The sequence below is a fragment of the Euleptes europaea genome, chromosome 2 (assembly GCF_029931775.1).
Source record: "Euleptes europaea isolate rEulEur1 chromosome 2, rEulEur1.hap1, whole genome shotgun sequence".
Classification (NCBI taxonomy): domain Eukaryota; kingdom Metazoa; phylum Chordata; class Lepidosauria; order Squamata; family Sphaerodactylidae; genus Euleptes; species Euleptes europaea.
Window position 1 is genome coordinate 2,679,480 of NC_079313.1, and position 117,130 is coordinate 2,796,609.

The window sequence follows — 117,130 nt, forward strand, 5'->3', positions numbered from 1 at the left end:
CGGCTGACCAACCCAAAGCGCAGCCCGTGCAAAGATGGGGAATGATTACTCACTCTGACTTTCTAGAGGCTGACCGGAAAAGGAAAGGCTGAAACCGCAACCCGTTAAAGAGATGCGGCAGGTAGCCTCTCCTGACCATGGGTGGGCCTTTCCAATCAACAAGAGCCCTTATCCAAGTATTTTGTGCCATGGGTGATTGGCGATGACTGATGGAAGAGATTCAAGAGGCTGATGAGGCACGGTAGACATTTCAAAACTCCCCCCCTTTTAATATTTTACAGTAATTTATAACCGCTATGTCAAAACAGCAATGGGCAGCAAAAGATCTCCCCACAGGGGAAGCTGAAGGACTGATCCACACTTACTGTTAAAAGAGGGAGACGCTTCTTCCCTGTGCACTCCTTCTGATATGGTGGCAGCGGTGGGATGAGGCAGGCAGGGCCCACCCAAGCATCTGAAGCCAGGGGTGTAATAACGACCTCGCTCTGCCCGCCAGAGTTGCACAGAACGAGGTGCAGGGAAGAAACCCCCTTTTCCTAACATGTAAGCAAGAATCCTTAAGACTCCTGGCCAACCATTCTTTTTTTTTTTTCTTTCTGGTGGGCCTGCGAGAAACGGCAAGGGGCCAGCGGCTCACCTGGGCCTGTCCCCGGCAGGCAAGTTTGATTTCCTAAGATGCTTTGCGGCCTTTCGTTCGTGGGAGGCAGATCAGATCTCTCTGTGGGGCTAGATCTGTCTTAGGCTCGCCAAGTTGAGACATTCCTAAGGTGATGTCCTAAACAGATATCCCTCCCCCAGTATACTGTCTTGGCAGGAGGACAGACTATTTCTGAAGGCAAGAGCTGAAATGCAACCAAGCGGTCCTGTTTTCGCCTGCCCTCCCTCCCCGCACGGAGAATTTGAGGCGGAGGCAGGCGGGAGCTGGTGGCATCCAGAGGTTTGCAGCGCCTGCACCAAGGCCAAAACAGAGGAAAGGGAGGCATCCCTTAAGGCAGACTGCCCCCGCCACAGCCGCAACTCTCTCTCAAGGCGTCAGGAGAGGCGGTGCAATAATGCAGCATTGCAGAAGGACAGCAGAAGACAGACTCAGCTGCAGATTGGAGGCGTAGAGGGGCAACGGCCAGCGCAAAACACACCCCTTTCTTTTACCCGTGTGCGCACAGGTGCACATGTGTTTGTAGGCGCCTACACGCTCACTGGCCCAACCTGAGATGCCCCCCATGCACCGTAACCCCCCATGGCTGCACCCACCCCCAAGGAAGCAGTGGTGTCCTCAACAGATGCAGCTAGAATCAGTTGCTTCTGGGAGCAGGGAGCAGAGTGGCTCCAGTTCTCGGGGGAGGCCAGGTCCGCGTTGCAGGAACTGCCAAGGCCGGCCCCTTAGTTTGGACCCCCATGGGACTGCAGAGCCGGTTCTAGACCCAGGCCAGGCCACACACAGAACTTTGGGAATGGCAGAAGAGGTCAACTGAAGAAGTAGGTGGATTCCTTCACCTTCTGCAGGTCGAAGTCACCTGGGAGAGGAAAAGCAAGATCAGCAGGAGACAAAACACCTGGTGGGGGCAAGAACCCCTGGGTCTCTGTTCACACAAGACAGCTTCTCTGTGGCCGAGAGCCTGCTACCTTTGGCTCGCCCTGACCTGTTGTCTTTCCACAGGCCGGGTTCAAACTAGTGATCACTCAGAACAGGAATTCCAAAACTGCGGACCAGAAAAGTTTGTTAACTGGCTAACAGGAGGCTCCTGGGAGCTTGGAAGTATCCACCCAGACAGGAGATTACCTGCCATGTCTCTGCAAGATAGGATCATAGAGTTGGAAGGGGCCATACAGTCCATCTAGTCCAACCCCCTGCTCAATGCAGGATCAGCCTAGAGCATCCCTGACAAGTGCTTGTCCAGCCTCTGCTTAAGGACTGCCAGTGAGGGGGAACTCAACACCTCCCTAGGGTGTTCACTGTTCAACACTGTTGAACAACTCGTACTGTAAAAATTTTCCCCCTAATATCCAGCTGGTACCTTTCTGCCCACAATTTAAACCCAATATTGCGAGTCCTATCTTCTGCTGCCAACAGGAACAGTTCCCCGCCCTCCTCTAAGTGAAAGCCCTTCAAATACTTCAAGAGAGCAACCATGTCCCCCCTCAGCCTCCTCTTCTCCAGACTAAACATTCCCACCTCCCTCAGCCATTCCTTATAGGGCTTGGTCTCCTGGCCCCTGATCATCCTCGTCTCTCCTCTGCACCCGCTCGATTCTGTCCACATCCCTTTTGAAGTGAGGCCTCCAGAACTGCACACAATACTCCAGATGCAGCCGGACCAATGCTGTGTACAGTGGGACTATGACATCTTGCTATTTGGATGCTATGCCTCCACTGATGCACCCCAAGATCACATTAACTTAGATCAGCCAGCCAAACTCTGGCCTCCAGCTCCTTCCCACTGGCCTCTAGCGGAAAAAGATTAATCTGCTGCCTTTCGGTGCTACGCACCATCCAGCAATCTGTTCACACAGTGGCCAACCAGGTGCCTCTAGGAAGCCCACAAACAAGACGACTGCTGCAGCATTCTCCTGCCTGCTTTCTACAGCACCCAATATAATAGACATGCTCCTCTGATCCTGGAGAGAATAGGTAAGCATTGTGACTAGTATCCATTTTGACTAGTAGCCATATATCCTATCCTCCATGAATATGTCCACTCCCCTCTTCAAGCCCTCCAAGTTGGCAGCCATCACCACATCCTGGGGCAGGGAGTTCCACAAGTTAACTATGTGTTGTGAAATTATTTCTTTTGTCTATTTTGAATCTCTTACCCTCCAGCTTCAGCAGATGACCCCGAGTTCCAGTATTATGAGGGAGAAAAGCTTCTCCCTGTCCACTCTCTCTATACCATGCCTAATTTTATAGACCTCTATCACATCTCCCCTTAATCGTCTTCTTTCCAGACTAAACAGCCCTAAGCGCTTTAACCGCTCCTCATAGGGCAGTTGCTGTAGTCCCTGGATCATTTTGGTTGCTACTCCATGCCAAGAAGAACCCTATGATCATGAACCCTACTCCATGCGAAGAAGATATATATATATGGAGTAGGGTTCATGATCATAGGGTTCTTCTTGGCATGGAGTAGCAACCTATATATATATATATATATATCCTCCAGGATCCCTGGCCAATCCCATGTTTGTTTTTGGAATTCAGAATGAAAGAGGTGGAATAACCCAAGTTTATTTTCAAGCGGTCTATTTTATACCAATAGGGTTAATAAAGAATGCTTAGGATCAAAGACTTGCCCCCCCCCCCACTTCTTGAAGAATAAATTACTGATCTTTAGGTTCTCTCCAGTCCTCCGGAGTGAAGGGATGTTGGGCAACCGGCCAAGGATGCATCTCAGGGGGGTTGTGTTTGATGGCAGGAAGGCTTTGAAGAATGGGGAGAGGAACACGGAAGAGGTGGGCAGGGAGGCGGCACAACAGTCGTGAGGCTGGTGGGCCCCCCGACCAGGCCCTGCGTGCGAGGGAAAGCCCTCCACTTCGGGGCAAAACAGGCCAGGAAACGCAGCAGGCTTTTGGCCCAAAAGAGTTCACAAAGAAACGAAGCCGAACTAACGAACGCTGCAATCGGCATCCCAAATATAAAGCGAGGAGGGGGAAAAACCTCGCATCAATTAACAACTGCAAAATGAGCAACTCATTTTGTGGGACCGTTCTCCCATGCTCTTTCTCTCTCTTTTCGCTTTCCCGCATGAAATAACCACACGAATGTTACTCAAGGGTATGACGTTCCTAATCTCTGATTAATGGAGATCAGTAAAAAAATAATCTCAGGGGGCTTATTTCCTAGAAAGAAAGCACTGAACTGGTTAACCGGTTGGGATTTTGTCTTGGCTGGGGGTGGGGGGAAGGGGAGAAGAAGGAGGAGGAGTTGATTTTATATGCCGACTTTCTCTACCACTTAAGGAAGAATCAAACTGGCTTACAATCCCCTTCCCTTCCCCTCCCCACAACAGACACCCCGTGAGGTAGGTGGGGCTGAGAGAGATCTAAGAGAGCTGGTTATATGCCAATAAAGATGCTGCTGTTGTTGAGAAGAGACCTGGGATCAGGAAAGACCATGAAAAAGAAGAGTTGGTTTTTATACCCCACTTTTCTCTACCTTTAAGGAGTCTCAAAGCAGCTTACAATTGCCTTCCCTTCCTCTCCCCACAAAAGACAGCTTATGAGGTAAGTGGGGCTGAGAGAGTTCGGAGAGAACTGTGACTAGCCCAAGGTCGCCCAGCAGGTTTCATGTGTAGGAGTGGAGAAACCAACCCAGTTCACCAGATTAGAGTCCGCCGCTCATGTGGGAGGAGCGGGGAATCGAACCCGGTTCTCCAGATTAGTGTCCGCCGCTCATGTGAAGGAGAGCAGGGTAGAAAGCCGGGGAGAGCAGTGTAGAAAGCGGAAATAAATAAATGGCCAAGCGATTAATTTTTTGATAAATGGAAAGGATATTACTTACACTACTCTTGAAAAGAGGTATTGGGGGGAGGGAAGAGTGTGAACAGTGAGAAATCTAATGCCCTGACATGAAAGTCATGAATTATTAATAATACTTATTGTGTTTACTGTTCGGTAATCTCAAATAAGATGGGTTTAACTCAACTTGAATTACTGTAAAGTTATAATAGAATTCTGAACTTGATTCACAGCAGAGGTATAACTATTTACTCAAACTATCTGAGAAACCATCCATGCACAGGGACGAATATATATAGTGCGGCAATTTGTATAGTTGAATTACTTATTTTACCATACATTGAATACTCTTGTACCTACTATCGATTCTTTTAATCTTTCTCAAAGTAATGATATGTTTCTTGTTATATGTTTACTATGTTATCCCTAAAGGAGACTTTGGCATGAGTCCTTCTATATCATCTGAAGTAACCTCAGTTCTTTTTGGAATCTGTCCCATGTTTTGTTTTTATTAATATTATATAATAATTTTTTTAAAAAGAAAAGCCCGTGTCTCCATAATTTGAAACTCACCTCAGCCATGAACTTACCAGGTGAGACCTGTTTTCTCAGCCCAGGTAACACTGACTTACTTCACTAGGGTGATATGAGGCTGACACAATTTATGGGAAACCCTCTGAACAATCAAAAATGCTACGCGCTAGGTTTTATCAGCACGAATCCTCAGAGTTTACAGAAATGTATGGGAAGCAGATGGTGTATTGGGGGGGAGGCCTAGGTTTACAAATAAGTTAAGCTAATGAGGTATCCCACGGATCCAGACAATTACCAAGACTGCCGACGTCTCTTGTTACCAATGAACAGACAGCCCCCCACCAAAAGGCAGTCAGAAGATAAAAGCCAACTCTTCTTCTTCATCATCTACTGTCACGGAGCTCTCCGTGGTCCTGCAAATCCTCTGAATGCATTGGGTGCAATTAACAAATCTTTACCAATCAAGCTCCCCATAAACTATTTGGTATTGTGGCACTTATGCTCTTTTTAGGACTGGACACTTAGCTTAGAAAGAAGGTGGTTAAGGGGAGATATGACAGAGGTCTATAAAATTATGCATGGCATGGAGAGAGTGGACAGGGAGAAGCTTTTCTCCCTTTCTCATAACACCAGAATGCGGGGTAGGGTTATCTGCTGAAGCTGGAAGGTGAGAGATTCCAAACAGACAAAAGGAAGTATTTCTTCACACAATGTATAGTTCAGCTGTGGAACTCCCTGCCCTACGATGTGGTGATGGCTGCCAACTTGGAAGGCTTGAAGAGGGGAGTGGTCATGTTTCATGGAGGAGAGGGCAATCTGTGGCTACTAGTCAAAATGGATACTATTCATGATGCATCCCCATTCTCCAGAGGAGCATGTCTATTATTTTAGGTGCTGTGGAACACAGGCAGGGCAATGCTGCTGCAGTCGTCTTGTTTGGGGGCTTCCTAGAGGCACCTGGTTGGCCACTGTGTGAACAGATTGCTGGACTTGATGGGCCTGGGTCTGTTCCAACAGGGCTTTCCTGATGTTTCTGATGTTTTCTGATGATTAATATAACTCAGCTATGATAACCATCTCAGACTAGATTGGTAAAGGAGCTGCCATTCAAGCACATCTTTGTAGCCATATGGACCAGAAACCTGCTTCATCTTTGACACAAAGGATCTCAGAAAACAGACTGGCAAAACATGTCAAGTACGCCTGCAGGGGCTCGGAAACAGCCACTCCCTTTCAAAAGGGGCCTCCATTCAATCAAGCGGAGAATCTTTACAAATGTCGGTCCTCTGCAGCCTGGCACCTTTCTGAAAACTCATCTGTAAGGCACACCTAACCTGATGGCCTTTAAAAATGTCAAGGTACCCAATTACTTTGACATTTAAAGGCCATGCCAAGGTACCCAATTACTAAGGAGCCCCGTGGCGCAGAGTGGTAAGCTGCAGTCCAAGCTCTGCTCACGACCTGAGTTCGATCCCGACGTAAGTCGGTTTCAGGCAGCCGGGTCAAGGTCGACTCAGCCTTCCATCCTTCCAAGGTCGGTCAAATGAGTACCCAGCTTGCTTGGGGGTCAAGGGAAGACTGGGGAAGGCACTGGCAAACCGCCCCGTAAACAAGAGTCTGCCTAGTAAACGTCAGGATGTGACATCACCCATTGGGTCAGGAATGACCCAGTGCTTGCACAGGGGTACCTTGTACAGGGGTACCTTGTACCTTTTTAACCAATTACTGGAGCATTGATTTTTAATGACATCACCCATTGGGTCAGGAATGACCCAGTGCTTGCACAGGGGTACCTTGCACAGGGGTACCTTGTACCTTTTTAACCAATTACTGGAGCATTGATTTTTAATGGTCTGGCTTTCCCTAAATTTAAGCGGGCATCAGCGAGGCTCACTGCAGTGCACGTTCCCACAAAATTTGTTCTGACAACTGCACAAGTAAGAAAACCAGGGAAGGACTTTGGGGCAGGCACACAGCCTGTCTTTCATTCCTGCAAATGTCCGGTCTCCGGGACCAGCAACAACGTTCTCCATGTTTCATACCTCTCTTGGGAACTTTGGACAGCAACTGCACCAGCCTCTGGTACTCAAGGGCCTTCTTGTTCTTCCACTCAGGCCTAGGGAGGGGAAAAAAAGAGACTTTATGAACACATGAAGCTGCCTTATACTGAATCAGACCCTTGGTCCATCAAAGTCAGTATTGTCTACTCAGACCTGCAGTGGCTCTCCAGGGTCTCAGGCAGAAATTTTCCACATCACCTACTCGCCTAGTCCCTTTAACTGGAGATGCCGGGGATTGAACCTGGGACCTTCTGCATGCCAAGCAGATGCTCTACCACTGAGCCACAGCCCCTCTCCATGTCTCCCCAGGGTCTCAGGCAGAGGTCTTTCACATCACCTACTTGCCTGTTCCCTTTAACTGGATATGCCGGGGATTGAACCAGGGACCTTCTGCATGCCAAGCAGATGTTCTACCATTGAGCCACGGCCCCTCCCCAATTTTTGTTAAGTGAAAAATTGAATTGTCTGTGCAAACAAAACAAAACCCCTTTTCCTCCAACCCTTGAGCTCAATGCAAGCAAAGGAACATGACAAAAAAAAAAATTCTGAAGTTTGCACCGAGGGTCTCTAAGCTAAGAAACCGCACCTCTTTCTCTGGAGACTCTATAGCAGAAATCTTCCCCTTAACCTAAATGGAGGTTTTTCTCTTCCCAGGGTCAAAAGAGATTTCATCCAGGAAGTCTCCCTTTACATAAAGCAGACTTTTCCCCATATCAAAATCAACCCACAATGCTGTTGGTCAGCTGACGAGTCACATGATGTGATTGACTACCCGCTTACAGCCCGGGTGCCATTTTACATTGCTATGGCAACTCACTGTGCTCTCTGGATTCTAGGTTTTTAGGGGGGCCATGTTTGCATATGCACAGACGTTGCAGGGTTTTTTTGGGGGGGGCAGGGGTTGTCCCCAATTTTTAAAACTAAAGGAAAGAAGGCCACACCAAACCACATGGAGACGGAAAAAAACAGCAATTGGTGCAAGGGAAAAATTGTTTAATAGTTAAATTGCTCCAGCATGTTTCACATACGCTTCTTCAGGGGGATCTTTCTTTACTCAAATATCCCGAGCAAGCAATGAAAACAATCTTGCTTGGGATGTTTGAATAAAGAAAGATCCCCCTGAAGAAGCGTATGTGAAACGCGAAGGGGCAATTTAACCATTAAACATTTTTTCCCAGGCACCAATTGCTGGTTTTTGTCCCAATTTTTTAAAAAATAAAGTTGGTTCTTCTGCAAACCCGGGTGATTCCCCTGGGGTCTGCAGAACCCTACAGTGAGGCGGTAGCTGGTCCCCGCTGTGAATATTTCATTTTGTCCACACGGGATTCAGCCCTTGGCTGTGAGGGAGAATAATAATAATATTCATCTCAGGGATGGGTTGACTTCAGGCTCACAACTCTCTACATTTTTCCTCCCCAGAGCCCCATGGAGGTTCATTTAAGGTGCAAAAAACATCGTAGACAAGTGATCTGGCGGGGAAGAGAAAAGCAGCCAGCTACTCACGGAAAACTGGCGCAGTATTTCTGCAGCATGAACTTGGACAGGTCCTGCAGGATGGGCTGGCTGTGAAGCTCCACAAACTGCTCTCGGCACACCTGGGAAACAGAACAAGGGGGGTGAAGGGCAGAACCCCAAAGCCCCCAAAACCAGCTCTGCGAACAGGCACTGAGGGAGGAATAGCCCCACCTCAGCTGGGTCTCCCCCCCACCCTGGCAGCATTGGCATTCAGCCCTTTTCCAGCGTGGAGAACCAGCATAGTGTAGTGGTTAAGAGCAGCAGTTTGGAACAGTGGAGTCTGATCTGGAGAACCGGGTTCCAATCCCCACTCCTCCACATGAGCGGCGGAGGCTAATCAGGTGAACTGGATTTGTTTCCACGCTCCTACACCTGAAGCCAGCTGGGTGACCTTGGGCTAGTCACAGCTCTCTCTGAACTCTCTCAGCCCCAACTCCCTCACAGGGTGTCTGTTGTGGGGAGGGGAAGGGAAGATGATTGTAAGCCTGTCTGAGTCTCCCTTAAGTGGCAAAGAAAGTCAGTATATAAAAAACAACTCTTCTTCTTCCTTTCCCACATGAAGCTGCATTATACTGAATCAGACTCTCGATCCATCAAAGTCAGTATTGTCTACTCAGACCGGCAGCGGCTCTCCAGGGTCTCAGGCAGAGGTCTTTCACATCACCTACTTGCCTGGTCCCTTTAACTGGAGATGCCGGGGATTGAACCTGGGACCTTCTGCATGCCAAGCAGATGCTCTACTACTGAGCCACAGCCCCTCAGAGCTCCCCTCACCTAGAGGGTGTGCCAAACACTCAGCCTGGGTGCCAGGGGAGATCTTTCACCCAGCCCTTTGCTAGGCTGCATCAAACCCCCTTGATGTGCACAGGCTTCGTTCAAGCAATCGATGTCTGCAGACGCAGAAGCCAGAAAGTGTCTGACTGGTCAATAGCAAGACTAGACTTGTTATGTCTGCAAGAATTCAGGCACGTCGTGCCCAGCACTCAAAAGATCCTGCTTGCAGGCAATCCAAAGGTTGTGCCAAGAAATGCTGCAGGATTAGAGCGGACCACCCCTTCCCTCGCCACTGCATCTAATCCCAGTTGGGAGCTGCCCACCCCTCCCAGCCTCCAACCAGGGGGCAATCACATGTCCCCTAATGTTTCCCAGCTCCCCACTTCCCAGCAAGATGGCAAGAGGAGTCGAGGGGCCCAGAGACCAGGACCCTTCCCCACTTGGGGTGTCCCAAGGGAAGAAGAAGAAGAGTTGGTTTCTATATGCCGACTTTCTCGTCCACTTAAGGAAGAATCAAACCGGCTTACAATCCCCTTCCCTCCCCCTCCCCACAACAGACACCCTGTGAGGTAGGTGGGGCTGGCTTCGTGTGTAGGAGCAGGGAAACCAACCCAGTTCACCAGATTAGAGTCCACTGCTCTTAACCAAAACTCTTAACCACTACACCCGGCCCAGGGCTCACTTGGCAGGACGAAGACCTCAAGTTCTGGTAGCCCTGCTCATGAGAAAGGGTGCCAGATTCCAGCAAGGATCAGCCGAGAAAGCGCAGGAACTGGCACGGAATTTTAATGCCCTTTGTCGTGGTTGCTACGAGCAACTTGGGAAGCCGATTTGGGCTGAAAATGCAACTTAAAAAAAAAACCGCGACCCACATCACACATGCAAATCAAGCAAATTAATTCTATTCTGCCTGCTTCGTTTTAAGCTCACTACCCGTGGAGAGCCCCCTTGTGGGGCACAGAACCCCTGTCCCCCTTTGGCAGCCCACGGAGGCTCCTGAGATCCTGCCTAGTGCGGCTCACCCCCTCCCCGGGCATCACTGAGCAGCCAAGAAGGGCTTGAGACATGCTCTTTGTGTTGAAAGTGATTTCTTCACCCCCGTGAGATGAATTCTGGAGCCAACAAATAGCACAATGTGTTTCTAGATTACAGGATGGTGCCAAGTTGTTTTCTGTTGCCCCAGAAGGTCGGACCAGAACTAATGGGTTGAAATTAAATCCAAAGAGTTTCCGTTTAAACACTAGGAAGAACTTTCTAACAGTTAGAGCAGTTCCTCAGTGGAACTGGCTTCCTCGGGAGGTGGTGAGTTCTCCTTCCCTGGAGGTTTTTAAGCAGGCTAGATGGCCATCTGTCAGCAATGCTGATTATGTGACCTTAGGCAGACCATGAGAGGGAGGGCATCTTGGCCATCTTCTGGGCATGGAGTTGGGGTCACTGGGGGTGTGGTGGTGGGGAGGTAGTTGTGAATTTCCTGCATTGTGCAGGGGGTTGGACTAGATGACCCTGGTGGTCCCTTCCAACTCTATGATTCTATGATTCTACAGGGGGTGCATGCCCCCCGACTCAGGGAAAAGGGTGGGGTGGGCACCCACCGAAGCCATCTTTCGGCAGGTTCCATCTTGGGTTTGCAAATGCATCTGGCGGAGAGGAACCTTACCTGATTCATGACGTCAACAGTGAGGGCGTGAGTCCAGTAGCAATCGTGGACCGAGACGAAGGTCAGCCCCCGCCTAGGAGACACAAAGGTAGCTGCATAAGGACATAAGAAAGGCCCTGCCGGATCAGACCCAGGCCCATCAAGTCCAGCAGTCTGTTCACACAGTGGCCAACCAGGGGCCTCCAGGAAGCCCACAAGCAAGACGACTGCTGCAGCATTGTCCGCCTGGGTTCCACAGCACCTCATACAATAGGCCTGCTCCTCTGATCCTGGAGAGAATAGGTATGCATCATGACTAGTATCCATTTTTACTAGAAGCCATGGATAAAGAACATAAGAAAGGCCCTGCTGGATCAGACCGAGGCCCACCAAGTCCAGCAGTCTGTTCAGACAGTGACCAACCAGGTGCCTCCAGGAAGCCCACAAACAAGACGACTGCAGCAGCATTCTCCTGCCTGTGTTTCAACGCAACTAATATTTTCGGCATGCTCCTCTGGTTCTGGAGAGAATAGGGATGCATCATGACTGGCATCCATTCCCCCCCCCCTTCAAAGATGCAGGAAGAACAGTGGGAAGACAAGGGGGGGGGAGAATATCCAGGGCAGCTGAGAGTCGGCTGGAGAGGGGGGAGTGAGGGAAGAGAGAGGAGGAAGCCCAAGGCGCCCTCCCCCCACAAGTGCTTCTAGACTCCTGAGGGGGGGAGGTTTTAAGAGGCTGAGAAAAATCCGTACCTGTGGCAGTGCAAAGCTGTCAGCATCATGTGCGTGGAGTCCAAGGAATGGATGAAGTTGGGCGGGAAGGCGTTTTTCTGCTTCACCGTGTCGGGCTTCCTGAGGGCACACACAACGGGGAGAGACTCCGTTGAGATGGAGCGTGAACCAACAGACGTCAGACTTTGGCTTGGAGGTCCTGGGTTCAAAAACCCACAGCCAGCGTGGTGTAGTCCAAAGCTTCTTAAACTGTGGGTCGTGACCCCATATGGGGTCATGTAACCGAATGTGGGGGTCGCAAAAAATTTGGCAACAGTAAATGGTAAAATTATATGTATACCAAAGAATTGTTCCCTGAGCCCTCTCTGGCCCTTGCCATTCTGTGACAGCAGAGGAGTTAAGCCAATGACGATCACAGGCAGGACTCACATTCCACAGGCTGCAAAAAATACGCTACCGGCCTCTTCATAGAACCACACCAAAATATAGCCTCTTATAAAGATACGGATAGATGTTATTGCCGCAATCCCCAAAACTCTCTGCAGCCAGGAATGAATTCAGTGATTTGCATCTCCTAAGAGGACAAACTACACAGCTCCAGGGGCCTTCCCTGCCTCTCTCCGCCTGCCACTTGGTCATGTCTTATCTTCCGTCAGACTCTGCTGGCGTGGGCACATCCAATTCTGTTGTTCCACTGTATTATAATGGGGCGGCAGGACTATCCACTTTCAGGTTGCCTGTTGCAGCTCTGCGTGAGTCACTGTTCTGGCACGGCCTCCTCCCAATGACCAGCTATTCACAGATTGGTATATGTGCAGAGACACGTGCCGGGCTCCCCCAGGGGCTGGTAACCATTGCTCAGCTTGAAAGTCAACACGTGAACACATGAAGCTGCCTTATTCTGAATCAGACCCTCGGTCCATCAAAGTCCGCACTGTCTACTCAGACCGGCAGTGGCTCTCCAGGGTCTCAGATGGAGGTCTTTCACATCACCTACTTGCCTAGTCCCTTTAAATGAAGATGCCGGGAATTGAACCTGGGACCTTCTGTATGCCAGGTAGATGCTCTACCACTGAGCCACAGCCCCTCCCGTGAACACATGAAGCTGCCTTCTACTGAATCAGACCCCCCTTGGTCCATCGAAGTCAGTCTTGTCTACTCAGACCGGCAGCGGCTCTCCAGGTCTCAGGCAGAGGTCTTTCACATCACCAACTTGCCCAGTCCCTTTAACTGGAGATGCCGGGGATTGAACCTGGGACCTTCTGCGTGCCAAGCAGTTGCTCTACCACTGAGCCACAGCCCCTCCCATGAACACATGAATCAGACCCTTAGTACATACTGAATCAGACCCTTAGTCCATCAGTCAGTCTTGTCTACTTAGACTGGCAGCGGCTCTCCAGGGTCACAGGCAGAAAAGGGTCTTTCACATCACCTACTTGCCTAGTCCCTTTAACTGGAAATGCCAGGGATTGAAGCTGGGACCTTCTGCGTGCCAAGTAGATGATCTACCACTGAGCCACAGCCCCTCCCGTGAACACATGAAGCTGCCTTGTACTGAATCAGACCCTCGGTCCATCGAAGTCAGTATTGTCTACTCAGACTGGCAGCGGCTCTCCAGGGTCTCAGGCAGAGGTCTTTCACATCACCTGCTTGCCTAGTCCCTTCAACTGGAGATGCTAGGGATTGAACCTGGGACCTTCTGCATGCCAAGCAGATGCTCTACCACTGAGCCACAGCCCCTCCTTAAACCTTTCTGACTGTAACAGCAAAGGCTACCTCTAACCTCAATTCAGGGGGAAAATATTTCTGCTACATTTCTCAGAAGTCTGGGGAAACACCCAAAGACGGATTCTAGCTGTAGCGGAGAGGACTTGACAGGAATGTAAATTTATCCTGCACATTATGCACACCCCCTCTGCTAAGGAATTCAGATATCCGTTTTAGCCTCATAACAGCTTTGTGGGAGGGATCCGGCTGGGTGTACATGACTGGGCCAAGATGAAAACCAGCGAGCATTTCGGAAAAATTCCCAAGGAGAACAATTAAAGCGATCAAGCCAGCACCAAAATAACGCTGTTCAAAATGAGCTTCTCCCAAAGAAAGCTTGTTCGCTACCTGCCTTGAAATTGCAGCTTAAATTGGTAATTTTCCCTAAGGGAATGAATTTTAGTGGGGCCGCCACATAAAAGGCCCCGTTTCGGGCGGCTGGGCAAGAAACCTCGGATGGCAGCAGAACCCAAAGTAACGCCCCCCTGGGAAAGGTCCTAAGTATCAGAAAGAAGGAAGAACGGGTCCCCCAGGCCGCCCCCACCCGAGACCGATACTCACTGGCTGGAATCGTAGCGCGACTTCAGGTTGACAGTCTGCATGCTGCTATTCACCTGTTTGTGAGGAAGAAGAGAGAGAAACGGATGGTCAGCCAGGCAGGAGGGCAGGCCAAATTAACAGGGCAAGGATTGAAGGAGAAGAGCTGGTTTTTATACCCTGATTTCCCCTATCTTTTAAAGGAGACTCAAGCTGGCTTACAATCGCCTTCCCTTCCTCTCCCCACAACAGACACCCTGTGAGGTAGGTGGGGCTGAGAGAGCTCTAAGAGAGCTGTGACTAGCCCAAGGTCACCCAGCTGGCTTCACGTGTAGGAGTGGGGAAACCAACCTGGTTCTCCAGATTAAAGTCCGCCACCTATGTGGAGGAGTGGGGAATCGGGCCCAGCTCTCCAGATCAGAGGCCACAGCTCCAAACCTTAACCACTACACCAGTGGTGGCGAACCTATGGCACGCGTGCCAGAGGGGGCACTCAGAGCCCTCTCTGTGAGCATGACCGCCGTCGCCCCAGCACAGAAAAGCAGCCCCAACAGCAGGAGAGGTGGCGGGAGGGATCCCCCGAGCCGCCTCATGGTGGCAACCCCTGCCCGAAGCCCTGGCTCTTGCACCGGGCAGCCTCTCTCCTCTCCTTCTTTTTGAAGCCACAAGGGGAGGGGTGAGGGGGAGAAAGTTGAGCTCCCCGGGTCCTCTTGCCATTGCCGGGGCGCCTGCGAGCTTCCCTCTCTCTCCCCCTCGGCGGTGCAGGGCGACCTTGCTGCGGCCGCCCCCCAGGCGCCAGGACAGGCCCGGATGGCTGGCGGTGTGTCCGGGCTCTCCTCGAGCGGGAGCCGTTGCGCCGCTCCTGCTTTGTGCCGCCAGCGTCTGTCCCACTCGGCGCAAGTGGCGGCAAGACTGGAGCTGGCTCCGGTTGCCTGCACCGCCCCCGGCCCTGCCCTCGGAGGAGGAGTCCCACCAGGGCAACCTCCGCCCTTGCTTCTCACCCAGAACTGCTGCTGCTTGCGCGGCCTGGCCAACTTCCCCGAGGCTGCCGTAAGTGGGCGATCCTGAGGTAACACGGCGACGTCGCCTTGCTTTCCTCCGCTGGTACGATTGCCAAAGACAGGACTTTTTGGAGGACTTTGATTCATATGCACTGCCTGAATCAGGAATCAGACCCCCTTGGTCCATCGAAGTCAGTACTGTCTACTCAGACCGGCAGCGGCTCTCCAGGGTCTCAGGCGGAGGTCTTTCACATCACCTACTTGCCTGGTCCCTTTAACTGGAGATGCCGGGGATTGAACCTGGGACCTTCTGCACGCCAAGCAGATACTCTGCCTCTGAGCCACGGCCCCTCCCCACAGTTATAAAATTTCCTTCCCCCCATTTTAAATTTGTACTTGCCAGCAACCCTTTGGTCTTCCCACCGGCCTCGCCAAGGGCACAGGCAAAGTCCTGCCCTCCTGCGGCAAAACCACAGCTTCGCTAATTAATTTTTAAAAAGGATACCCTGTTGTTGTTTTTTAAAAAACCCGACAAACATGATAATATTTGCTCCCAGGGAACGAAACAAAAGCTTCCCCCGGGGGGGCACTGTGGTTCACTGCGCCTCCTCTCCCCGGGGGGCCTCTCTGGCCTTGGCAATCGCGTTCTTGTTCGGCAGCGAGTCACCTTGACTTCCCCTCCGCTGACTCACTCCTTCCACCTGCTGACTCACGCCTTTGCCACTGCAAAACGCTGACTCACAGCCAGCCGTCTTCAATCTCCTTCTGCGTGCCATGGACGGAGGTGCGCTCACAGGCATGCTCTTCCCGCTGCCCACCCCCCCCCACACACACACAAACCCCACACACGGATCTGCCATCCCTCTCCCCCGGCCGCACCGCAGCCCGGAGCAGGGCAATTACAGATGCTGAAATGCGCTTTTTCTGTCTGGCTGGAAGACGGCAGAAGATGCAAGCCAGCAGGCCGATTAAAGACCCCTGGCCACAGAGAGAGAGAAAGAAGAGAAGAAGAGTTGGTTTTTAGATGCCGACTTTCTCTACCACTTAAGGGAGACTCAAACCGGCTTACAATCACCTTCCGTTCCCCTCCCTACAACAGACACCCTGGGAGGTAGGTAGGGCAGAGAGAGATCTTAATAGAACTGTGACTAGCCCGAGGTCACCCAGCTGGCTTCGTGTGTAAGAGCAGGGAAACCAACCCAGTTCACCAGATTAGCCTCCGCCGCTGATGTGGAGGAGTGGGGGAATCAAACCCCGGTTCGCCAGATCAGAGTCCACCGCTCCAAACCACCACTCCAAACCACCGCTCTTAACCACTACACCACACCGGTATGAATCACAGCTGTCTCTCTAAGGGAAGCTGCAGCCACGATCAGACCTTCCCACGCCTGGCTCCCGAAAGCAGGGGGGAAATAATTAACCCCACGAAGCGAGAGGGAAGAGAAAAAGCTAATGGCCTGCCCAGAAAAGTCTTTGGCAAAGAGCCCGGGGGGGCGGGGGGGGGAGAGAGAAAATTTGTGGCTAAGAGCTACAAATTGGCCAATAATGAATTTAAAGGCTGGAAATCCGAACCATTTTTTTCCTCCAAAGGAGTGGAGGTGTAAAGATCTGTCCCCTGAGCACAGCTGTGGGTGAAAGGAATCTCCGCGGGGTCACAAGACAAAGTGGATAAATTCATAATAAGCGGCTCAGGATCTTCCTACTCCGGCGTTGTGATTATAGCCCAGTGGAGGCTTATAAAATTCTGAACTGTGGAGAAATCCAGTTCCAATTCCAGTGCAAAATAAGCGCCTGTACGCACATGAGCATTTAGGCATAACTTGCCAGCGTAGTGTAGTGAATAAGAGCAGCGGTTTGGAGCGGTGGAGTCTGATCTGGAGAACCGGGTTCGATTCCCCCACTCCTCCACATGAGCGGCGGAGACTAATCTGGTGAACTGGGTTGGTTTCCCCACTCCTACACACGAAGCCAGCTGGGTGACCTTGGGCTAGTCATTCTCTCTCAGACCCACCTACCTCACAGGGTGTCTGTTGTGGGGAAGGGAAGGTGATTGTCAGCTGGTTTGATTTTCCCTTAAGTAGCAGAGAAAGTCGGCATATAAAAAACCAACTCTTCTTCTTCTTCTTCTTCTTCTTCTTCTATAACTTTCAGCGTATGTTCAAAGCAGCCGTTAAATAATAAACTACGGATAGAGTAACAGCCTTATCCTTACCGGACAGCAGATAGATTAAATGATAAGTCGTGAGAACATACAGGAAAGTGTGAAATCAATGGAGTAATAGAGAAAAGATCTTACAGAAGAGTAGGAATCACAACTGAATAAAAACCAGGTGTTTCTGTCTTTATTTTATTGCATTTTTACCCCGCCCTCCCCAACCTGAAGGTCGGGCTCAGAGCAGCTCTTTGCGTTTCCACACAGGCAGACTCTCCGTTCGATGGGGCTGCCTAGGAATCTGCCAAATACTTCGTTGTGGGGTAAGGTGTTGTGTCTGGCCAAGAAGAAAAGTTTTCAAAAGGCTAGAACAGTTAAGACCAGGAGGGACCTCGAATCTGCAACCGTGTGCGGCAAAGGCAGGAAAAAGCCTGGCTTCGGGGCAGATGTAGGAGGCGCTTCCTAGCCCCACCCGTCAATTCTTCCTTCTATAAAAATCCTGCCTCCTAGCAGAGGGACAGAACAGCACCCCACTTTCTGGACCGGGGGAAGATCAGCAAGTGGGGACAACAGGCCAATTCGAGAATGCACAGATCTACTGCCGGCCAAAGCGATTTGACTTGGAGACCAAGTCCAATGAGGAAAGGTTGAAGGAGCTGGGTATGTTTAGCCTGGAGAGGAGAAGACTGAGAGGGGATATGATAACCATCTTCCAGTACTTGAAGGGCTGTCATGTAGAGGAGGGTGCCAAGTTGTTTGCTGTTGCCCCAGAAGGTTGGACCAGAACCAACAGGTTGAAATTAAATCCAAAGAGTTTCCGTCTAGACATTAGGAAGAATTTTCTAACAGTTAGAGCAGTTCCTCAGTGGAACAGGCTTCCTCGGAAAGTGGTGAGCTCTCCTTCCCTGGAGGTTTTTAAGCAGAGGCTAGAAGGCTATCTGTCATCTTGGCCATCTCTGGGCATGGAGTAAGGGTCACTGGGGTGTGTGGGGGAGAGGTAGTTGTGAATTTCCTGCGTTGTGCAGGGGGTTGGACTAAACGACCCTGGTGGTCCCTTCCAACTCTAAGATTCTGTGATTCTATAATAATAACTCCAGGAATCAGCCACGACAGCTGATACACAGATTCGAAGAACCAGCAACAAAAACGAAAGCAGCATCATCTTTTTAGGCATGTGTGCAATTAATACAGGGGCTAAAAAAACAAGGAGAACCAAAGCTGGGAACAGAAAGAATCAGAATTTAGATTCTCGAAGCCTCACAACTAGTTGTAGAAATTTTGCTACCCTACCCATTACATCGGGGTTTCGTCCAGAGAAAAAAACCTGAACTTTACAATTGTCCGAAATGCCATTCCGTTCATCTATGAGGGACTTAAGAAATTTAGCTCGGGTATCAACATAGAACAGACAATCCAAAAAAACATGTTGTCATGATTCCACCCTGCTCAAACTGCACGGACAGTCTTTCAGAATACGGGGTTTTCCTCAAACCTCCCAAAAAGTACAGCTGAGGGTAAAATGTTAAACCTCATAAGCATAAAAGCTATAAAATCCTATGTCTAGGATTCAACATTTTATGATTTTAAATGCAGACGCTTCAGAGGCCAGTGCTAGCTAATCTAAATGGATTCCTAATGAAAAGATTTTTTTTTTTGCTCAATGTAACAACCATTTAGAGGAAGAACCATTTTGACTAGTAGCCATGAATACCCCTCTCCTCCATGAACATGTCCACTCCCCTCTTAAAGCCTTTCAAGTTGGCAGCCATCACCACATCCTGAGGCAGGGAGTTCCACAATTCAACTATGCATTGTGGGAAGAAATACTTCCTTTTATCTACTTTGAATCTCTCACCCTCCAGCTTCAGCAGATGACCCCGCCTTCTGGTATTATGAGAGAGGGAGAAAAGCTTCTTCCTGTCCACTCTCTCCATACCTTGCGTAATTTTATAGACCTCTATCATGTCTCCCCTTAGCCGCCTTCTTTCCAAGCTAAACAACCCTAAGCGTTTTGACTACTCCTCTAGCCCCTTGATCATTTTGGCATTCAAAGCGGCGCTCTGCCCCCAAGCCACACGTAACGCCAAACCCCCCAAGTGCGTCAGCATCCCTTGACAGAAGAAGCCGCCTCGTACCAAGTCAGATCCCACTGAGGCCCTTCACGCCTCTGCAACTCAACCAAGAGGACCAAGGATTCCTTTGCAGTTGCGGGTTCTTAAAAACCTGCAGGCTGTGGCGGTTTTCACGGACCCTCCCGCACAACCGAGCTCTCATGCACACGCACGCCCACCCCGCCGCCGCAGGGCTCACCAGCATGGTCTTGGAGCGATGGTAGGGCTGGATGACGGGCAGCCCGAGGGGCGTCACCCACTCCACGGTCCGCCCGGACTTGGCGATGAGGCGGGCGCTCTCCGTCAGCCAGTTCTGTGGGGAGGAAGAGGGCGGTGAGCACAGCTGGGGGAATGGGGGCCGCAGGACCATTTTGGGGGCCAAACACCAACATCTGCCCCCCAGGAGCTCTGCAAGCCAGAGCAGCACACGGGCCGGCATAAAACGCCCAAACGTCGCAAGTGGCCTAAACAGCATCGTTTCTTTGGGCTTCGCACAGACCTTGCAAATTTTACTCTGCATCTGCTAGACACATGGGAGCTCATGTGGATAATATTCAACAAATTCAGGTTGTAAGCTCCACAGGTAATGTCCGACCTTAAATAGGCACATTCCTGTTGTCAGTTAAATGGATAATATTCAACAAATTCAGGTTGTAAACTCCACAGGAAATGTTCAATCTTAAAGACAAGTACCCAGGTATATATTTGTTTTGTGAAATGCTTTCCTCAGTTACGGCATTTCACAAAACAAGTATATGCCCGGGAACTTGTCTTTAAGACTGAACATTACCTGTGGAGTTTACAACCTGAATTTGTTGAATATTATCCATATAACGGACAACTGGAATGTGCCTATTTAAAATCGAACATTACCTGTGGAGCTTACAACCTGAATTTGTTTTGAATATTTATTAGTGGAACTGACAATCTGGACGTGTTTATATAATACTGAACACTACCTGAGGAATTTACAACCTGAATTTGCTGGATAATTATATTTTGAATATCAATTTGTAATTGAATGTGTTTGACTTATCCATAATTTGAAATCTTTGGATTTTCTCTAAGCATATGTTTATGTTGGAACTTTACCAGGTGAACCGGCATCTTGTGTTTTGTTTGTGTAATTTAAAGAGAGAGAGTTTAGAAATCCACAATTGTATTCAATGTTATTTTTTTTATTTTTATTTTTTATTTTTTTATAAATATTTTTATTAGTTTTAACTTATAAAAAAGAGTACAGAAGGGAAAAGGGGGTAGGGCAGAATAAAAGTAAGTGGGTACACATAATGTTGTATAGTTTTAGTATAATTAATGTTACCACCTTGTGGGGCGGAGAGAAGAGTAACAAATAACAAATAAAGCTATATTTATATCATTCTGCTGATGTTATTTTTTTTAAATAAAAGGTACTACTGTATGCTTTTGCATTTGATATTTCTAGTACTTTTATTCCCCTTTGGGTGTATTGTTTAGACACAAAGGGTAATAAAGAGAACAGATTTGCCTAACCCTGTAACCACTGGAAGTCCTGGCAACCTTTCCAACGGAGAGCCTGCGTGAGCAGTGGTTAGAACAGCGGTGTCAAACATAAGGCCCAGAGGCTGGATCCAGCCCCCTGACAGCTTTCATCTGGCCGGCGAGGCAGCCGAGGCAGCCCCCCTGCTCCCGAGTTGTCAATTATCAAAGACAGTTAAATAAAAGAAAATACTGTAAGAGCATTATTGTTGTAAGCATGTTTGTATTTTAAGTAAAAAATAATATCATTAACTGGCTTTGCCTGGGTCTTCTATAAAGTCTGTATCTCCAGAACCTGGCATTAAATTTTATGGTACACACGGCCCGGCCTGACCAAGTGACATTTATGTCATATCCGGCCCTCGTAAGAAATGAGTTTGACACCCCTGGGTTAGAGTGCCAGACGGGAACGGAGGCCGTCTGGGTTCAAATCCCGGCTCATTCATGGAAGTTGGCCAGGTGACTTTGGATAAGCAACAGGTTTTTTTCTCTCTCAGCTTAACTTACTTCACAGGGTGGTTGTGAGGATAAAATAGAGGCAGGGAGAACCATGAATGGTGCCCTGAACTCCTCAGAGGAAGGGCGGGATAAGGACGTAATAGATTTTCACGTGTCTCTTAAGACCAGAAAAAAACTGGGTTCTTAGGATGCAGCACATGCTACTCGGGTGAGGAGCTAGAAGAAGAAGAAGAGTTGGTTTTTATATGTCAACTTTCTCTACCATTTAAGGAAAAATCAAACCGGCTCACAAGCCCCTTCCCTTCCCCTTCCCTCAACAGACACCTTGAGAGGTAGGTTTGAGAATTCAGAGAGAACTGTGATTGGCCCAAAGTCACCCAGCTAGCTTCATGTGGAGGAGTGGGGAACTGAATCCGGTTCACCAGATTAGCGTCCAATGCTCATGTGCAGCAGTGGGGGAATCGAACCCGGTTCTCCAGATTAGTGTCTGCCGCTCCAAACTACCGCTCTTAACCACTACACCACGCTGGCTCTCACATTAAAGCCTATTAATGATATTTTTTTTTTTACTTTATTTTTTACTTAAAATACAAACATGGCACCACGCTAGATAGGAACAGAAACCGGACTGGCAGCATCTGCGTGAGGCCCGGCTCGGAGGGAAGGGCCCGATCCGAGAGAGGCGAGCTTACCTGAATTTCCCGAGTGCCCGAGAACATCTCCTTGAGGCTGCTGAAGACAAGCTGGACCAAGTAGTGAGATGCTTCCCACATGTACTCCTGCAGGGAGGGAGGGCAGGACAGGCACAATCAGGGGCGCGAAGAGTAGGGTTTCCAGCTCTGGGAAATACCTGGAGATTTTTGGGGCAGAGCCTGAGGAGGGCGGGATTTAGAGAGGGGTGGGACTTCAATGCCATAGGATCCAATTGCCAAAGTGGCCATTTTCTCCAGGGGAACGGAAACACAGCCTTGGGAAGGCCCTGGCCTCCGTGTCCTGTTTGGCCTCAGCACGAGACAGGAAGCTAGACCAGACGGACCCCTGGTCTGATCAAGCAGCGTTCTTCTTATGCCCTTAGGCAGGGAGATTTGTTGAAGGGGGGTTCGTATGAAACTGGCTACCCTGCCCCCATCCCCCAATCAGAGCCTGATTTCAGGAAGAAAATGTCTTTGACAATAGTGTAACCTAGCTGTCAGCCTCCCCAAAGCTGTCTGACGGTCAAATCCACAACCCCCCTCTCCATCGCTCTTTCTGCTAACCCCCACCCACACACAACATTCAAATGAAGCTGCCTCATACTGAATCAGACCCTTGGTCCATCAAAGTCAGTATTGTCTACTCTGACTGGCAGCAGCTCTCCAGGGTCTCAGGCAGGGGTCTTTCACACCACCTACTTGCCTAGTCCCTTTAACGGAAAATGCCACCGGTGATTGAAACTGGGACCTTCTGCATGCCAAGCAGAGGCTCTACCACTGAGCCACAGTGGCTTATCGTGTTTTTTTGTTCCAGGTATAGAACTGACGGATCCTGCCAGAAAAGAAAGGGGGAGGGGAGAGATGCCAACCTGGGGGAAGCCCTCGATCTCCTTGAGGCGCTTCTCGATCTGCAGGCGGCCCCCGTACCGAGTGACCCCGTAGACCACCGTCATCACCGTCTGCTTCACCACTTTGCGCCCGATGAAGCCGTCCAAGACCTGAGCGATCTTCGTGCCCTCCTCCGCATCTCTTTTCCGAAACACCTCCACCTGCGCCCGGAAAAAACACCAACAAGAGCAGTCAGGAACGTGCCGTGGTCTCCCCCTTCCAGGGGTGGAGGGGAGCAGCCAAGCCAGGCTGAGAGGACCCTGTGAGGTACACTTAGGATTAAACATCAATTTGCCTGATGAACACATCCCAGAAATACCATTTGGGGCTGGAGCTCAGTGGCAGAGAATCTGCTTTCCCAGGCTTTAAGGTCCCTGGGCCCACTCTCCAGCATTTCCAATTTTATTTATTTATTTATTTTTAAGTTTTAAAAATATTGCAGATAGGAAAGAGAAAGGGGGAGGGGAAAATCTGAGAAATAATACACAATACATTCTTTTCTTTTTCTTCCATGGCACCCAAAATATATTACAGCAGACTCACTAATACAATAAAAACTACCTATTACAAATAGTATCAGATATTTTCAATGTTTCTTCTCCAATCTTTTCTTCTCTTCACGTCTTCTCTTCTTAATACACAAACTCGACTACTGTCCAAATTAGATTGTACTGAACATAACAACACAATGCGACCTACCGAAGCAAGTGAGTATTTACAATACAATTTGGAATATGACTTATTGTGTATATTACTACATATTTCTATAAGCTCTAATGTCTAACATCTTTTTAAGATATAGTAAAACCAATAATAATGGTAAAACAGCTTCCATCTCTCTTGGAATAAATGAAAAGGTTTCATATTTACTTGATTGGTGTGGCATTTCCAATTTAGAAGGATCAGGTCGCAGGTGATAGAAGAGATCTCCACCTGAGACCCTGGAGAGCCACTGCCAGTAAGAGCAGACAAACCGCCCTGGATACGCCAAAGATCTGACTCAGCAGGCAGAAGCTTTGTGTATTCGTGTGACTCGAATGTCCCCGACTTCTACAGACTTAAAAAAACGCTGCGTGAACGCAGGGCTGGTGGTCTCTTAATACCTGAATTTATTTCTCAAGTGCCTTTTATCCCACACCCCCTACACCAAGGAGCTTGGGATTGTATCCATTCTGCCTTCACAACAACCCTGCAAGGTAGGCTGGGCCTCAGAGGACACAAGCGGGCCAAAGGCACCTGGGAAGTTCCGTGGTGAGTTGTTGTGCAAGTGTTGTAATGTGGGGATAAAACAGAAGAGAATGCAGTAAGCCGCTCTGGGTCATAGAATCATAGAGTTGGAAGGGATCGCCAGGGTCATCTAGTCCAACCCCCTGCACAATGCAGGAAATTCACAACGACCTCCCCACCCCCACACCCCCAGTGACCCCTGCTCCATGCCCAGAAAATGGCCAAGATGCCCTCCCTCTCATGAACTGCCTAAGGTAATAGAATCAGCGTTGCTAACAGATGGCCATCTAGCCTCTGCTTCAAAACCTCCAGGGAAGGAGAGCTCACCACCTCCCAAGGAAGCCTGTCCTACTGAGGAACCGCTCTAACTGTCAGAAAGATCTTTCTAATGTCTAGATGGAAACTCTTTGGATTTAATTTCAACCCGTCGGTTCTGCTCCGACCTTCTGGAGCAACAGAAAACAACTCGGCACCCTCCTCTACATGACAGCCCTTCAAGTACTTGAAGATAGTCCCCGTTGTGGAGAAAGACAGGCTAGAAAGGAAATACGTAAACAGATTCCCCACTCGTCCACATGAAACCAGCTGGGTGACCTCGGGTGAAGGAGCACAAAGACCCTCCACGCTTCATTTGTGGGTGACCCCTCCGTGCCGCTTTTGTGAGTGGAAAAGGAGGCCAGCCGCTTGACCATTTCCGAAACTCCAAGAGACAGTGTGGTGTAGCGGTCAGCGTGTCGGACTAGGATCGGGGAGACCCAGATTCGAATCACCCCTCTGCCATGGCAGCTCGCCGGGCAACCCTGGGCCGGTAGCATGCTCTCAGCCTAACCCACCTCACAGGGTTGTTGCGTGAGGATAAAATAGAAGAAAGTGAAGTAACCTGCTTTGGGTTCTCATTGGGGAGAAAGGCAGGCTAGAAAGGAAGAATGTAAAATAAATAAATAGATCTCCCCGGCGGGAGACCCCCGGCCCCCTCCCCTTCCTCACCTGCTGAGCCACCCCGCTGTAAACATCCTGGGGCACGTCACACGGCACGAGGTTCACTGAGGCGGCCCCGATGACGTCCCGCCCGAGGGCCGCGTAGTGCTGGAGCCCATTGCAAGAGCCGTCCTGAGGAGAAGAAAGACCACACGGGTGGCTGGTTGGCACCAGAAAGAGGGGAGAAGCGGCAGGACTCCCAGCTCCTGGGAGGGACATTTTCTGCTACCCCTGCCCCTGCCCCACAGAGGACCTCAGAGGCCCCCTTCTCGGTCCCGCCCCCTGCTGCCCACAGCTTGGGGGAGCGGGGGTGCTTGGCATGCAGAAGGTCCCAGGTTCAATCCCCCACATCTCCAGTTAAAAGGACCAAGCAAGTAGGTGATGTGAAAGACCTCTGCCTGAGACCCTGGAGAGCCATGAAGAGGGGCCGTGGCTCAGTGGTAGAGCATCTGCTTGGCATGCAGAAGGTCCCAGGTTCAGTCCCCAGCATCTCCAGTTAAAGGGACCAGGCAAGTAGGGGATGTGAAAGACCCCTGCCTGAGACCCTGGAGAGCCGCTGCTGGTCTGAGCAGACAATACTGACCTTGATGGACCAAAAGTCTGATTCAGTATCAGAGAGCTTCATGTGTTAATGTGTTCATGCTTTATAGGGGTGGGGGAATGGCTCAGTGGTCGAGCATCTGCTTGGCATGCAGAAGGTCCCAGGTTCAATCCCCGGCATCTCCAGTTAAAAGAGACTGGGCAGGTAGGTGATGTGAAAGACCCCTGCCTGAGACCCTGGAGAGCCACTGCCGGTCTGAGAAGGCAATACTGACTTTGATGGACCAAGGGTCTGATTCCGTATAAGGCAGCTTCACGTGTTCATGCGAGTGCAGTTGCCTACGCACCTGATGGACGGGGAAGTTGGAGACATAAGCCGCGGGGTCCGGGGCTCTCATGGCCATGGCGATCTCCATGCAACACGCCAAGGCCTGCCACGGCTCATCGGCGGCCATCCACCATTTCTTGCCCTGGGGAGGGACAGATATAGGTTTGGGTGGTTTTAAGGAGTGGGGGGGAAACCCGTTCAAATTTAGAGCAGGAAAAACACCAACAAGAAGTGCCATGGGGAATGTACCCCTTTGGTCGGGCAGCCCCACCAACTCAGTTCCCGGCAGTCCTGTGATTATCTGGTTCAGTGGTCCCCAACGCGGCACCCATGGGCAACAAGGCTTCTGATTGCCCATTGGAGATTTGATTGGCTGTGCAGATTTTTTAAAATTGCAGCGTTTGGCTCCAATAGCAGCTCTTCAACATTTCAGACAGATGCTCTGTCTAACAAGATGCCTTTGAATCCGCACAGCCAATCAGTAGCCCTGCTGGGCAAAAGCACCACCTAGCCCTGCCCACTTTCTAAATGCACTTGGTGGGCGCCAGTCAAGGCGGCGGTGGGCACCACAGGGCCAATGGCCCCATGATGGGGACCCCTACGCTCAAATATTAAGAACTGCCCATAGTAGGCAAGAGGGACAACTTACAGACAAGGGGAGGGGATGTGGCTCAGTGGTAGAGCATCTGCTTGGCATACAGAAGGTCCCAGGTTCAATCCCCGGCATCTCCAGTTAAAAAGGACCAGGCAGAGGGTGATGTGAAAAGACCTCCGCCTGAGACCCTAGGACTGCTGCAGGTCTGAGTAGACAAAGACTGACTTTGATGGACCAAGGGGGTCTGATTCAGTATAAAGCAGCTTCATGCATTCATGCTTTATAGGGGAGGGGCCGTGGCTCAGTGACAGAGCATCTGCTTGGCATGCAGAAGGTCCCAGGTTCGATCCCCGGCATCTCCAGTTAAAGGGTCTAGGCAAGTAGGTGATGTGAAAGACCCCTGCCTGAGACCCTGGAGAGCCGCTGCCGGCCTGAATAGGCAATGCTGACTTAGATGGACCGAGGGTCTGATTCAGTATAAGGCAGCTTCATGTGTTCTTGTGTGACCACAGTTCAACAACAGCACTCTCCTCAAAGGCTGACCCAATAAGACCACTGCAAGTAAAACTCGCCCCACCCCACGTGCATAATTTGTCCTCACCGTCAGCGGGTAATCTGCCGAATCCAAGATGTCCCCCATGATCTCGTCTGCGTAGGCCCGCCTGTCCCGCAGGGAGTTCTTCTTCTTCAGCCCGGTGAGGTTGACCAGATGGATCTTCAGCCAGTCGAGGCCCCGCGGGCCAAGGGGCTTCCCCTCAGCGAAGAGGAGGATGGCCCGTGTGAGGTCGCTGCCAAGGTGGTTGAAGTGAGGCGGGCAGGGGTACGTCCTCCCGCGGAAGTCCATGTTGTGGGGGAACCAGAAGGCCCTCTCCCCCATGTGTTGGGCGATGGACAGCTTGTACAGGGTGTCCATGCGCAGACTGAACATCTCCATGGCCTTCTTGCGGCACTGCGCCACCTCCCGCTTCCACGCCAACTTGCTCAGGGCCCCCCCGCCGAGGGCCAGCTTGGCGGGTTGGGGGGCTTCAGACGGCGGGGGCGGGACATCCAGCTTCTCGTCGCCCTTGTCGTTGAACACAGAGACCACCACGTCCAGCACGGCCCGGTTGACCTTCCAGGGGCAATTGCCCAGCTGGTTGAGCGCATCCATGACCGCGAAGAGGTCGCCGCGGGGGCACCGCTCCAGAAGCAGCTGGTGCTGCACGGCCCCATCCACACAGCGCATGAGCTTGGTGGGGCTGAGGAGGTAGGCGCCGAAGGAAGGGGAGACCCACGGCACCGGTGGGCACAGCATGGGGACGACAAAGGAGTCGAAGGTGAGGGTGGTTTCAGCGGCCTCCGAGAAGAGCCGGGTCAGGAGGGGGTGGGGCCGGATGAAGCCGATCTGAAGGAAGAGGAAAGGAAGGCTGAAGGAGCTGGTTACGTTTAGCCTGAAGAGGAGAAGACTGAGACAGGATATGAGAACCATCTTCAAGTACTTGAAGGGCTGTCATAGAGAGGAGGGTGCTGAGTTGTTTTCTGTTGCCCCAGAAGGTCGGACCAGAAGCAACGGGTTGAAATTAGATCAAAAGAGTTTCTGTCTAGACATTGGGAATAACTTTCTAACACCTAGAGCGGTTCCTCAGTGGAACAGGCTTCCTCGGGAGGTGGTGAGCTCTCCTTCCCCGGAGGTTTTTAAGCAGAGGCTAGATGGCCATCTGTCAGCAACGTTGATTCTATGACCTTAGGCAGATCATGAGAGGGAGGGCACCTTGGCCATCTTTTGGGCATGGAGTAGGGGTCACTGGGGGGTGGGGGAGAGGTAGTTGTGAATTTCCTGCATTCCTAGATGACCCTGGTGGTCCCTTCCAACTCTATGATTCTATTCTATGAAGCGCTAGGGTTTCAGAGCCCCCCGCCCGAAAAAAGACCCTTTTTGTGTTGACAAACAAGCTTTTATCACCTTGCAATGCTTAATCCTGGCCTATTTTCCTCACCTCTTCTTTTTTCCTGCCGTCAAGTCACAGCCGACTTACGGTGACTCCGCAGGGTTTCAAGGCAAGAGACGTTCACAGGTGGTTGGCCGTTGCCTGCCTCTGCATAGTGACCCTGGACTTCCTTGGGGGTTTCCCATTCAAGTACTAACCAGGGCTGACCCTGCTTAGCTTCCAAGATCAGACGAGATCAGGCATTCATAAAGTCTGGAGCAGAATACCTTTTGACTATGAGATATTGATATTTGTATTTATGGCTGCAATAACACATCCCCTAATTTAAGGGGGATACATACATACACAAGGATTAGTTTTCCTTGTGAATGGAAGCCTAAAACGGAGGAAGACATGTTGCGGTTTTATATTTTAAATGTTATTTTGCAATAACAACGCATGCATATGCATAGTCATATATATATACACATACATATATATTTACGTATATCTTTGAGTCTGGAATGTTGATTGCTTAGACCACTGAAGAAGGCTGTATGGCCGAAACGCGTATGGTCAGAGTATAATTGGGTTATTTTATGTCTTACAGTGTTATACGAGTATGTCAATTTGGTAGGCTATTGCAATGCCCCATATGCGTTATATGTCGTATTAGATTTTATCCTGAAATAAATGTATGCATATTTTGTACTTACATAATTTTTAGAGTGTATAACCTTGATTGAGCCTTTTACTTTTATTTATATTTTCTTGACCTTTGGAGTACTTTTTTTTTTTTTTTGTTATAAACAGTTAATCTTACAATAAAAGAAAAAGGGGAAAAACATAGTTATAAAATTTCTAACAAAAATCAAATACTAATGATGCAAATTATTTAGAAAACAAAACAGTGCTACTAATATAACTACTAATAGCACTTAATCAAGCAATATACCTATTTATCTAAAATCCGCATGATTATTATACCACTACCTCTCTGCAACTTATGCATTGGATTGCTTTTTCCATCCTTGGAATTGTAGAATTCCAGTGAGCATCCAGTTCTTCCGTATTTTTATCGTTATTATAGTACATCAATTTAATTAAAGCATAGGTTTCTTTAACCTTGTCGAGCCAATTATTTAAGTCAGGGAATTTATTGCTTTTCCAATATTAATTCTTTTTTAAAAAAAAATTCTCCAGCACCTCTGCATGCATCAGATGACTGTGCAGAATTTCTCTGGCCTTCCTCACCTGGCGGCCGCTGCGGAAGGAATAGACGTGGTACAGGACGGGGATGAGTTTCTGCTCCAAGCCTGAGTTGAGAAGGTTGCTCTCCATCTTGAGGACCTGGACCAGGAGCTCGACCAGGTGGAGGCCCAGCTGCACCAGGAGGGATTGGGGCCAGACGCACTCCTGGCTGACCAGGGAAGGGCCGTAGCTGGCTTCCGCCTCCAGCTCCTCCCAGTATTCCCGGGGCAGGTAATTATCCGGCTGCAGAGAGGAGGAGGAGAAGGTGAAGGAGGAGGAGAAGGAGAAGAAGAAGAGTTGGTTTTTATACCCCTATTTCCTCTACCTTTAAGGAGTCTCAAACCCGCTCATGCCTCCACTGGCTAGACTACCGCCCTTCCAGCCCCACACAGGCTGGCCATTACACACCGGCGTGTCCTTCGCCAGCAGCTGGACGTAGCTGTCGTAGAGCCTTTGGATCTTCTCCACCACGCGGCTCCAGGATTTCTTCTGGATGACATACTTGTTGTAGACTTTGGTGCCCAGTTCCCTTGCCAAGATCAGGAGGGATTCCCCTTGCGGGGGGAGGTTGGAGAGTCTCTGAAAAGGGGAAGCAAGCAGGGAATGATCAGCAGAGGCTTTAGTAATTTTTTCCCCCTTTACAAAGGCAGCATCCTACCGAAGAGAGTACAAAACAGAGAAAAGATAAGGTAACGCATCAGGGTTTTTTCTCTGATGCAAGCCCCAGAATGACCTGCTCGGCAGCCCATGCGGGTAGCAGTATTTTGAAACAACAACAAAAGGGGACGACGACATTAAACTCAACCAAAATGTTCATTCACAGTCAATAAACACATGAAACTCACACACAGTTGATGTGAAGTCAAACAATGACCAAAGCAGGACCAGAAGTAGGACCAAATAAGGACCAAACATGTTTCAGCCTCAAAAAGGCCTTCCTTAATTTGCAAGATCTGAACAAGGCTGTCAAAGATAGGACATTTTGGAGGGCTTTCATTCATAGGGTTGCCATGAGTCGGAAGCGACTTGACGGCACTTCACACACACACACAGTGGTCAGACATTTTGACCTAACACACTGTTTGATGTATACACATCCTTAGAAGCCCTGGCATGAAATATGAGGTGGAGCACGTGAGCCATATTCTAGTGTGCATGGAATAAATAATTTCACAAGAAGCTTCATAATACTAAAAAGTAAAGGTCCCCTGTGCAAGCACCGGGTCATTCCTGACCCATGGGGTGACGTCACATCCCGAGGTTTCCTAGGCAGACTTTGTTTATGGGGTGGTTTGCCAGTACCTTCCCCAGTCATCTTCCCTTTACCCCCAGCAAGCTGGGAACTCATTTTCCGACCCCATAAGGATGGAAGGCTGAGTCGACCTTGAGCCGGCTGCCTGAAACCAACTCCAGTCGGGATCAAACTCAGGTTGTGAGCAGAGCTTTTGACTGCAGTACTGCAGCTTACTCCTCTGTGCCACAGGGCTCTTCATAATACTAGAAGGGCATTTATGTGTTTTCTACCGTGCATTATGATATCATACTGTCAAGATGTGTACTAGACTACAATTCTACGTCTGACCACTGAGGAAGGCCTTTTTGAGGCCGAAACGTGTTTGGTCCTTATCTGGTGCTACTTCTGGTCCTTATTTGGCCCTACTTTGACCATTGTACAACTTCACATGTACTGTCTGGGAGTTTCATGTATTTATTGATTGTGAATGACTTGCCTATAATATAGGCCTAATGTTTTTAACTTTACTGTGCATCATATTCAAAATTATATATTTGTAATTTTAGTGTTTTTAGCTCAACCTTTTCAGTCTGGACAGCAGTATTTTGATACATCAACCACAAACCCTAAACACCAAAATTAAGTACCCAAAAGATCAAGAAAAGTCCTTATTTACAGATTACTGCTCCAGACTTTATTAATACTTCTTGACTATGAGATATTGATCATTTATGGCTGCGATATTACACCCCCTCATTTAAGAGGGATACATATACAAGGATTAGCTTTCCTTGTGGAAGAAGTCTAAAACAGAGGAAGAAGCGTTGCAGTTTTATATTTTAAACGTTATTATGTAATACCAACGCACACATACTCATAAAGATTTTCTACATATTTATGTATGTCTTTGAGTCTGGAATGTTGATCGCTTAAGACCACTGAAAAAGGCCGTATGGCCAAAACGTGTTATGGTCAGAGCATAATTGGGTTATTTTATGTCTTACTGTGTTATATGAGTACGTCAATTTGGTAGGCTATTGCAATGCCCTATATATGTTACATGTGGTATTAGGTTTTATCTTGAAATAAATGTATACATATTCTGGGCTTACATAATTTTTAGAGTTATAACCTTGGGCCTTGGATTTTTACTCTTATTTATATTTTCTTGACCTTTCAGCAGTATTTTGATTACATCATCACTCGTCCTGCGGACCATGCATGCTTTCATGGAGCTGTGAGCTCATACTCGGTTCAATTACCAGGGAACTCTGGTTGCATTCGGTTTTTCTTTGAGCTTTGACAGCTAACTGAACCCATATAGCAATATTAGATTTATTGCCCTTTGACAGAGATTAGCGGTGCAATCCTCAAGGGGGGGGACCCCGAATCGGTTTAGGAGCTGGCGTGACCCCTTGCAGAATGAAAATGGGCACTAACGCCGGCACAGGGAGACTTACACTGGTGTAGGGGAGCTGCGAGGCAGGGGCACTGGCGGAGCCTCACCGGCAGCATTTCTACAGCGCAGGGGCTCGCAACAGCGGCAAAGGGAGCGTTCCTGGGGTCAGGGCTGACAGTAGACAGCTCCCTGAGCCCTTTCACCCTGGGAACACCCCCTTTGGCTGGCGCAAACAAAAAGGATTGCGTAGCCCTGTGAAAACTCTATGGAGCAGTTTCACAGGGCTTGGTGGAAACCTAATTTTTTAATGCAGCCGCGCCTCTGCAAGGCACTCAGGAGGCGGCGTGGCGGTGCTGTGCCCGGGGCACCCCGCAACTATTCTCCCCCTTGCAGGATTGCTCTGCCTGAGAATGGCCTTCTTACCATGCTATAGCAAAGGTAATGAGGACATATCCGATGTGTTCTTAGAAACACCTGTTAGATATCTCATCTACAGTTAAGAGCCAATCATTTATCTAGATTATAATCCTGTGATTTAAAATATAAGAGATTTCAAGGGAGATAAGACTGCTATTTTTCTGTGTAAACGCACTGATGCGATAAGCAAATCCGATTTCTCAGGATGGAACTCTCAGAAGAGATTAGATAAGTTTTTTTCTGCGTGTGTATGACTTGTATTTATAGAAAATCCCTATAAGCCGTTTTAATACAATGACCTAAAAGATGATTTGCATTAAATTTTTACTTGCTACAACATGGTTAGAGCCCCGTGGGGCAGAGCGGTAAGCTGCAGTCCTGCAGTCAAAAGCTCTGCTCACGACCTGAGTTCAATCCAGACGGAAGTTGGTTTCAGGTAGCCGGCTCGAGGTTGACTCAGCCTTCCATCCTTCCGAGGTCGGTAAAACAAGCACCCAGCTTGCTGGGAGTAAAGTGTATGGAGGAGGGTGCCGAGTTGTTTTCTGTTGCCCCAGAAAGTTGGACCAGAACCAACGGATTGAAATTAAATCAAAAGAGTTTCCATCTTGAAATTAGGAAGAATTTTCTAACAGTTACAGCGGTTCCTCAGTGGAACAGACTTCCTCGAAAGGTGGTAAGTGCTTCCTCCCTGGAGGTTTTTAAGCAGAGGCTAGATGGCCATCTGTCAGCAATGTTGATTCTATGACCTTGGGCAGTTCATGGGAGGGAGGGCATCTTGGCCATCTTCTGGGCATGGAGTAGGGGTCACTGGGGGTGTGGAGGAGGAGGTAGTTGTGAATTTCCTGCATTGTGCAGGGGGTTGGACTAGATGACCCTGGTGGTCCCTTCCAACTCTATGATTCTATGACTGGGGAAGGCACTGGCAAACCACCCCCTAAACAGAGTCTGCCTAGTAAACTTCATGATGTGATGTCACCTCTTGGGTCATTAATGATCTGGTGCTCGCACAGGGGACTACGGTATAACAGAGTAATTCCTTCAGATACCCGATTCTTGGATATACTCGATGCTAAACGGTATAACAGAATAATTCCTTTAGACCTGTTTTGTCCAGATTCTCTAACTGGACACAGGAGTAAAACATCTGGTTACCGCGCTGATGGACCAAAGGCTCAGTTTTTCAGTGCTCTGCCCCCCAGAGTAACCCCCCCCCCAGTCTTACCTGCATCAAGATGTCCACATACTCCTCATCCTTCAACACGCTCAGGAACGGATACAAATTCAGCTGCCCTGACATTTTCTGGCCCAGATGGAGCCTGGATTCCCGAAAGCTGTGAAGGAGGGATGCCCGCCACCGGGCACGGAGCTTGGCCAGCAGCTCCCGCTGCACAAGAGGCAAAGACAAAAGAGGAAATCATTGCCAGGCCCCTAAGCAGCAACCGTTTCTCATGGGAGCAGAGAACAAGGAAGCAAGCAGCTCCTACTGGCAGCAGAAGGTTGAGCCGAAAGCAGGTGGGGCTTCGGGTCCCTAGGAATGTTGCAGCCGCAGGGCTCCGAGAGTAACAGAGAGTATCTAATGGCTTTCCCACAAAGGGTCACAGTAATCGTTGCGAAAGCATGCCTAATATCTGAAATGCTCTACAGCAGGGATCCCCAATGCGGTGCCAATGGGTGCCACGGTGCCCGCCAACAGTTTCCCTGGCACCCACCAAGTATTTTTCGAAATTGGGTGGGGCCAGGTGGGGCTCTTGCCCAGCAAGGCTTCTGATTGGCTGTGCAGATTAAAATAATGCTGTTCCAGCTGCAGCTGCCACCAGAATCTTTGTTTTATTCTCTCTCACCCCTCTTTCACCAGCGTGGTGCAGTGGTCAAGAGCGGTGGACTCTGATCTGGAGAGCCAGGTTCAATTCCCCACTCCTCCACATGAGCGGCGGAGGCTAATCTGGTGAACTGGATTGGTTTCCCCACTCCTCCACATGAAGCCAGCTAGGTGACCTTGGGCTAGTCACACTCTCTCAGCCCCACCTACCTCACAGGGTGTCTGTTGTGGGGAGGGGAAGGGAAGGTGATTGTAAGCTGGTTTGATTCTTAAGTGGGAGAGAAAGTCAGTGTATAAAAACCAACTCTTCTTCTTTCCCAGTGTACTTCTTAATCACCCCACTTCTCCCCTACACTTCGACTTCCCGTGTGCGTCTGACTCCACCTCCTGCAATAGCCATTTTGTGGCTAACTCCGCCTCCTGCGGCTGTTATTTTGGGGCTGCGCCCACTGCCCTGTGTCCGAATTTCAAAGGTGCCTGCAGGCTTGGGGAACCCAGCTGTACATCAGTGCTAAATATTATTATTGCGATGAGACTTTGACACGGCGCGGGCCTTTTCACAGTATGAGGTACCAGCCGGGACAGGACCGCCCCTCCCCGCGCTCCAAACCCCCTCCCAAAAAACAGCCCCATTTACCGCCTTGACGGCCTGCTCTGTCAGGGGCTTCTCTGCCTCCACCGAGTCGATGGTGATGGTGTTGGACGCCTCCATCTGCAGCTGCTGCCGAAAGCGCGCCCGCAGCTCTTCCGCCGTGAAATCCAGCTTGGGGTAAGAGACGGGCTTCGCCTGTGACAAGACCAAAAGGGGCAATCATAAAACTGGAAAGGAAAATGCTTAGTTATAATGCTACTATGAAGAAGTATATAGTAGAATCTGGGAGTGTGTGTCAAGTGCCATCATGTCGCTTCCGACTCTTTGGAGGACGTTGATTCATAGGGTCCTGTTTTTGACAGTCTTGCTCAGATCTTGCAAACTGAGGGCCGTGGCTTCCTTTACAGAGTCCATCCATCTCTTGTTGGGTCTTCCTCTTTTCCTGCTGCCCTCAACTTTTCCTAGCATGATGGTCTTTTCCAGCAACTCTTGTCTTCTCATAATGTGACCAAAGTACAACAGCCTCAGTTTAGTCATTTTAGCTTCTAGGGTCAGTTAAGGCTTGATTTCATCTATAACCCACTGATTTGTTTTTTTGTCAGTCCAGGGTCTTCGTAACCCTCTCCTCCAACACCACATTTCAAAGGAGTCTACTTTCTTCCTATCAGCTTTCTTCATTGTCCAGCTTTCACATCCATACATAGGCACAGGGAATACGATGGCATGAATTAACTTAATCTTGATGGCCAGTGGCACATCCTTACACTTCAGAATCTTTTCTAGAATCTAGAGAATATATATAAGTTTGTCTTAGCAGTTAGAATAATTTAATAATGATTAGTGTTCCCATGCAAGTATAAAGTATCTATATTTTGAAAGGGAAATATTGACTAAAAAGGAGCTAAAATCTATTTTAGTGTATTTTAGATCTTGTATCTGTATTGTGCTGCTTGTGATGTTTGTAAGAGCAGGAGTGCAGCAGAACCTTAAAGACTAACAAAATTTCTGGCAGGGTGTGAGCCTTTGTGAGTCACAGCTCACTTCTACAGATACCACGATGCTTGTGTTTGTGATGCACGGCATATGTACTGTTTGTGTATATCTAGTTATACCTGTTTGTATGTTTATGCTTAAATGAAAGAAAAATATTTTTAGAAGAAGATGATGATGAAGAAGAGTTGGTTTTTATTGGCTGACTTTCTCTACCACTTAAGGGAGAATCAAACCGGGTTATAATCACCTTACCTTCCCCTCCCCACCACAGACACCCTGTGAGGGAGGTGGGGCTGAGAGAGCTCTAAGAGAGCTGTGACTAGCCCAAATTCACCCAGCTGGCTTTGTGTGTAGGAGCGGGGGAACAAATCCAGTTCACCAGATTAGCCTCCGCTGCTCATGTGGAGGAGAGGGGAATCAAACCCGGTTCTCCAGATCAGAGTCCACCGCTCCAAACCACCGCTCTTAACCACTGGCTCTTCATGTAGCTTCATGTGTTCATGTGAAAAGCTGCCTGACATCCACTGGACTACCATGCTCAATCCCTCCAGGTCACAGGACTTCCAGAGCAGAGCAATCAGCAAGGAATGGACTCCCAGGAGGGTAGAAAACTTCGAAGGCCTTGAAGGGAAACAAGGCTTTCTTGCTGCTCACGAAAGGGGAAAAATCAGAATGCCGTTTCTACAGCCGATATATTTAGACAGAGACACCCCTCCCCAAGAGCTTCGTTCTAGGAGCTGAAGGCAGAACCAAACCACCCTTAAATTGTGGGCACCCCAATTTAAGAAGGACGTAGACAAGCTGGAACGTGTCCAGAGGAGGGCAACAAAGATGGCGAGGGGTCTGGAGACACCTCCGGCCCTATGAGGAAAGGCTGAAGGAGCTGGGAATGATTCGCCTAAAGAGGAGAAGACTGAGAGGGGATATGAGAACCATCTTCAAGTACTTGAAGGGCTGTCATAGAGAGGAGGGTGCTGAGATGTTCTCTGTTGCCTCAGGTCGGACCAGAACCAACGGGCTGAAATTAAATCAAAAGAGTTTCCGTCTAGACATTAGGGAGAATTTTCTAACAGAGCGTTTTCTCAGCGGAACAGGCTTACTCAGGAGGTGGCGAGCTCTCCTTCTCTGGAGGTTTTTAAGAAGAGGTTAGATGGCCATCTGTCAGCAATGCTGATTCCATGGGAGGGAGGGCACCTTGGCCATCTCCTGGGCGTGGAGTAGGGGTCACTGGGTGTGTGTGTGTGAGGGAGGTAGTTGTGAATTTCCTGCATTGTGCAGGGGGGTGGACTAGATGACCCTGGAGGTCCCTTCCAACTCTATGATTCTATTCTACCTTTGTGTAGAAGTCCCGGAAAAGGGGAACCGTACAGATCTCGGCTTGGCGGTCAGGCGGCAGCGGCTGGAAGTCCGGCTTGACCTTCCGGATGGCCTTCAGCGCCATCTTTGCTTCGTCCTCCTCAAGCTGGGAGTCTCTCAGGAGGTCCTCCAGTTGGAGGCCGTCTTGCTCAAGCTGCTGAAGGCACCTGTAGGAGGAGGAGAAGCAAAGGATGTCACTCGCAGCCGACACTCCCAGCACACGGGCTCTCAAGAATGCTGGAAAGCAACATCACAGAAGCCAAACATGGTGTAGCGGTGGACTCTATTCTGGATAACCGGGTTCAATTCCCTGCTCCTCCACATGAGCAGCGAACTCTAAATGGATACGGGAGGGAATCTCTCATTGCAGTGGGGCTGCCATCAAAAAGGCCCTCACTTGGGTACCCATCCAATGAGCTTCTTTGATGGGGGGGACAGTCAGGAGGGCCTCTAATCTTAATTCCTGAGTAGGAACATACGGAAGAAGACGGTCCTTCAGATACCCTGGTCACAAGCCACATAGGGATGTAAAGGCCAAAACCAACACCTTTAATTGAGCTCGTAAACAGATCGGTAGCCAGCGTTGGGTGTGTGTTAAGTGCCGTCAAGTCGCTTCCGACTCATGGTGACCCTATGAATGAAAGTCGTCCAAAATGTCCTATCTTTGACAGCCAATGTTACGTGCGGTAAAATTGGGGTCATATGCTCCTGGCAGCTGGTCCCAGTGGAATCAACCCAGAAAATCTGTCAAGACTTTCAAGAGAGCCAGCATGGTGTAGTGGGTAAGAGCAGTGGTTTGGAGCAGTGGATTCTGATCTGGAGAACCGGGTTCGATTCCCCACTCCTCCACATGAGTGGCGGAGGCTAATCCGGTGAACTGGGCTGGTTTCCCCGTTCCTCCACAAGAAGCCAGCTGGGTGACCTTGGGCTAGTCATAGCTCTCTCAGCCCGACCTACCTCCCAGGGTGTCTGTTGTAGGGAGGGGAAGGGAAGGTGATTGTAAGCCGGTATGATTCTTTCTTAAGTGGTAGAGAAAGTCGGCACAGAAAAACAAACTCCTTCTTCTTCTTCTTGACCAACAAAGGGCAAGCGAGTACAGAGAGAAGCGCCTCACCTGGCAATGACTTGCGGGCGGACGTCAGATCGGCCCATGCACTCCAGCGCAGCGACGTAAGACTCCACACTGGGCTTCATCCCGGCCTCCTCCAGCTGGTGGAAGAGCTGGCCCAGCTGGTTCAGAGCACCCTAAGCAGAGGCAAGAAAAGCTTTGGTCTCCGACACCGGCCGCTCAGCGCTCCGCGCCGTGAGATACGCAGCCAGCCAAAGGAAGCCCAAACACACTGCGAACAGTTCTGCCACCGCAGCACTTAAAGGTGTCCACAAAACTTCCTCTCCCACTCAGCTTTCGACACCCACCCCCCGGCCTGTGAGATTGCCAGTTTTTAAATCGGCTCCTGCAGCTATCCTCTTAAATAAAACAGCTGGCCCGCCCTTCGTAATAACAGCACACTGCGACATCCCCCCAAAAGTCTCTCCCTTTCCAAATTGCAGAGCTTTTCAGTATTCTACACCTCAACCTTCTCGCGAACGTGATGTGGTGGTTAAGAGCGGTGGTTTGGAGCGGGGGACTCTGATCTGGAGAACCGGGTTTGATTCCCCCACTCCTCCACATGAGCGGCGGAGGCTAATCTGGCGAACCGAGTTGGTTTCCCCGCTCCTACACACGAAGCCAGCTGGGTGACTTTGGGCTAGTCACAGCTTTCTCAGCCCCACCTATCTCACAGGGTGTCTGTTGTGGGAGGGAAAGGGAAGCTGATTGTAAGCCGGTTTGAGTCTCCCTTAAGTGGTAGAGAAAGTCAGCATTTAAAACCCAGCTCTTCTTCTTCTTCCAACACTGCTCCAAGAGCAGCTGGAATGTGCGTGAGAGTTCCAAGGCATCGCAGCAGGAAGGCAGGGGCCTGAACAAGGCATTTTAATTGCAACAAGGAAGGACGAGACGGCATCTGCCGGGTTGGGGAATTCTGATCCCCATCACTGTTCAGTGTGTGTGTTGTGTGGCCCAGCCTCTGAAGCGATCTCCTATCGTTGGTGTCCTTGGCAGCGACTTTTACATAAAGGAATAATTCAACAGGCCTGCAAAGGCATCGGCACCTAATAAAGTTCATTTTGCTCACCAGGAAGAAGAGGAAGAGGAGGATGATGATGAAGAAGAGTTGTTTTATATGCTGACTTTCTGTACCACTTCCCTTCTTCTCCCCTGAACAGACAACTTGTGAGGTAGGTGGGGCTGAGAGAGCTCGGAGAGAGCTGTGACTGGCCCAAGGTAACCCAGCTGGCTTCATGTGGAGGAGAGGGGAAACCAAACCAGTTCTCCAGATTAGCGTCCGCCGCTCCTGTGGAGGAGTGGGGAATCAAACCCCCACTCCTCCACAGACTCTAACCTGGAGAGCTGGGTTCGATTCCCCGCCCCTCCACATGAGCAGAGGGCTCTAATCTGGAGAACTGGGTTTGATTCCCCACTGCTACACATGAGCGGTGGATTCTAATCTGGAGAGCTGGGTTCAATTCCCCACTCCTTCACATGAGCGGCAGACTCTAATCTGGAGAACCGGATTTGTTTCCCCACTGCACATGAACCCTGCTGGATGACCTTGGGCTAGTTCCCTCCGAACTCTCTCAGCCTCACCTACCTCAAAAAGTGTCTGTTGTGGGGAGAGGAAGGGCAGGTGACTGTAAGCTGGTTTGAGTCTCCTTAAAGGTAGAGAAAATCGGGGTATAAAAACTAATTCTACTTCTTGGGCATTCCTCTCTCTCTCAGCCTAGCTTTCCTGACAGCTAAAAAGCTACCTTAACAGGGGACACAAACAAGCAAGCAATACCTTCTTGGCGTATCCCTGCATGAGCCGATTGTACATATGCACGTCCAGCAGCTTCCTCCTGGCGTGGGACCGGTGGTAGAACGTCAGGCACTGCTGCGCCCTCTCCGTCTGGCCGAGAAAGAGGCAGCAGTCCAGGTAGGCCAAGATACTGAGCCGGACGTTCCCGTGCCGGCTTCCTTCTTCCTCTTCCAGGGGCAGCTTCTCCTTGGCACATTCCCAGTTCAGAACTGGCTTCTCCAGCCCTTCAGGGGCACCCCATCTGCCTTCCAAAGGATCCGCACCGAGTCCGCCCTGCGTGTCGTCCACCTTGGGGACATTACGGCAGCCTTTGGTTTCCTTGGGGGCTGGAAACTTGACCGGACTGCTGGGCTTTTTTTTAGCGCAAGATTTCGGGGGGCTCTCCTCCCCTGGGGCAACGTTGCCCCCTATGCTAGTAGGTTTCGTCCTGGGGCCAACGGACAACAGCTTGGCCTCGAGCCTCAAGAGCCGCTTGTGTGTGATGGACTTCTCTTTGTTCAGCTTCTCCATCCACCGGCTGGAGTGGGAAGCGCTCCTGTCCTCGTGCTTCGGAGCGGGCTCCTTCCGAGTTGGCGTGGCCGCTTTCCACGGCGCGGGTTGAGAAAAGCTGCTCTTCCTCAACGGGGCCCGCGGAGCCTTGGGGGCCACCACCTCAGAGACACTGTCGGCCTGCAGCTGTTTCACTCTGGCCTCCAGCACTGCAGAATTAAGAGAGAGGCCGTGAGAGGGTGGGGGACAGAATGACACTCCTGAGCGCTATAGCAGGGGCGTCAAACATACGGCCCCCTGACCGGATCCAGTCCCTTGAGAGCTCTTATCCAGCCCACAAACTAGCTGAGGCAGTCACCTCCCCCAGTCCTGATCTGGGCAGGGGAGACCACTGCAGGCTCACGAGCCAAAACAGCCACTACCCCCCCCCCAGTCCCAATCTGGGCTGGCAAACCCACTGCAGGCTTGCCAACTGAGGCAGCCCCCACCCCCACTCCTGAACTGGGCTAGCGAGGCATGGCTCAACCCGGGCTGACCACAACACATTGTTAAATTGTGGAACTCCCTGCCCCAGGATGTGGTGATGGCTGCCAACTTGGAATGATTGAAGAGGGGCGTGGGCATGTTCATGGAGGAGAGGGCTATCCATGGCTCCTAGTCAAAATGGATACTAGTCACGATGCATGCCTATTGTCTCCAGGATCAGAGGAGCATAACTACTATATTAGGTGCATTGGAACACAGGCAGAACAGTGCTGCTGCAATCGTCTTGTTTGTGGGCTTCCTAGAGGCATCTGGTTGGCCCCTGTGAGAACAGATTGCTGGACTTGATGGGCCTGATCCAGCAGGGCTTTCCTTATGTTCTTATGGAGGACAGGGCTATCCACGGCTACTAGTCAAAGTGGATACTAGTTTTATGCATACCTATTCTCTCCAGAATCAGAGAAGCAGGCCTATTATCTTAGGTGCCGTGGAACGCAGGCAGGATAAATGCTGCTGCAGTCATGTTGTTTGTGGGCTTCCTAGAGGCACCTGGTTGGCCACTGAACGGACTGCTGGACTTGGTCTGATTCAGCAGGGCTGTTCTTATGTTCATGCCATGGAAGTTTGCTGGGTGACCTTGGGCCAGTCACACATTCTAAGCCTAACCTACCTCACAGGATTGTTGTGATGATAAAATGGAGAAGAGGAGAAAGCTGTATTCCGCTTCGGGTCCCCATTGGGGAGAACAGTGGGGTACGAGTGAATTAAATAAATACATGTTAATTAATTGAGAAACCTCATAGGCAGGATATTGTCGAAGGCTTGCTATTCTTGAGCACATGACACCCGCAGCCCCCATTATTTTCATTAGTGTCAAGAACCCTTTCTTTCTGACTCACCTTCCAAAAGTTCAGCCTTCTCCCATGCCCATCGTTTCCTGGCTTCTTCCTTCGCCCTGGCCGAGGAATAACTCCGCACCACAACCCACAAGCTATCTGCAACACAACAGGAACCAAAAGCAGCAGGTGAGCAGAATCCAGAAAAGGGGCAAAGACCCCACCCACACAAATGACAGCCCAGGCGTTCCCTTAGGTGGAGGAGTGGGGAATAGAGCCCGGCTCTCCAGATTAGAGTCCGCCTCTCAGGTGGAGGAGTGGGGAATTGAGCCTGGTCACCCAGATTAGAGCCCGCCGCTCATGCGGAGGAGTGGGGAATCGAACCCGGCTCTCCAGATTAGAGTCCACCACTCTTAACCACTGCACCACGCTGGCATTATTATTTTAGGGCTGTGAAATGCAGCCCCCCTTCCCACTTTAAGAAGGAAAAGTTGGGGTTGCCAACTCCAGATGGGGAAATTCCTGGAGATTTGGGGGGGGGGTGGAGCCTGGAAAGGGAGGATATTAATGCCAGAGTCCCCCCCCCCTCCCCAAAGCAACCATTTTTTCCTCCAAGGTTGCTGATCCCTGGAGCCCCAGTTGCAATTGCAGATCTCCAGGCCCCACCTGGAGGTTGGGAACCCTAGGAAACCTGCAGCCCCCTCCCCCTTGGAGGCCCCCCCCAGCCTACCTGTCCCCCGCAGCAGCGCCCCCTGCAGCTTCAGCAGGGACATCCCCGGCCCCTCTAGGACCCCCTCACGCGCCCTCTCGCCTCCTCCGGCACCCACATTGCATGCCTCCTCCCCAGTGCGCGCGCGCGCCCCTCTCCGACCACGCCCCCTTTCTCCCAGGAGAGGCCCAGGGTGCACCGCGGGCCGCGCACGCGCACGGCCCCGGCCCCCCCCCGGGAGACGTCACGGGCCTGCCGCGGTCGGGCGCCCTCTGCTGGCCGGCGGTGAGAGTGCAGAGCGGTGTTGCGAGGAAGGCATTAAGGAACCCGGCGCGCGTGTAGCGGATTCCCACGTGCAGATGGAGGGAAGAGGGGAACGGGGCTGGGATAGCACTTTTTTTCGGGTGCACGTGCGGAGGCAAAAAAGCAAAACAAAAAAGGGGGTGCAGGTTAGGGGGAGGGACTATGGCGAGGATTGCCAGATCTTTTTTGTTTTAATTTTTTTTTATTTTCTTGATTTAAAATATCAACATATAAAACAATATCCAATGTTAAAGAGTAATAATAATACTAAAGAATCAAATAATAGTACTAAATTAACGACCAATTGACTTCCCCCTCTCCCTCTTCTAAATAAAAATAAATTGTATAAACTTTTGCTAACGGAACTAATCCCAATACTATTTTAATTAAAAAAGAGGATTGCCAGATCTGGGTTGGGAAATACCTGGAAATTTTGGGGGCTGAGCCTGAGGAGGGCGGGGCTTGGGGAGGGGAGGGACTTCAACGCCATAGAGTCCAATGGCCAAAGCTGCCATTTTCTGCAGGGGAACTGATCTCTATCGGCTGGAGATCACTTGTCATAGCGGGAGGTCTTCAGCCACCACCTGGGGGTTTGCAGCCCTAGCTATGGGTCAGTGGCAGAGCCTCTGCTTGGCATGCAGAAGGTCTCAGGTTCAATCCCCAGCATCTCCAGTTAAAGGGACCAGGCAAGGAGGTGATGGGAAAGCCTGAGGCCCTGGACAGCCGCTGCCAACCTCCAGGTACCAATTTAAACAAATAAAGGCATCACTATGCTTGTACCTAAGTAGGTTTGGAAATCAGCACAGTCAAGGTACAAAATTGCAAAATTATTATTAGTGATTAGGACAAATTACAACAAGTGCTATACAACAATTACTTATCCTACTACTATAATACATAAAAATCACTTAATGTCAACCATTCAGGCGTACCATTATTCTTTGTGTTATAGGTGCAAGTATGCATTTTTTCTTTATATTATGGTTGAAAAAGTCCAATTCAAGTAGGACATCCAATGATTGGTATAATCCAAAAAGAATGAGCTGGGGGACGGCCGTTTCAAGATGTTTTCTTCAGCCCCATGTTCAATCAAATCCAACTGTAAAATCCAAAACCTGGTAATTTGTCATTAATCCAGTACTCTTTCAAATCAGGTTCATCGTTCCTCAAGGGATACAATTCAGTGTGATCATCAGCTACATTCTAAACCTACGTTTATAATCATGGCCGCTTCAGCCATTGGACTCTATGGCATTGAAGTCCCAACCCTCCCCAAACTCCGCCCTCCTCAGACTCTGCCCCAAAATCCTCCCGCTGGTGGCGAAGAGGGACCTGGCAACCCTACACTGCTGGTCTGAGTAGACAATACTGACCTTGATGGACCAAGGGGGGGGTCTGGTTCAGTATAAGGCAACTTCATGTGTTCATGTGATAATCATGCAGGACAGATTAAAACACGTGTGCATTTGCCCAAGTGCAAGGAGTAGGGTTGCCAGCTCCGGGTTGGGAAATACCTGGAGATTTTGGGGGTGGAGCCTGAGGAAGGTGGGGTTTGGGGAGGGACCTCAGCAGGGTATAATGCCATAGACCCCATCCTCCAAAGCAGTAATTTTCTCCAGGGGAACAGATCTTGGTCATCTGGAGCTCAACTGCAATAGCATGAGATCTCCAGCGCCACCTGGAAGTTGGCAACCCCAGCAGGGAGCCAAACCTTCCCCCCACGGTAGCACAAGAGGAAAACCCGTCCGAGCGCCTTCAGGGACTGTTGGCCACAGGGGCACTGCGCTTCAAGAGCAGGAGGAAGGCTGGCACGGGCTCGCTGGCACATGCGAACGGGTGGCCGGGTCCCGCTTTCCCCCTCCCGGGTCAGCCTCACCCGGGTCTTCTCCTCCCCACCCCTGTCCCATCCCCTGACTTTTCCCTCTTCTCTAAATGCTTTCTCCAGCCACCCTTCCACGTTGCTCAGTTGTCAACAAGTGCAAAATACGCTCTTATAAATGGCACCGCTGAAGATGGGGAGGAGGTGTATTTTATTGTCGTATTTTCTCAGGAGGTAAGTGGTTGCGGTGTTGTTAGTCTGTGTTGCTGTTAGTCACACTAGAAGTTCCTGGGGGCGAGACTGGGATGCAGCGGTGAGCTCATGCATTGCAAATCCGTCTCTGAAGTCAGAGAGAGGCCTGAGGCTAGAAGTGGTTTCATTACAATATCAAAATACAATGCAACAAAAAAAAAATCTTCTGTGACATCCTAAGGTTTCCAGCTCTAGGTTGGGACATAGCTGAAGATTGGGGGTGGTGTTTGGGGGACCTCAGCAGGTAACAATGCCACACCCTCCATAGTAGCCATTAGTGGTTCCCAACCTTTTTTTGACCAGGGACCACTAGGACTTTTTTGTTCGGTGCAGGGACCCCAAGGTTCAAAATAAAAATTCCAGGAATTTGAAAATAAACTTTAATCATAACTGTTAGTTAAACATTAAACTTAGAATTATAGTTGAATATATCTATTTTATAATAGAGAACTTTTAATTGAAAATATTAATTTATTATGGGTTAACTTTGTTTCGTGGACCTTAATTTAGTTCTCGTGGTCCATGGACCCCTGGTTGGGAACCAGGTCCATGGGGTCCATGGACCCCTGGTTGGGAACCAGTGCTCTAGGGGAACTGATCTCTGTGGTCTGGAAATCGGCTGTAATTCCTGCTCTCCAGGCCCCACTAGGAGGTTGGCAACCCTACTAGCTTTGGCACATAGCCCCTTTAAAAAAAAAAAAAACATAAGAAAGGCCCTGCTGGATCCGACCGAGGCCCATCAAGTCCAGCAGTCTGTTCACACAGCGGCCAGCCAGGTGCCTCTAGGAAGCCCCCAAACAAGAGGACTGCAGCAGCACCGTCCTGCCTGTGTTCCACCGCACCCAAAATAATAGGCATGCTCCTCTGATCCTGGAGAGAATAGGTATGTATCATAAGAATATAAGGAAAGTCCTGCTGGATCAGACCAAGGTCCATCAAGTCCAGCAGTCTGTTCACACAGTGGCCAACCAGGTGCCTCTAGGAAGCCCACAAGCAAGACGACTGCAGCAGCATTGTCCTGCCTGTGCTCCAAAGCACCTCATATAACAGGCTGCTCCTCTGATCCTGGAGAGAGTAGTTATGCACCATGACTATTATCTGTACTAATAGCCATGAATAGCTATTATATTTTTATATTATATTTTTATATTATATTTTTAATGTGCACTCCTAAAGGAACATTTCTGCCCTTCCAGAATTCAAGTCTTCTGCATCAGTGCTATCAGATCCCCAGTTTGGAGTATTTTCTAACTTGATGTGACTCAAAGCAACCGAGCATGTGTGTGCTGTATTCGGTGCGCGTATCACAGTTGCCTACCGCTGTGCAGTTCCAATTTTTTCCCTTTTTTAAAATAAAACCGTGGTCAGAGAGAGGGAGAGAGAGAGAGAGAGATGCTTGTAACTCACAGGCACCGTCCCAGGTCTCTGCCCTTTCAACTCTGGCACAGAGGAGAGACGGCAGCAGCGGGCAATGCTTCCTGTTGACAAGCCGGGCTTTTGACGAGTCAGCTGTCAATGCGCCGGCACAATTTCGCAATTGCCTGTTTGCATCTAGGCTGGTTCCTCTCCCGCCCAGGAACGGTTAGGAACAATGAGGGCAGGGGACGATAAATAAAACGGCGAGGAATCCCAGGGAGCGCAATCCCTGCGGTGGAAACTGGGAGGCGCTTGGAGAAGCAGGAGGGTTCCCAAAAAATCAGCTGTAACCATGAAGGGAATGGAGCATCTTCCTGGCTAGGAAAAGCTGTCCTGTGCTTTAGGGCCCGTGGGTCACCTGGGAGCTTGCTGGCATTGCTTGCCAAAAAGTCAAATCAGTGGGTTCCCAATTATTTTCACTCTTCTGGAAAATAGAAACAGAAAGAAAGAAAGAAAGAAAGAAAGAAAGAAAGAAAGGAAGGAAGGAAGGAAGGAAGGAAGGAAGGAAGGAAGGAAGGAAGGAAGGAAGGAAGGCAGTGGTGAAACCCAAGGATAAGTTTGCAACACCGGTCGAGGGGTGGGGGGACCAGACGGGTTCAACGAGCCAGGGGTGGTGATGACACTAGATTCCAGGAAGGTGACTGGCAACGAGGAAGCCCAAAATAGACAATGAAATAACTATCTCGATTGTTGCCACATAGCTGATGCTTGTAAAGAAATGTATTTTTCCCCATCAGACGGCAGAGGCACTCCCAGCTGCCTGCTATGCAGTTCACTATGTTTGTTCCAAAAATTAGAGTTGCCACTAGAATAGGGTTGCCAAGCCCCTCCTGGCAGGTGATGGGGGGGGGTACAGTTGCCAGATCCAGGTTGGGAAACTCCTGGAGATTTGGGGATGGAGCCTGGGGAAGAAGACGAAGAGTTGGTTTTTATACCCTGATTTTCTCGGCCTTTGAGGAGTCTCAAACCGGCTTACGATCGCCTTCCCTTCCTCTCCCCACAACAGACACTATATGAGGTAGGTGGGGCTGGGAGAGTTCGGAGATAACTCTGACTAGCCCAAGGTCACCCAGCAGGCTAAATGTAAGAGTAGGGAACCTAACCCGGTTCTCCAGATTAGAGTCTGCCACTCGTGTGGAGGAGTGGGGAATCGAACCCGGCTCTCCAGATTCACCTGTGAAGCTGAACTCCCTTAACTCGGCACGAGAAGAGGGAGGTGTGCGGCGCATGCTCTGTGCTCTTGCCCGATAAGGCATGAAGCTCAGCCCAGGCTTTCCAGCACCACATCTGGCTGAGAGAGTCAGGGTTCAAGTCTCCAAACCACCATCACGAGGCGACCTCTGCCCAGGCTCTCTCCACCTAGCCTACCTCATAGGGTCGTTGTGAAAATATAATGAGGCAGGGAACACCACGCTGACCTGAGCTCACATGTGAACACACGAAGCTGCCTTCTACTGAATCAGACCCTTGGTCCATCCAAGTCAGTATTGCCAACTCAGACCGGCAGCAGCTCTCCAGGGTCTCAGGTAGAGGTCTTTCCCATCACCTACCTGCCTAGTCCCTTGAACTGGAGATGCTGGGGATTGAACCTGGGACCTTCTGCATGCCAAGCAGAGGCTCTGCCACTGAGCCAGGGCCCCTCCCCGAATTTGTTTCCACCCAGGATCGAACCGGGGACCTTTCATGTGTGAGGCGAATGTGATCGCTAAAGGGCTAGACAGAGCTGCTGAGCCCATGCTATAGACAGAGAGTGAAAAAACACAAGACCAAACTGAGATTAAAAAATTCACTAATTATCTAGAGAGCAAAACTCCTAAAGCCACAAAGAGTTGTTTTTCATCAAGCAATTTATAGGCGGTCATTAAAGGCCAAACTAGTGAGATCCGCTTGTAGTTCTAAAGAGAGCCGGGGGCTGGTTTTATAAAACAATTGGGGACCCACTCCCCACTTTAGACATGAACAAACAGGTCCACCCACCCCTTTTTCATGGATATATCTAGGTTGGCCTTGAGAGAATCAACAGTGGGGAGTCTGTAGGGTTGCCAGGCTCCAGGTGGGGCCTGGAGATCTCTTGTAATCTCAACTGATCTCCAGACTAAGATCAGTTCCCTTGGAGAAATGGCCACTTGGGCACTAGGGCATCCCATCCCGGCAAAGGTCCCTTCCCTCCCCAAACCCTCCCCAGGCTCCACCCCCAAATCTCCAGGAATTTCCCAATCTGGAGTTGGGGACCCTAAGAGTACAGCATTACTAAATATTACTGAAACTGCCCTATGAGGAGCATAGGGTAGAGAAAGTCGGCATATAAAAACCAACTCTTCTTCTTCTTCTTCTTCTTCCCACCAATTAATGGGGCATCAAGAAGAGCATCTGTTCAGAAGGGTGAGCTGAGGATACAACACTGAGGAAACCAACTCACACTGGATGAATGACATCATCCAAACTCCTGATTCACACACGGTGTGGAATATATCTCAGAGCTACAATCCAACAACTACTTCCTTGGAATAATCTCCGCTGAATCTGGGACTAACTTCCTGAATAAATATGCATCCAACGCGTCTGCACTCATTGGATATGTGTGTTTTTGGGGTGCTCCCGATATGTTTGTGTACAGAGGGGTCCTGTTGTACTAGGGATGCCAGCCTCCAGGTGGGACCTGGGGAGCCCCTGGAATCACACCTCATCTCCAGACTACCGAGATCAGTTCCCCTGGAGAAAATGGCTGCTTTGGAGGCATTTTACCCCACTGAGGTTCCTGACCTCCCCAGGGTCCCTCATAAGAACATAAGAGCATAAGAAAGGCCCTGCTGGATCAGACCAAGGTCCGTCAAGTCCAGCAGTCTGTTCTCACAGTGGTCAACCAGGTGCCTCTAGGAAGCCCACAAACAAGGCGACTGCAGCAGCACTTATCCTGCCTGTGCTCCAAAGCACCTAACATAATAGGCATGTTCCTCTGATCCTGGAGAGAATAGGTGTGCATCATGACTAGTATCCATTTTGACCAGTAGCCATGGATAGCCCTCTCCACCATGAACATGCCCACTCCCCTCTTCAAGCCTTCCAAGTTGGCAGCCATCACCACCTCCTAGGGCGGGGAGTTCCACAATTTAACTATGCTGAAATCTCCAGGAGCTGCCCGACCTGGAGATGGCAACCCTACCCCTCATCTAGGGTTGCCAGGTCCCTCTTTGCCACCGGCGGGACGTTTTTTGGGATGGAGCCTGAGGAGGGCGGGGTTTGGGGAGGGAAGGAACTTCAACACCATAGAGTCCAATGGGGCCATTTTCTCCAGGGGAACTGATCTCTATCGGCTGGAGATGAGTTGTGGCAGCAGGAGATCTCCAGCTAGTACCTGGAGGTTGGCAACCCTACCCCCACCCCTGCCAGGGAGGACCCGGCAACCCCATTTTAGGGCTGTTTCCTTGCTCCGAATTAACGCTTTTGGAAAACAGATCTCAAACTAAGCCGCAGCAAATCGCAAGGCTCTTCTTAAGTGTCTCAATCCGTTTTTAGCGCCAGACTCCGGCCATCCAGAGCGGGCAGGCTTCCCTCCGCTTTGACGTGTGCCAAAACAGCCCTGCCGCAGGGATGCTTCGGGAGCGTCTATAAAAAGAGCAGGACTGCAGCATTTTTTCAGAGTGTTTCTCCGCCCCATAAGCAGGGAGGAGGAATGTTTGCAAACACCGCAGGGGAGAGGCTCCCCCCCCCCACTGCCGTGGCACGCTGGCATCTTCCTGGGAGCAGCCAGGTTCAAAGTTGCCTAAAAATGGCCGAGCGGACCGGAAGGGCCACATTCCTGGCATCGGAGAGTGCCACGGCAGGAAGAATTTTGCACCGCTTCTCTCTTAGGAAAGTGGGCCCCAAACATGGTGCTGGGTGTTCAAAGGCTTCTGTGACCCCTCCTCCTCCTCCTCCTTCTTCAGAGGAGGGAGCCCATTGTGCTTCTGCATGATGCCCTGCCCACATCTCCCAATTCTCCTGAAGCCAGGTAATCGATCCCACTTCTCTCTGTCCCGTCTAGGGCTGCCAACCTCCAGGTACTCACTTATATTCACAGCCGCGTAAGACAACAAAACAAGCTGGTCAAGCTATGTAACAAGTGCTATATTCTTTGTGCAATGACAAAACATAAATAAACACTTATTAATATATACAGTTATATTCTCTAAACATATCACTGTATATATTAATAAGTGTTTATTTATGTTTTGTCATTGCACATAGAATTTTATGTTTTGTCATCGCACATAGAATATAGCACTTGTTACATAGCTTGACCAGCTTGTGTTGTTGTCTTACGCGGCTGTGAATATAAGAGTGTAACTAACATTACAGCAGCCTGACTATTTGTTTTCCTATAACCTCCAGGTCCTAGCTGGAGATCTCCCGCGATTACAACTGATCTCCAGTCGATTGAGATCCGCTCCCCTTGGGAAAATGGCCACTTTGGCCATTGGACTCTATGGCGTTGAAGACCCTCCCCAAACCCCACCCTCCTCAGGCTCTGCCCCAAAAAGCTCCCGCCGGTGGCGAAGAGGGACTTGGCAACCCTAGTCCCGTCTACACTGAGCAAGCCAATCACCTCGCAGTAACAAATCCGCACAATTACCCTCCCTCCAAGGAGGGTGCCTGTCGCATCTCTGCAGACTCCCGGTGCTCACAGCCGCACCTTATACAGTCTAAGCTTGTATTCGGATTTTGCATGCCTGGTGAATGGGCATGCCCAAATTCTCCCGCTTTCCTTCCTCTCCTGGTAAACGCTTCAGGACTTGGGAAGGAGTTTGCTCTGATGTTTGAAAACAAAGGTGTTTTTTCCCCCCTTTGGTCCTGATTTATAACCACAGTTTGTGCAGAATAATTCTCCGGCGAAAAGTATGTACCAAGGAGTCAATCCCAGTGCACGCAGCCAGGGTTCACATTGGAATAAACAAGCCCAGGATTAGGCAAAGCGTTGCCAAATCCTTCCCCACGCACACATTCATTCTTAAGAACTGAAACATCTGATTGCTCAAATAAACAGATTTATGAATAAGGGAGGAATGACCCTTTGGCCCCGCCTTTAGAAATGTGCACCTGGCCGGGAAGTCGGCTTAACCAATCCCTCTCCTTGTGGGCAGGAGGAGGGGAAAAAATTAGCTGTATATAGCCCCATCTCAATGGCACAGGTTCGCGGGAAGCTGGCGTGGCGCTCTCCAGCACAGCGAGTTAGACTGGCAGGATTCCTTTCGGCGCTGGTTCCTTCTCACCCGAAAAGGAGGTGCCAGGATTCAGGGCAGCCTTGCCGGCAGAGTGTCTGAGGCTGCCAATGGTCTTGCTTTTGCCGTGCCAGGCCGTGCCGCTTACCCACGACCGGAGACCCCTTCGTTGCCGCTGACGGGAAGGCTTCCCACCATGGGAGCATCGGCGGCACGTCCATCCCTTTCTGCGGGCAGCACGGCACCAGGGGACATAAGCTGCCGATTTTAGGAAGGGCACACAATTGCCGGGCGGCTCTTTGAAACACATGGTTGCCACCGACCGGCTAGAAGCTGGATGACGGGTTTGGCGTTGCGGCCTGGACTGCTATGGGTCGGCGAGAGCCGCTCTGGCGCTTGGGTGTTTGGCTCCCTTTCGTGCTCTTTCTACTGGGTGGGCCGGCTCAGGGGCACCGAGGCCCAGGCGTGCCAGCGGACGGCCACCGTTTGAGGGCGGTGGGGAACAGGCACGCCCGGAGCTACCACCACCTGGAGGGGGACATCCGCTGGAGGCGGCTCTATTCGTCCACCCATTTCTTCCTGCACATTGACAGCAACGGCAAAGTTGAGGGGACCCGTTGGAAGAAGTGTCCGTACAGTAAGTAGCACTGGGGTTTGACATTTTGCCCCAGAAATCGCAGCAGTTGCTCATGCGGAAATAAAGTTTCTGGGCTTCATTGTCACCAGGCTAAGGCTGAAAAGGTATCAAGGTAACAATAAGCGACTGAGAGCTTGGAGAGGGGCCCGTGGCTCATTAGTAGAGCCTCTGCTTGGCATGCAGAAGGTCCCAGGTTCAATCCTCGGCATCTCCAGTTAAAGGGACCAGGCAAGTAGGTGATGTGGAAGACCTCTGCCTGAGACCCTGGAGAGCCGCTGCCGGTCTGAGTAGACAATACTGACTGTGATGGACCAAGGGCCTGATTCAGTATAAGGCAGCTTCATGTGTTCATCTTGGGGAGGTGCCGTGGCTCAGTGGTGGGGCATCTGCTTGGCATTTAGAAGGTCCCAGGTTCAATCCCGGCATCTCCAGTTGAAGGGACCAGGCAGGTAGGTGATGTGAAAGACCTCTGCCTGAGACGCTGGAGAACCGCTGCCAGTCTGAGTAGACAATACTGACTTTGATGGACGGATTCAGTATAAGGCAGCTTCATGTGTTCAATGTTTTCACCAGGACTAACAGCATTAATCAATTAACGTGGTAGATTAATCAACAGCTCGTTGGTTGATTAATTTGCATAGGACCGCTTTTGACCAATGACGGGTCTGTTCAGAGTTATGGAAGCTAGTTGTGGCGGATTACCGAGAGTAAAGAAATGCATTTCTGCACATGCTCAGAGGCGCTCTTTTTCGAGGATGGCTTTTCGCGTTTCAGAGCTCAGCATCCATAACGGATTCTGAAGCTGAACCCTGTAATAACCCCGGTTTCTGTCGAGCAGAGCATCCGGGCTCCACAGCAACGCTCGCACTCCACTTTGACGGTCCGTTTTATGCCTTTAGACTCCTAGCTTCCTCTAAAATCATAGCCCTTATGGGTTCCAAAACTAAAGCTGAAAAAGGTATCTTTAAAATAAATAAAAAAAAGGAAAAGGAAATCCCAGGTAAAAAGAAATCTAAAGTTAGTTTCCCCCTTCATCTTTCTCAGGCACACTAAACTTTTCTAACCCAGATTTTATGCAGTGTTTTAATCACTTGTCCGTGCCAGCCCCCTGGCAGTACAGCCAGACAGGTTTTTGCTACTTCTGGGGCAGGGCAGGAGGCCAGCAGGTGATTTTGTCCCTGCTTATTCTAAACAAAGAGTTGGTAGGGTCAACGGTAGGGTTGCCAGCTCCGGGCTGGGAAATACCTGGAGATTTTGGGGGTGGAGCCTGAGGAGGGCGGGGTTTGGGGAGGGGAGGGACTTCAATTGGGTATAATGCCATAGCGCCCGCCTTCCAAAGTGGCCATTTTCTCCAGGTGAAGTGATCTGTGTCACCTGGAGATCAGTTGTAATAATGGGAGATCTCCAGCCACCACCTGGAGGTTGGAAACCCCAGCCAGCAAAAAGGGGGGAGGCTGGGGATGCCATCTCTGGGTTGTGAAATTCCTGGAGATTTAGAGGGTGGAACCTGGGGAAGGTGGGGTTTGGGGAAGCTCAATGGGGACGGGCTGCCCTTGAGTCCACCCTCTGAAGCCACCATTGTCTCCATTTCTGTAGTCTGGAGATCAACTGTAATTCCGGGAGATCTCCAGGCCCCACCTGGAGGTTGGCAACCCTAGGGGGACCAGGGGGACACGATTCTGAGGCCTGTCAAAAGTCAGGCTCTGAGAATGAGCTGGCAAGGACTGGGTTCCGCTTTCACCTCACTCACAACATGTTCTCTCTGACTCACTCCTCTTTGTAAAAGGGTTGATGAATAGGGTTGCCAACCTCCAGGTCCCAGCTGGAGATCTCCTGCTATAACAACTGATCTCCAGCTGATAGAGATCAGTTCCCTGGGAGAAAAGGACCGCTTTGGCCATTGGACTATGGCGTTGAAGTCCCTCCTCTCCCCAAACCCCGCTCTCCTCCGCCCCAAGAACCTCCCGCCGGTGGCAGAGAGGGACCTGGCAACCCTAGTGATGAACACTGGCCTACCTTACAGGGTTGTTCCTAATGCTTGCTCAGTGAGGCTTTAGATCTTAATGAGAGCGTGAGTCAGGGTAGATTCTGCAGAAGAGATGGTTCAAATCTCATCTGCGTCACCAGTTCTTAGAACTATAAAGGCTGGGGAGGGAAAAGACAGAGACAGCACCATAAAAGCTGCTATGAAATAGTAGCTCTCTTGCAATGAACGAAACACTTTTTACGACAGGATTAAGTCACTCAAAAAGTGCACTGTACAGTATTGTTGGTCCTTTGGGGAGTTTACGAGTAGGGTTGCCGACCTCCAGGTGGTAGCTGGAGATCTCCCGCTATTACAACTGGTCTCCAGGCGACAGAGATCGGTTCCCCTGGAGAAAACGACTGCTTTGGAAGGTGGACTGTGTATAGGGTTGCCAGGTCCCTCTTTGCCACCAGCGGGAGGTTTTTGGGATGGAGCCTGAGGAGGGTGGGGTTCGGGGAGGGGACGGACTTCAATGCCATAGAGTCCAATGGCCAAGGCGGCCATTTTCTCCAGGGGAACTGATCTCTATCGGCTGGAGATCAGTTGTAATAGGAGCTCTCCAGCTAGTACCGGGAGGTTGGCAACCATAACTGTATGGCTTATACCCCACTGCGGTCCTTCTCCTCAAACCCTGCCCTCCTCAGGCTCCACCCCCAAAATCTCCAGGTATTGCCCAACCTGGACCTGGCAACCCTATCTATGGAGACGGTTTCTGTCCAAATAATACACTTCCCTTTGGTTACTACAAAATTGACGTTCTCCATTTTCAACATATTTTCTGTTCCCTCTCAGATACCTAAAAGGCACATGTGCTAAGATAGTGGGTGGTGGTGGAGGAGCAATTTGCAATTCTCTTTCTTAAGTATTGAGTGTGTTTGCAAATTTGCTTGAAGAAGAGTAAGGCATTCTTACTGTTAAAGGTAAGGTAAAGGTCCCCTGTGCAAGCACCGGGTCATCCCTGACCCATGGGGTGACGTCACATCCCCGACGTTTCCTAGGCAGACTTTGTTTGCGGGGTGGTTTGCCAGTGCCTTCCCCAGTCGTCTTCCCTTTACCCCCAGCAAGCTGGGTACTCATTTGACCGACCTCGGAAGGATGGAAGGCTGAGTTGACCTTGTGCCCGCTACCTGAAACCGACTTCCGTTGGGATCGAACTCAGGTCGTGAGCGGAGCTTGGACTGCAGTATTGCAGCTGACCACTCTGCGCCACGGGGCTCCTAATTCTTACTGTTAGATCTCATTAAAATCCCTAATTGAACACAATGGGCAGCCGTGTTACTCTGTCTGTAGCGGCAGAAAAGAGCAAGAGTCCAGAAGCACCTTAAAGACGTTCCCAAATCTCTGGCAGGGTGTGAGCTTTTGTGAGCCACGGCTCACTTCTTCGGATACAGCTAGAATGTGAGTCCATCTATCCTTAAGTAGAGACGAGTGAATTAGACAACCATGGCAATGTAAATGTCAACAGCAAGTAAATGACATTAGCAGGTGTGATTGGATTAGGTGTGATACGCAGAGGGATAGTGGGCGTGGAGAAATAATGAGACAGGAATCCCAGCTCTCTATTCAATCCAGGAGAACGCATTGTCTTGCGTGTCTGCATTTGGTGAGAAAGATGATGTCTGTCTGTACCTGTGAAAGTTTCTTTACAAGGCTGATGGATTTCCATTCTGTACGGCTAAAAGCGGTGCCTTTCATGGAGACAGATCACGATAGGTCGCCGTGTTAGTCTGTCACTAGCAGTGGAAAAGAGCAAGAGTCCAGTAGCACCTGAAAGACTAACAAAATTTCTGGTAGGGTATGAGTTTTCATCACAGCTCACTTCTTCAGGTAAAGCTAGCTGTGTCTGAAGACGTGAGCTGTGGATCACAAAAGCTCACACCCTGCCAGAAATTTTGCTAGTCTTTCAGGTGCTACCGGACTCTTGCTCACAAAAGTTAGCTGTATCCGAAGAAGTGAGCTGTGGCTCACGAAAGCTCACACCCTGCCAGAAATTTTGTGAGTCTTTAAGGTGCTACTGGGACTCTCTTTTCTGTCCCTAATTGAAGTTATACATTTGATGTTATCTGAGCAGTACGATCAGCTCAGTTTGGTAAGTAGATATTATATTTAACTTTTCTCCCAAATTTCAACCCCCCCCCTCCCAGAAACCCAATAAAAATGGTTTGTTTTCCCAGGGCTTAATAATTTCTAGGTATTTGCATCTCTAGCTACTCTTGCTGACCTTCAAGGGTTGTTTTCTAAGATGACTATAGAAGAAACATGGTAAGATAAAATTATGCATGGCATACGGGAAGCAGATAGAGAAATATCTCTGTTATAACAACAGAATTCAGGGTCACCTCATTAAACTGATCAGCGACAAATTAAGAAGAAAGTTATTCCTTCACAGCTTACGCAAATGGATATGTGGAGCTTATAGCCACAAGATACAGGGTGGACACAGGTTTAGAGAGCTTTACGAGGAAATGAGACAGTTTGTAAGACAGAGGCTATTGGCTAAAAGGAACCTCCATGTTCAGAGGCAGTATACCTTTGAATATCAGTTGCTGGTGAGAGCCATCACTTCATGACCTCTTGTAAGTTCCCCAGAGCCTGGCCACCCTAGGAAACAGGAGGCTGGACTTGTGATCTGATCCTGAAAAGCTCTCGTGAGGTCCTTTGTGTATGATAGATCATATTTTTACTGTTGGATTTAGTAGCTCAGGTAGGGTTGCCAGCTCCGGGCTGGGAAATACCTGGATATTTTTTGGGGTGGAGCCTGAGGAGGGCGGGGTTTGGGGAGTGGAGGGACTTTAACGGGGTATAATGCAATAGAATCCACCTTCCAAAGTGGCCATTTTCTCCAGGTGAACTGATCTCTGTCGGCTGGAGATCAGTTGGAATCCCAGGAGATCTCCAGCCACCACCTGGAGGCTGACAACCCTAAACTCAGGTTACAAGAAGATGCCAATTAATTTAGCTATAAGCCAAGCAGGCCCACATTTCCATCAGGCAAGCAAGGGGCATTCAGCAGAATTTTAGTTTGCTTTTTTATTTAAAGAGTAAAAGTCCAAGACTGTGAAAACCTAATTTAATGTGTGCTTGGTTATGGCATTTCAGAAGCCTGAGGAGGGAAACAATAAGACTTCTGGGGAAACGTGCCTTCGTTGCCTCACCTCCTAGCTAGCAAAGGCAAAACACACATGCTTAATTTAAATAACTTATACATGAGTCAGAGTTTGCTTGTTTGAGAATAAATGGAGCCTCCATTCAAAGAGGCAGTATATCTGTCTGTACTGGATGCTTGGGATAACACACATGAACACATGAAACTGCCTTATACTGAATCAGACCCTTGTTCCACCAAAGTCAGTATTGTCTACTCAGACCGGCAGCAGCTCTCCAGGGTCTCAGGCAGGGGTCTTTTCCATCACCTACTTGCCTAGTCCCTTTAACTGGAGATGCCGGGGATTGAACCTGGGACCTTCTGCATGCCAAGCAGAGGCTCTACCACTGAGCCATGGCCCCTTCCCTTTCTGACATGATCATACACCTTTGCTGGGAAGAGGTGGGGTGGTGGTGGTGGAAGGTGGGGAGTTAGGGTTGCCAGGTCCCTCTTCGCCACGGGTGGGAGGTTTTTGGTGCAGAGCCTGGGGAGGGGAAGGACTTTAGCAGAGAGCCAGCATGGTGTAGTGGTTAAGAACGGTGGACTCTGGTCTGGAGAACCAGGTTCGATTCCCCCACTCCTCCACATGAGCGGCGGAGGCTAATCTGGTGAACAGGGTTGGATTCCCCACTCCTACATACGAAGACAGCTGGGTGGCCTTGGGCAAGTCACACACTCTCAGCCTCATCGACCTCACAGGTGTCTTTTGTGGGGAAGGGAAGGTGGTTGTAAGCCAGTTTGAATCTCCCTTAAGTGGTAGAGAAAGTTGGCTCTCCTCCTCCTCCTCCTCCTCCTCCTCCTCCATAGATTCCACCCTTGAAGCACCCATTTTCTCCAGGGAGAACATATCTCTACTGCCTGTAATATCTCACGACGGGTAACCATGCTGGCAGTAGAAAAGAGGAAGAGTCCTAGTAGCACCTTAAAGACGATCAAAATTTCTGGCAGGGTGTGAGTTTTCGTGAGCCACAGCTCACTTCTCCAGATACAGCTATCTGTGAGTCCGTCTATCCTTAAGTAGAAACAAGTGAATTAGACACACAACGGCAATGTAAATATAATTACAACTAATAATAAAGCTCAAGACAATGCATTCTCCTGGGCTTAATAGAGATCTGGGATTCCTGTCTCATTACCAACGCTGACTGAGCAAGAGAGTTTTGGCAACTAGGCAGCCAACAGTTCGTTGGCTGGGAAACTGTGCCAGATGTGTATGTGTGTGTACTATATGTGTATAGTTGGTGTGGGTTAAGAGAAGGAGGTGCTTTGCGGAGCACTTTGACACTGCGAATGAAAGAGCACTTATTTATGCGTGCTGCCTCTGCTGTTTTCACTTGCTGCTGGGGTGACCAACGATTCTCACAAACGCCATCATAATGGGGTGACGCAAGCGAGGTTAACCGATCCGGAGGGGTCCTCGCACAAAGCTTCCATCAAGGAGCAATGTGAATCTCTTTTAGCCTTCCATGTAGTTTCGAGTGGTCACCTACTTGCCTGGTCCCTTTAACTGGAGGGGCCACTGGGGCTTGAATTGGGTTGCCAACCTCCAGGTACTAGTAGATCCAACAAAAAGGCACCACTGTGCCTGTACCGTGTGGTACATATATACATGCTTTGTAGATATGTATATATTTAGTAGGATGGTACATTCAGCATATATTTGTTGTTATGCACAATTTTGTATTTGCAATTGTCTACTCTGTTATAGTCACCAATAAGATTTTTGCTATTTTGTACCCCTTTTTCCTGTGCTGATTTCCAAACCTCCAGGTACTGGCTGGAGATCTCCCGCTATTACAACTGATCTCCAGCTGATAGCGATCAGTTTCCCTGGAGAAAATGGCCGTTTTGGCAACTGGACTCTATGTCTGTTGCTGGGAGGGGAAGGGAAGGTGATTATAAACCAGTTTGAGACTCCCTTAAGTAGTAGAGAAAGTCGGCACAAAAAAAAAAACCACTCTCATTCATCTTTTTCTAGCCTGGGCAAGGGCTTGGCATATAAATCAGATCTGTGTGATTACATATTGTTCTGATTTATACCCTGCCTTTCCAATGTCAAAATTGGCTAAAGGCGTTTGGGAAGGATATTCCAGCGTGGGTATATTATTCAACGCCTCCCCTCCCTCCTCCAGGCATTGTGGAGATCCGCTCCGTGCACGTGGGGGTGGTCGCGATCCGAGCCGTTCACAGCGGCTTCTACTTGGCCATGAACAGAAAGGGGAAAATCTACGGAACGGTAACTTTATTCCTTTCATATGGGCTGGGGCGGGTAGAGTTGAGAGCCAGCATGGTGTAGTGGTTAGGAGCGGTGGTTTGGAGCAGTGGACGCTGATCTGGAGAACCAGGTTTGATTCCCCCACTCCTCCATGTGAGCGGTGGACGCTAATCTGGTGAACTGGATTTGTTTCCCCACTCCTACATATGAAGCCAACTGGGTGACCTTGGGCTAGTCACACTCAGCCCCACCTACCTCACAGGGTGTCTGTTGTGGGGAGGGGAAGGGAAGGTGATTGTAAGACGGTTTGATTCTTTCTTAAGTGGTAGAGAAAGTCGGCATATAAAAACGAACTCTTCTTCTTCCTCTAACTTTTCTTCTTATAACTCTTCTTGTTCTTTTTCCTTAGAAAGTGTACAGCCCCAACTGCAAATTCAAGGAGCGCATTGAAGAGAACGGCTTCAACACGTACGCCTCCCTGCGCTGGCAGCACGAAGGCCGGCAAATGTTCCTCTCGCTCAACGGCCAAGGCGTCCCCCGGCTGGGCACGAAAACCTACCGGCAGCACCTCTCCACGCACTTCCTGCCGATGCTGGTCACCTAATGCGACTTGCTTCCCCCACACTGGACTATTTTATTACATGCATATTTAATTTATTTCTATTTATTATTTTTGTAAAAAAAAAATGTATATATATATATATATATGAAGGACAAAAAGTGTGTTAAGAGGAAAAGGAATAAAGCCATTCCTAAAACAGTGTTGCCCTGCGTTGGCATACCTGCTTCCCTTCTCGGAGGTGGGTTGTGCCACCTTCATTTTCCCATCGCTGGGCTGAATCGCTGGGCTGAATCGGGATTGCCCGGTTATGTGATGGTGTCAGCAGCCAGTATTTTGACCGTGGAATTCCTTTTCCTTGGGGACAAGCCAAAGTCTTAGCCGGAGCATTTTCCAGGACCGGAGGAAGGAAATTCCGTCGGGTTTCGGTGGCTTGGGTTTATGGTGCAATGAAGGTTCGTTCTGAAAGGACTTGAACATTTCCAATGGTTACCTTGCTCAAAACAATATATAAAAACCCGACTCCCTGCCTCCTGTCATTCTGTGCGTCGCATGGAGAACTGGAATCCAAGTTCCCCTGGAGAAAATGGCTGCTTTGGCAATTGGACTCTATGACATTGAAGTCCCTCCCCTCCCCAAACCCCGCCCTCCTCAGGCTCCGCCCCAAAAACCTCCCGCCGGTGGCAAAGAGGGACCTGGCAACCCTAATCCAACAGCACAATGTCCAGGGATACGTGGATTCAGCTATAATGGGAAGAATTCTGCATGGTCAATAATACACAGCAGTCTCCAGTTGTAGTCAGGCCGGGCCCTCCATGTGGGGCAGTTTGGTTGGTGCCCCGCATAGCACAGAAGAGTCGTGGTCCCTATTCCTTGAGTTGGTGGTAGGGTTGCCAACCTCCAGGTGGTACTGGAAATCACAAGCACTTATGGCAAAAAAATTTACTGACAAAAATTATGCTGTTACAGAGATCTATTAAAGATACAAGGTGCACATACATTAGTCTTTTACTGTGTACAAAATACAATTGATGCAATAACATGCAATACATGTGTGAAGTCCGTATGGAGATGCATCATATCGTCCATAAGACTCTAGGTCTTTAAAGGTGCATAAGACTCTAGGTCCTTTAAGCTGCGTAGGTGAAAGCCAAAATAGGTCTCCGGTAAATGTCCCATTTCGCAAACCGCTTTTTCGTCATTGGCAGTCCCCAGAAGCTAGTCAATCAGAACATGTGTTCCAAATCACAGGCACATAGCCCTCCTGTAAACCTGGATGGCCAGGCTTCTGGGGACTGCCAATGACGAAAAAGTGGTTTTCAAAATAGGACATTTACCGGAGACCTATTTTGGCTTTCACCTACGCACCTTTAAGGACCTAGAGTCTTATGGACGATTTGATGCATCTCCATACGGACTTCACACATGTATTGCATGTTGTTGCATCAATTGTATTTTGCACACAGTAAAAGACTAATGTATGTGCACATTGTATCTTTAATAGATCTCTGTAACAGCATAATTTTTGTCTGTAAATTTTTTTGCCATAAGTACTTGTGATTTCCAGTAGCTTCTGCTTGGGGCGCTAGATCCAGCTTTGATTGCCAAAACCTCCAGGTGGTGGCTGGAGAGCTCCTGGGATGACAACTGACCTCCAGCCGATAGAGATCAACTCACCTGGAGAAAAGGGCCGCTTTGGAAGGTGGACTCTATGGCATTGTACCCCATGAAAGTCCCTCCCCTTCCCAAACCCCGCCCTCCTCAGGCTCCCCCCCCCCAAAATCTCCAGGTATTTCCCAACCTGGAGCTGGCAACCCTAGACAGGACCTTTCGAAGTGTAGGAAATGCTGGAACAGGGCCCAGTGCTTCAGCCAGCAGGACAGCAATCGCTGGCAAGTACGTCGATGGCCAGTCTCTGGACAAGGACCTCAGGCGGTAGCCTGAGCCAAAGCGAGAGTGGTCAGAGCGTTTGCCTAGGATCTGGGAGACCTGAGTTCGAATCCTCAGTCTTGGGCCAGTCAACTTCCCTCTCAGCCTAACCTACCTGGCAGGGTACATATGAACACATGAAGCTGCCTTCTACTGACTCAGACCCTTGGTCCATCCAAGTCAGTATTGTCTACTCAGACCAGCAGCGGCTCTCCAGGGTCTCAGGCAGAGAAATGTATTTCACATCACCCACTTGCCTCATCCCTTTAACTGGAGATACCAGGGATTGAACCTGGGACCTTCTGCATGCCAAGCAGATGCTCTAACCACTGAGCCACAGCCCCTTCCTATCTGCCTTATTCTGAACCAGACCCTTGATCCATCAAAGTCAGTATTGTCTACTCAGACCGGCAGCTGCTCTCCAGAGTCTCAGGCAGGGGTCTTTGACATCACCTACCTGCCTAGTCCCTTTAACTGGAGATGCCGGGGATTGAACCCGGGACCTTCTGCATGCCAAGCAGATGCTCTACCACTGAGCCACAACCCCGTGTGTGGATAAAATAGAGGAGATAATGTACGCTCTTTGGGACGCCACTGGGGAGAAAAAATGGAATATAAAGACATTCCTGCCTCTTTCCTCAGCAGCCTGCTTTCTCATTAACTCTCCGAGTCTTTCTGGTGCAGCAGCCGGACCCTTAGGAATGGAGGACAACCAAGAACCTCACGACAGCTGAAAGAAAAACCCAGTTGTGGCGACCTCTGCTTTGCCACAGTGAATTCCACCGTCTTTAACTAGGGCTGCCGACAAACAGCCTGGAGGAGAAATGCCCTGTCCCTTTAATGAGCGGCTTCGCGGGATGACGTTCACCAGGTGTGATTTGTTTACCTGCATGCCATGAAAACCTTCAGCGGCCCATTTCCACCCGGGAAGCTTCTCCGAAAGGGATGGGGCATTTCGCCCCCTCCGGGCCTGCTGGCAACCCTACCTGCCACGGGACTCTTTGTTGTTTGGGCCACGGGCGACTCCCGTGGCGCCCTCTCTGAGCACAGGGTTGCCAACCTCCAGGTGGTAGCTGGAGATCTCCTGCTATTACAACCGATCTCCGGCCGATAGAGATCAGTTCGCCTGGAGAAAATGGCCACTTGGGCAATTGGACTCCATGGCATTGAAGCCCCTCCCCAAACCCCGCCCTCCTCAGGCTCTGCCCCAAAAACCTCCCGCTGGTGGCGAAGAGGGACCTGGCAACCCTATTTGAACATAGTTCACATGGGCCCCTCTTTAGGGCACATGAGCATCACATTTATGGTTGCCAGCTCCGGGTTGGGAAATACCTGGAGATTTAGGGGATGGAACCTGAGGAGGGCAGGGTCTGGAGAGGGGAGCGACTTCAATGCCATAGAGTCCGATTACCAAAGCAGCTATTTTCTCCAGGTGAACTGATCTCTATCGGCTGGAGATCGGTTGTAATAGCAGGAGGTCTCCAGCTACCACCTGGAGGTTGGCAACCCTTTGCTCAGAGCGGGCGTCACGGGTGTCACCCGTAGCCGAAACAACAAAGGGTCCTGTGGCAGGTAGGGTTGTAATAGCAGGAAATCTCCAGCCACCACCTGGAGGCTGGCAACCCTAATCACAGCACGCACACCGGGGTTAAATCTCACCTTGGCCCTCAGCTGTGCCCTTCGGTAAGCTGCCACTCTCTTGGTCTCCGTCCTACATGTGCCCTGAATCATAGATACGTTACTGGCCCACCTTCCAGGGCCGTTGTAGGAGGCCTTAGGAACAACTGACAAGAGCTCTACAAATGGTATGATGATTGTGCTGGTCTTCTAAAGCAGGTCAGACTCATTACCCTGCTTATTATAGGTGTGAGACGGAGGCCACAAGGGGAAATGACTCACCCGGGGACCATTCAGGCCAGCCTTTAGCCAATCTCCAGTCCCTCTCTGGCTTACTGGTGCAAACTACTCCTAATGGGTACACCTGTGACCCACATAAAGGGCTTGTTCATTAAATCTGTGCATCTTAAATGCTCTTTGCAAGCTTCTTTCCTCCTCAATCAATTGCCCCCTCCAGGGCACATCCTGTTTGTTTACAGCCGGGACAACCAGGAAATGCCCGGATCCAGCCGCCTTTCCCAGGTAACTATGCACCCCTCCTACCAAAACCCAGTTTTCTTTCAAGCGACTCCTTCGGTGTCAACAGGTGGGCAGGAACAACAGGCAGGAAAGATATACAGCAGCCTTTAGAGTTACCACCTGGCTGGAATTTGACCATCTCTGCCAGTTTTTCTCATCAAGGGTCAACTGCTGGGAAAAGGATGGATCCTCAGGCTCCTTGGATCAGGGGTCAGGAGAAAGTTATACGTGGGTCTCGTCCTATGGTACAGAAGAAGTGTTGGTTTGTATACCCTGCTTTTCTCTACCTTTAAGGCAGTGGTTCCCAACCTTTTTTTTACCAGGGACCACTAGGACTTTTTTGTTCGGTGCAGGGACCCCAAGGTTCAAAATAAAAATTCCGACAATTTGAAAATAAACTTTAATCATAACTGTTAGTTAAACATTAAACTTAGAATAATATTTGAATATATATTTTTATAATAGAGAACTTTTAATTGAAAATATTCATTTATTATGGGTTTATAACTTTGTTTCGCGGACCTTAATTTAGTTCTCGCGGACCCCTGGGGGTCCACGGACCCCTGGTTGGGAACCAGTGCTTTAAGGAGTCTCAAAGTGACTTACAATCACCTTCCCTCCCTCACACAACAGGCACCTTGTGAGGTGGGGGGGCTGAGTCCTGAGAGAACTGTGACTAGCCCAAGGTCACCCAGCTGGCTTCATGTGAAGGAATGGGGAATCGAACCCGGTCCTCCAGATTAGCCTCCGCCGCTCATGTGGAGGAGTGGGGAATCGAACCCGGTTCTCCAGATTAGAGTCTGCTGCTCTTCATCATGACACCACGTTGGTTTAGAGCAGTGGTTCCCAACCTTTTTTTGACCAGGGACCACTAGGACTTTTTTGTTCGGTGCAGGGACCCCAAGGTTCAAAATAAAAATTCCGAGAATTTGAAAATAAACTTTAATCATAACTGTTAGTTAAACATTAAACTTAGAATAATATTTGAATATATATTTTATAATAGAGAACTTTTAATTGAAAATATTAATTTATTATGGGTTTATAATTTTTTTTCATGGACCTTAATTTAGTTCTCACGGACCCCCTGGGGGTCCACGGACCCCTGGTTGGGAACCAGTGGTTTAGAGGCACAGTTGTAAGCCTCCAGGAATCACCATCCCACCAAGGCTGTTGTATTTCTTGTGGAGGGCAGAAGGCCTCTGTGTGATCTAGAAAGCACGGGCCTCCGATGCATTCGACAAAACAAGAACTGGTCTACAGAAGGTTATGCTTATTAGTCTTTAAGGTGCTCTTAACCGGGCGTTTATTCTTGCTCCATGACAGTAATTGTCATCTAGCAATTAACGTAATGCTCCTTGGACTACATCCATAAATCATTTTTCCCCCCCTAAAAATTCAAACAGCTGAGAGGCATATTGTCTAAATTAGAATTACACGATATTAATGGCTGGAGGCCGAAGTCTGCACCTCTGTATGTTGCTTTCTTTAAAAAAACAACAACCCCTCTGTGCTCCTGTTCTGCTTTTCCAGTTTGAAGGGAGTTTTTAACCCAATCGAGAGGGGGAAGGGATCCACAAAACATGATCCTCCATGCGCAGGTCAAAATGGTGCGCTCTGTTCTGCCGCCTCATTTCCACGCATTTGTGATGCAAGCCGAAGAATTACCCACCTCCAGAAAAATGCTTTGAGAATTTCTGGTATGCCACCTAAATGGGACACAGTAGGCCGGTCCCTTCAAGCAATTCAGTTGAATTCAACGAGAAACCATTTTATAGAATTGCCCCTCTGGGAGAATGAAGGGAAACAAGCGAGACCAGAACAATGACTCATACAGAGACGCGGCAAGCCACCTCTTCTGCACATAAGTACTTGGTGGTGACAGGCCAGCCTGGAGTTGTCTTTCTCTTGCAATGTATTATCGGTTCTTCTGCAACAGGGGAGTGTGCCCCAGCCCACAGTTTGGGGGTTCATCCAACCCTCTAAATACTTGGTTAAATAGGACTTTGACCAGCCAAATGTCAACTCTAAGAGGGCATGCCATCGCAAATGGTAACGGGATGTGTGTGTGTTAAGTGCCGCCAAGTCGCTTCCGACTCATGGCGACCCTATGAATCGAAGTCCTCCCAAATGTCCTATCTTTGACAGCCTTGCTCAGGTCTTGCAAATTGAGGGCCGTGGCTTCCTTTACAGAGTCCATCCATCTCTTGTTGGGCCTTCTTTTCCTGCTGCCCTCAACTTTTCCTAGCACAATTGTCTTTGCCAGTGACTCTTGTCGTCTCATGACGTGACCAAAATACGATAGACTCAGTTTAGCAATTTTAGCTTCTAGGGTCAGTTCAGGCTTGATTTGATCTAGAACCCACTGATTTGGTTTTTTTGGCAGTCCACGGTATCTGTAACTCTCTCCTCCAACACAACATTTCAAAAGAATCTACTTTCTTCCCATCAGCTTTCTTCAGCTTTCACACCCATACATAGCGATAGGGGACACGATGGCATGAATTAACTTAATCTCGGTGGCCAGTGACACATCCTTACACTTCAGAATCATTTCGAGCTCCATTTCTAGCCAGTGTTGCCAAGAGGCATTAGAAATGGAAAGGGGCAGGTGCCCTCTACAAAGATCATCTATCTACCAACCAACTAGGGTTGTCAGGTCCCTCTTCGCCCCCGGCAGGAGGTTTTTGGGGCGGAGCCTGAGAAGGGCGGGGTTTGGGGAGGGGAGGGACTTCAATGCCATAGAGTCCAATGGCCAAAGCGGCCATTTTCTCCAGGGGAACTGATCTCTGTCGCCTGGAGATCAGTTGTAATAGCGGGAGATCTCCAGCTAGTACCTGGAGGCTGGCAACCCTACAACCAACCAAACCAACTCTTGCAGTGGGGACCAGCGGTCTGGTCCTCTGCCTCTCCCCAAACAACTTATAGAACACCCTTGTTGCTGCACTGTGGCTGTGCCCCCCTTCTCTGTGGCCATTTATGCATGGTAATTAGCAGCGCGTTCCCCACGTATTTTTTTTATTTCTTCACGCTGGACCGCATTCCAGACGTCACTGTGAAGCCGGCGCATACCTGCTTCGCATTTCTTCAGAGCCCCTTCAACGCAACCTTTTGTATTCGCTCTGCCCCCGCATCGAAGCATTCACTGAAGGAAGAGTGCAGAATCACAGCCACTGCTTAGCTTAGCTATGCAAACGACCATCACTCATGGCTATGCAAACGAAGGAACCGAGGAGCAGGCAAGTGGGGGTGGGGGGTGGAACTTGTTTGACTTTTTCCTCTTGCATCGGGACCTTGAATAGTCATTTTAAAGGTCAGATTTTAAAAAGGAGCTTTGAGCGAGCATCAAAATCGACCCTGCATAAATGGCCTTCTGTGTCCCCTTTCTCAGAGTTTAGCAATGGCTCAGTGTTACCCAGCCAGTCCTCGTGCCATGTTGTATCAGAGGCAGCCCACAACTGAACCATGGGGCCTAAAATATGCCACAGCCTTCCCTCACAAGGAAGATGCTCCAACCCAGCACGAGCCAGTGTGGTGTAGCAGTTAAAGCGTTGGAGTAGGGGCTGGGAAACTCAGGTTCGAATCTCGAGTCATGCCGTGGAAGCTTGCTTGGGCCAGTCACTGGCTGACCTTGAGCCAGTGTGGTGTAGTGGTTAAGAGTGGTGGTTAGGAGCAGTGGACTCTGATCTGGAGAACCGGGTTCGATTCCCCACTCCTCCACGTGAGCGGCGGACGCTAATCTGGTGAACCGGGTTGGTTTCCCCACTCCTCCGCATGAAGCCAGCTGAGTGACCTTGGGCAAGTCACAGCTCTCTCAGCCCCACCTACCTCACAGGGTGTCTGTTGTGGGGAGGGGGAGGGAAGGGGATTGTAAGCCGGTTTGATTCTGCCTTAAGTGGTAGAGAAAGTCGGCATATAAAAACCAACTCTTCTTCACACACCTTCTCAGACTAACCTACTTCACTGGGTTGTCACGAGGATAAAATGTAGAACCACGTAAGCTGCTTTGGGTCCCCATTAGGAGGAAAGGTAGGCTATAAATAATGTCAATAAATCAATATTTTAAAAACTTGTTTCAGCTGATCTTTTGGGAACCCTCCTGCCTCTCCAAGTGCCTCCCAGTTTCCACAGCAAGGATTTAGCTCCCTGGGATTCCTCCCTGGGATTCCTCCTGGGATTTTATTTATCGTCCCCTGCCCTCATTGTTCCTAACCGTTCCTGGACGGGAGAGGAACCAGCCTAGATGCAAACAGGCAATTGCGAAATTGTGCCAGCGCATTGACAGCTGACTCGTCAAAAGCCCGGCTTGTCAACAGGAAGCGTTGCCCGCTGCTGCCGTCTCTCCTCTGTGCCAGAGTTGAAAAGGCAGAGGCCGTGTTATTTTTCTTGCCGTAATACCTTCTCTGGTCAGGCCTCTCTCAAATCTGGGGAAACAGGATGCCTTTAGCAGTCTTGGATTTCTCTGGCGCATCCAAGCCGTCTCCACAAGAGAGCCCATCTGTGGGTCCATCAAAGTCAGTATTGGCCACTCAGATTGGCAGCGGCTCTCAGGCAGAGGTCTTCCACATCACCTACTTGCCTGGTCCTGAAGCTGGGACCTTCTGCATGCCAAGCAGATGCTCGACCACTGAGCCATTCCCCCACCCCTATAAAGCATGAACACATTAACACATGAAGCTCTCTGATACTGAATCAGACTTTTGGTCCATCAAAGTCAGTATTGTCCACTCAGACCGGCAGCGGCTCTCCAGGGTCTCAGGCAGAGGTCTTCCACATCACCTACTTGCCTGGTCCTGAAGCTGGGACCTTCTGCATGCCAAGCAGATGCTCGACCACTGAGCCATTCCCCCACCCCTAAAAAGCATGAACACATTAACACATGAAGCTCTCTGATACTGAATCAGACTTTTGGTCCATCAAAGTCAGTATTGTCCACTCAGACCGGCAGCGGCTCTCCAGGGTCTCAGGCAGAGGTCTTCCACATCACCTACTTGCCTGGTCCTGAAGCTGGGACCTTCTGCATGCCAAGCAGATGCTCGACCACTGAGCCATTCCCCCACCCCTAAAAAGCATGAACACATTAACACATGAAGCTCTCTGATACTGAATCAGACTTTTGGTCCATCAAAGTCAGTATTGTCCACTCAGACCGGCAGCGGCTCTCCAGGGTCTCAGGCAGAGGTCTTCCACATCACCTACTTGCCTGGTCCTGAAGCTGGGACCTTCTGCATGCCAAGCAGATGCTCGACCACTGAGCCATTCCCCCACCCCTATAAAGCATGAACACATTAACACATGAAGCTCTCTGATACTGAATCAGACTTTTGGTCCATCAAAGTCAGTATTGTCCACTCAGACCAGCAGCGGCTCTCCAGAGTCTCAGGCAGAGGTCTTCCACATCACCTACATGCCTGGTCCTGAAGCTGGGACCTTTTGCATGCCAAGCAGATGCTCTGCCACTGAGCCACGGCCCATGGAAATGTCTGCTGCTCATTCCTGCGTCCACCGCCCTTTGGTTTCCAAAGCAGAGTAGAAGCATTTTCTCACAGGAGACCTGTAGCCAAAGATGTGCCTGGGGGAACTGAAAACCCCCTCTGCCACTTATACAATCGGGTTGCCAGCTCTGGGTTGGGGAGGGCCTGAGGAGGGCAGGGCTTCAGTGAGATGTGATGCTATAGAGAGGGGTATAATGTCCGTCTAGACATTAGGAAGAATTTTCTAACAGAGCGGTTCCTCAGTGGAGCAGGCTCCCTCGGGAGGTGGTGAGCTCTCCTTCCCTGGAGGTTTTTAAGCAGAGGCTAGATGGCCATCTGTCAGCAATGCTGATTCTATGACCTTAGGCAGTTCATGAGAGGGAGGGCTTCTTGGCCATCTTCTGGGCATGGAGTAGGGGTCACTGGGTGTGTGTGTGTGGGGGAGGTAGTTTGGAATTTCCTGCATTGTGCAGGGGGTTGGACTAGATGACCCTGGCGGTCCCTTCCAACTCTAGGATTCTATGGTGGTGGTGGGGAAGGGGTTAAAGAAAGATCAGCTTAAAGCAAGATCTAATCCCAACAGTAATCAATTCACTTAAAGTGAGACATAACTGTTGTTGGTGAAGTGCCATGACTCGCAGCTGACTGCTGATTCTATGATGCCCAACAGCCATTTTCTCCAGGTGGACTTGGGATGCCAGGCCTTCCCGCTCCACCGGTAGGTAGTTTTTTTGGGGGGCGATTGGGCAGCCATGTGCAACATGCTTACCTCACTGCCGGGTTTACTTCCGGAAGCACCCGATCGCGATGTGAAGCTTGCGGGTTTGAGTGGTAAAGTGTCCCGTTGCCATGCGGTGCTTCCGGGAGTAAACCCAGCAGTGGCGTAAGCACACCGCATGCGGCAGCCACTCCGAGCAGCCGCTGGTTCCAGCAACTTGGCCACCCTAAGGTGAACTGATTTCTATCTCCTTTTGATCAGCTGTAATCCCAGGATATCTCCAGCTACTGCCTGGAGGTTGGCCACCCTAGTTATACAAGCATGTCCAAAGTGCCGGCTGATGGCTCTGTCCATCTCATTCCACACTGGTGACCCTGGTGGGCAGCCGGGTCTCCGGGGTGGCCTCTTCCCCAATCCTGTTCCTGGTAATCTGTTGAAGACCCTGGGGACAGAACTGAGGTCTTGATATCGACTCCTGAGTAACGTGATCTCCTGGCATTCGCCGCATCCTTCTGCCTCAGGCCGTACAGCAAGCTCCCAGAGAGGTGAATCTGAATTGCTCCCCATTAAATTTAGGGGGATGTTTACCAGCCCTCTCCATACTTATCTCTCCCGTGTGATCCATCTCAACATAGAGCTATCTCTCTGGCCAGATGTTTTGCCATCTGCGGTTCTCGAAGGCAGATTTTGGAAAATTCCTCCATCTGACAGGCTCTGCCCTTGTGACATTAATTGTATAGAAACAGTTGCTCAAGTTTTATTTTATTGCAGTTTCGACACAGAATCTCTAAATCCCGCTGTTGGTAAACAGACTGTCTCAGATCCTTTTAACTTTCTCTGTTTATTGAACAATCGTTCGCCCCAAATATTGGAGGCGGTGGCGCAGTTTTTAAAGTTTGTTTTAGAAGCCCGCCAAAGAGCTAATTAGATGGCAGTACCAACAAACGGTATTTCTCGATGTAACGGCCTTTTCACCATATTATAAAGGGCACCTTTTAACATTCCTTTTGTAACCTTTTGAATTGTGTTTGTATGCCAATAAAGGAATGATGATGATAGAGGGGCCTCGTGGATTCTGGCCCAGACTTTTTGAGCTCGAGAGCCAGCCCAACCCATAGCATTATTTTTATTTCGTTCAAATCATTTAAAATTTGTCATCAAGTACCTTTTTATCCCCGTGGCGCAGAGTGGTAAGCTGCAGTCCTGCAGTCCAAACTCTGCTCACGACCTGAGTTCGATCCCAACAGAAGTTGGTTTCAGGTAGCCGGCTCGAGGTTGACTCAGCCTTCCATCCTTCCGAGGTCGGTCAAATGAGTACCCAGCTTGCTGAGGGTAAAGGGAAGATGACTGGGGAAAGCACTGGCAAACCACCCAGTAAACAAAGTCTGCCTTGGAAACGTCGGGATGTGACGTCATCCCATGGGTCAGGAATGGCCCGGTGCTTGCACAGGGGACCTTTACCTTTTTATCCTACCTTTTCACTTGTGTTATCCCTACTACAAGGAGTTCGCGGGGACAACAAACGTTTCGTCTTTACAGCCAACTCTTCTCATAGATCAGCCGGCTTTGTAGCTGAGTGGAGATTCGAACCTGGACCACACGGGCTCTGGTTTGACCCCTGCACCATCCTGGCTCAGCAGTGTGGTCGTACGCTGCTAAAAAGCAGCATGCAAATAAACAGAACAAACTTTTGTATATTTTCGACAGAATAGCTGGAAACATGCCACGGCTGCCCCGAGCGGGTGCCGGAGGGATCGAACCTTTAGAGGATAACGGCTGGTGGTGTTCCTGGGCCAGAACACCAGAAGGTCGGTCTTCTGCCTGGTTCTAAATCTGCAGCGCTCTCTCACTCTGCTCACTGAGAGTCCACGAGGAAATCCCTCTCTGCCTCCCCACCCAAAACAATAAATTGACAGAATACGCGGGGATGGCGAAATTGACAAACTGTGCGAACAGAAGACCAAGCAAAGAATTTCACGGTAAACGGAAACTTTATTACGAATATTCATCTTAAGATAAATTAAGTGTAGATAATGTAAAAAAAAAAAGATATTAGAACTAAATTATGTGAATTAATTAGAAATATATTGGAAAGAACTTGCAAGATTCGTTAGAATGTTTTCGGAGGTGAAACAATAGATTATTTATATGTTTAGGTTATTATGTTTGGATAATACATTATAAATCAGTGTTATAGTAGCTAGGAATTATTAATATAGCAGAATTGTAAGAGTTAAATATAGAATGAGAGGGAAAATGGATTATATTTAATGTGCTGTCTTTTTAGAAAGATAAGGATGCAACATGGATTTTTAATGAAATTATAGTGTGGTTGCTATGCAGAGGAAGGCACTGGCAAACCACCAATGTTAGTCTCTTGCCATGAAAACCCCAAAAAGGGGTCGCCATAAGTCGGCTGCGACCTGACGGCACTTTACACACACACATGCAAGCATTTTAAGTAACTTAGTTTATTGAATGTTTAGAATATTTCTATCATGTTAGATTGGCTGAAATGTTTGCATGCACTGCAATAATGTTAGTTCGATACCAATTCGAAGTATCTGTGGTTTTCTTTACTTAATTTTTGGGGGCATTTTTCTGTATCCTTGTTATATTTTCTACTTTTTGGTATCATTTATACCTATTATATAATTTTAAAAATCATCATTTAATAGGCTGCCTTCCCACCGGTGAGTTGCCAGCCTGCGACTTCCAGGTTCTCCCCGGTCAGACCTAAAATTAGGCGGCATAGCTTCCTTTGGCTTGGTCTCGGGAGAAACCTGTTTCTTACCACAAAGCTGGATTTCACAGCACGGGAGCTGGATGAACAGTTTGCGAGCTACAGAACGGGCCTCCAACAGTCACACCAGATTTGTGTTCTTTTAAGTGAAAGGGGGGGGGGAGAAGGTGTTTGCACCCGTACTGGACCAAAATCCAAAAAACCAAACCAACAATCCACACAATACCTTTTATTAGGACCGACCAAAATGACATAAAACAACATGCAAGCTTTCGAGGGCTCCAAAAACCTTCATCGAGATGGATGTTACAAAATTGGGGGGCGGGGAAGAGGTGGGGTAAGAAAAAGTTGTTTCAGGCCATGATTTCAACAGCCTTTTCTCACAGGCGTCCCTGAGCTTCATGCCGCAGGCAAGCAGATAAGACATTGGTCCTACGGTTTCAGGCTGCCCTCCGGCTCCCCTGGGAACATTTGCTTACTATAAAGTAGTTCTATTGCTCTCAACCTACAAGGGATCTGCGAATCACACTTGGTGTCCTTCTATTGGTTGGGTTCTTGAACTGGGCATTGCTTCTCTTAGAAACATAAGAAAAGCCCTGCTGGATCAGAACCAAGGCCCATCAAGTCCAGCAGTCTGTTCACACAGTGGCCAACCAGGTGCCTCTAGGAAGGGCACAAGCAAGACAACTGCAGCAGCATTGTCCTGCCTGTGCTCCACAGCACCTAATATATTAGGCATGCTCCTCTGATCCTGGAGAGAATAAGTATGCATCGTGACTAGTAGCCACGAATACCCCTCTCCTCCATGAACATGTCCATTCCCCTTTTAAAGCCCTCCAAGTTGGCAACCATCATCACATCCTGGGGCAGGGAGTTCCACAATTTAACGATACTTGGTGTGAAGAAATACTTTTTAATCAGTTTTGAATCTCTCACCCTCCAGCTTCAGCAGATGACCCCACGTTCTAGTACTGAGAGGGAGAAAAGCTTCTCCCTGCCCACTCTCTCCAAACCATGCATAATTTTATAGATCTCTTATCATGTCTCCCCTTCACCGCCTTATTTCCAAGCTAAACAGCCCTAAGCGCTTTAACCGCTCCCCATAGGGCAGCTGCCCTAGTCATCTTATCATTTTGGTTGTTTTTCCCCAAAACTTCTTTCCTCCCCTTGGTGTATCAATTCCCTTTAAAAGTCTTGGCCACGTCGGACCACTGATCTAAGACCAAAATGTGTTCACATGGAAGCTCTGGAGGCTGGGGGTTGCACTATTACCTACAACCTGCAAAGACTAATGGCCCTATTCATAGGTGCCGTTCCGTCAATCACATGTCCGGCAAGGGCAGCTTTGACTCTCGAAAGCTCATACCCTGAAATCCTTGTTGGTCTCTTAAGGTGTCACTGGACTCGAATCTAAACGTAATAAGACAGTATCCTTTCATATGATTCCTTGGACAGAGTATATCGAGAGCGATGTCTCTGCCATGGCTTAAACCTCCAGAACGTTCCCTGATACCATAAGAACATAGGAAAAGCCCTGCTGGATCAGACTGAGGCCCATCAAATCCAGCAGTCTGTTCACACAGTGGTCCAACCAGGTGCCTCTGGGAAGCCCACAAACAAGATGACTGCAGCAGCATTAGCCTGCCTGCGTTCCTCGGCACCCAATACAATAGGCCTGCTCCTCTGATCCCGGAGAGAACATGGATGCATCAACATGGCTAGCATCGATTTGGACTAGTAGCCATGGATAGCCCTCTCCTCCATGAACATGTCCACTCCCCTCTTAAAGCCTTCCCAGTTGGCAGCCGTCACCACATCCTGGGGCAGGGAGTTCCACACTTTAACTATCCCATTAGATGCAAAGTTAGCCAATACTACTAAGGCGCTCACAACGTTAACACTGGACTTTTTACACTCTGTTGTCATCTACTTGGTAGATCCTTTGTTTCCTGAAGTATCTGATGTACTTTTCTCCCCCATCATAGCACAACAGCAAGACTCAGTTTTTCGGTAGTTGTTTACTATGCAAATATTGAGGTCAGCCAATGGAGGAATTAATCCAGAAGCCGCCCTGCATTTTTCCCAGGATCTGTATGGTGGGATACCAAACTTTATTGGGGTACATGGAACAGTTACTGTACCATTAGGCACATTTCCTATTCTGTCCTAGGAGCACTAGTTTTGGTGGCTATAATTGCCAGTGAGAGCTACCTCTGGTTGCTGGTCACCCTGCAAGCGTCTGTGGCAGAGCAGGGATTCCAACCTGGCTCTCCCGGACCCCGACCACTGCTCTACGCCAGCCCTCACTCCGTTATCCACGACCCCTTTGCACGACTAAGAACACTAGCACCAACTGGTCACATGTAACATCTCCAAGCTGAATTACAGCTGTCAACAGATAAATTTTATCTCAAGTTGTTCAAAAGGCTTACAGGGAAAGCATGTGAATTATGAGAAGGATCCTTAACAGGGGTTCTGTTAGAAGGGCAAGGAGATGCCGAAAATGTGGTCTAAAGGATGGTTTTCCCCCCCCCCCTTGTCAAATCCACTGTCCAGACATTATATCACATTTCTGGCCTAAAAAAAAAATAATAAAAATAAAAATCAAAGGTCACTTTCACTTGTGGTTGCCAACCTCCAGATGGTGGCTGGAGATCTCCTGCTATTACAACCAATCTCCAGGCGACAGAGATCGGTTCCCCTGGAGAAAATGGCCACACCGGAAGGGGGACTCTATGGCATTCTACCCCGCTGAAGTCCTTCCCCTCCCCAAACCTGACACCTCAGGCTCCCCCCCAAAAAAAATCTCCAGGTATTTCCCATCCCAGAGCTGGCAACCCTACCTCTACTCAAAGGTATTATAGCACCATAATGAAGACAGTGAACTTATTTCAAAATAAAATAAACCAAATGGGCCTGTCTTTCTTCTTCCTCAAAACAGTGAACATAACACATCTCAAAAAAGGTAAAGCAGCCCCCTATAAAGAAAACCAGGAGCCCCGTGGCGCAGAGTGGTAAGCTGCAGTACTGCATTCAAAAGCTCTGCTCACGACCTGAGTTCGATCCCGACGGAAGTCGGTTCCAGGTAGCCGGCTCCAGGTTGACTCAGCCTTCCATCCTTCCGAGGTCAGTAAAATGAGTACCCAGCTTGCTGGGGGTAAAGGGAAGATGCCTGGGGAAGGCACTGGCAAACCACCCCGTAAACAAAGTCTGCCTAGTAAACGTCAGGATATGATGTCACCCCATGGGTCAGGAATGACCCGGTGCTTGCACAGGGGACCTTTACCTTTATAAAGAAAACCAACCGGCTACAAATGTTCTTTACAGCAGAGGTTAAAAACAGGAACATGTAAAAAAAATATATCTGTGATTCAGATATTTAACTTGCAAGAAGTTAAAATTAGTTCTAGGAAGAGTTTAGTCACCCCTTAAGGTGGCAATGATTCCTTCAGCAGCTATTTCGAGGTTATTTTCCAAGAGACAAACAGGAATCGATTCATCCCCAGAGTTAATTTAAACAAAATCAAATACCGGGGGGGGGGGGTTTACTGTTGCTTTTGACAGATCTTCACTCCTCTAAGAGCCAAATGGCTCAAATCAACCCGGGGACAGGGATCGCCCGCAGGCGCATTCCGTAGAATTCTGCGCCTACTGATTGCGCTAGAAATCATGTAACACATCAGCTTGGTTTTCTGCAGATGAGTCATTTGCTTCTCCAACATATTCATGCTTGGGAAGCCGTTGGATGGGGTGGGGATGCGGCACGCGGCCACAAGACTGCTGGATCAGGCGGAAAGGTTCCAGCGTTGCTCCCCCAAAGGGGTCGGCCAGCTCCCTCTCTCGATTTAATCCCCTCTTGAAAACAAAAGAAAAGCCCTACTGGATCAGATCCAGGCCCATCAAGTCCAGCCGTCTGTTCACACAGTGGCCAACCAGGTGCCTCTAGGAAGCCCACAAACAAGACGACTGCAGCAGCACCATCCTGCCTGTTCCACAGCACCTAATGTAACAGGCATGCTCCTCTGGTCCTGGAGAGAATAGGTCTGCATCATGACTAGTATCCATTTTTACTAGTAGCCATGGATAGCCCTCTCCTCCATGAACATGTCCACTCCCCTCTTCAAGCCTTCCAAGTTGGCAGCCATCACCACATCCTGGGGCAGGGGAGTTCCACAATTTGACTATGTACTGTGTGAAGAAATACTCTTTTTCTGTTTTGAATCTCTCACCCTCCAGCTTCAGCGGATGACCTCGTGTTCTGGTATTACGAGAGAGGGAGAAAAGCTTCTCCCTGTCAGCTCTCTCCAAAGCATGCATAATTTTATAGACCTTCGAGGAGTTCGAGGGGGTTACACCTCCTCCATTATAGCTCACTCAAAGAGGAGGCTACAAGAGAATGACCGGTCCTAGGTCACCCTTGGAGGGGGGGTGGGGTTGTTGACCCCCTCTCACTCTTCCCCACACTAGCCCTCCATCCTAACCACACTGGGTACTCTGATGCCACCCCCTACTCCTCAGTTTTCTGGAGGCAGGCTGCCTCTCAACACAAAAGTGTCATTAAACAACCCTGACTCCTTTTTTCCAAATCTGCCCATCAGTTCTTCAGCCACCTAAATCCTCGGTGGCACCCTCCCCCACCCCACCTCAGCCACAGAGACTCTGCTTTTCGGCTCCTTCTGCTGGAATATATTTAAACAAGTATTAATGAGGAACCTGTAGCACCCTGTACCCTTTTCTTCAACTCGCATTCCTTTCGACTGCAAGCCAGAAAGCGGGTGCCTCAAGCGTATTTTGCTGACTAGCACAGCACCTAAATTCCCATACATTTTCGGGAAATAATCCCCACCGGTGATGAACAACAATAAGGAAAAAGCTCTCAAATGTAGCATTGTGTGGCGGCGGCCCACTCCTTTCTCTCCCCCCTCAGTCCTATTTGCATATTTGACCATTCCAAGCTAGGCTACGGCTCCAAACATTGTGAATGACTGGGGGGCATCGCCTGAACAAACGGATATTATAAAACAAACCTTTGTTTTCGTCATTGCGTGCTGCTGTAAGTTCCCCAGAAACAGACCTGGAAGAGACTTGGATTTTATCAACGGGATGCCACATGAGGAAGCCAGGCCATCCCAAATGGCGCAACTTTGGTTTAGATGAAAGAAAGGTGGGTGTGAATCCACCTGCCGAGGGGGCTTCCACCCCCTTCCACCCAAGGACCTCGCTTTAGTTTTGCCAGCATAAACCCAATCCGTAACATCCACTGAGCTGAAATGTCCATTTATTTAACAGCAGTAATAATTTAAAATTATAAAAAACCCTTTTCTCTGTATCGAATTGCCAAGAGGTGATGTTAAACGAAAGGGGGGACGGGGAGAGAGAAGAGAGGACAACGCTCAACAGGGCCAGGAGGTGTGTGTGTGTGGGGGGTCAGATTTCTTCAAGCCCACGTCTCTTTCTGGTGGTGACCGGCTAAAAAGCTTCAACGGCCCCACCCAGTGGGGAAAACTGGCAAGGGGAGGGAAGGCAGTGGGTGGGTGACCCGGCCGTTTTCGAGGCTTAGAAACACCGAAGCATAAAAAACTGAGGTGGAACAGAGGGAAGAAAAGACAACCCCACACCCATACGAACCACCTTCCATTTGGGGCTGCGGCCTACCTCTTGGTGCTTCTCATCGGGCCAATCGCGGTGGCTTTTGAGCGGAGCAGTTGGGCCGGTTTTGGGAGCCCATTCGGGGACACGCCAGCCCCCCGCCCCACTCCTGAGACTGTGACCTCGCCGAACATCCCGGGGGGGCGAGGGGGCCTCGGCGTCGTGGTGGAAAAATAGGGGGCCTCCCATTCTCCCCTCCCCCGCTGCTCCCTCCTGGGGGGGAGACCTCCCCCCGTGGCCCCAGGTGGAAGTGGGGAAGGGCGGCGACATTAGAGAAGGGAATGCGGATGGCAACTTATTTTCGTTTCCTTAAAAAGATTCACGAGTTGTTTGCAGAATTTTCATTGCTCGGCGAACTGGAGGAGGAGGACGACGAGGAGGAGGATGAAGAAGCAAAATTCATTGCTGAGAGTCCCGGGGGGTTTGTGGCCGTATTCTGTCCACTCAAGCTTTTCCGGCACACCGGGCAGGTGTCGTGCTTTGGGGAGAAAACAAGCAAACGAAGAGCGAAAACAAAGAGGGGGAGTCAGGAGGGAAGAAATCCGAAACGAAGAAGAGGTTTTTATATGCTGACTTTCTCTACCACTTAAGGGAGAATCAAACCAGCTTACAATCCCCTTCCCCTCCCCACAACAGACACCCTGTGAGGGATGTGGGGCTGAGAGAACTGTGACTAGCCCAAGGTCACCCTGCTGGTTTTATGTGGAGGAGAGGGGAATCAAACCTGGTTCTCCAGATTAGAGTCCACCACTCCAAACCACCACCCTTAACCATGATACCACGCTGGCTCTTTTGAACTGGGGCTTTTCTTAACACCTCCCTACCCCGGTGCCCCCAATGCAGTTGGAATCCCCTAAAAAAACCAGGAAGTCCAACAGAGTGGCCTTTGACAATGCCTTTCTGTGTCCTGACTCAAAGCAATCCGGTTGAACGCACAGAGACACATCCATCGGGGAGGCGGGGGTACACTGTGTTGTGTTCTCAGGGGCAATATCTCCAGGACGTGAAAAGCTACTCTGCATGCGCTTCCGCTGGAATACAGTGTCCCGTTTTTGGCACCAACACTTGACAGAGGCCAGATTCACAATTTGTTGAATTCATTTACCCCCTGCCTTTCTCCCTGTCGGGGTCAAAGCGGCTTCCATCATTCTCCTTGAGACCCAGTGTGGTGTAGTGGTTAAGAGCGGTGGTTTGGAGCGCTAGACTCCGATCTGGAGAACCAGGTTCGATTCCCCCACTCCTCCACATGAGTGGTGGAGGCTAATCTGGTGAACCGGGTTGGTTTCCCCACTCCTCCACATGAAGCCAGCTGGGTGACCTTGGGCTAGTCACAGTTCTCTTAGAGCTCTCTCAGCCCCACCTACCTCACAGGGTGTCTGTTGTGGGGGGGGAAGGGAAGGTGATTGTAAGCCTGTTTGATTCTTCCTTAAGTGGTAGAGTCGGCTTATAAAAACCGACTCTTCTTCTTCCCTCCATTAAATCCTCACAATCACCTTGTGAGGTAGGTTAGGTTGAGAGTGTGTGCCTTGCCATGGTCACCCAATGAGCCTCCATGGCATGAGTGGGGATTTGAACCTGGTTCTTCCAGATATTAATCCAACTCTCTTAACCCCTTACACCACACTGGCTCTCTCAACAACAGAATCAACAGTCCCATTAATTAAACTCACAAAAGTAATTCCAGTTTCATTTTTAGAGGCAGTGTGACATGACGGCATCTAGATCTGATTTTGAACTCAATTCAACTTGGATGGGGAACCTATTTCAGAAGATTCACAGAAGGAGTGCTAAAAAGCAGCATAAAAATATCATAAACTCAGTTCATCAGCTACCAGCTGTTCGCTGAAATCTATTAATTAATAAAACTACAGAACCCATGTATCTCGATTTGTGTCCTGCAACCATATTTCAAAATAAAATCCAAATTTGAAAATCATGCCACCTAAACAATATTTAAAGGCAAATATGTTTTAAAAGTTCTTACTGCGCTGGGATCTGTCTGCAAATGTTAGCAAAATTTGCCCACATAATCACCAAACCGATAAAAAAATCACTAAACGTTTCTTGTAATTTAGTATCACACTTCTATTAATGCAGCCAGAGCGATACAAGATCTTCTGGGTAAGAAGTAGGGGTCACTGGGTGTGTGTAGGGGGGGATAGTTGTAAATTTCCTGCATTGTGCAAGGGATTGGACTAGATGACACTTGTGGGCCCTTCCAACTCTATACATGAAGCTGCCTCATACTGAGTCAGACCCTTGGTCCATCAAAGTCAGTATTGTCTACTCAGACCGGCAGTGGCTCTCCAGGGCCCCAGGCAGAGGTCTTTCACATCTCCTACTCGCCTGGTCCCTTTAGCTGGAGGTGCCGGGGATTGAACCTGGGACCTTCTGCAAGCCAAGAAGATGCTCTACCACTGAGCCACAGCCCCTCTATAGTTCTCTAATTCTAAGATTGCCTGGATAAAGCTGGACATATGGCACACTGTATAATCTCTCTTGTGCCGCTTCTGAAGACTTGGGCTCTCCTCCCCTTTTCACCACACCTCGATTAAATACAGTCGGGTCCCCCAGAGGACGGACGGAACTGCTTTCAGGGTCTGCCCTCCGGCTCGTAGGCCCCAGTTGACTAGGGACAAAATCAAGGATGTGGGCAGAGATGCGGATTACCCCTACCTGTAACTAAAATCTCTCAACCCTCCATTTTTTTTTGTTGCCCTCGGGTTGCTAACCTGTTCAAGCCAGGGGACTATACAGCCGTCGTGGAATAAATGGTTGCACGGTAGCTGCCGCACGCTCTCGCCAGCTTCATAATCTTCTTTGCAGACGGGACACTCCAGCCCGGAACCTGTCATTTCAGAAGACACAACTAAGAACCAGGGTGGACACCTGCCCTGTCCCAAGCGTTGCCTCCGGCGTGAGCAGCCTTCCCGTGAGGAACCGAACTGTGATTGCTTACCGTGAAGGCTCCGTCTGCTCTGAGGATGGAGGGCATCTCGATCGTTGGGCGGTTCCTACCCTGAGCGGCCGGTGGGAACCACCCGAAGATCAAGATGCCCTCCGTCCTCAGAGCGGGAAAGAGGCGTGCCTAACGAGCCAGAGGGAAACGTTGCAGTTAGCAGAACAGAACCATGGATGCAACTCAGGAAACTATGAAAGCATTAAAAACTAAGAAATCCCAGGGCTTGCCACGGAAACACATTGGCGCAATTTAACATCCTGGAGTTCTTCCAATTTTGGAGAGCTGAAGCACAGTGTGCATTCTGCCAACTAGCTGGCAGTTGTTTTTCTCTAGGATTCAAAGCACACCGGTGACTTTCAAGCAAGCCGAACTTCATTTTAACAGGCTGATTTAATCATGAACAGAAAGTATAGCTCCCCCACCGTGAGGAAACACAAAATGCTTACCAGGCAATTTAAAGCTGTCGAGAGGGGCTCGCAACAAGCTTCTGGCCTTGGAGGACTGACAAGTCCACCGCACCTCTGCTACGGGGAGTGACTGAATAATCCAGCTGCATGGAAGTCAGACTCCAAGGCAGAGGAGAGAGGCTACCTGCTCAGCAGAAGGAGGCAGCAAGACGGGAGACGTTAGTCATGCAGAAATGCAGCAGGCAGCCTCCTCCTCTGATCAGGTGTGCTAGGCTCACAGAAGCTTTTAATTAATTAATTTATCACACGGCACCGTCAGTTCCCCTCTCAGCACACATACCCTGGTACAGAGTACGGCCGGACGAACACTTGTCGGGGATGCTCTAGGCTGATTCTGCATTGAGCAGGGAGTTGGACTAGATCAGTGGTGTCAAGCTCAATTGTTATGAGGGCCGGATATGACATGAATGTCACGTGGCCATGCCAGGCCATGCCTCTTCAGCCCAGATCAAGAGTGGGGTGGGGGTGGCTACCTTGGGGGCCGGGTAAGAGCTCTCAAGGGGCCAGATCTGACCCACGGGCCTTATGTTTGATGCCCCTGGGGAACATTTTAACCTTCCAGGACATTCAGTTGCTGACTTAAGAGTAGCAGTTCTCTTACAAAGGGAGATTAGAAAGAGACTGCTGAATTACAACTAATAATGAAGCTCAAGACAATGTATTCTCCTAAATTGATTAGAGATCTGGCATTCCTTTCTCATTACCAATGCTGATTTCTCCGCACCTACTACCCCTCTGCATATCACACCTAATCCAATCACGCCTGCTAATGCCATTTACTTGCTGTTGACATTTACACTGCCATTGTGTGTCGAATTCACTTGTCTCTACTTAAGGATAGATGGAATCACATTCCAGCTGCATCTGAAGAAGTGAGCTGCGGCTCACGAAAGCTCCTATCCTGCCAGAAATTGTGTTAGTCTTTAAGGTGCTACTGGACTCCTGCTCTTTTCTACTACCCTGCACCAGATGGCCTGTATGGCCCCTTCCAACTCTATGATTCCATGAAAGTCTAGGACGAAGGGCTTAGAAAAGCCAACCAAGGGCTAGCCAGTGGGCAGAGGGGATAAAATAAAGTTATGACAGTGCGGACAGGGTGAGAATCAACAGACAGGGGGAGAACGTACACAAGAGTACTCACCTACGTGTTCTTCCGTTATATGAATAGTCGGGAGCGCCTGAATCTTCTCTTTGTCGGCAGGGGGAGGCCCTGTGTTTTCAAATTGATTCAGTAGCTGAAAAGGGAGACACGTTATTAGTGGAGGGGTTTGGCTGCCCCATGACAAGTACCAGGGTAGCAAGCAGGCCATTGGTAGGAGACGGGAGTTTCAAGCCCTCGCCCACTGCAAAGTTCGGCAAGCAGCCCTGGTCAACTTCCCCCTACGTTCCCCGCAGGTGAAATCGATAGCGTTATTGTAACTCATCCCTCCGCTGTTCAGAATTCGTAGAATGAGTTTCTCTACTTATTAATCCCCCCATCACATCAGACTGTAAGACTGACAAGGCCCTGCCATGCAGAGACACCCCCCCCCCAAATCCACCAGGGGGGGCTGGCACCCTCCCTTTCCCTGAGGCTCTTTCCCTGAAGCTCCCGAGGCAGCGTTTTGTCTATGACGGCGCTGACACCCCTTAGAGCTACTACAGCACTTCCTTGGCGAAAGTATTCCCCGCCTGTATAAGAACGTAAGAAAGGCCCTGCTGGATCAGACCCAGGCCCATCAGGTCCAGCAGTCTGTTCACACAACCAGGTGCCTCTAGAAAGCCCACAAGCAAGACCACTGCAGCAGCACCATCCTGCCTGTGTTCCACAGCCCCTCATACAATAGGCATGCTCCTCTGAGACTGGAGAGAATAGGGATGCATCATGACTAGCATCCATTTAGACTAGAAGCCATGGATAGCCCAATTTATCCTCCATGAGCATGTCCACTCCTCTCTTAAAGCCTTCCAAGTTGGCAGCCATCACCACATCCTGGGGCAGGGAGTTCCACTATTTAACTATGGAAGTGCCATGCATTTACTCAGGCCTGTCTTGGCTTTAAGACTTAAGAGGCTGAGCAGTGCAGGCCTCCCAAAGGAATGTCTGCAAGTGGTCCTAATTTTACAGCTGCAAGAGCAAATTAATGGCTTGACCTTGATTGGTTGGTGGGAGGCTAAAAGGCATTAGCTTCACCCTGGAGAAAGTTACCCTTTTCCCCTGGACGGCTCTTTACCAGAAAGTTGGATGGTTTTCTTTGCCTGTTGTAAAGTGAGAGTATTTGCTTTTTTGTGTGTTTGGCTCTCTCCAAAACAAACCATGATTTTCATCAAGCTGACCCCGTGTCTGTTGGAGAGTACATCTCCCCCAGAAACGAACCAGAGGCTGGAGAGGGAGGGCCGTGGCTCAGTGGTAGAGCATCTGTTTGGCGTGCAGAAAGGTCCCAGGTTCAGTCCCCGACATCTCCCGTTAAAGGGACCAGGCAGGTAGGCGATGTAAAAGACCTCTGCCTGAGATCCTGGAGAACTGCTGCCGGTCTGAGTAGGCAATACTGACTTGGATGGACCAAGTATAAGGCAGCTTCATATGTTCATGTGTTCCACTCCCAGATGACCTGCCCTCTGGTGCGGGGGGGGGAGCGTGGTCCGCCCGGGGCACCCAATGAGACAGAGCTCCCAGCTGGGGGGAAACGGTCCCACAGAGCCACCGTGTGGACTTTTTAAGCAACCAAGGAGCAGAACCACTGCAACACTGCTTTCCCAAACCACTCCCCGCAGTCGTTCTAGAAAAATATTATATTCTTGATTGTGTGGAACACTAACAAAAGGCCCCCCAGAGAATCAACAGGGCCCAGCGCCCACTCCTCCGTCTTTCTCCTGACGTTCGGTGACCAGTCACCAAAGTGGGCCTCCACGTCAAATGGCTCAGAAAGGATTTGGGAAATCGTCTTAACCCTGGGAAGCACCTGGAGCTCAACCAACTAGGCTAAGAGCAGGAGGCCAAAACAACCCCAGTGGCCCTCAGAGGATGCCAAGCGGGGCTGTTCTTTCATCACAAGCCGCCTTAGCTGAGTGTGGGGCATGAAGAAACCTGGCTGTTCCATGGGTCTGAGGGGGTTGTGGTCAGAACACAACTATGGGGACCACAGCTGGTATCCGTGGGGGTAGAACTCCTGCCCTCTAAGCTGAGAGACCTGCCCCAGACTTCAGAGAAGAAGAGTTGGTTTCTATATCCCGCTTTTTCTCTACCTTTTAAGGAGTCTCAAAGCGGCTTACAATCACCTTCCCTTCCTCTCCCCACAACAGACACCCTGTGAGGTAGGTGAGGCTGAGAGAGTTCGGAGAGACCTGCGACTAGCCCCAGGTCACCCAGCAGGCTTCATGTGAAGGAGTGGGGAATCAAACCCGATTCTCCAGATTAGAGTCCACTGCTCTTAACCACTACACCACGGTGAAGGAGCCAGTGTGGTGTAGTGGCTAAGAGCAGTGGTTTGGAGCAGTGTACTCTGATCATGAGAACTGGGTTTGATTCCCCCCTCTTCCACATGAGCAGCGGACACTAATCTGGTGAACCGGGTTCGATTCCTCCACTCCTACACATGAAGCCTGCTGGGTGACCTTGGGCTAGTCACAGTTCTACTAAGAGCTCTCTCAGCCCCACCTACCTCACAGGGTGTCTGTTGTGGGGAGGGGAAGGGAAGGTGATTGTAAGCCGGTGTGAGTCTCCCTTAAGCGGTAGAGAAAGTCAGCATATAAAAACCCAACTCTTCTGCTGCTACGATGACAGAGGGCTGCAGACATTCTAACGTCTTCAGACTTTCCTTCCCAGTTTTCAGAGATGAGGCCTGGCTCAAGTTAAGCTGGGCAGGATTCGGGGCTGGAGGCCGGCTGTTTCCACGCACAGCTCTGGACTGTTCTTTCCCTCTCCTCCCCCAAGCAGAAGCCCCGAAGAGGCGGCTAAGTTTTACCTGAGTGATAATGGCGTCCAGGCCGTTGGCCCCCCAGGCATAGTCCATGGGATTTGAATGCAAGACTCCCCTTTAAGAACAAAGACAACAGGGAGGGGGAGGAAGGATTAAGTCTCCACCGGGACAGGCCGGCCTTCTGAAAGCGCCACGTGCAGCCCCCCACTCACCAAGGGCCCACGCCGAGGTTCGGTATCGTGGTGGGAGCGATTATCCCGTTGACCAGCTGCTGGATGATTCTGCAAAAGGACAAAGCGACAAGGTTGAGTTCCAGGCAGGGAGAGGAAGCCCCCCTGAGAAAAAAAAGGAGATGCCTTCAAGCAGGACCCGACCGGAAGGGTCTCTAGAGCCGGAGTAACCCTGCTGAGACCAAAAAGCCATCTTGTCTCTTCAATATGCGTTTTGTTCTCTGTGGCTGGCCGGCTTGCAATTTTCCATCAGAGGCCTGGCGCATCGCCAGCTGCAGGTGCTCAAAATCTGGGAGGCTTCTCAAGGTTATTTCCCAGAGTCTGGCTAATTAGCCCATGAGAAGCATCTGACTTGAAGAAGAAGAGTTGGTTTTTATGTGCCGACTTTCTCTCCCACTTAAGGAAGACTCAAACCGGCTTACGATCACCTTCCCTTCCCCACAACAGACACCCTGTGAGGTAGGTGGGGCTGAGAGAGCTGTGACTAGCCCAAGGTCACCGAGCTGGCTTCATGTGGAGGAGTGGGGAAACAAACCCAGTTCTCCAGATTAGCCTCTGCCACTCATGTGGAGGAGTGGGGAATCAAACCTGATTCTCCAGATGCTAATCTGGTGAACTGGATTTGTTTCCCCACTTCTACACACGAAGCCAGCTGGGTGGCCTTGGGCTAGTCACAGCTCCCTCAGGCCCACCTGCCTCACAGGGTGTCTGTTGAGGGGAAGGGAAGGGGATTGTAACCCGGTTTGATTCTCCCTTAAGTGGCAAAGAAAAGTCAGCATATAAAAACCACCTCTTCTTCTTCTTCTTCTCCAGCAGGTGAACAGACGGCACGAAAATCCATCAAGCAAACGCCCTCTCCATCCTCTTTGCCCGCCGACCTCCAGAGGTCCAGACAACGAGGGACTACGGAGCAGTGACAGCAGCCCAGAGGGGGAAGGCAGGTGGGAAAACACAGCTAGGGCCAAACACCACAGCAGAGCACTAGGGTTGCCAACCTCCAAGTAGTAGCTGGAGAGCCTCCTGTTATTACAACTGATCTCCAGCCGACAGAGATCAGTTCCCCCAGAGAAAATGGCCACTTTGGCCATTGGACTCCATTGCATTGAAGTCCCTCTCCTCCCCAAACCCCATCCTCCACAGGCTCCGCCCCAAAAACCTCCAGGTATTTCCCAACCTGGAGCTGGCAACCCTACCTCACAATGGCCCCAACTACTTTCCTGAAGAACATGGCTGGCGCTTGCAGAGGTACCTGCGGGTGCCACGCAGGGGGACCTTTTTTTAGGGTTGCCAACCTTCAGGTACTAGCTGGAGATCTCCCGCTATTACAACCGATCTCCAGCCGACAGAGACCAGTTCCCCTGGAGAAAATGGCCGCTTGGGCAATTGGACTCTATGGCATTGAAGTCCATCCCCTCCCCAACCCCACCCTCCTCAGGCTCTGCCCCCAAAACCTCCCGGCGGTGGCAAAGAGGGACCTGGCAACCCTATGGAGCACCCAGTTGTCGCTGGAGGCAAATGGGCCGACTTTGCACCACCTGGAGGAGGCAGAGAGAAGACTTATGGTTTATGGTTGAGGCCAGCTACTGTTTCCTATATTTGATTGCTGGCCTCCCTAACCCTCACCTCTGTTGTATTTAGTCCAGGGGTGTCCAATCTTTTGGCTTCCTTGGGCCACACTGAAAGAAGAATTGTCTTGGGCCGCACATAAAATACACTAACGATGGCTGATTCATAATGTTTTAAGTAACTTTATGATTTTGTGTTGGGCCGCATGCAGCCGAGGCCACAGTTTGGACAAGCCTGATTCAGTCCATCTGCTCGCCTAGTTGTAACTTTTTTACACTTGGAGGCACCTAAGTAGTTTTAGGATATTTGGTTTATTTAATGTTAAGGCTATTTTAAATGTTGTTTTAAATGGTTTTATTGATTAAATGGGATATTATTCCTTTGTAAGCTGCTCTGAGCCCAGTCTCAGCCGGGGAGAGCGGGGTATCAAATTGAAATAATAGATAAATAAAACCACGAAGCCGCCCTGCAGATTCCCTTGAGTGCAAAGCAGGAGAGGCAGAGCGAGTAGGGAAGGAAGCCGAGGCAAGCCACCTTTGAAAAAGGCCGCAGGAGAGGGAAGGGCCAGAGGGACGTCCAGAGCCCGTAGAAATTATGCTCTCGTGCCCTCTTGTGGCCAGCTGTTTGGCTAGACCTGAAAAAGAATCGGGCCAGCCACCTCAGGCCTTGGTGGAGGGGTGGGGGGGAGCAAAAAAAAACCCTGTGAGAACCAGAAGCGGCGTTGGATGGGAGGGACAGACACGTGGGAGAGAGAAGCCAGAATTAAGAGCTATGCATGGAAATTTGTGTTGCTCTCGCCTGGAAGCAGAATTTAAATTCGTTCTACAACAGGATCCCAGAACTGTGGGGGAAGAATGAAGCCAGAGCGAAGTCACGTCAGAAGGTGGGTAAAATCATAAATAATGCAAAGGAAACCTCGAAGCAGTCCAGCAGGGACTGTGAACTAAAGGCAAGTCAGGCCTCACTTCATCAGATGCATATGGAGTGGACAATTATTTTACTTGACTGTTTGTGGGGGGGAGAGGGAGAGGGAGGGAGAGATAACAGAGCTGTGACTAGCCCAAGGTCACCCAGATGGCTTCATGCAGTTCACCAGATTAGCATCCTCCGCTCATGTGGAGGAGTGGGGAATCAAACCTGGTTCTCCAGATCAGAGTCCACCGCTCCAAACCACTACACCATGCTGGCTCAGGGGAGGAAGTGGGAGGTTCCTTTCAGTCCAGGCCTGGCCAATCCTTTCCTCTGTGAAAAACCTGCCTCCTGGGGGATGGAGAGAGCAACCCACCTTCTGGACCGTCGAAGAAGGAAGAGACATCCCTTCCACACAAAAAAAGGTAAAGGTCCCCTGTGCAAGCACTGGGTCATTCCTGACCAATGGGGTGACGTCTCATCCCGACGTTTTCTAGGCAGACTTTGTTTGCGGGGGGGTTTGCCAGTGCCTTCCCCAGTCATTTTCCCTTTACCCCCAGCAAGCTGGGTACTCATTTTACCAACCTTGGAAGGATGGAAGGCTGAGTCAACCTGGAGCCGGCTACCTGAAACCGACTTCCGTCGGGATCGAACTCAGGTCATGAGCAGAGCTTTTGACTGCAGTACTGCAGCTTACCACTCTGTGCCACGGGGCTCCTATCCCTTCCACAAAGGCAGCTGTAATTCAGTTGTCAATGTTCTCAGTCATTCTGAGCCACTCTCCAGACCTCTGCCACCAAAATCAGTCCTCACCCTTCTAGCGTCGGGACCCCTTCGTGCCTGCCGGCGGTGCGCCGCGTGGTGAAGCGAGCCCGGGGCTGCCGGGCACCGTATCTGTGCCGAGACTGGTGCTCCCTCTCTCGCCGGTTCTCGGCGTCCCGGTTGTCTTCCGGCTGCGCATTGGACCCAAAGGCTGGAAACTCAAAGCTGTCGTCGAATATCCCGAAGGCGAACTGGCCGTAGCCTTGCGGCAGGGTGAACAAGTGCTGATCCACATTCTGGCGAGAGGAAGAGAAGCACAGGTGAAGCTCCCGCAAAAGTGTCAGAGCGTAGATCCTCCTGCGACAGCCTGCTCCAACTGGAAACAGCTCTCTGGGGTTCACCTTTCTTTTTATCCCCAGAAAAATCCAGACACCGTTACACCTGCGGCTTATCTCTCCCACTTGGAACTCATTAATTATAGGAAGGCCTACACTTTAGCCAGATGCCAAGCCCTGCCATCGGCTGTTTTGGATGGAAAATACAAAAAGATCCCAAGATCTGAAAGGCTGTGCCCTTTTAGGACAGGTGACATTGTGTCAGATAGGCTCTCTGCCGGCCCCACGTATTGTTCAGCTGTCCATTGTACCATGGGGCTCGTATTAAGACTTACTGCTCCCCTGATCAGCGGATTCCCACACAAGTCAGTTGAGTTTCTGTCTAAGAAGCTTCTGATGGGGGAGACTCGTCATCTTTCACTCCCCGCTGCCAAATTTTGCACCATCGCAATTAAAATACGCAAAAACAGGGTGGGAAAAAAATCTGTTAAATTCTTTTATGCTTTTAGTAATTTTAAGAAAATTCATAGTGGGTAGCCGTGTTAGTCTGTCTGCAGTAATAGAAAAGAGCAAGAGTCCAGTAGCACCTTAAAGACTAACAAAAATATTTTCTGGCAGGGTATGAGCTTTCTGAAGAAGTGAGCTGTGGCTCACGAAAGCTCATACCCTGCCAGAAAATATTTCTGTTAGTCTTTAAGGTGCTACTGGACTCTTGCTCTTTTCTAATTTTAAGAAGTTATGCCTACTTTTGGGTTATGCACTAATATTTTATATTATAGTTAATATCAGAGTTTTATCAATTTTTGTAATTTGTATCAGTTTTACAGCCCTATCAAGTTAGACAATTTGATGTACTAACTTCTGGCTGGTCAAGTAGACCATATCAATAAACTAAAAAGCTCTCTGGGGGCTCTCAGGCAGACAGAAGCCTCTCCCAGTCCCTTCCACCCTGAAGGTAGCAAAGATCCAACTTAGGACGCTCTGCATGCAAGAGTAGGCACTGCTGCTACTAAGTGGTGGATCTTAGCACCCATTTTGTTTCTGTTTCTCTTTTCTTCCAGTTCTATGGGCTTGCCTAAGACCTAAACCTAGGCCCTCTTGCCCCTCAAAATATTTTTTCCCCTTGGCAGCTACTAGCTACTTTTCCAAAGTAGCATCACTGATCAGGGAACAGCAGGTCTCGACTGTTACCAGGATGGGCTTTTTATCATCTTTGCTGTGTTGCACGATTAGCCCCCACCTGTCTCGCTTTGACTTGGCCGCGTTGATCCATGCAACGGTGTCACCTCCAGGCTAGACTACTGTAACTCGCGCTACGTAGGGCTGCCCCTGGAGACTCCTCTGGAGGTTTCAATTGGTACAGAATGCAGCTGTGCGGGTCCTAACAAGGACCCCTTAGAGAGTTCCTGTTCAACCTATCCTCCGCCAGCTGCGTTGGTTGCTGATATGCTTCCAGATCAGGTTCAAGGTGCTGGTTTTAACATTTAAAGCCTTTAACAGTCTGGGACTCTCATACCTGTGGGACAGCCTTTCCCGCTATGTACCCCCCCCCCCCGGATGCTTTGGTCTAGTTCTCGAAATCTACCGGAAGTCCCTGGCCCGAGAGCGTCCCAATTGTCCTCGACCAGGGCCTTTTGGGCTGTGGCCCCTGCCTGGTGGAACTCTCTGCCTGAGGAGAGGAGAGCAGGGCCCTGCGGGAGCTGGCCCAGTTCCGCAGGGCCTGCTAGACGGAGATGTTCCACCGGACACATGGTTGAAGACTTTCGGCTGCTCCATTACATCCTCTGGTCATCGGGAAGCCCCCCCTTCTATATGCCCCCCTCGGTCCCCCTCCCCACTTACTTTGCGGAGGGTCTGTTGTTCATGGGAGTTAGCTCCGCTGGGAGCTTAAAGCGCCATCTTTATTATTTGTATTATTTTATGGATTTTGACTGTTTCTAAATATTGTTGAAGGCTTTCACGGTCAGAGTTCATTGGTTCTCGTAAGTTATCCGGGCTGTGTAACCGTGGTCTTGGTATTTTCTTTCCTGACGTTTCGCCAGCAGCTGTGGCCGGCATCTTCAGAGGAGTAACACTGAGAGAGAGACACTGAGAGAGAGAGACACTGTCCTTCAGTGTTACTCCTCTGAAGATGCCGGCCACAGCTGCTGGTGAAACGTCAGGAAAGAAAATACCAAGACCACGGTTACACAGCCCGGATAATCTACGAGAACCATTTGACTGTTTCTGTTTTTAAATGTATACTGACTTGCTGTTACCCGCCCTGAGCCCCACTGTAATGAGGGGCGGGATATAAATCTACAATATGAATAAATAAAGTGATCTCTTAAGAGCAGTGATTCTCAACCTTTTTTTGCTCCATTCCCCCCTTTCACCATTGTTCAGGATATAATTCCCTCCTTCCCAAGATGGTCACAAACTTTATTGAATGTCACAGATTAAATTAAAATCAAACTACAATTTTACAGATTGTACATAATCTACAGGACATTACACTTTGCTGAATAGTGGTCCCAGTTCCCTCCCCCCACCCCCGGAATCCTAAAATCTCCCCCGGGGGGGAATTCCCCTTGTTGAGAACCCCTGTCTGACAGGCATCTGTCACTTTGCGAGTAATTAAACAGCCATCAAACCATAAAAGCAGCCAACCCGATTATTAAAAACTGTTTAAGAATTTAAAGCCTCGGTTGAGGAAATAGTGGGGGATGAGAGCCAGACAATGAGGGAAATGACTGGACCTCACAAAGGAGGCCGTACAGGGACAGGCACCACCACCAAAAAGGCTCCGCTCTGGTACTGTCGTCTGGAGTCTCCCAAATCTCTGACCGCCGAGGCACATCTTCCAGATTAAAACTGGAAGCCCAGGTCAAAAAGGTGTTCGTTTGGAGTGTGGCAGATGACTCGCGCTCCTCAGAGGAGCCCTCCTCTTGCTGTTCCGCATGAGTCACTGGTGCTAGCATGTCCTCTGGTTTGCAAACCAAGGCAACCAGGCACAGGGTGGGCGATTTCTGCTGCACCTTTATACAATTGGTCCAGTGGCATGAAGGAGGAATGGGACAGAACTGCCAGCCCCGATAGGAAGGAGGCAAAGCCAGAACTGGCAAAGATGCACCAGGCAGCCCCTTCTGAACTCCAAGGAGCCAACTCATCTATTTCTCCCAGCAACACTGGGGCTGTTTCCTCACAGCACATGTTTGGGAGTCCCTGCCCTAGCACATCTCGCTTTGCGCAGAGGCGGGGGATGATACAGACGGGAGAAGCGGGAACAGTGCCAGCCGCCCAGCCTGAAGCCTAAGTCTGGCGAGGGGCAAAACTCGGCTCACCTCAAACGGATGCCTGCTCTGATCGCTGGTCGAGGCTGAAGAGCTGGAGCCATTTTCAACATTCCTGGGAAGAGAAAAACCAGAGTTGTGGCTGAACAGACTGGGAAACCGGGCCTGGAAAAGAAATACTACCAGCCTGCGCTGACGAACACCTGAAAAGGCAGGTGAAGCTCTACAGAGTCCGGGGTGCTTTCATCCTCTCTCTCTCTCTTTTTGTTAAAAAAGGCCACAAATCGCTGACCAAGGAACATATGGGAAGGTGGGCTAGGTAAGTGTTTGGGGATTCCGATTCCTTTTGTAGACACCATTTTCACAGGTTACGTTTCCCTATTCAAAATGTCTCCCCATGATTAGACTGCACTTAACATAAACTGCACCCCGTGTTCACTAAAAGGCCCCATATTCACTGCCACATTTCAGCATTGGAATCATAAGAGTTTGAAGGGACTACCAGGGTCGTCTAGTCCAACCCCCTGCACAAAGCAGGAAATTCACAACTACCCCCACACACCCCAGAAACCCTTACTCCATGGCCCAGAAGATGGCCAATATGCCCTCCCTCTCATCATCTGCCTAAGGTCACAGAATCAGCATGGCTGACAGATGGCCATCTAGCCTCTGCTTAAAAACCTTCAGGGAAGGAGAGCTCACCACCTCCCGAGGAAGCCTGTTCCGCTGAGGAACCGCTCTAACAGTTAGAAAATTCTTCCTAATGTGTAGGTGGAAACTCTTGATTTAATTTCAACCCACTGGTTCTGGTCCGACCTTCTGGGGCAACAGCAAACAACTCGGCAACATCGTCTATACGACAGCCCTTCAAGTACTTGAAGATGGTTATCATATTTCATTAGAAACAAAGCAGTTTATCTCCTGTTTCCTGGGAACCTTCTGCAGGAAGGGTTATAACCAGAGGAGCTACAACCATTCTCAAAAGGTAGGCCATCCACACAATGAGTTCTACTTCCTTCAGCTTGGTCTTAAACCTGTTCTCTATACGGCGGCGGAAGCTCGCCAGAAGGCACCTGATCTTTTCCACTAAGCAGTTGCTAGAAAGGAAACCACATGAGAATTCCAAACATAGTTTAGCAGGGAGGCTTGTAAGCTCCCTGCAAACTTGACAGGTAAACACATGAACATATGAACCTGCCTTATACTGAATCAGACAGACCCTTGGTCCATCAAAGTCAGTATTGTCTACTCAGACCAGCAGCGGCTCTCTGGGGTCTCAGGATGAGGTCTTTCACATCACCTACTTGCCTGGTCCCTTTAACTGGAGATGCCGGGGATTGAACCTGAGACCTTCTGCATGCCAAGCAAATGCTCTACCACTGAGCCACATCCCCTCTCCAGGATACTCAAGATATTCAGGATCAGAAAGATGCTGGTTACCTGGGCTCCTCTGGAAGCTCTTCGATAAAACCAGATTCACACCTTGGGCAAATGTAATCCTACGGGAAGAGAAATGGGACTATCAGCCTTTCAGGTAAAGAAAACAACAGTGCAGGTGGCAGATGTTCTTAGAGCCAACGAAAGAATGTCCTGTGTTCTTTGATGAGCCTGTTCCTCAAAAGGGGGTCCCACTGAGCCTCCCCCAGCATGTGAGTATTTGCTTCTCACCAACTATGCCCATCAGTTCGATCGACCATCAGCTATTTTGAGCCATTCAAGTATACTTTATATTTGCAATTAAAGACATTGGTGAACAAAAACACAATAAGCAAAATTAGCTCTGTTTCATACGCTATTAACAGAGTCACAGGAACACATGAAGTTGCCTTATACTGAATCAGGTCCTTGGTCCATCTAAGTCAGTATTGTCTACACAGACCAGCAGTGGCACCACAAAGAGTGTTCTTTTTAAGGTGTGGCACCACTGTACCTAATCAAAAAACCCTGTGGTTACCTTAAAGCTCAACAAACCTCCAAACACAAAAATGGTGTGTTTCTCATTGGATGGCTTCTTTCTCACTGAAGCCAACCATACTTCCCAAAAAGAAAGGCTAGCCAGGAGAGATTGTTGGGCTGACATAATTGGACACAGGGGTCTAACCCAATGTACTTGATGGCCCCAGACCATGAAGGGATTCGAGGTAAGAACAGATAAAAGGAAGTATTTCTTCACACAATGCATAGTTCAGCTGTGGAACTCCCTGCCCCAGGATGTGGTGATGACTGCCAACTTGGAAGGCTTGAAGAGGGGAGTGGACATATTCATGGAGGAGAGGGCTATTCGTGGCTACTAGTCAAAATGGATGCTAGTCATGATGCAGACCTATTCTCTCCAGGATCAGAGGAGCAGGCCTATGATATTAGGTGCTGTGGAACACAGGCAGGATGCTGCTGCTGCAGTCGTCTTGCTTGTGGGCTTCCTAGAGGCACCTGGTTGGCCACTGTGTGAACAGACTGCTGGACTTGATGGGCCTGGGTCTGATCCAGCAGGGCTTTTCTTATGTTCTTATGGAGGACAGGGCTATCCATGGCTACTAATAAAAAGAAAGTGGACATGTTCATGGAGGAGAGGATTATCCATGGCTACTAGTCAAAATGGCTACTAGTCATGATGCATACCTATTCTCTCCAGGATCGGAGGAGCAGGCCTATTATCTGAAGTGCTGTGGAACAATGCTGCTGCAGTCGTCTTTCTTGTGGGCTTCCTAGAGGCACCTGGTTGGCCGCTGTGTGAACAGACTGCTGGACTTGATGGGCCTGGGTCTGATCCAGCAGGGCCTTTCTTATGTTCTAACCAGAGCTTAGAACTGAACCTGGAAACCAGACAGTCACCAGCATGATTGCTTCAAAGAGAGCATCATCTGCCCTGGTCAATCTGCTCCAGCAAACAGAATCAGAAACTGTGTAACCGTGGTCTTGGTATTTTCTTTCCTGACGTTTCGCCAGCAGCTGTGGCAGGCATCTTCAGAGGAGTAACATTGAAGGACAGTGTCTCTCAGTGTCAAGTGTGTAGGAAGAGTAATATAGATCTGTTAATGTGTGAAATCCAAAGCTAATCTGCATGGCTATTGTGGACTGTAGTCTTTGGTAGTCTGGAGATTTTCAGGACAGGAAGCCAAGCCTTATGTCCTGAAAACCTCCAGACTAACAAGGACTAAAGCCAACAATAGCCATGCAGATTAGCTTTGGATTTCACACATTAACAGATCACTTCAGGATACAATGGTTCCATTTTAACATACCATACCCTCATTAGCACATTATGTTGATACTTACAGGACAATGATTAGCACATTACCTTTGATACTTTTTGCAGGACAATGATTCAGCTCAACCCAACCCCTTTCTGACTATATATTATATATATTTTTTAGATAAGATGCCACTCATTCATAATGTGTAGGATGATGGCATCTACATAAGATAATCCTCAGCGTTCGAGAAAAACACAGTCTTATCCAGGCAGCGGCAGCATGAAGAATAAGAAGAGTTGGTTTTTATATGCCGACTTTCTCTGCCACTTAAGGCAGACGCAAACCAGCTTACAATCACCTTCCCTTCCCCTCCCCACAACAGACACCCTGTGAGGTAGGTGGGGCTGAGAGAGTGTGACTAGCCCAAGGTCACCAAGCTGGCTTCATGTGGAGGAGTGGGGAAACCAACCCGGTTCACCAGATTAGCCGCTGCTGCTCATGTAGAGGAGTGGGGAATCAAACCCAGTTCTCCAGATCAGAGTTCACCACTCCAAACCACCGCTCTTAACCAATACACCATGCTGGCAGTGTGTGAGATATTCTAACTGCTGAGTCTTGTGCTTCCTTGGCTGATATATCTGAGATGTTGTTTTGAGTGATGGGGGGGGGGGGGGAAAGGGAAACGAAGGTTGAAAATAGAAAACACAAATTTGGTAGTAAATAAAGGGGAAAGCATGTCTCATTAGCAGCAGCACTAGGAGCATATTTGGGTATAGAGTAACTTAATAGCGTTGAAACACTGAACTGTTTAATAGTATACCTTACGTATAACAAACATATTCCTTAAAATATTGAATATATCCACATTTTACATTGAATGTTAATTCTTGAACACTGAGGATTGTCTTATGGGAAATGGTAAAGGGTTTAGGCTTGAGAAAAACCCTTCTGCCTCGGCTATCCTGCCGTTGAAACGGAGCCTCCCTCGAGGGGCGGTTAAGCTTCCTGGTGCGTCAGGAGAGCCAGGACTTTCACGCAGGACATTCAGGACCAAAACGTGGCCACTGTACATCCTTGGCTGTGCCTCTGCACCTATACTACCTTGCAAGGTTACGGGGGATATTAAGCTGCCATTCTGAACTTCCCAGAGGACAGGCAGGGCAACAAACGTTAAATACTTTTTCAACATTAATGTTCATTACCCGTTTGTCATGTTTAAGAGGACATAAACCAGAGGTGGGGAACGTCAGGCCCGGGGGCTCTTTAAGGCCCGCTAAATCATTTCGTCTGGCCCTTTGTGGGCCCTGGCAGATCTCTAGCTCAGAAGGATCTAAGACAGGTGCTCCGCCCCCTCCCGCGGACAGGAATAGCTTCTATTCAAGGCTGATGTGAGTTGGTTTTGCCAAAAGAAAGAACCCTTTTTCCCCTTGCAGAAGAGTCGTTAACTATGGAGCTGCTAGGACTGCCCAAGAAACTGTGTTAACCCTTTCCCACCTGGGCCATGGAGAAACGTATTCCCTCTATACTACAAGAGGGCTGGGGGAGGAAGTGGCGACAATGGAGGCGTTAAAGGGGGCAGGGCCAGAATGCGCGGGGGGGGGGGGGAGTTCTTAGCCAGTGTGTCCCCATTTCATCCCTGCAAGCAGAGGTAGCAGGAGCTTGCTGTAGAATCCGGCCTCAACCGTGCGGAGCAGGAGCGACTCCAGCGTGCGGCTGGACGGCTACGCCCGGGTGGTGCAACAGACCATCCTGTGCCACCAGCTAGGTGAGTGCGCCACCGGTTGGATGCCTACTTGCACCCGGGGGGGTGTCCTCTGGGGCAGCTGCCTGCTTGGGGCTTGGTCGGCTAATTTTTAAGTTGATAATTTTGTATGGCCCGCGAATGATGTTATAAATATCCAAATGGCCCTTGGCGGAAAAAAAGGTTCCCCAACCCTGACATAAACTAAAGACTCTGTGTGTACTGAAGAACAGGCATCACACCCTCAGCAAGCTGCCAGAGGCAACTTTCAAAAGGCGTTTGCTTTAGCGACCCCATTGGGTTTTCAAGGCAAGAGACGTTCAGAGGGGGTTTGCCATTGCCTGCCTCTTCCTAGTGACCCTGGACTTCCTTGGGGGTCTCCCATCCAAATACTAACCAGGGACGATCCCGCTTAGCTTCTAAGATCTGATGAGATCAGGCTAGCCTGGGCCATCCAGGTCGAGCAAAAGACATTCAGAGGTGATTTGCCATTGCCTGCCTCTGCATAGCGACCATGGTATTCCTTGGTGGTCTCCCATCCAAGTACCAACCAGGGCCGACCCTGCTTAGCTTCCGAGATCTGATCAGAGTAGGCTAGCCTGGGCCATCCAGGGCAGGGCAGGAACATCTACCCGGGAGAAATTCTGCAGGCGCACACTTCATCGGGAAAGCCTACACACTTCCACCTCCACCAAGTTGTCCCAGTTTGACAAGGCAGTGCTAGGATAGCCAGAAGGGATGGGCGTGTTAGAACAACTCAAACCTCAGAAAGGGGAACTGCCCATCTTTGTCACCCTCAGAACAGACTGGCTCAGCTCCGCACTGCAGCCCTTGGAACAACAGGGCTCACAAAACACCCTTGGCCAGAGCAGCTAAAGACCCCCCTCACACACCTCTTGTTTAGCGGGGTCCCGCAAACAAGAACCGAAACAATCCTGGATGTCATTTTCATACACCACTGATTGCCACAACCGGTCTCCAGTCGGTCTCCTTTCTGTTTCAGCCTTGGCAACCCTTCCTTTCGTATCACTTTCCCACACTAAGCTGAGAAAGAGAGAGAGCTAGGAAAGAGAAACAGAAAGTATTTGGTCTGAACCTTGTCTCCATCACGAGCTCATGAAATGATTTAGGTCAAGCCATCCCCCTCTCTCAGCCTCACCCCACACTGCTTATAAGGTTACAAGATAATATTAGTGAAGCACTTTTAACATTTGAAACCTCTATACAAATACTAAGTAGTGTAGTGGTAAAGAGCAGCAGACTCTAATCTGGAGAACCGGGTTCGCTTCCCCACTCCTCCACATGAAGCCTGCTGGGTGACCTTGGGCTAGTCACAGTTCTCCCTGAACTCTTTCAGCCCCACCTACCTCACAAGGTGCCTGATGTGGGGGGGGGGGGAAGGTGATTGTAAGCTGGTGGAGAAAAGTGAGGTATAAAAACCAACTCTTCTTCTTTACAGACATGAACAGATGCTTCCAGGCAAGAAAACTTGACACAAGTTCCCCACCCCTTCAGGGGCTTCAAAAGGCTGATCCTAGCGAAGTGTGGGTGGGCTAGAAGAAATGGTTACAGACTAGTAACTAGTGAGGACTGATCTGCAAGGCAGGCCAACACATCCCTGCTTATTCTTACTTTTCCATCCCTAGAGTTGTCCCCTGTCTGGACTTTAAAAAAATATTTTATTTCTCTCTCTCTCGGCTCTCCTCATCCCTGTACGGATCTCTTCCTCCACTACCTGTCCTTCTGTACACCCCTTTGTCTTCCCTGCCCTCATTCCTGGATGGGGTGGCTGGAAGCAGAAGTAGTATGACCACTCTGCCAATAGGAAGCGCCATGGTCAGCTGGCAGAATGAAAGCAGCAGGCATCCACCAGTCGCAGGTAGCAGAACAAGTCTGGCTAGGATTCATGGGGGGAACCTATACGTGTGTGTATATGAGCTCTGTGGGGCAGAGTGGTAAGCTGCAGTACTGCGGTCAGACGCTCTACTCACGACCTGAGTTCGATCCCAATGGAAGTTGGTTCCAGGTAGCCGGCTCAAGGATGACTCAGCCTTCCATCCTTCCGAGGTTGGTAAAATGAGTACCCAGCTTGCTGGGGGGTAAAGTGTGGATGATTGGGGAAGGCAATGGCAAACCCCCCCGTAAACAGATTCTGCCTAGTAAACTTTGGGATGTGAGATCACTCCATGGGTCAGTAATGACCCGATGCTTGCACAGGGGACCTTTACCTTTCTTTTATATATACATACATATATATATACAAACAAACAAACATATATATATATATATATATATATATATATATATATATATATATATATACACACACACACACACACACACACACACACACACGCACTTTTATTTACACACACCAAAGAGTGAATCCATTGCACAAAACTTGCAATCTAAGCAGACACACACACACATATATATATACACATCTGTCTGCTTAGGTTGCAAGTTTTATGCTACAGGTTCACTCGCTCTTTGATTTGGCTCAACGGACAACAGTTTTGAACGGTATCTGAAGAGTCTGCCAAAGCTTCTCGGATTGCGCTGCAACTTGGCCCACTTTCCTGAGGGATTGTTTTTGCATGGCTTTCGAGTCTGTTGCCACAGATGATCTTTCCTTGAACTTGTGCCTCAGCGTTCTCATCTATAAAATGAATGGCTGTCGAGAATATGTTCCAAACGCTTAACTCCTTAATAATACGCTACATGTGTAAATAATATACTACAGGTGTAAATGAAGGCTCTCTTATCTACTTGAGTTACATGCCCTTCAAGTTCTTGCTTTGGACTTGTAGCAATCACAAAAAGAATGTAGATTGCGGTAGATTCATCTGTGTGGGCCTGTTATCATGTAGGGATGTACTCCTTGGTGGGGCATGTAAGTACATGGAAGAGATGAGCACCTTAGACAGATAAAGCGTTTTCTGTTAGCATTCACTCAGTGAGCCCATCTGTTGAGAATACTTAACCACTCTCAGTGCATTCCTAAGGAGAGTTACACCAGTCTAAGCCCATTTGTTTCAATCGATTTAGGATGGAGTAACTCTCCGTGGGAATGCACTGCCTGTCACCAACCCTGGGTGAACGGGGCTAGGCCCCAATAGATATTTTGTCTTCTGGAAACTGGCTCCCCCTCTCACCACCTGAACAGACCAAGATTCAAATCCCCCCACTACTCATAAGAACATAAGAAAGGCCATGCTGGACCAGACCAAGGCTCATTAAGTCCTAGAGTCTGATCACACAGCGGCCATCCAGGTGCCTCTAGGAAGCCCACAAGCAAGACGACTGCAGCAGCAGCACCATCCTGCCTGCGTTACGCAGCCCCTCATATAATAGGCCTGCTCCTCTGATCCTGGAGAACAGGTATGCATCAAGACTAGTAGCCATGGATAGCCCCATCCTCCATAAGAACGGCCCTGCTGGATCAGACCCAGGCCCATCGAGTCCGGCAGTCTGTTCACACAATGGCCAACCAGGTGCCTCTAGGTCCGCCCACAAGCAAGACGATGGCAGCAGCATTTATCCTGCCTGCGTTCCACAGCACCTAATGTAACAGGCATGCTCCTCTGGTCCTGGAGACAATAGGTATTCATCGTGAGTAGTATCCATTTGGACTAGTTAGTAGCCATGGAAATAAGAACATAAGGAAAGCCCTGCAGGATCAGACCCAGGCCCATCGAGTCCGGCAGTCTGTCCACACAGCGGCCAACCAGGTGCCTCCAGGAAGCCCACAAACAAGACGACTGCAGCGGCACCATCCTGCCTGTGTTTCACAGCACCTAATACAACAGGCCTTGTATTGTCCTGTCTGTGCTCCACGGCACCTATTATAACAATAGGCCTGCTCCTCCGATCCTGGAGAGAATAGGTATGCATCATGACTAGTATCCATTCTGACTAGTAGCCATTAGCCCTCTCCTCTGTGAACATGTCCCACTCCCCTCTTAAAGCCTTAGAACATAAGAGCATAAGAGGCCCTGCTGGATCCGACCCAGGCCCATCAAGTCCAGCAGTCTGTTCACACAGAGGCCAACCAGGTGCCTCCAGGAAGCCCCCAAACAAGATGACTGCAGCAGCACCATCCTGCCTGTGTTCCACAGCACCTCATAGAATAGGCCTGCTCCTCTGATCCTGGAGAGAATAGGAATGCATCATGACCAGTATCCATTTTGACTAGTAGCCATGGATAGCCCTCTCCTCCATACGTACATCAGAAATGCCCTGCTGGATCAGACCAAGGTCCATCAAGTCCAGCAGTCTGTTCACACAGCATTATTATCCCACCTGAGTTCCACAGCACCTCATATAACAGGCCTGCTCCTCTGATCCTGGAGATAACAGGCATGCATCGTGACTAGTAGCACAACCCTTAGAGCTCCATTTTGACCAGTAGCCATGGATAGCCCCCTCCTCCATAAGACCATAAGAAAGGCCCTGCTGGATCAGACCCAGGCCCATCAAGCCCAGCACTAAAACCCTTCCAAAGCGGCCATTTTCTATAAGGGAAACTGATCTCTGTCTCCTGGAGATCAGTTGTCATAGGGGGGGAAGGGCTCCAGCCGCCACCTGGAGGTTGGCAACCCTAGAGGAGGGAGGGGGGGCACAATGCCCTCAGTGGGGTACAACCACCTTCCAAAGCGGCCATTTTCTATAAGGGAAACCGACCTCTGTCTCCTGGAGATAAGGGGGGGGGATCTCCAGCCGCCACCTGGAGATTGGCAACCGCACCCACCGACGACCCGCCACACGCGCCCTCTCCCGGTTCCCCCCTCCCTGCCCCACGAGCGCTGAGGGGGGGGCGATCCGTCCCCCCCCCCACCTCACCCCCATCCCGGCTCGCCCCCCCCCCCCCTCCGCCCCCTCACCGGCAGCCGCGGAGCGATCTCGGCCGAGCAGCAGTGGCAGAAGTAGCGCCCGGGCTGAGGGGAAGCTTCGGCCATCTTGTTCCCCTCCCTCCCCTACGGGGAGGAGGCCCCGCCCAGACAACGCAACCGGGACGACGGCGGCCGGGAAGGGCCAAGGCGCAGAGGACGCCGACGGGAGGAGGAAGTCGGCCGCCCTGGGTTTTCTGGTCCCCGCCCAGTTTCCAGGAAGCCCCGCCCCTGCGCGTGGACGCCCGCTCTCTCTCGGCTGCCGTAGCCTCTCTTACGTCAGTGGGCGGAGTCGGATGCTGTTTTTTTTTCCAGCCGTTCTCCAGCCTGGGGGGGGGAAACTCCGCCCCCTCCCTGGGACGCGCGACTTTGCAGGCTTTTTGGCCCCTTCCAGTTTCCGTAGTCCGGCCACGCTGCCGAGATGGAAGGCCAGGAGAGCTGTCGTGGAGGGCAGGTAGAGCAATTGGCTCGCAAGGGCTCAGTGGAGAGGCGAAGCTTGCAAAGAAGTTGTAGGGTTTATTGCGTCATGTGAATACTTATGCCATGCTTCAGCTCTTTCTGGCTGCTTCAGGACTGCTACAATCCTAATGCATTGTTTATTGAATGTCCCATTTGGTTGACTGTCCTGACTCACTGTAATCTGCCTTGAGTCATAAGAACATAAGGAAAGCCCTGCTGGATCAGACCCAGGCCCACCAAGTCCAGCAGTCTGCTCACACAGTGGCCAACCAGGTGCCTCCAGGAAGCCCACAAGCAAGACTACTGCAGCAGCACCATCCTGCCTGTGTTCCACAGCACCTAACACACCAGGCATGCTCCTCTGATTCTCTGGAGAGAATAGGTATGCGTCATGACTAGTATTCATTTTGACTAGTAGCCATGGATAGCCCTCTCCTCCATAAGAACACAAGGAAAGCCCTGCTGGATCAGACCCAGGCCCATCAAGTCCAGCAGTCCGTTCACACAGCGGCCAACCAGGTGCCTCCAGGAAGCCCCCAAACAAGACGACGGCAGCAGCACCATCCTGCCTGTGTTCCACAGCACCTAATGTAACAGGCATGTTCATATGATCCTGAAGAGAAAAGGTGTGTATCATGAACATAAGAAAAGCCCTGCTGGATCAGACCAAGGCCCCTCAAGTCCAGCAGTCTGCTCACACAGGAGCCAAACAGGTGCCTCTAGGGAGCCCCCAAACAAGACGGCTGCAGCAGCATTCTCCTGCCTGTGTTCCACAGCACCTAACACACCAGGCATGCTCCTCTGATTCTCTGGAGAGAATAGGTATGCATCATGACTAGTATCCATTTTGGCTGGTAGCCGTGGATAGCCCCGTCCTCCATAAGAGCATAAGAAAGGCCCTGCTGGATCAGACCGAGGCCCATCAAGTCCAGCAGTCTGTTCACACAGTGGCCAACCAGGTGCCTCTTGGAAGCCCACAAGCAAGACGACTGCAGCATCATTATCTAGCCTGTGTTCCACAGCACCTAATATAACGGGCATGCTCCTCCGATGCTGGGGAGAATAGGTGTGCATCATGACTAGTATTCATTTTGACTAGTAGCCATGGATAGCCTCTCCTCCATGAACATGTCCATTCCTCTCTTAAAGCCTTCCAAGTTGACAGCCATCACCACATCCTGGGGCAATGAGTTCCCCCATTTAACTATGCATTCTGTGAAGAAATACTTCCTTTTATCTGGTTTGAATCTCTCACCCTCCAGCTGCAGCAGATGATCCCGTGTAATATAATAGCAATGCCCCTTAACTGCCTTCTTTCCAAGCTAGACAGCCCTAAACAGGAATGTATTATGAGAGAGGGAACATAAGAGCAAAGTGGCCATTTTCTCCAGGGGGACTGAACTCTCACCTGGAGATCAGTTGAAATAGTGGGAGATCTCCAGCCACCACCTGGAGGCTGGCAACCCTACACTTAAGTAGGAGAGCCATGAGAGAAGTGAACCTCTCGAATTCCCCCCAGAGGACTTGAATTCAGGGGAGGGGCTTAGTGGCAGAGCATCTGCTTGGCATGCAGATGTTCCCATGTTCAATCTCCAGTTAAAGGAACCAGGCAAGTAGGTGATGTGAAAGACCTCCGCCTGAGACCCTGGGGAGCCGCTGCCGGTCTGAGTAGACAATACTGACTTTGATGGATCCAGGGTCTGATTTAATGTGTTCAGGGCAGGCCTTAACCTGGGGAATCAGCAGTCCCTTCAAGAGACCAGAGAGATTCTCTAAAGGTCAAGGACAGGATGGCTTTTTCTTTTATTCGGGAAGGGGCTGAAAATAACCAGTTATCATAATGCTTGTGGGCCAGTCACATTTGGAATCTCTTAGTCAACAAGGTCATAGTGGATATTTCCATCTCTGTCATTTGGTGGGGGCAACCGGGGCTCTGTGCCCGTACTTGGGGGCTTTCCAGGACAGCTGATTGGCCGCTCTCCGTGGTGGATTCCAGGAACTGTTGGGAAGCTCTGACATAAGTGGAGTTCTATATTGTGATGCTGCCGTCCCGGGGACCCGCTTGGAACTCTTCCCTCCATAGGAGCAGTGGACTCCTTTGGACATGGTCCGGGTGGCACCTTTCCTTGTGCCATGGCGACTGCTGGTGGAGCCGCTCCTTGTTCGGTGTGGGCGCACCAGTTTCAAAATAAGTCTTGGTTGAAGGCAGTGATGAGAGGTATGGAAAAAGAGCAGGAATTCACCCCGTTCCTTTCGTCTGGAGCAAGAGTTCAAAAATGGTTCTGCTGTTCCCAGATTTTTCTATCCTTGGCATCAGTGATTCCTCTGAAAGACTTCCAGTTAGTGGAGAGGCGGTGGCTAGGGTTGCCAACCTCCAGGTGGTTGGCTGGAGATCTGCCGCTATTACAAATGATCTCCAGGCGACTGAGATTCAGTTCCCCTGGAGGAAATGGCCACTTTGGAAGGTGGACTTTATAGCATTATACCCCCATTGAAGTCCCTCCCCTCCCCAAACCCCACCTTCCTCAGGCTCCACCCCCAAAATCTCCAGGTACTTCCCAACCCGGAGCTGGCAACCCTAGCAGTGGCTCAGCAGAAGTACCTCTGCTTGGCATGCAGAAGGTACCAAATTCAATCCTTGCAATCTCCAGTTAAACAGACTGGGAAAATGGTAGGGTTACCAGGTCCCTCTTTGCCTCCAGGGTGAGGTTTTTGGGGCATTGCCTGAAGAGGGAAGGGTTAGGGGAGAGAAGGGACTTCAATGCCATGGAGTCCACCTTCCCCAGGAGAACTGATCTTCATCAGCTGGAGATCAGTTGTAATAGCAGGTGATCTCCAGTTAGTACCTGGAGGTTGGCAACCCTAGCGATAGGTGACCTCTGTCTGAGAGCTTGGAGAGCCGCTGCCAGTCTGAGTAGACAATACAGACCATGAGAGACTGATGGTCTGATTCAGTATAAGGGAAACAGTTCTTTAATATGCACTATAACCCCAACGCGTTTCACATACAGCTTCATCTCTGTGCTAAGATATAATTAGATATTGCACTCTTTACTTGCTTTGTACATTGTCCTGTGTATAATTTTTCTTTATAATTTTTAAGGTAATGTTCTTGATCATGTACCACATATATCCATATTATTATTTTGCGTTCTTTTCTCATTTAATAGATTCCCCCGACGAAGCTGCATGCAAAACGCATTGGGGTTATACAGCTTATTAAAGAATCACTTCCCTTTGCACCATTTGTTTCCTTGCCTTTGTTGTTCATTTCTGGATGCAATTCAGAGTGTTGGTTTTGACCTTAAAAGCCCAAAATGGTTTGGGGCCAGGATGCGTGAAGCTCACCAACATCGATCTTACCCAAATTCTGAGGTAATCTTGTGAGGTCCCATTTTTTGTGTGCCTCTTCTGTCACAGGTTTGACAGGTGGCCATGTGACGGGACCTTTTTGGTGGCAGCCCACAATTGTGAGCTGTCTTCCCTTAGGAGGCACAGCTGGCACCTTCACTGATGACTTTTTAGGTAAAGGTAGTCCCCTGTGCAAGCACCAGGTCACTACTGACCCATGGGGTGATGTCACATCCCGCCGTTTACTAGGCAGACTACATTTACGGGGTGGTTTGCCAGTGCCTTCCCCAGTCATCTTCCCTTTACCCCCAGCAAGCTGGGTACTCATTTGACCGACCTCCGAAGGATGGAAGGCTGAGTCGACCTTCAGCCGGCTACCTGGAACCGACTTCCGTCGGGATTGAACAGGTCGTGAGCAGAGCTTTTGACTGCAGGACTGCAGCTTTCCACACTGTGCCACGGGGCTCTTATGACTTTTTAGGAGGGCAATAAAAATGTATTGCTTCTTTCAAGCTTTCCGGTGGGCTTCTGCTGGCTGTCTCGGAGATTTGAAATCTTTTCTGGAAGCTATTTTTTTTTTAAATAACTATTCTTCCAGAGGTCCAAAATACTGACCGAAATGTGGGCCACTAATTCGGAACAGCATTGCTACATCACTTACACTATTTCTCATGCTTTTAATCAAGACGTTTGCAATTTTTACATTAAAAATCTGCCCAGGGGGGGTTTCCTCTTATTGCTTATTTTTGAACGCTTATCAGACTACTTATCAGAGCCAGTGATGAGTGATTTACTTGTCGTATTTAAGTGATAATGGAATCCCCAAGAGCATTGGAGATACCGAGGTTCTTGGTTTTCGCTTCAGCCTGCAGGTTGGCCAGCGAAAGAAAGGAGAGGTCTCCCCGTTGCCCTCTGCGCGCGTTCCCTTTGAGGACATACAAAGCATTGTGGGAGCCCCCTGCTTCGTTTAGGTCTGTATGGCAAAAACAAAAGTTTTTTTTGCAACCGTGTTGGTAGGACCAAATTACGAGTTTGGTTGGGTGCCATCTTGTTCTTTCAAAGAAAACTCCCGAATTGGTTGCAGAGTCCCAACTTTGGGTTGATTTGGTTTCCGCTATGGTTTATTTTACTTATTTGTTTTGTTATAAATAGTTTTTTTAATTAGTTTAAAATAAGTGGCTGGTGTTTATTAATGGCATTTATTAAAATAAATGGCTGGTGTTTATTAGGGAACTGGCTAGTGGATGCCAGTGAGGAAAGAAAACCAGGATGTCCGCTCTTCTTCCTTTGGGGATAGGGTTGCCAGGTCCCTCTCTGCCACCGGCGGGAGGTTTTTGGGGCGAAGCCTGAGGAGGGCAGGGTTTGGGGAGGGGAGGAACTTCAATGCCATAGAGTCCAATTGCCAAAGTGGCCATTTTCTTCAGGTGAACTGATCTCTATCTGCTGGAGATCAGTTGTAATAGCAGGAGATCTCCAGCTAGCGTTCCGTTATCCCCCTTCCAGAAGTCTTAACCCATGACTTGAAGATCACTGGGGTACAGGTGTCATCCTCCCGAAGGTTGCCAACCTCCAGGAGGTGGCTGGAGATCTCCTACTCTTACAACTGATCTCCAGGCAACTGAGATAGGGCTGCCAACTTCCATGTGGTAGCTGGAGATCTCCCGATATTTCAACTGATCTCCAGGTGATAGAAATCAGTTCCCCTGGAGAAGATGGCCGCTTTGGCCATTGGACTCTATGGCATTGAAGTCCCTCCTCTCCCCAAACCCCGCCCTTCTCAGGCTCCACTCCCCAAACCTCCAGGAATTTCCCAACCTGGAGCTGGCAATCCTACATGGGGAGCTCCTTGGTATGCAGAAAAAAATATTTTTATAAATTAACCAAAAGACTCCCCACCCCCAAAAACAACCCCAGCCTGAGTGGACTGAGTATAGTCTAGGAGGCAGGAAATGTTGAGTCATAGAATCATAGAGTTAGAAGGGACCACCAGGGTCATCTAGTCCAACCCCCTGCATAATGCAGGAAATTCCAAACTACCTCCCCCCCATACACCCCCAGTGACCCCTACTCCATGCCCAGAAGATGGCTAAGATGCCCTCCCTCTCATGATCTCCCTAAGGTCATAGAATCAGCATTGCTGACAGATGGCCATCTAGCCTCTTTTTAAAAACCTCCAGGTAAGGAGAGCTTACCACCTCCCGAGGAAGCCTGTTCCACTGAGGAACCGCTCTGTTAGAAAATTCTTCCTAATGTCTAGACAGAAACTCTTTTGATTTAATTTCAACCCATTGGTTCTGGTCTGACCTTCTGGGGCAACAGAAAACAACTCGGCACCATCCTGTATATGACAGCCCTTCAAGTGCTTGAAGATGGTTATCATATCCCCTCTCAGTCTTCTCCTGTTCAGACTAAACATGCCCAGCTCCTTCAGCCTTTCCTCACAGGACTTGGTCTCCAGACCCCCTCACCATCTTTGTTGCCCTCCTCTGGACATGTTCCAGCTTGTCTACATCCTCCTTAAATTGCAGTGCCCAAAATTGAACACAATACTCTAGGTGAGGTCTAACCAGAGCAGAGCAAAGTGATAACATCACTTCACGTGATCTGGACACAATACTTCTGTTGATGCAGCCCAAGATCGCAGCAAGGAAGGAAAGAGAGGGCAATGGAGAAGTAGGCCTGCTTATAGAATTCTCCCTGGTTTATTACTTTCCTGCAATCTAGTCGAGTATTAACATGTCCTTTAAAGGGGAAGGATTTTTAAAAGATCCTTTAACCAGGGAGTAATCTGGGCTTTTCACATGTTCTGTAGTTTCAGGTAAAGATTGCGTTGTAAGACATTCAGCCAAAATAAGGGGTCATTTAGAGATTGAGAACTTGCTCAGTAAAAGCAGCTTTCTTTTAAAAACTCAAGCTTGGTTTTGTTCAGCGCAGCTTGATCAGAGTTGCATGCAACTCCATGTTTGTTTTATAGCGCAATCTGCCTCTCTTGCTAGGGATGTGTGGCGGGGTTCTTCTTATGAAGCCCTTTGTGAGCTGGGGGAGTTATATTTCAACACCTGTGAAAGAGGTAAGCCAAATGAGTTTAAGGATTGCTTTTAAATAAGCACTTTGGCCTCTATTGCTTTTTAAACAGGGTTTAGTTTGCAGTTTTCTCTTTTTTTTTGCATCAGCCACTATGGGAGACGTGATCCTTAATACACCTCCCTTGTCTCAGAAAGTTCTACAAGACCTGTCCACAAGCTGGTTTTTAATTTCATTGTGGAGTTATTTTGCCCTTCCCACACCAAAGTCCCTGAATTGTGATGTGCCCTAAAGTGTGTGTGTGTGTTAAGTGCCATCAAGTCGCTTCGGACTCATGGCGACCCTCTGAATCAATGTCCTCCAAAGTGTCCTATCTTTGACAGCCTTGCTCAGATCTTGCAAACTGAGGGCCATGGCTTCCTTTATTGAGTCAATCCATCTCTTGTTAGGTCTTCCTCTTTTCCTGCTGCCTTCAACTTTTCCTAGCATGATTGTCTTTTCCAGTGACTCTTGTCTTCTCATAATATGTCCAAAGTACGACATAAATACCCCTGTGAAGTGTTTTAAATATGTGTGTGTGTGTTAAGTACAGTCAAGTAGTTTCCGACTCATGGCAACCCTATGAATCAGTGTCCTCCAAAGTACCCTATCCTTAACAGGTTTGCTCAGGTCTTGCAAACAGGGCCATGGCTTCCTTTATGGAGTCGATCCATCTCTTCTTGGGTCTTCCTCTTTTCCTACTGCCTTCACCTTTTTGTAGCATGACTGTCTTTTCCAGTGACTCTTTTCCTGATCCTTTTCCCTCTTGGACTGTGGTCCATGGACCATGGATAAAGGGGCCGGTGCTAGTGTCTGTCATATGTTAATTTAATGGATCATATTTGCTTGTTTTAATATATGTAACGTTTTTTTGTTGTAACATCTCTGATTATGTATTTATTTTTTTACTGGTCTTTGACCGTAATAAATAAATCATTCATTCATTCAATCATAGCCTCAGTTTGGTCACTTCAGTTTCTAGGGACAGTTCAGGCTTGATTTGATGTATAACCCACTGATTTGTTTTTTTGGCAACCCAGGGTCTCCGTAACCCTCTCCTCCAACACCACATTTCAAAGGAATCTACTTTCTTCATTGTCCAGCTTTCACACCCATACATAGTAACAGGGAATACGATGGCATGAATCTTGGTTGCCAGCAACACATCCTTACACTTAAGAATGTACCCAGTGTACCCAAACACACATTGTAAGGATGTCTTCAGGGCAGGTGTCTTGTGCGTTTATTGCCTAGCATAGGTGAAACATGACTGCGAACGTGAATTTTTTGCACTTTGGGAGAAATCTTTATGTTGCGCACTACTTAAAGGATGACATTGGCTTTCCTTGCGATTCCCCAAACAGACACAGCAGGCAGGGTTGAAACAGCCATGACAGAGGAGCCAGCTGAGGGAAAGCCGGCCATGATGGAGAAGGAAGAAGCAGCAGGTGGTGAAGCGGAAGAAGGGCGAGCGAGGGAGCATTGCCCATACGCTGAAGAGCCGGCCTCTCCTCCCCAAATGGCAGCCTCTTCGCCTGCGACCGGAAAGTCAGCAATGATATTTCCTCCACTGTGGTCCAAAGGTGAGACCACAGTAAAATTGCAGAGGTTGTACCCCGCCATGCTCCCCCTATCGCTTTGTGCAACCGGTCGCAAACCTCCAGGTGGTGGCTGGAAAGTTCCCACTATTACAACTGATCTCCAGGCGGCAGAGATCAGTTCCCCTGGAGAAAATGGCCACTTTGGCAATTGGACTCTATGGCATTCAACCCATCAAAGTTCCTCCCCTCCCCAAGCTCCACCCTCCTCTTGCTCCACCCCAAAAACCTTCAGGTATTTCCCAACCCGGAGCTGGCAACCCTGTCTGATCCAGTGTAAAGCATCTTCATGTCACCACAGAGATCCGTTCCCCTGAAGAAAATGTACACTTTGGAAGGTGGACTCTACGGTATTATGCCCCATTGAAATCTCTCCCCGCCTCAAACCCCGCCCTCCTTAGGCTCCACCCCCAAAATCATCAGGTATTTCCCAATCTGAAGTTGGCAACCCTACTAATATTTCACTGGCCTGACACCCCATGCTCGGCCTGCTGTCCTGTGCATTGGCTAATTTTTCACAAGTCTTACAACCCATGCCCTGCCTGCCAGCTAAGGTTGCCAACCTCCAGGTGACACCTGGCCATCACCCGCTATTCCAATTGATCTCCAGATGACCAAGATCGGTCCCCCTGCTTTGCAGGGTGGACTCTATGGCATTATACCCTGCTGAGGTGCCTCCCCTCCCCAAACCCTGCCCTCCTCAGGCACCCCCCCACACACAAATCTCCAGGTATTTCCAAACCCAGAGCTGGCGACCCTGCTGCTGGCCTGTGCGTTGTCTAATTTTTCACTGGCCTAACACCCTTTGCTCTGTAGGGTTGCCAACCTCCAGGTAATGGCTGGAGCAAACAAACAGCACGAAGGCTCAGTAATTACAAGCCATATAAACAACTTTACTGGTTAAACCCATATAATAACATTATAGGAACACAATCCCAATGGAAAAAAACACAAATATCGAGGAGGCGTTTCTTCCAAACCTGGAGAAAATGGCCCCTTTGGCAACTGGACTCTATGGCATTGAAGTCCCTCCCCTCCCCAAACCCCACCCTCCTCAGGCTCAACCCCCAAAACCTCTTACCAGTAGCGAAGAGGGACCTGGCAACCCTATTGCTCTGCGTAGCAGCCTGTCCGCTGCAACCGAAATACTTCCCATTTTCCATTGTAGGGCCCATGGGGGTAGAGGGGAATCTCCCCCAGGAAGGAATCAGCTTTGAGATGGTCCTGGCAGCAGTCCAGTCCCTGGATATTCACTGCATCAGTACTCGTGAGTATTGGGGGACATAAGGACGGAGATGCACATAATTTCTCTTTCAGTCATCTAACCAGTGTTTCTCTTCCCCGCTCCACCACAAGTGAGGAAGATCCAGCGGCGGCAGCGCATCACAAAATGCAGGGTGAGGCATCTGGAGAAGGAAGTGGTGTGCATGAAGCAGCACATAGGTCTGGGGTAGCTGCTTCTCTCCAGGAATGTGTGCAGGGCGGGGTGGGTTGCTGTGGAAGACATACTTTATGTCTGGGATGCAAGAGTGCAGTGATACAATTGTAAATAACGTAAATAGTTCTTTGGGTGCTGGCTTGATGGTTCTGGAAATTTACAGTTTTAATGACTCTCTTTTTGGGATCCTTTGTGGGCTTGTGCTACTCTGGTGGCTCGATTGTTGCTGTGATTAAAAAATGACGTGGCACTAATTTTTTGGTGTAAGCGCTTTCTCTGGACCCCCAAAGACAATCATGGACATAAACAACTTGAGAAGTAGAGCTGCTAACATGCCAACGTATGTTTCTTTAGGAAGGCAGTAATAGCAACAGAGCCCCGTGGCACAGAGTGGTAAGCTGCAGTACTGCAGTCAAAAGCTCTACCCACGACCTGAGTTCGATCACGACGGAAGTCGGTTTCAGGTAGCCGGCTCAAGGTTGACTCAGCCTTCCATCCTTCCGAGGTCGGTAAAACGAGGACCCGGCTTGCTGGGGTAAAGGGAAGATGACTGGGGAAGGCACTAGCAAACCACCCCCCAAAACTAAGTCTGCCTAGAAAACGTCAGGATGTGACGTCACCCCATGAGTCAGGAATGACCTGGTGCTTGCACAGGGGACCTTTACCTTTAATAGCAACAGAACAATCTCGGAACACCTAGAAAATTAAAAGGTGTGAACAACCTCAGATAATTAGGATTATTCAATAGGGTTGCCAACCTCTAGGTGGTGGCTGGAGATCTCCCGCTATTACAACTGATCTCCAGGCGACAGAGATCAGTTCACCTGGGGGAAAAATGGCTGCTTTGGCAATTGGACTCTATGGCATTGAAGTCCCTCCCCTCCCCAAACCCCACCCTCCTCCTCTGGCTCCACCCCCAAAATCTCCATGTATTTCCCAATCAGGAGCTGGCAACCCTATTATTCAACAAGGCCTGTTGGTTAACCCCTCGCAATCCGACAGGACCATGACAAAGAGGACCGCACAGAACACTAGAGGCCCAAGCGAGGCATCTTACTGCCTGCAGTTGCACGCTTAGTTGGAGCCTGCGCATTGCTGTCCTGACTTACACGGGTCTGATGGTGCTTGTTCCTTCATCTAGAATCATAGAGTTGGAAGGAACCACCAGGGTCATCTAGTTCAACCCCCTGCACAATGCAGGAAATTCACAACTACCTCCTCCCCACACACCCCAGTGACCAGAAGATGGCCAAGATGCCCTCCCTCTCATCATCTGCCTAGAAGTGACCTCCAAGGTCTAGTCAACCCCCTGCACAGAGCATATGACCCATAAATACCCACCACACACATGAAAAATCATAGGTTTATTAATATTAATGAGAAATTTAAGAAGAAAACCACAGATCATAGAACTGATACTCCCAAATTGCTATATTTAACAGAGTCCAAAAAATGATACTGTGTGTGCATATCATACTTTTCTTTTCAAATGTTGGAATTCCACCTTTTGGTTTTATTGTTAACTACTTTGTAATTACTTTTGTACTGAAAAGCACGATAAAACTATTTTAATAATGGAAAAAAATATCATGGGTCCCCTGGAGATTCTTTGGAAAACAACAATTAATAAAACCCCAAGCACTACTTTCTAATAAATATCCTAGTGACATTTTCTCCAATAAATCGAACAACCTATCCAGCTCTTTCGAAGTTGTTCTCCTGTGAACTTTTCTGGAATCCCGCGGGCCTACAAAAACCCCCTTTCAAGCTGAGCTAGCTTTGTGGTTTTTACTGGAGAATACCAACAGGCCCTTCTCAGCTTGATGTTTTTACACCCCCCACCTCCTGTGTGGTGAGCAGGGAGAAAAATAATCCACATTTCCAGTGGCGCTTAATTTTCTCCCCCTACCAACCTCAGTGCTAGCCAGCATTTTAATTGCTAAACTTTGGGCTTCTTCCAAGATCTGGGCTGTGTAATTTAATTTCCATGCAAAAAGTAAACAAATATGCTGAAGCCAACAAATTGCCTTTACCTCTTCATCCTTTCTACCATGTGGTTTTGTCTTTTTATTGAGCGCACATGCACCCCAAATGCAACTAGGTTGGCATTGCTTGCCCCGTTATTTCCATAGTTGGAAATCAAGGGGTGCCATGCTCAGCTAATGGCTGACCTAAATACTCAAGAGCATGGTAAAATACAGCAGAAAATGTTCCCACGGGCCAGCTATAGGCACCCAAACATAACCTTTGAACTGCTTGATACTGAATAGCTTTAAGCCTAGTGCTGTGGCTAAGATGGCAAGCTGTAAACCAGGGAATCTCCCAGTCAAATCTTGCCTGGGCCAACAACTCTCAAGATGGCTGCAGGCAAGTCATTGCTCTCAGCAGAAAAGCCTACCATCCAACAGGGTTGTTGTGAAGATTACTGCTACAGAGAAGACCAGCTGATTTTTATACCCTGCTTTTTTCTACCTTTAAGGAGTCTCAAAGTGGGTTACAACTTCCCCCCCACAGCAGGCTCTTTGTGAGGTAGGTGAGGCTGAGAAAGTTCAGCGAGAACTGTGACTAGCCCAAGATCACCCAGCAGGCTTCATGTGGAGGAGTGGGGAATTGAATGCAGTTCTCCAGATTAGATTCCACCGCTCATGTAGAAGAGTGGGGAATCAAACCCAGTTTTCCAGATTAGAGTCCGCCGCTCATGTGGAGGAGCGGGGGAATCAAACCCGGTTCACCAGAGTCCGCCACTCATAACCACTACACCATGCTGGCTTTCAAAGCAATGTGGCTAGTTATCACCCAGTCTCTAATCTGTCCTTTCTGAACAAGGCAATTGAGAGATCTGTGGCGGACCTAATCTGCTCTGGCTCTTTCCCAGTTTGGTTTCAGGCTGGGCTATGACATGGAGATCCTCCGGATGCCTTTAATTGATGGTCTCTGCCTGAACGTAGACAAAGACCATGCCTCGGTGCTACTCCTACTGGATCTGTCTGCAGCCTTTGAAACCATGCCATGCCACCTCATTGAGACGTTTGGAGTTATAGTTATCGGGGATGCAATTTGGATGGATTGAAATAATTCCTTACAGGTAGGACTCAAAAGGGTTGCTGCTGGAGACATCCTCAGGGTGGGATTTGTCTTGTGGGATTCTTCGTCCTTAAAGGTAAAGGTAGTCCCCTGTGCAAGCACTGGGTCATTCCTGACCCATGGGGTGACATAACATCCCGACGTTTACTAGGCAGACTTTGTTTACGGGGCGATTTGCCAGTGCCTTCCCCAGTCATCTACACTTTACCCACAGCAAGATGGGTACTCAGTTTCCCGACCTCTGAAGAATGGAAGGCTGAGTCAGCCTTGAGCCGGCTACCTGAAACTGACTCCCGTCGGGATCGAACTCAGGTCGTGAGCAGAGATTTTGACTGCACTACTGCAGTTTACCACTCTGCGCCACGGGGCTCATGTTCTTTGTCTTTACTGGGTTCAATTCAAGGTACTGGCTCCCATGAAGCCCTGCATAACCTTGGATCTCCAGAATCGCCTCTCCTCCCAGTATCTGTCGCACAAGCTGGGTTTGAGCAAAGCCTTCTGAAAGCACCACCCTGCAAAGGGGTAGGACAGCTGCCTATACAGTTATGGCTCCCACTTGTGGTAGGGCCTGCCAGAGGCCAGGAAGACCCCCCACGCTTCTGCCATTCTGCAAACTACGTAAAACAGAATTGTTCTGGAGGACGTTTCTATAAAGGTAATGTAGCTACATTATAACCAAATGATTCAGGAAGGCGCTTTTATGAAGGGAACGTGTCTGTGGACTATTCCACTGTGTACGGCATGTATTGCCCTGACCTGGATGGCTGTGATGTCGATCTTGTCAGATCTCGGAAGCTACGCAGGGTCGGCCCTGGT

General features: G+C 49.5%; 3 protein-coding genes and 1 non-coding gene across 4 annotated transcripts; 1 reads left to right on the top strand and 3 right to left on the bottom strand.

Annotated features, from left to right (window-relative positions):
• Window positions 1–1,464: 1,464 nt before the first annotated feature.
• On the bottom strand, window positions 1,465–42,940 carry POLRMT (RNA polymerase mitochondrial). Its single transcript, XM_056844373.1, has 21 exons — window positions 42,898–42,940; window positions 42,231–42,326; window positions 40,342–41,057; window positions 38,577–38,707; window positions 37,440–37,629; window positions 35,159–35,308; window positions 33,925–34,086; window positions 30,061–30,231; window positions 29,656–29,895; window positions 27,096–27,878; window positions 25,919–26,041; window positions 25,041–25,163; window positions 22,808–22,987; window positions 21,939–22,025; window positions 19,469–19,582; window positions 14,030–14,082; window positions 11,723–11,821; window positions 10,992–11,064; window positions 8,549–8,640; window positions 7,028–7,101; window positions 1,465–1,514 (listed from the first exon to the last, which is right to left on the bottom strand). The coding sequence occupies exons 1-21, from the start codon at window positions 42,938–42,940 to the stop codon at window positions 1,465–1,467; spliced, it is 3,750 nt and encodes a 1,249-aa protein (XP_056700351.1).
• A 59-nt stretch (window positions 42,941–42,999) lies between these two features.
• FGF22 (fibroblast growth factor 22) lies at window positions 43,000–60,491 on the top strand. Its single transcript, XM_056867621.1, has 5 exons — window positions 43,000–43,161; window positions 45,125–45,232; window positions 52,195–52,501; window positions 59,805–59,908; window positions 60,297–60,491. Exons 1-5 carry the CDS (start codon window positions 43,000–43,002, stop codon window positions 60,489–60,491), a joined length of 876 nt encoding a protein of 291 aa, XP_056723599.1.
• Window positions 60,492–62,850: 2,359 nt separating this feature from the next.
• TRNAA-GGC (transfer RNA alanine (anticodon GGC)) lies at window positions 62,851–62,922 on the bottom strand. Its single transcript has one exon. It is a non-coding gene; the product is annotated as a tRNA-Ala (tRNA).
• A 16,421-nt stretch (window positions 62,923–79,343) lies between these two features.
• On the bottom strand, window positions 79,344–103,431 carry RNF126 (ring finger protein 126). Its single transcript, XM_056845592.1, has 9 exons — window positions 103,316–103,431; window positions 94,938–94,996; window positions 93,549–93,612; window positions 89,942–90,186; window positions 86,636–86,704; window positions 86,469–86,538; window positions 83,666–83,759; window positions 81,828–81,943; window positions 79,344–79,573 (listed from the first exon to the last, which is right to left on the bottom strand). Exons 1-9 carry the CDS (start codon window positions 103,388–103,390, stop codon window positions 79,415–79,417), a joined length of 951 nt encoding a protein of 316 aa, XP_056701570.1. The 5' UTR covers window positions 103,391–103,431; the 3' UTR covers window positions 79,344–79,414.
• Between the last annotated feature and the right edge of the window lie 13,699 nt (window positions 103,432–117,130).

Bases quoted from the DNA above. Each gene is read 5' to 3' on its own strand.
- FGF22 (XM_056867621.1), top strand. From the start codon at position 43,000: ATGCCTCCTCCCCAGTGCGCGCGCGCGCCCCTCTCCGACCACGCCCCC. The intron at 52,502-59,804 runs GTAAGTAGCACT...TCCCTCCTCCAG, and splicing joins TTGGAAGAAGTGTCCGTACA to GCATTGTGGAGATCCGCTCC. The intron at 59,909-60,296 runs GTAACTTTATTC...CTTTTTCCTTAG, and splicing joins AGGGGAAAATCTACGGAACG to AAAGTGTACAGCCCCAACTG.
- POLRMT (XM_056844373.1), bottom strand. From the start codon at position 42,940: ATGTCCCTGCTGAAGCTGCAGGGGGCGCTGCTGCGGGGGACAG. The intron at 26,042-27,095 runs GTGAGGACAAAT...GTCCCTCCCCAG, and splicing joins CGGCAGATTACCCGCTGACG to GGCAAGAAATGGTGGATGGC. The intron at 25,164-25,918 runs GTGCGTAGGCAA...TCTTCTCCTCAG, and splicing joins CCAACTTCCCCGTCCATCAG to GACGGCTCTTGCAATGGGCT.
- RNF126 (XM_056845592.1), bottom strand. From the start codon at position 103,390: ATGGCCGAAGCTTCCCCTCAGCCCGGGCGCTACTTCTGCCACTGCTGC. The intron at 94,997-103,315 runs GTGAGGGGGCGG...CTCTTCCCGTAG, and splicing joins AGATCGCTCCGCGGCTGCCG to GATTACATTTGCCCAAGGTG. The intron at 83,760-86,468 runs GTAAAACTTAGC...CTCCCTTTTCAG, and splicing joins TGGACGCCATTATCACTCAG to CTACTGAATCAATTTGAAAA.